Consider the following 122,240-nt stretch of genomic DNA (forward strand, 5'->3'; position numbering starts at 1 on the left):
AGAAAAGGCTCAAAAACCTTAAACTCATCAGAGTTGGCTCAAGGAGGTACTAACACACACACACACTCACACACACACACACACAACTAGGTGGAGTAATCTATTTAATCTGGGCAGTAAATGAGCCTAACACTCATCAGAATTGGCTCAAAGACCTCAATCTCATTAGAATTGGCTCAAGGAAGGAATAATGTACACACTCAATTGGGTGGAGTAATCTCTCTAACCCTGCAGGAAAATAGGAGGGGAAGGGGATAAAGAGAGAGGGGCAGAAGAAGGAAGGACAGAGTGGGGGAGGGGACAGACAGAAGCAAATCCCTTTTGAAGAGAGATAGGATGAAAGAAGATGGCTAATAGAATAAATATCATGGGGAAGGGAATAGGATGGAAGGGAAATAGTTAACAATAGTAATCATGAAAAAGAGAAAATTGGGGGAATTGTACAAAAAATATTTATAGCAACTCTTTGTGAAGGCTAAGAATTGAGAATCAAGGGAATGTCCATCAATTGAGGAATGATGGAAAAAGCTGTGCTATATGATTGTGGTGGAATGGTCATGTGCTATAGGAAATGACAAATAGGATGATCCCAGAAAAACCTTGAAAAACTAATGAACATTGATGTATAGTGAAGTAAGCAGAGTTGGGAGGACATTGTGCTTAGTGACAGCAGTATTGTTCAATGAGCAAATGTGAATGACTTAACTACTCTCAGCAATGCAATGATCCAAGACAATCCCAAGGAACTAATGAGGAAGCTTACTATTTACCCCCATAGAAAGAACTGATAAAAAGAACACTTGTGGATTGTACATATATAACCTGGTTGCAATCTTGTGGAGGGGGGAGGAAAGGGAGGGAGGGAGGGAGAAAAATTTGGAACTCTAAATCTTATGAAAATGAATGTTGAAAACTACCCTTACATATAACTGGAAAAAATAAAAAATAAATGTTTGTTGACTGCTGGAAAGAATGGGGAAGTCAACATGGAAACAATTATGTAGAAACAAGTTATGTACAGGGTGGCACAGGGTCCTCTGTCAGGTGGCACAACACAAGAAACATGGGGCAAGGGGGCAGAGTCTGAGGACCATGAAGATGTCATGTCCAAGTGACAAGTGGAGGAATAAATCATCTTTAATTGAGATAACAGGGGATCAAAACTGCCACCCTGGGAGATGTTCCACCTGCACACTCATAGAAAAAGGTTCTTATACTTAAGAAAAGGCAGAGGGAATCACATTAAGTAATGCATACTGGTCATTTGATCTTAGTTGCCCTCCACAAACCTGGACAAGGAAAACCACTTCATTCTGGCTGTTTTGCCCTTCACAACATGAATCCCAACAGGAGGAGGCAGGGACATTAGGAGCTACCTTGGAAACTGGTCTACCTCAATCTGGCTTTGTTGACAGGATAAGATCCCCCGGGGTGGGACTTTGAGTGTGGTTCATCTCAACCTAATCAAGAGTAACTATTTTAAGAGCAGGAATGCAAGGACATTACTGAAATCCAGACATTACTAGGATCATTCCCTTTTGTCAAAGGGAAAGGAGTGAACCCCAAATGTTGCCATCCTGGGGTAGAGGCCCACTTTACCTGGCTTTAAAATTAGGGTTCTCCCATTTTCTCCAAATACGTCACTTTTTTTCACCCATCTCCTTTTGCTGAATCCTAGAACTTTGAAGTTGGAAGCAATAGCCTCATTCTTAGTATCTTTGATTGTAGCCTGAAGGAACCTCAAAGGCTAAATAAATAGTCCAGTGATGCCAAACTCAGATAGAAAGGGGGGAACTTAAACTATACATAAGGATCCCTGTGGGCATCATATTGACTTAATTTTAAATTATATTACCTATGTTTTAGTGTATTAAAAAAAATCTTCTTAAAGATTTCCCAATTACATTTTTTTATTTATAGTGTATTTTTTCCCCTCCAATTACATTTTGGTTTTTTTTTTTTGCTTTTTTTTTTTTTGCAGGGCAATGAGGGTTAAGTGACTTGCCCAGGGTCACACAGCTAGTGTCAAGTGTCTGAGGCTGGATTTGAACTCAGGTCCTCTTGAATCCAAGGCCAGTGAGTTATCCACTGTGCTATCTAGCTGCCCCCCTCCAATTACATTTTAACCTGGCTCCTACCAGTGTTGTGTGCCACTTGTGGTCCTCCAGCTGCGCCTTAGACAGTTCTGCCCGGTCCAATGCCCTCCTTTCACATACGAGGAAACTCAAGTCCAGGGAAAGTATACAGTAATATGGCAGAATCAAGTCTGGAACTCAGTCTCTTGGGTCCAAGACTAGTGGTCCTAGATACTCAGTGACTTCTTTCTCTCCATCTTCCATTCCTGATCTATCCGACTTGGGTTTTTCCTTGCTTTCTCTCAACTCCTCTACCCAGAAAATCAATAAAGAACTAAAGGATAGTAAGTTAAAAAAAGGTTAAAATAAAAATAGAGTAAGAAATCTACATCTGCCTTAGAGTAGAAATTCACAAAGACTTTGTCTCTTTAATTCTGCCTGGTTTGACTGATCATTCAATAAACATTTATTAAGCACCTACTATGTGCCAAGTAGTGTGTTAAGCACAGGGGATACAAAAAAGAGGCAAAAGGTAGTTCCCGGGGCAGCTAGATGGCGCAGTGGATAGAGCACCAGCCCTGGAGTCAGGAGTACCTGAGTTCAAATCCGGCCTCAGACACTTAACACTTACTAGCTGTGTGACCCTAGGCAAGTCACTTAACCCCAATTGCCTCACTAAAAAAAAAAAAAACAAAACAAAAGGTAGTTCCCACTCTCAGGGAGTTTACAATCTAATGGATTAGTAATATAAATGATAAAAAAAGCATCAAAGTTTAAACAAGGTTGAGGCAAAAGAGGGATTAGCTTCAGGCATATTAAGCTAAAGGTACAGAAAATAAATGAAACATGTAGCTACTCTCCCTATAAGCATATTATCTCATTAGGATGGGGGGAGGCCACAATTTTATATTCTTGACTTGGTGGCAAAATTAGCTATATACCGTGTTGTTTTCTATTTATTAGTTATGTATTAACTAGGTGGTAGAGTGAATAGAGTGCTGGGCCTGCAAACAGGAAGAGCTGGATTCAGAGTTCAAATTCATCCTCAGCCACTGAACCTGGGCAAATCACTTAACTGTTTCCCTCAGTTTCCTCATCTGTAAAATGAATTGGAAAAGGAAATGACAAACCACTCCAGTATCTTTGTCAAAGATAACCCCAGGGCAGCTAGGTGGCACAGTGGATAAAGCACCGGCCCGGGATTCAGAAGGACCTGAGTTCAAATATCGGCCTCAGACACCTGACACTAGCTGTGTGACTATGGGCAAGTTACTTAACCCTCATTGCCCCGCAAAAAAAAAAGAAAAAAAAAAGATAACCCCAAATGTGGTCATAAAGAATCTGACACAAGTGAATTATTAACATGCTATAAAGATGTACAGGATTAATTTGAGCAGTGTGGAGGTATAGGGGCTAGCCAGCCTGCCCTGAAGTTAGGAAGACCGGATTTTAAGCCCAACCCTGATAAATCCTAACTGGGCTCAGTGCCCCCAGAAAGCTAACAGAAATGCCGGGTTTTATGGAAGGCGGGTACTTCCATACTGTGAATTCCCTACACCTATGAAATCACTCTTCCAAGGTTTTTTTTTTTTAATTAACAAGTTGATATGCATTTAATAGGAGTATTAATAAAAACGTCCCATCAGTCCTTGGTTACCAGCCCCTTTTGCAACCCCTAAATCGCTTTTTGGGTGCCTGAGGAGATTTTATCTTCTGTCCACTCCGGCTCTAATTCCATTTAAGGCTTAGGGTCAGTTTCGCAATCGATTCCTCGGGACTATTACAATCTACCAGATGTAGCCCCATGAAAGAAGGCTGTCTAGAAATCAAACGAATTTGACGCTCCGAGTGACTGAAACACTAGCCGGGGCAGGTGGCTACCATTTTCTACGCTTTCTTTTTTTTTGCAGACCCGTCCTAGGTGGTGGTGCATGGTCAGGTGCTGGGAGAGGCCCGGAGGTTTTTCTCTCCGGAGGAGGTTGGACAATGTCGTCCGCGGCCGGAGGACGGTCCCCTCCCCCAGGGCGCCTGAGTCTGCGGCAGCATTAGTTGGGTGCAGAGGGCCGGGGGTCGCTCGGAGCTCCTCACCGGTCGGAGGGTGACCTCTGCACCCCCGGCTTGCGATGCCTGCAGGGCGGGCCGGTCAAGGTCGGCGCTGCCAGTTTTCTAGGTCAAAGTCATTCCCCCGGGCTGCGGGCTACGGGCGGGGCCACGGGCGGGGCAGCTCAGCGTAGCCCGCGGGCGCTCAAAGCCTGCGGGGCGCACCTAGGCGCGCCCTCGCAAACACACCCTCCGGCGCAGTGCAGCACCACCCCCGCGCACCCCAACTCCTAGCCCCAGGAACGGAGCGAGAGGGGAGGGTGGGGGAAGGGTGGAGGTGAAAACGACCGCTCCGCACCGCGGCGCATGCGTAGAGCGCGGGAAGCCCTCCGCGCCGGGCGAGGCTAGGGGGCACGTCACGCAGGGGGGCGGGGGGGGGAGGACGGGGGAAGGGGAAGGGAGCGAAGGGGGCGCGAGGCAGGCGCGCGGCGTCCTCGGAGGCTCGCGCCCGCCCTCCCCCCCGACCCGGCGCGCCCCGCGAGGGTGAAACGCTTTCTCCCGGCATGCAGCGGGGGGAGGGATTTAACACCAAGATGGCGGACAGCCCGGATGAGTACGAGAAAGAAGCGGGTTGTGTCCCCATTCTCCATCCCGAGGTGAGGAGCCGTGCCGAAGCAGGGGGGGGGGGGGTGGGTGGTTGAGGGGGAGAGGCCCGGACCGTCTCCCCCGTAGCCTCCCCCTCCCCCGGGCCTCTCTCTTCCCGGGCACTGTATGAGCGGATGTGTGCGGCGGGGCGCTGGTCCTGGAGGAGGAGGAGGAGGCGGAGGAAGGAGGGGGAGGCCCGGGCGGGGGGGGGGGAGGAGGGGAAAGAGGCGGGAGGGGGCGGCTCGGGCTGACGGGGTGGGGGAGCTGGGGAGGGGAGCCCCGGAGGGAGGCGGCGGCGGGGAGGGGGAGGGGGGTGGGCCTGCTGTTGACAGCGGCGGCGGCTGAAGCCCCTTTGAAGAGGGAGGGGGAGGAGGAAGAGGAGGAAGAGGAAGAAGCAGCTGCGCCTCTGGCTCCGGCTTGTTCTCTCTAGGCAGAATGACAGCCAGACTCGAGGGGGGCGGGGTGGGGGCGGTGAGGAGGGAGCATCACCCGCCTCGCAGGTTCCCCCCTCCTCCCTTTGGACCCGTTATTCTCCATCCATTGGGGGGGGGCTGTGTGTAAATGAGTCAAGTCAACAAGCATTTATTAAGTGCCTACTGTGTGCCAGGCGCCGGAGGTACCAAGAACGGCAGAAACACCTTCCCTGCCCTCAGAGGCAACAAGCATTTATTAGGCATCTGCTCTGTGCCAGATGTTGGGGGTACAAAGACAGAGAGAAATAGCTTCCTTGCCCTCAAGGTCAACATGCATGTATTAGGAGCCTGGGCACTGTGTGTCGGTGGTCAGTCACTGCTGTATGCTAAGGGCTAAGTGTACAAAGAAAGGCCTAGCAAGCAAGGGGCTACTGTGTGTTTGGGGTCCTAAGGAGGAGGAAAACGACTACAGTTCTTGCCTTGGAGGAGTTCTTGGAAACTCGGGGCTTGAGAAAGCTCTGTGTTTAGGAGACCTGCCACTTGTTTCTCCTATCTTCCCCCTGTGAATGAGCTGGTCTCCCACCCTCCCCTTAAGCCGGCACTCTCTACTTGTTTACTTCTGAGTTTTGTTGCTGAAGCTGATCTTGAGTTGTCAGTCACAAGAATGACTGTAAAAGCTGACATTCATATTGCCTTGAAGGTTTACAAAACTTTGGTCCCTGATTATCTCATTTTTGATTCTTACAGCAAACCAGTGAGGTGTAACAATGGCAACAATAACAATTACGGGTTTCATTTGCATAGAACTTTAGGGCAGCTGATAGAGTGCCTGTCCTGAAGTCTGGAAGACTCATCTTCCTGAGCTCAAATCTGGCTTCAGACACTTACTAGCTGTGTGACCCTGGGCAAGTCACTTCACTCTCTTTGCCCCAGTTTTCTCATCTGTATAAGGAAATGGCAAACCACTCCAGCATCTCTGCCAAGAAATCCCCAAATGGGGTCACACAACTGAACACAACTGAAAAATTACTCCAAATCTTATGAAAAACTTTAAGGTTTGCAAAGCACTTTGCAAATTTATTTCTTTTGATCCTCACAGCAACCCTGGGAGGTAACAGTAATAATAGTTGGCATTTATATGGGGCTTTTAGGTTTGTAAAGCTTTCAACATATCTTGGCAGAGATTTAGTAAGCTGAACTGTTTTGGGAGGAAGGGAGCATATATAGGCAAAGTGTTTTGTTTTCCGAAAAAACTGAAAAATCTGGGGACTTTTACATTAGAATAATTTCATTCACCTCTTGATTTTTGTCTATGAAATCTTCCATTTCAGTCCAATTCTGCAATTAAATGCCTTCTGTGTGCAGAATGCCTGTGCTAGGTATCAAGTTTGCCACTCTTATGCCCAAGGAGGTTATGTTCTAGTCAATTAAACAAGCATTTATATGCTGAGCACTGGGAAAGTAGGCTAAAAAGCTTAAGTTGGGTTTAATGTTTTGGAGTTCTTCCTCCCATGCCAATGGACAATTCATCTGCAATTTTATAGTCTTTAAGACATGCCTAGAGCTCTGAGCAGTTTTGTGACTTGCCCTGTTTCATTAGGAAGAGTATGTATGCCTCAGTGGTGGGACTTGTATTCAGGCCTCCCTGACTCTGAAGCAGCCATATTGTATCCTAGTAGAATGCAAACTCCTGGGCTAGGACTGTTTCTTTTTTTTTTTCTTTTTTGTTTTGTTTTGTTTTGGTTTGGTTTGGTTTTTTTTGCAGGGCAGTGAGGGTTAAGTGACTTGCCCAGGGTCACACAGCTGGAACGTGTAAAGTGTCTGAGGCTGGATTTGAACTTAGGTCCTCCTGAATCCAGGGCCAATGCCTTATCTGTAAGGGCTAAAATTCTAGCTAGTCTGTCTAAAATATCTAATGAGTGGTCGCTAATAAATTGTAAGCTTTAGCAAGAGTATTTAAGTGTTTAAGTATTTATTAAAGAGCATTAGGATAAGAGAGAAAGGTAAAAATCTAACTATTTCTAAGAGACCCCATCATCCGACCTGCCACGGTGAGGTCAGGAATCCATGACCAGTGCTTTATCCACTGGGCCACCTAGCTGTTCCCTGTTTCATTTTTTTCCCCCTCATATCACTGGAGATTAGTATTGTGCTTTGCACACAGTAGGTGCTTAACAAGTGTTTGATCTCAAACAGGGGTGGCTTGGTCTTTGTGAACAAATGAAAATAAAAGTAGAAACTTAAATCTTGCTTTAAGCTATGCAAAATACTTTAAATATTCTTGCTTGATCCTGGCCACAGTCTGGTGAGATAGGTTCTACAAATAGTATTCTCATTGTACAGATAAGGAAACTTAGTCTTAGAGAGGTTAAATAATTTGCATCATAAATGAGATTAAACTTTTCAAATAGTATAGTTCTTTATTAAAAGATGGTCTTTTAACATTTCCTTGTGGTTTTTTGGTTTGGTTTGGTTTTGTGGGGCAATGAGGGTTAAGTGATTTGCCCAGGGTACACAGCTAGTAAATGTCAAGTGTTTTGAGGCCAGAATTGAACTCAGGTCCTCCTGAATCCAGGGCCAGTGCTTTATCTTGTGTTCTTTAAAAAAAAAAAAAAGGATTGGTAATAAATTACGGAACTGCCAATAGATTCTGTGTATCTGACAGCCTTTTGTAATGTTATTGTGGACAAGAATAAAAGATGGACCCTGGATGATAGTATTGTTAGGTGGATTCTTAGCTGGTAAAATAGCCTTCATCAAAATATTGATCAGTAGATGTCAAGGCAGAGGGAAAACTCTCGTTGTATATAGGGTCTTTTCTTGGGCCTTGCCCTGGTAAGCATTTTGTCAGTGACTTGGATGAAGACAAAGGAGACATGCTTATCAAATTTTCAGTTCCCATAGCTGGTAGGGATAGCTAATATATCGAATGACAGAATCAGGATTCAAAAAACTCTCAGGAAGCTGAAACAAGGCCATACTGAACCAGACTGATCCATGCAGCAAGCATTTATTGCCTACCAGGGGCCAGGCCATACAAAGACAAAAACAGTCCCTGCCTTCAAGGAGCTTCCATTATATGGAAAGGAAACATTCGTAAGAAATCAAATTCAAAATAAATACAAAGTAATGTCTGGTGAGAAGACATTGGCAACTGTGGGAATCAGGACTGACTTGTAGCATTTAGGTGACATTTGATCTGAGCTTTGAAGGAAGCCAGGACATCTGAGATGGAAGTGGAGATCGGGTTTGCCATCCTTATCATGGGTCCTTCGTTTTCTTAGAAGACCAGAGACATGGCTGCAGATGCCTTCACTTGCACAGAATTGGGTTTAAGAGTCTGACATGACTGAACAACAGCAAAAGGCAGTGAGCCAGCCTCTGAAAAGTGGAGGGTCCTCATGGAGGAGGAATATCAGAAAGGTCAGTTTGACAGGAATGTAGAGTGCATGAAAAAGAGTAAAGGGAATTAAATGGAAAGGAAGCTGGAGGCAAATTATGAGGGAGACCTGAATTCAGTTCCCATCAAAGACACGTGTGACCCTGGGCAAGTCATTGAACTTCTCTATGCTTCAGGCTTTTTCCTCTGTAAAATGAGGTGATTGCACTTGGTTGTCTTTTTATTTTTTTTATTTTTTAAAATCTTTTTATTTTAGTGAGGCAATTGGGGTTAAGTGACTTGCCCACGGTCACACAGCTAGTAATAAAAAATTTCACAGCTAGTTAAGTGTCTGAGGCCGGATTTGAACTCAGGTCCTCCTGACTCCAGGGCCGGTGCTCTATCCACTGCACTACCTAGCTGCCCCTTGGTTGTCTCTTAAGTTCCTCCCAGCCTGAAAATTCATATTCTTATCCTATGTAAGTTTATATTTGATCTTGAAAGCAAGAGAGATTCTTTAAGAGGGCAGACTTGTGTTATAGGAATATCAGTGTGACATATGTGGGGAATGAATTGAAGAGAGGTGCAGTGTGGAAGCAGGCAGCCTAATGAGGAGCATTTTGCAATAAATAGTTCAGACCAGAGGTTATTGGGACCCAAATCAGGCTGTATGAGCAGAGAGAAGGAGATGGATATGAGATACATTGTGGAATTAGAATCGATAAGACTTGTCAACTATTTGGCTATGATTGGTGAGAGAGAAGGAAAGGTTAAAGATGATATTGGCATCTTCCATAGAGAAGAGGACATGAGGATGAGGGGGACGATTTAGGGCATGTAACATGTTCTGTTTTTGGACATGTTTATTTTGAGATCCAGTTGGAGATGTCCAAATGGTAGCTGGTTATATAAGACTGAAATTCAGGAGAGCTATGGTTTGGATATATAGATATGGGAGTGTTTTGCATAGAGATGATAGTTGAACCCGCTAGATCTGATAAGATCACCAGTAGAGAATGTAGAGAAAGTATAGAAATAGATGTGTAAGGGATTGCATTTAGGTTCCCCAAATTTATAGTGCAAGTACAAGATGGGGGAGTCCTGGTTAGACAATAACAGTTTGTGTGGGGGGAAAAAACCTTAAACATTGTAGTTGATGGCAGGATGAAGCTAAATCAGTATGAGTCAGGTTGGATTAGAAGAACTATGGTGTTCAGAGCAAGGGAGATAACAATTGACTTCAGAACTGATCACACTATACCAGAAAACATACAGCATTTAACCTCAAAGTGTCTCACTGGCAAACTGGACTATGTCCACAGATATTCAGCCATGATATTGAAGGGTTCCAATACTTTGTTCAGTTGGAATCATTAAAACAAACAAACCAACCAACCTCTGGATATTTAGCCTGGATAATTATCATTTGTGCTGAGGGTCAGTCTCTAGTGGACTTGATAGAGAGCTTCCTTCAGGTAAAGACTAGCCAGGTTCAAGTCTTACCTCTGATATGTACTGGTTGTGTGACCTTAGGGAGACCCCTTAACCTTTCTGGTGCCACCAGGTTGATCTTTGTTAGAGGGATCTTTCTCACTTGGAAGTTGTGTATGACAATGAAATCATAATTTTGGCCCCCTAATATATGGATATGGCTAGAGATCTGGATGGGTCCTTAGAGGCCAAATAGTTCAGCCCCTCATTTTACAGAGGAGGGAACAGAGGCCCAGAAAGATCAAGGCACTTGGGCAAGATTACACTGCTAGTGACGGGTAAGATTTGAACCCTCATCCTATGACTTCAGTGCTATGATAATTAAATCATTTTAATTGCTCCTCTAATTTCAGGTAGTATTGTTCTCTCCACTTTACAAGTCAGGAAACTGAGGCTCAGAGAAGTTGTCACTTGCCCACACAAGAAATAAGCAAGTGTCAAAGTTGTGACAAGGAACTAGACTCTGCCTAGAGTCATCACAGCTGTCTTACTAAAGCACAGAGGCCCAAAGGAGAGGCTTAATAGGATAGAGCTGTCTTAAAGTATTTGAAGCCAGCCATGTGAGAGAGGAATGAGACTTCTTCTGCACTATGGGCTCGCAGAGTGTCAGGACTGCATTTTAGCTAAACTTTTTAGCTCTTCCTAGCACACAATTCTCAGCTTACATTAAAGACTTGGTTGAATTCTCTGTGCTTCAGTAGAACAGCTTGGCATATTCAGTGGGGAGAACACTTAGATTTGAGTCACTGTCTTGTCATTTACTAGCTATGTGATCCCAATAGACCTTGTCTAATTCCACAGTGATAATGACTTCTCTGGGTCTCAGTTTCTTCATCTATAAAAATGGATTTGGAGCTAGGAACTGGGTTCAGATCCTAGCTGCCCACTTACTACCTCAGTGGTGACCTTGATCAAGTAACTTCCCCTTTCTGAGCCTCAATTCTTATCTGTAAAATGAGGGAAGTAAACTAGATGGCCTCTAAGGATCCATCCAGCGCTAAATCAATAACTACTGTACAAAGAGATGATATTTGAACCCTTCCAGTCTGATAAAACCACCAGTAGAAAATAGAGAGAGAGAATAGGGATAAATTAAAAATGGAACATTAGCTAAAGCTTGATATGTATCTTGCATTCCTCTTTGACTTACAGAAGTTTCTTTAAGAGTAAAAAAGATCAAGGACAGCTAACTATAAAGTACTTCATAAAGTCCAGTCACTGTATTGTAGAGATGACATTTCCTCTTTGCCCTTCTTCTTTTTTTCCCCCCAGGGCAATGAGGGTTAAGTGACTTGCTCAGGGTCACACAGCTAGTAAGTGTCAAGTAGTGTCTCAGGACAGATTTGAACTCAGGTTCTCCTGAATCCCGGGCCGGTGCTTTATCCACTTCGCCACCTAGCTGTCCTGCTCATTGCCCTTCTAACATAATTGGGCCAGGAGGAGGCACGGGTGGCTCCTTTCTCCTTGTTGCCAGTCAGTAATCTCTCTTCCTTCAAGGTTTATTTCATTAGTTTTAAGCCAACCTGTCCAGATCCTTGTTGCACTTATCCTCTGATCCTCAGATCATTTTCCTTTTTTTCTGAAGTTTAGTAACAAACAGTCTCTTTCGACCCTATCTCTTTCCCTTATATTTAAGAACCACAATATACACATTTTTAAGGTACTCAGTATCTTAGGAGTTGTCTCAATTTTCAGGGAGGAAAAACACCATAATATACTTGCTTCTTTGAGGAAAAATTTAATAATTTTCATGATACTGTGAAAAAGTAACCTTAAATATTTGTCTTAAAATAAGAGAATAATAATAATATAATAATATCTGACATTTATGTAGTGCTTACTATATAATTGGATAAATATATAGACCAGCTAGACCGGTGTTTTTTAAACTACCAGCCCAGTACACAAAACTTTTACCATCAAAAGTTGTTCTTAAAACCTATGCATCTTAAGAAATAGTTTTTCTCCTTCCTACAGCTCCATGCTAACTAGCTGAGAGTTGCGGAGTTGAGGTTGCTAGTGTGTACAAGATAGTCTGAAACAAATAATTTAGTCTCTAATATTTTGAGAAATCTAGGTGGCCTGGGGAAATGTTTTATCTTTTTATGAACATTTGCTTTTCTTTGAATCGACATAGATTTACTCATTTTTTTCCTTTGTATTCACTTACTACTACTACTAGAATATAAGTTTCTTGAGGTTAGGAACTATGGCACTTTTATAACTGTATCCTTATTGCCTAGAATGGTATATGTAGCAGACACTTAAATTGTAGTAGACTTGTTGATTGATTGATTGAGTTCTTAGAGGCTGTGCCAATGAAGTTAGAATCTCTGGCAGCTCCTACTAAGCTGGAACAGTTTCAGTTACAAATCCAGTGATAAACTGTGTCTGTTGTCCAAGTGACAGCTTACCTACCTCTAGAGAGGCTTCTTACCAGCTTAAACATGGGTGACATGGGGAAAATCCTATGATTTTGGGGAAAAAATAAGGGGAAAAAAGCTTCTATGAAGGAAGAAGCTGTTTGAATACAGAAAAAGGAACACACACGGACACATGTATACTATGTGTGTATGTATACACGCACATATATACACACACACACACAGATTTATGTCTGATGGTAGCCATCTCAAAATTGCATGACAATTTGCTGGTATATTTGAAAGGAATAGCAAGTTGTACATAATGGACTTGCAAGCTCAGGGCAATCCTCTGGTGTTTTTTTTAATCCTGCTTTGTTATTTTATTTCTTCAGTTCATAATAAAATAATTTTTTTTAAAAAGAGAGAATGTATAGGGAAATATTATGGACCCTTGAAATATTAAAATACAGGTTCAGTTATCATCTCTACACAGATGGATCCTGTGTTTGTATATCCAATTCTGTTATCTCTCCTGAGCTCCAGTCTCACATCCCTACTTATTGGACATTTGAATCTGATATCCCACTCAACCAGGTTAAAACAGAACTCAGTTTCTTTTCCCTAAACCCTCTCTTCTTCCAAACTTCCTGCCCAGGTTTGTAGTCTTGGAATCTCTTCCTTAATGTAAGTTCTCTATACTAGTGAAATGCCAGATCCTTTTCTACACACATATTCACATATAGTCTACTGTGGTGGAAAAGAAGTTCCTTGAAGGCAAAGACTTTTGTTTTTGTTGGTCAACAAATATTTATTAAGCATTTATTATGGGACAGCTAGATGGCTCAATGGATAGAGCACTGGCCCTGGAGTCAGGAGGACCTGAGTTCAAATCCGGCCTCAGACACTTAACACTTACTAGCTGTGTGACCCTGGGCAAGTCAACCCCAATTGCCTCACCAAAAAAAGAAAAAGCATTTATTATGTGCCAGGCCTAGTGCTGAATGCTGGGGATGCAAAGATGGGTAAACATAGTCTCTATCTTTATGGAGCTTACATTCTAATGAGAGAGACAATATACAAATAATTATGTACATATAAGATATACAAAGTGGATGGATAGTAATCTCTGTAGGAAGGCTTTAGTCTTGGAGGAAGCTAGATAAGGTCTGGCAGAAGGTAGAATTTGAGCTAAATTTGAAGGAAGATTTGAGGTCTGGAGGGTGGGATCAACAATGCAAAGGCATGGAGTCAGGAAATGAAGTGTGCAAGGAATAGCAAGTAGGCCTGTTTAGCTTGATGGTACAGTTCTTCATGGAGGAGAGTAAAATTTAAGAACACTGGAAAGGTAGGAAGGCACTGTGTTGTGGAGAACTTTAAAGGGCCAGTCAGAGAAATTCATATTTGGTTCTGGAAGTAGTTGAGAGCTTCTGGAATTTATTGGGTAGAGGAGGTTGCATGATCATATCTGCACTTTAGGAAGAATCACTTTGGCAGCTAAATGGAATATGGCTTGAAGTGAGGAACTGAGACTAACCAGAAGACTTGCAGCAGTCCAGGAAAGATGTGATAAGAGCCTACTCCTCAAATGCGGCCTCAGACACTTGACACTTACTAGCTGTGTGACTGTTAAGGGTTAAAATTCTAGCTAAACTGTCTAAAATATCTAATGAGTGGTCGCCAATAAATTATAAGCTTTAGCAAGAGTTAGACTTTTAAGCATTTATTAAGGAGAATAAGAATTTGGTAAAGAGAGAGAAAAAGGCCTAGATTCCTATCTATTAAAGGGAGAGCACATTTCTAGCTCCCTTCTCCGCCAGAGTCCAGAGGAAAGAGAGCGAGACTGAGCGCCAGTCTCTTCCTTCCTCCTCCCACTAGTCCGCGTCACTTCCTGACTCCTGGTCTAACCCCTCAAAGACCTTCCCTTCATGGGCAGAACTCTTCTACAGTAAGTATCCAGCAGGTGGCGTTATTCCAATCGTTACAGTCCCCCCTGTTGTTCCTCAAGAAACAAAATGTTTCCTTGACGGAACAGTAAAAAGAATATAATAACTATTGCTAACTAATAATATGTGAACAACAATATAGAAAAGGAAGAGAGGAAAGTTTTGTCCAGAGGGGCGATTTTTTTTTTTGTCCTCATGAACCAACGCTTTGACATTAGTCTTGCAAAGGGAGGGCCTCTGCAGAGAATACATGTTACAGATGGTGTATATTATAACAGAAAGAGAAAAAAAACAACAAAAACAACAAATCAAAACTGTTCATTTAAAGTCTCTGAAAGTCTTTTCTCAGATGTCCTCTAGGTGTAGTCGTGGAATGGAAGTCTTTTCAGGGGTTGATGTGTGGATGCTGGTAATCAGCCAGGAAAATTTCCTACAAAATTGAGCTTAACACAACTTTAAATAGCTTTGTCAATAATCAAATCAAACAATGAAAGTTCTCAAAAACATGTCTAAGGGAATTCAGAATCTTAGTTGTTACACATGAAACATATAATAAAACAAAAATTGAAACATTCTTTAAAATTATAATATTACTATAGTCCCCCCTTATGGAGGGTAATTGAGAAGATAATTGCTGCAATATTAATTATTAAAAATAATTTTATCTGTTTCATCACTTTTTGCATCATCTGCCTATTATCCTCATGCCATTATGAGAAATTTTAAAATCTAATATAATTAGTAACAGATGTCAAGGCCAAATTCAACACTGTTATTTATCATGACACCTGAGATAATTATGGGGTTACCATAAAAGAACAGAGAAAATGATGGGATATGAGCATTCCCACACTTGAGCAATATGTACTGCCATACAGTATGCCAGGCTTAAAATAGGTGGATGGAATATATGTCCATGCCACCGAACATATTGGAGGAAACTGAGTCAGACTTAATCAGATACATGGGATTGAGATGTTCCATGGCATCAGGCAATAGGAGGGAGCATAGAAGCCAGGTGTAGAAATGAGATGGGTGGGATGAATACTTCCAGCCATCTGTACAATATTGTGGGGAAAAAGAGAATAAAATATTAAACCAAGAGAATCCAACCTCAACTTTGTCAAAAGCCGTTCCCTCGGCCATACCTTGACTTCATGCATGTCTCCCCTCATGTGGACAGTTCAGTGTCTGCTCTTGCATGTATTCCTCTTGTGATTGGATGGCATCTTGGCCACTGGCATCTGATAACTCAGAATAAAGGCAATTAATGTCTTAAATGATAAGTTCCCATAATCCAAGTCTCATATGGATTTAAAAATTGAGGATAATAAATGATTACAAAAAATGTGAATACATCTTGACTCAGAACACAATATATAATTATGCAACAATTTCAAATAATACCTCTTTTTACTTAGTATACAATTACTTTTGTGAAAAATCTGAACATACTTAAATACAAGTTAAAGCACAACAGAATCTCAAAGAACTTTTTTTTTTGAAAATAGAAAACTTTTAACAAATGTTCCCCTCTTTTTTTTTTTTTTGGAATATGCTTATCAAAAATATACTTCTAGAATCAATTTATACTTGCCATGGCACCAATTTGCCAGGGAAATGCTTTAAAGAGTTGATCAAATAATCAGTTGAGAAAAAATAACAAAAACAAACAACTCAGAATATGGGAGCACAATACTCCTAGAATTAACACTGTATTATGAATCCAAACCATCTTGCAATTTTTTCAAAATTAGATAAATTGAATAGAAGAAAATACACATGGAACAATAAAAGACAGTGAAATTCAAACTAAGGAAATCTAATGAACATGAACTTAAAGAGTATTATAAAATATAAACTTGATCACCATGACTAAAAGCTTTTACAAATATTCTCCTTGTTTTAAAAACTAAGTATAAAACACAATCTCAAAAGCAGGAAAATCTCTATGAAAATAAACCATACCATTAATTTCAAAATGTATATGTAATAGCATAGAAATCCTATGTAACCTCTGAACTGACATTAATACTCTGAATGAATTCAGAACACTTTTGATTCCGGTATCTAAAATCCCCCAATACTCATATCAATACCTTGCTGCTTACTTCTACATTTCTGTAAAATATGTACCCTTCCATGGCAAAAGAAGCAGAGTCTTGAACTATGGTGATGATTGTCATTCTTATTCAGCTTAAGTTTTTCTTCTTTAACCCCTCTATATTGTCTGTCAGTCTTTTCACCATACAAATGCTTTATAGGATTACTAATTAAAGACAAAAGCAGGTTAGCAAAATTATGAACAAAACAAGCATATCTGGAATTTAAAGGGCTTTCTAAGGTTGTCTCAGAAGCACAGCCAGGCTGGGAAAGGGCTGAGCCTGAAGCTGCAAATGTAGTTAGAGAAAGTTGAGCATGGGCATCAGTTCTCTGGACTTCCCAGGCAGGGGAAGCAATGGGCTTGGCCATGGGAGGAGTAGAGGGTGGGGTTTGGAGAGGAGGGGAGGGACCAGCGCAATTTGAATCAGACTTGATTTTGAACTCAGGCCTGGATTCCTCTTCCCCCACTTTGCCTCCAGGCGCTAGGGGATTAAAAGCTACTAGAGGGTGGGTCATTGCCTCCAGGCATGCAAAATTAGAGCAACAATTACTGTTAGAACTGGGAAAAGCTGCGGGAATCTCTTCAGGTTTCTCTGAAAAAGCATGGTTGGGAGAGGAGAGATATTTCCTTGTGTGAGTAAGTTGCTGGCTCTTTTAACAAAAATAAAAAGAAAAATAGAAAATCCACAAAAACAAAGCATTAACTATGATCTTATCTCCCATTTGTCTGGGTTAAACAGACTAAAATCAAAAATAGGGTAATTAGGGAGTTTAAAAGGTCATTCGAAAAAATTTAAAGGAAAACACCAGTGCGCCAGTACTTAGCAGTTTAAAGGGTAGGGGAAATTTCTACCCAACCAGAAGATCAGAAGACAGGTTTAGCTTTCCTCTTCGTGGTCAGCCATCTGTTAAGGGTTAAAATTCTAGCTAAACTGTCTAAAATATCTAATGAGTGGTCGCCAATAAATTATAAGCTTTAGCAAGAGTTAGACTTTTAAGCATTTATTAAGGAGAATAAGAATTTGGTAAAGAGAGAGAAAAAGGCCTAGATTCCTATCTATTAAAGGGAGAGCACATTTCTAGCTCCCTTCTCCGCCAGAGTCCAGAGGAAAGAGAGCGAGACTGAGCGCCAGTCTCTTCCTTCCTCCTCCCACTAGTCCGCGTCACTTCCTGACTCCTGGTCTTGCCCTCAAAGACCTTCCCTTCATGGGCAGAACTCTTCTACAGTAAGTATCCAGCAGGTGGCGTTATTCCAATCGTTACAGTGACCCTGGGCAAGTCACTTAACCCCAATTGCCTCAAAAAAAAGAAAAAAAAGAGAGCCTACCCCATGGCTGTGTGAATGGAGAGAAAGGGGTGAATAGGAGAGCAGTTGTGAGAATAGAAATGTTAAGACTTAAACAACAAATTGGTTATGTGGGGTGACAGAATCAGGGGTGACATTGAGGCTGTTAACTTGGGTGACTTCCAGGAAGAGGATGGTGCCCTAAACACCAGTAGGAAATTTGGGAAAGGGGGAGAATTTGAGGGGAAAGATATTGTGCTCTGTTTAGGACTTTGGGGGTTTGAGATGCCAATGGGACATCCTCTTTGAGATGTCCAAAAGGTATTTGATGTATAAATGTAGCTCAGGAGACAGACTGTGGCTGACTATCTTATCATCCTCAAAGCTCACCCTCAAAGAGAAGGTTGCTGATGATATCACCCAATCTACAGAGTATAGAGCAGACGTTCTTAGGCTTTTTTGCATCATGGATTCCTTTGGCAGTCGTGGTATAATGGATAGAGTGGTGGGTATGGGGGCAGGAAGATTCATCTCCCAGGGTTCAAATAGCTGTGTGACCCTGGGCAAGTCACTCAAGCCTGTTTGCCTCAGTTTCCTCATCTATAAAATAAGTTGGAGAAGGAAATGGAAAGCGACTCTAGTATCTTTGCCAAGAAAACCCCAAATAGGGTCATAAAGAATCAGACATAAGTGAAAAGACAGCTAAATAACAAAAACAACAATTTATCCCCTACTGACAAGATGTACTAAGGAAGATGCAGAAAGAGCAGAGAAGAACAGGTTTCTTTGTTTTTTATTTGCAATCCCCAGTACATTTAGCTCTGGAGCTTTAGGAAATAAGTCTTAGTGTTCATAATTATCTCAGTAAATAATTTCCTTTGAAGTCAGAGTACATGCCTTATAGCACTATTGTGATGAAATTATAGAAAACCAAGGATTGTGATTATTGGGGACTTTAAAGGTATGAGCATGGTAAAATGATAAATATCTTGTATTATTATTTAATTGTTTTATTTCTGTAAATCTTACTTCCCCCAAAGATAATAAGATTCTTGGAGTTCCCCTCTATTTATAAGCCATCACCTTATTTGTGGCCCAGATCACTTCTTGCCTGGACTGTTGCAATAGCCTTCTGGTTGGGCTCTCTGCCTCAAGTCTTGCTATTCCAGTTCATCTTTCTGTGGGATCCAGGTGTGGGAGTGATTTTCCTAAAGGGCAACTCCCGACCGCTCTTCGATAATAGAATAGCCAGCAGATGTCCATGGTTGCTGCTTTGATGGAGGGAGTTCTCTTGCTGATCTGTTATCATTTAATTGCAAAGAGGATGTTGGAGAAGGAGACCTGGATTCTAGTCCCAGTAAATTTGGTTCATCTTAGGTTTGTGACCTTGGCTGCACTGTTTGGTTTTGACTCTGCCACCATCATTTCCACCGTACCCCTATCCTCCCCAGGATTAGCTCCTTACTGGGAAACTCGTCATCACAGATCGCTTCAACTTTGGTACTCATACTTCATCTGTACTCCATTGGAGGGCAGAACAGAAAAGTCTAATGAAAGCCTCCCTTTAAGGAGAGCCCAGAACTTCAGCCAACTTTTCATTTCCCACCAGTCTCATTGCTTGGTTTTGACTCCACTATCGTCATAGCCTCTTGCTGGGTCCCCTCAGTGTCTGCCCCTCCTCACCCTTTCTAGCTTCCTTTCTTGACTAGATGCAGCACTCTCCTGTGGGCCACCAAGCTGTTTATAGTAAATTCTAGTGGCTCCCAGTTACCTCCAGGATCAAATACAAGTTAGATGACATTAAAGCTCTTAACAATCTGACTGATCCCTTTCTACTTTTTCAGTTTTCTTACGTTTTGATCCCCTCTCCCAACTCTAAAATCTAGCCACATTATCCTCAATCTTTAATGTATCCGAAATCATTTATGTGTCAAAGAAAACATTAATGCTGTGTCAATAATTTGCCACAATGCTAAATCCAAGCCATTTCTAAGAGAGAAATGTAAGAATAGCATAGTCTCTCCTCCTCTTCTCCCATGGCCTTGACATATCCCTGTATCCCAAGACCAATTTGAAGTAACATTTTTAGGAATCTTGAGCTAGGAAAATGTCATAATCAGTTAAAATATAGTTTGAGTCCAATATTCCCTTTTTGAACCACTCCCCTCAAGGACCTGTGAGACCTTCTCGCTGATCAATAAGAAAGTACTTTCTTTATATAAGAAGAGGTCACTTTCCTTTGCTGAGTCACTGTTAATAGTTTCAATTGGTGAGGAAGCCAGGGTAGACTAAACTAGACTGCAGTGTTTGTCATTTCCTTTAATCCATTTGAGAAGCAGGCCTTAGCTTTTGTTCTACCCACTTTCCTCCTAAAGGGTGAAGAAGAGTCAGAGAATTTTAGGCTGGAGTAAATATTCTTAATATTTCATTTTGAACTAAATAAGAGATATATGCTTCCACACTGGGTTTTTGGTTTTTTTCATGTTTGTTTCCTTCAATTTAGAGTATGAGCTTCTTGAGGATAGGCACTGTTTTGTCTCTCTTCATATACTTAGTTCTTAGCATATTGCCACACATAGTAGGTGGGCTTGTTGCCTGTGTGATTTGAAGGTAATACCTTGGCATAAAGTAGTACTAGGTAACTAGGAATGCATAGGGTGGTCAGGGCATACTTGATGAAACGATGATGTCATGAAGGCGCAGGCCAGCTGATTTTGACTAAATCACCATCAGAGAGAAGTGTTTTCTTCTTATTTCAGACCTGGTAGTAACTATTACTTTCTTTTAATAGCTACTACTATGTTGTGTATCACAAACACTCTTCTGTTAATACAGGTTAAATTTAACTACCACAGACATGATGAGAGTGAAAGATCTTATTAAAGATATTTCATCCTGTGGATGCATAGACTGACTGCCTTAGACACAATGCTCAAAGTTATAAATTCTACTTTTAGACTTTAAAATTTGGAACCATTGGTTCTTTTCATCACAGTATTATTCTACATTGGGGAAAAAAAGAAACTGAGAATGAGTTGTTTGCATTACACAACAAGGCAAGCAGGGCTGAGCTGATCTTGACTAATCTACTCTTCTTTTGGCCTGCTGTCCTTTAGCCCCTAACTTCTTAAACCATGGGTGGAGACCCCATATAGGGTCCCATAACCGAATGTGGGGGTTTTGAAAAATTCGGCAACAGTGACTGGTTATGTATGCCTACTTTATACGTCTATATACCCAGAGTCCTGTAAAAATTTCTCAGGCAAAAAGGGGTCAAGAGTGGAAAAAGTTTAAAGTCCGGCTTTAACTAATGCCCCTAATTAATCTAACCCCCTTCTCCCTACAAGAGTCTAACAGTCAAAATCAAACTCAAACTTCGAAAGCATTCACCAAGAGAAAACAATTCAGTTGTGAGAAAAGTGTATGCAGAGTAATATTCCCTTCTGTCCAAGGGCTCAAAGTATTTTTCATTTGCTGATTAATTAGAGAATCTGAGAATACATTTCTGGCAGATACAGACATTTCTAGTGATATACTCCTTTGAACAAAGTCCCATTATTAAAAGCAAGGGCAGTTTCTATGTAAATTTACTGTGAAGACATTTGACCTGTGTACCAAATGTGAATATGACATTAAGATGAAGAGAAAAAGTGTGAAGTAGATAAGAATGCTGAAAACCAAAGTGGGTGTCTCCACTGTTACTTAACCTCATGGAGTTTCAGTTTCCTCATTTTAAAATAAAGCTAATTTTTTTTGTTATGAGGATCAAATAAGAGAATTATATGAAATGATATGCAAATCCAACTCACTTAAACTTCTACCACCCTTCAAAAAATGTTAAGAGTACTCTAAATACTAATTTTAATTCAACACCATGCAAATTCTTTTTCTTATGGGATTTGTTAAATTGAATATAGTAGATATACATGTGAGTTATTAATATTACCACCCATCTGGCCCCTAATAAGATTCCCCAAAATGTGTCTTCTCCTATTCCCCTCCCCATGAGAATGTTCGTTCCCTGGCTATGTCACTTTTTGTATCCCTGTGCTTAGCTTGGTGCCTGCTGCTTTGTAAGCATTAAATGCTTATTGTTTGATTAATTTTAGAGCCAGAAGAGACTTTAGAAAGCATCTTATGAGAGCCCCTGATTAATCTTTCACACAGGACTACTGAAAATGACTTTGAAACAAACCTAGAAAATGTATTTGAAGCCCAAGACAGTAAGCAATCTGATAAAGGTTATATATGTACAATCACATTAAACATATTTCTGCATTAGTCATGCTGTGAAAGAAGAGTCAGAGCAAAAAGGAAAAACCTCAAAAAAGAAAAACAACAACAAAAATAGGAATAGTATGGTTCAATCTGCATCTAGATTCCATAGTTTCTATGATTTTTAATTCATTCTCTTGGGTCTGTCTTCTCTGTTTAAAAAAGTTGCTTAGGCCTTCTTTATCCTGACCCCCTTCCCTCATTCTTTTTATGTTTTCCACAGTGGTCATCTAGACTGCTAGAACATTGCCAGTAATAGGGAGCTCATTACCTCATGAGGCAGTCCATTTCATTTGAGGATAGTTCTAATTATTAGAAATTCTTTTTGTTTTACCAAAATCTCTTTTGTTGTACTTTCCCCTCAGTGTTCCTTAATGTTGTCTTCTGGGCTAGATACAACCCAGAATTCCAGCCTTTTGATTGAGGGGAATGGTACTTCTTTTATCTGATATGTATGTTTCACCTAGCCTTTTCTCTTCTGCATGTTTGATAATTGTGTATCCTGTGTCTTTGAATTATTGATAACAAATTTGGAGCCATTGTAGCATGCACAGCAGCCACACCTTGGTAAACCATTTTGGCAGAAGGACTAGACCATGTTGAGGGTAACTGATGGGCCACAGACCCATTGTGGAGTTAGGGAGTTGTCTACCTCAAGCATGTGAAGATTTCCTGTGGCAGAATGGGTGGATGACAACAGTTTGTTCCAATGGCCATGAAGGAGACTGAAGCAGGTGCTTAGAGTTTGGTCAGATATCTAAATGCCGGGGTCATCCACTGCATCCTGGGCCATTGACAGTTGTCCTGAGGCTGAGGACTGTGGGACCCTGCCTCACAGTCCAATGCATGCACAAGTCCAAAGTCACCCCGTGATATCATCGGTCCTCTTTGAAACTGAAGGACAAAGAACAACACATTTGGAAAAAGGCTTGCTTTAATTTGAAAAGCATATGTCAGCCTCTTGGGTGGAAGATCCATTTGGGATTCCCGTGAGTTATCCAACTTATTTCTCCATCTTATTTCTAAGGTGAGGAAAGACTTCATAAAATGCTTTGCTGAAGTGTAGGTATATGATGTCTCCAGCATTCCCCTGGTTTTACCAGTCCCTTTCAATTTGCATATTCTCTAAGGTTCATGCCTTAGCAAGAGTCTTAGTTTTTTCCTCTGAGCTTTTTCTTTTGTCAATTTCATCCACTCCCATAGCACCTTTATGGATGAGTCCCAAATTGATATCCATCTCATCCTTTCCTTTGCGCTGTGGATCATTTTACTGGATAGCTCCACCTGGAGAACCACAGGTGCCTCAAAGTCAAACATTGAAGTTATCAACTTCCCTGCTAAACCAACTCCTCTTCCTGTATGCCCACCCTGGGCATCTCACTATATTCCCTCCTGCTGTACCATCCAGTCCACCAGACTGCCAGAGATCATACCCTGGAGACTTAACCCTACCCTGGGCACAACTGTATTCTGATTGGTGAGTGCGTGGGTGACCTTATATATTTATATTTGTCACATCCCAGCCATGGTTTACATTCCACCATGGCCAGCTTCTTGCCACCTAGCCTACTATTTTTCTTGCTTTCTCTGTATTTTCAGCAGCAAATCTATACTGCCATTGCTACTAGAGAGGATGGATTGGTTTATTGCCATTTCTTTACTATTCATCCCAGTGACTCCCCTTCCTCTGATGTGTTATCTCCAGCATTAGAATATATAGGCTTTATGAAGACTGGTTTACTTCCTTCTTACCTCTGGCCTAGGCTATTATACTGGCATCCTACCATTGCCTGCTGATCAAAGTTTCTTCCTTAGCCTGGTATTCAAAGCCATCCTCATTGTGTCCCCAGACCTCCTTTTCTGCCTTATTCCACACTGTTTCCTTTCATATACCTTGCTTTTAGCCAGACACTGCCATTTTCTTCTCCTAGAACGGTAGGAACAACATTTGATGTTAGCCCTTTTGGCAAATTCATCCTAGCCTACGTTCTTATATTAGAATCATAGATTTAGAAATAAATAAGGGCCATCCAATATGACCCCCTCATTTTGTTGGAAAGGAAACAGCCCCAGAGAGGGTAAGCAATTTGTTCATGTTCACATAGTAGTGACTTTTTGTGGCAGAAGTTGAGCCCACAATTTCCTGTCAATTCGGTGCCATGCCTACTATACCACAGTGGCTATCCCTGTCTAATAATGGTAACTTAGATTTATCTAATGCTTTTTTTTTTTTGGTCTAATGCTTTTTATAAAAGTTTGCAAAGTGCTTCCTCACAATCCTGTTAGAGCTAGCCTGGGATTTCCTTTGCATAGAATTTACCCAGAGTGCAAGAGTTCTTCCTTTAGGGCTTCTAACAAAGTGTTATGGGGGAAATAAGTAGGGGGTTTAAGATAGGGGTTCTTAGGAATTCCTCTTTAAAGAATTACACCCTCTTGCACACAAATCCAATTAGAATAAAATAATATTTAGGCGCTAGGGAAAGGAAACCAAGAGAGAAGTCCTTGGACTTCTCATGGGGAGAAGGCACGGCTCTTTGAGATATCTTTCTCCTCAAGACAGGCAGATACTTTTATAGAGGACTAATGGTGGTCCCATGAAGTGATCATCTGACTGTGGAAAGTTTCCTTAGTGAGGGAGGACCCTCCCCCCTGGTGGTGGCTGGGGGAGTTCGGTGACGGGTAACTCTGGATTTCTCAAGCCACCTCCCGGTCTCATGCCACAAAGGCAGCAGCCACACCTAATCTTATTTCCCCAGGGGTGGGGGAGACTGGAATGAAGGGTGGTGGACCTGGAGTTAACTCAGTCCTGATCTTGTGCTACTTATCTCTTTAGGTGTGTCTGTCCTTTGGTTTAGTTTCTCAAGGAGAAGGTTCTTTCTATTTACCCCAGAAAATTTCTGGGGTATGGTAGGCCCATAACAAAATCAAAACTCCGACCATGCGTCCATTCTTGCTGTGTGGCTAACCCAACTACTCCTTTATTTGTCATACATTTCCAGGATCTCATATGTACAGGTAGTAACATTGATATTATTTTGTTTACTTAAGCCTATCATATGGCTCCCTTTTGGATTGTGCACAATTACAATATTCCATGTTTTGTAGTCTTATAGATAAAATCACAAGGAGAATATTTGTGTTTTTTTGTATGTGAAAAGGAATAGTTTGAGATTATTGAAAAGCCCATTACAATATCCCAAATGTAGTCCAACTCTATTATTTTCAGGTTTTGATGTGAGCTGGAATTAGGGTCAAATTGATGGTGAGTCGTCCCAAAAGAATTACAAGACTCAGTGACTCAGTTTCTCAAGTTTTATTGTAATACTATGGGTGACTGCAGGGAGAGAACCAGAATAGTGGAAAGGTATCTCTTGAATAAGGAAAGACAGTTATATTTATTGTATGGATAAATTCATTATCAGTATCATTATAATAATCTACACCTTAGGGAGGTACCGGGGAGGGCTTATCCTAATTTGCAGTTCCTGGGATCCTAAGCCAACCCCAAGGTGGGTACCTTTTTCTGTGGAGGTGTGTTTTTGGGGTTTACACATCATAAAGTGAATCTGGGGACAAATTTGGCCTTTCCTGCGCATGTCTCTTTCTGGTTCCCATGCTTAGTTTCAAAACATCTTCATTTATCCTTTATTTCTAGTCTAAACTTCTATAGCCTGTCATTTTATTTAAGGAATATTAAACACATCCTTTGCTGACCATAATGTAATAAAAACTGTGACCAATGAAGGGCAAAAAAGTAAGAACCTATTAGCCTTTTTGTAAATTAACTAACAAAACTGAACAAGAAATAAGAAAAATTCCATTTAAAATAACTATTGAATGTTATTCCAAGATACATAGGAATTATGTGACTATAACTAAAATAAACTTTACAGAAGTAAAGACAAATGATTGAAGAGAAATTAATTGTTCCTGGTTTAACCATTGTAATGTAAAAATAACTATACTTAAATTAATGTAGGGATTTAATGTCATACCAATCAGCTTACTAAAGGATTACTTTCTAGGACTACAAAACAATAAAATTCATCAGGAGGAATAAAAGGCCAAGATTCTCAAGGGTAAAAATGGGGGGGGAAAGTGGGAAGAATGGGACCTACCAGTACCACACTTCAACTGTACTCCAAAACAATAACCATCAAAGCTGTTTGTTTGGTACTGGTTAAAAAATAAGAAAAGATTGATCATTAAAACAGATTACATAGGGGGCGGCTAGGTGGCGCAGTGGATAAAGCACTGGCCCTAGATTCAGGAGTACCTGAGTTCAAATCTGGCCTCAGACACTTGACGCTTACTAGCTGTGTGACCCTGGGCAAGTCACTTAACCCCCGTTGCCCCGCAAACAAAACAAAACAAAAACAAAAACAAAAACAAAAACAAACAAACAAAAAAAAACAGATTACATATAAAAGATCCAAGAGAAATTGAATGTGCCTGATCAATCCAAGGATTCTATCCACGGGGGTAAGGATTCTTTAAAAAACTTTTTTTTGGACTCTTTATTTGATGAAAAATTGCAGGGAAAGTTATGTGGAAAAAATTCCCTACTCTTCATTGTAAATTGATATAAACTAGAGACCATGCCTGGAATGTTGTACCTCCTTAACTCTTAGGCCCTATTAATTTTAGTGCCTTCCCTCTGTTCACTGTCTCCCATTGATCCTGTATATAGCTTGTTTTCATATATTTGTTTGCATGTTGTTCCTCTCTTCCCTTAGATTGTAATCTCCTAGAGGACTGGACTGTCTTTTCCCTTTTTTTTGTATCCTTGGTGCTTATCACTGTGCCTTGCACATAATGGATGCTTAATAAATGTTGATTGATTGATAGATTTGACTTTGTCAGTCTCCTACTCAACAAACCCCAATGGTTCTCAGTTACCTTTAGGAGTAAATATAAAGTTCTTGGATTGGCCATTTAAATCTCTCCCCGTGGTCCTTTCCAGTGTCTCTCACTAAGAACAGTAGAATCCAGCTACACAGGCTTGCTTGTTGAACCTTTTCACACAACACTTCATCTCCTGACTCTGTCCTAGCTTTACCTATGCCTGACATGCTTTTCCTCTTCACCTATACCTATTGTTGCCTCCCTGGCTTCCTTCAAGACTCAGCTCAATTCTAACTTCTGCAGAAGGCCTTCCCCATCCCCTCTGCTTCTAGCTCCTTCCCTCTGAGATTATCTTCCATTTACACTGTATACATCTTGTACATACCTAGTTCTTTGCATAAAGTCTCCTCCATCAGAATGTGAACTTTGTTTTTTCCTTTCTTTGTATCCCCAGCACAGCATATAGTGATCACTAACTAAATGCTTGTTGACTCTCTTGACTAACTGGAACTTCACTGGCAAACTGGCAAAGACGGAAATAACCAGTGTTGTAGGGATATTTTTTAAAATTCTTTTTTAATTAATAAAGTATTTTATTTTTGTTCCCATTACATATAAAGATAGTTCTCAACTTTTGTTTATACGAGCTTTCCAATTTCAGATTTTTCTCCCTCCCTCCCCTAGACAGCAGGTAATCTGATATAGGTTATATATATTATGTGTGTGTGTGTATATATATATATTTCTGCATTAGTCCTGTTATAAGAGCAAAAATCAGAGCAATGATGAAAAACCTCAAAATAGAAAAAAACAACAGCACCAAAAACCAAAAGAAATAGGATGGTTCATTCAGCATCTATATTCCACAGTTCTTTTTTTTTTTTCCTTGAATTTGGAGATCCTCTTCTATCATGAGTTCTCTGGAATTCTTCTGTACCATTGCATTGGTGAGAAGAATATAGTGTAGGGATATTGTTATGGGGGAAATTGATGGGGGTTTGGGGTAGGGGTCCTTAGGAATTCTTCCCCCCACCCCATGAGGGTTAAGTGACTTGCCCAGGGTCACACAGCTAGTAAGTATCATGTGTCTGAGGCTAAATTTGAACTCAGGTCTTCCTGAATCCAGGGCCAGTGCTTTATCCACTGTGCCACCTAGCTGGCCCCAGGAATTCCTCTTTGAAGAATTACACCCTCTTGAACACACAAATCCAATTAGAATAAAATAATATTTAGGCGCTAGGGAAAGGAAGCCAAGAGAAGTCCTTGGACTTCTTCTCATGGGGAGAAGGCATGGCTCTTTGAGATACCTTTCTCCTCGAGTAGGAGACAGTTAGATACTTTTATAGAGGACTGATGAGGTGATCATCTGACTGTGGAAAGTTCCCTTATTGGGGGAGGGCCATCCCCCACTGGTAGTTGCTGGGGAAGTTGGGTGAGGGGTGGCTGCAGATCTCTCAAGCCATGTCTCTCCTCCTCAGTCACAAAGGCAGCAGCCACACCTAATCTTATCTCCCCAGGGGTGGGGGAGACTGGAATGAAGGGTTGGTGGTCCTGGAGTTAACTCAGTCCCTATCCTGTGCCAATTATCTCTTTAGGTGTGTCTGTCCTTTGGTTTAGTTTCTTTTTTTTTCTTTTTTTTTTTTTTTGGTGAGGCAATTGGGGTTAAGTGACTTGCCCAGGGTCACACAGCTAGTAAGTGTTATGTGTCTGAGGTAGGATTTGAACTCTGGTCCTCCTGAATCCACTGTGCCACCTACCTGCCCCGGTTTAGTTTCTTAAGGAGAAAGAAGGTTCTTTGATTTACCCCAGAAAACTTCTGAGGTACCCCAGGCCCATAACAGATAATATTGTGTTAGAAGATAATCACACTAATACACTGTTGGAGTTGTGAATTGGCCCAGTCATTCTGGAAAAGCAATTTGTGATTATGCTTTTAAAAAAAGTGACTGAAATACCCATATGCTTAGACCTAGAGATTCTGTTTTGGGGGTATATACTCCAAAGAGGTCCAACACAGAAGGAAAGGTCTCTTACACTCCAAAATATGCATAGTAGTATATTTTTTGTAATAGCAAAGAATTATAAAGAAAGTTAGTGACAAAATAAACTAATGCACGAGTGTAAAGGAACATGTTCTTTTTATTCTTAGACCTTTTTAAAAATTAATTTTTAATTTTATTCTGAACACCAAATATCAAATGAGATTTTAAAAGCACTTAGCATAGTTCCTGGCACAATTTAGGTGCTACAGAAATGCTTATTCCCTTCCTTTACCCTTATAATGGCATATTTCTATGCCATAAAAAAGAACAGTATGAAGAATTCAGAGAAGCATGGGAAAATTCATGAACTGATACAGAGTGAAGTAAGAAGGAACAGTAATGCAATATGTACAATGACTAAACAGTATTAATGGAAAGAACAAAAAAACCCACCCATGCTGTGTAATTACCATGAGTAAGCTTGGCCCTGAAAAACGAGTTAAAATTGATGTACCTCCCTATTTTTTTGCAGAAGTGAGAGACTGTTGGTATAGAATATTGTTGCATTTACATAAGACATAACTGATGTGTTGGTTTTGCTGAATTAACTTTTTCTCTTTGTTATATTACTGGGTAATAGAGGGAAAACTCAGAGATGAACATTCTACAAAAACAAAAAGTATCAAAAATAAGTAAAAGGATGAGTTCAGACTGGCTGGTGAGATTCTTTTAGGAGTTACCTGAGAGAACTGAGAAATTGAGAGATTTGTAGCCCTAGTCTTTGTCCACAATTTGGGAGCCAGTTGATTATTGAAGCATTTTTTATGGAGTTGTGGTATAGGAGTAGGGCAGTTTATCAGATTGAATGAGGAGTGTCGGGGTGCTTTCATTTTACATCATCAGTACAAGGAAGTTCTCTTAGGGCTCTAGTCACCTCTGTTCCCTTTATCTGGGATCTTCTGGTGGAATTGGCTTTAGGAGAGAGTTAGTGAAACAGGCACCTTTCTCCAGGGGAGAAGCCCAAACAGCAACTGAATGAGTTTTTGTAACTACTCAGGACTTTTCTTGCATCTGTTTGTGATGACATAGGAAAGCAATTTTAGGTTTCTGCTTTGTAGTTTGGCAGACACAGGGATGGATGGACTATCAGAAGAAGCCTGTAAAAAGCTTCAACTATAAATTGAGGTAATAGGGAACAATAGGAGAAAATAACTGCTTTCTTCATTTTTCCTGGAGAAGTTGGCCAAGGCTAGGGGAAATGAAAAGAGGAGTTAACCAAGCTGGCTTGTCCATTTTCCCTGGTGACCATGTGATAGTGGTAGTCTGAAGTTGGCTGCTTTGGGAGGTAGTGCGTACCCCTTCACCAAAGGTCCTTAAGCTGAGCCTGGATAACAGCTTGGTAGTATGGGTTGGAGTAGATGGCCAACAAAATCTCTTCCAATTCTTAAATTCTGTGTTTAACCCGATATTTATTAGTGATAACTATGTTCTTTTCAATGTGACATAGAGTAGCTTGAATGCCTTATGACGTATGCATTTGGTGCAATTTTTATTCTCTGAGTAGCCTCACTAAAGGAGCAATTCCTTATACTCCCACCAAATCTCAGGCCTACTATTCCTTACAGGCTGAATGTTACATAAACACCATGCAGAGGCACAAGCTGCTTCATCTTGATGTAATCAGTGAATTGTCATTGGAAAAAGGAAGCATCTGGAGTCCCTCACCAGGAATCCCTCTTCATTTGTACTTTGCCCTGGGTTTCCCCCATGACAGTGGCAAACACCTTTTGCAAACAGATGTCTCCCTGTTTTATGGTTTGTTTGATATTAATAATCAGAGGGTCAGTGAATGAAGCTGTCTTGGTTGATGGTTCTTTCGAGGAATCTTTAACATTGGAAGCACCTTGATGGAGAATTTTTAAGGCTGTATTTATTCTGTCAAATCAAAAATTTTTTAGTAGCCAGTAAACAAAATGAGATCTTGTATTCACTACACCTTCCAGTCAATTATTTGGGGGGAAAAAAAAGCCTCAAGTAATTTTTTTTAGAAATGGAACTTGTGAATTTTAAGGAACTTCCAGTGACGAAAATCCCTTTACCAGTGCATATTGACTGCTGTTTTGTGACTTACCTGCCACACAGGCCAGATAACTTGCCACGGTCTTAAATCCAATATGTGTGAGAGGCTGGACTTGAACCAACCAGGTCTTGCCCTTACTAAGTTGGTCTTTGTAACCATTATACGACTTGAGCTCTGAGGTTTTGCCTCACACTTGCAAACTGGCAAAAATTAAAGCACCCAATGAGCAATGTTATTTAGAAAAAAACTTTTGTTGTAACTTTTTGGGGGGGGGACGGGGCAGTGGGGGTTAAGTGACTTGCCCAGGGTCACACAGCTAGTAAGTGTCAAGTGTCTGAGGCCGGATTTGAACTCAGGTCCTCCTGAATCCAGGGCTGGTGCTTTATCCACTGCGCTACCTAGCTGCTCCATCTTGTTCCTTTTTAATATTTTCAAGGATGCCCTGTTGTATAAATTCTCATAAAGGTTTTAAAAATATCAAAAATATCACTGACATTCCCAGATATAACCTCCTATGTAACAAAAGGCAGTTTAGCAAAAAGTGTGCCCCATTTTTTGCCAAGAAGAGGGAGATATTTTTTATTATCTCTTTTCCGGGTCTAAGGCTGGTCATTGCAGTTATTCAGTTAGGCTTCCTTTTATTGTTATTGTCAATTATATTGTAATCAGTGTATATATTGTTTAGTTCATCTTGCTTCATTGAGCATTAGTCACATTCCCATTAATCTGAATTCCTCACATTTGTCCTTCCTTTCTTTCTTTCTTTCTTTCTTTCTTTCTTTCTTTCTTTCTTTCTTTCTTTCTTTCTTTCTTTCTTTCTTTCTTTCTTTCTTTCTTTCTTTCTTTCCTTCTTTCCTTCTTTCCTTCTTTCCTTCTTTCCTTCTTTCCTTCTTTCTTTCTTTCTTTCTTTCTTTCTTTCTTTCTTTCTTTCTTTCTTTCTTTCTTTCTTTCTTTCTTTCTTTCTTTCTTTCTTTCTTTCTTTCTTTCTGTGAGGCAATTGGGGTTAAGTGACTTGCCACAGTTAGTAAGTGTCAAGTATCTGAGGCTGGATTTGAACTCAGGTCCTCCTGACTCCAGGGCCTGTGCTCTATCCACTGAGCCACCTAGCTGCCCCCTAATAACATTTGTAGTTTCTTAGGACATAATAATACTCCATTGCTTTCATATGCCACAGTTTAGCCATTTCCTAGTTGATGGGGGCACTTTTCCAGGTCTTTTGGTACCATGCAAAGTGCTGCTATCAACATTTTGGTGCAGACCCTCACTGCCGGACCATTTGCCTGCTGGTTGGTCTGTGACACAATTCTTTTCCCATTCTAGTCTATCCTTCACACTTCTGTCAAAGTGATTGCCTTTAGTTCAGTTGAACTCAATACACATTTTATTAAGAAACCACTATGTTCCAGGCACTGTGATAGGTGCTGGGGATACAGTTAAGAAAAAGAAAGACTCTTCCTGCCCTCAAGGAGCTTAACATCTGCTGGGAAGTGAACAATACAAAAAAGGAAGCTGGAAAGGGGACAGGGAAGATGGGACTCCAGCGGCTGCTTGGCTCTTATTCTGTGTAGTTGAAGCCAAGCAGAGCTTTAGGTGGAAAGTAGAATGAGCAGGGAAAGTCCAAATCTTGCTCTCCATAAAGACAAGCTTTGGGGGAGGAGTTTAGTGCTCCACCCTCCATGTCTGACACTGTCATTTCACCTACTCAGTAAACTCTGGAGGCTCCTTGTTATCTCCAGGATCAAATATACAACACTTATTTTGGTGTCCACTCCCCCACTTCAGTCTTCTTATGCATTACCTGTGCTCCACCCCACATACACCAACTGTGATTTAGTGACAGTGGCTTCCTTTCTGTTTTTTGAGCCAGCCGCTCTATCTCCCAACTCTGGAGACTCAGTGTTCAATTTTCACTTAGCTGTCCTCTATTCCTGAAATGCTCTCTCTCTTTCTCCACCTCTCCTGGCTTCCTTTCAAGTCCACCATCTACATAAAGCCTTTCTTAATCGCCTATAATTCTAATGCCTTCCCTTTGTTTATTATTTACAATTTATTGCGTATATATCTTGTTTGTACTTAGTTGTTTGCATATTGCCTCACATTAGACTGTCAGCTCCTTGAGAGCAGGGACTGTCTTTTGCCTTTTTTGTATCCCTGGTGCTTATCACAATGCCTGGCACATAGTAGGCACTTAATAAGTCTTTTTTGACTGACATATTGACTGATATATGGGGCCTTTCTGTCTTTCATCTCTTTGGGGTAAAGTGTGCAGTGATATACTGGTAAATGTTTAACAGTGGGGAAAATATATACTCTCTGGAAAAATATATGCAGAGCAAACTTTCAAGTTTAATTTGCATTATTGATATTTTCTATTTCACTTTATTAAAATAGACAATCAACAAGCAATAAATCAAGTACTGATTTGTAGTTTGCTGATTTCTGATGTGTAAATGCTCATACTGAAAATTTAACAAGGCAGCATGTACTCCAGCACACCCCTAGGCATATGTGCAGTGAGTTTGCTGGTTCAAAGTGGGAACAGTTCAGTCACTTATCTTGTTTGGGGTTTTAAAAATTTTTTTGTGAGGCAATTGGGGTTAAGTGACTTGCCCAGGGTCATACAGCCAGTAAGTGTTGTGTCTGAGGCCGGATTTTAACTCAGGTCCTCCTGAATTCAGGGCTGGTGCTTTATTCACTGAGCCAACTAGCTGCCCCCGTTAGTCACTTATCTTGAAATACATTTCTTTTCCCCAAGAATTGTTGGGCCAGTTTACAAGCCCTCCAGTATTGTATCATTGTTGTCTGTAATGGCCTTTGCGACATTGCCCATATCTTTGCTAAAAGGTCACTCTTCCTTTATTTTTAGTGATAATGGAGCATTTTCATAAAGATTTTATACGCATGAGTAGGCATACATATGAATTGGTAGTTATTGTTATCCTCTTGATCTTTTTCAGTAGTTAAAATATATGAGCTCTTCATCTTGAGAACTGATCCCTCAACTTTCTCCTGGTTTTCACCTGCGGTATAAACTTCCACTGTGGAGTTTTGTGCCATTCTTGGCATGGTCTAACTACCCTTTCCATCTTTCTTTTCTTGGGTGCCCTTTCTACTTTTTCATGCTTCATATCCGTAATTATAATGTTGGCAGACTAAATATAGTAGATTTACTCTTAATTGTTGGAGGAAATTGTTGTAGAGATATATCTTATTGATATATTTTTTCCTATTTGGGACTTTTTTGTTATCCCTTCATTTTTGTTTTTCTTTTAATGTTTTAGGGGTGATTTGTTTTAATTGTGTTGCATATCAAGGTTTCTATAATTCCTTTCCCATCATCCTTTCACAATAGGATTTTGGACATGAGTTTATATTCTAAACCAGTATTGCCATTTGGCCTTGATTTTGATTTTTATTGTCACAAGTCAGTTGATTCAAGAATAATTCTATATCAGTGACCAATTAACTCCTGTCAGTTAAGATATAGTCAATTTAATTTTTTTACAATATTACTCAGTGTTCACCTCTAGTGCCTTCTGGGGTTTTGCTTAAAAAAAAGCATTATATATAAGTGCATGGTCTTTTATCTTCTTTCAGTTCTTGATTCTGAGCCATATATTTTAATGTTTTATTAATGATTTTTAATCACTCACTTCTACAAAGAAGTACGGTCAAGCACAGTGACTACCTTCTTTTTGAGAATATGTGTCTCATTTTGTACCTGTAGTCTGCTACCTCTCTGTTTAGTGAAAAAAATATATATTTCATTATTGGTCTTTCTGGAGTTAAGATTTGATTCTGTAAATTCCTCTTATCTGTGGTTTCCCACTATATAATATTATATTCATTTAACATAATTTGTTCTGTCATTTCCCCAGTCAGTGGGCAGGCCACTGTATATAGTTTTTCCCCACAACAAAAAGTGCAGCCTGAATATTTTGGTACATATGGGAGCTTTCCTTTGTGATCTCCTGGTAACATATGTCCTTGGTGGGATTCCGTAAGCTTTTGTTATATAAAGACAAAACAGAAAAGAGTCCCTTACAGTCTAAGGGGAAACAACATCTCCAGGTAAGTAAATCAAACTGATTTTTGACAGGGATCGGGTTGGCTGGGGAAGTGAGAGGGAGCTACCAACTTGGGGATGGGATCAAGAAAAACCTCTTGAAAGAAGTGGCTTTAGAACTGAAGCTTCAAGGGAGTTAGGAAGCCCAAGGGATGAAAGGGAGGAGGGAGAGTCTTCTGGGCAACTTGTGCAAAGGCCTAAAGGTGGGAGATGAAATGTTAAGGACAAGAAATGACTATTGGACCACCTTGGCTGGATCATAGAATGAATGGGGGAGAGTAACATGAAGTCCAAATAGAGAGACCAGAACCTGATTCTGAAGTGCTTGGAATGCCACAGTGATTTCTGCCTTATCTTAAAGCAGTGGTTCTTCACTTTTTTGTCATGGATCCCTTTGGAAGTTTAGTAAAACTTAGAATAGTATTTTTTTAAAGTAACAAACATTTTTATTTATAGTTTTGAGTACCAATTTGATCCCTGCTTCCCTCCTCCCCTTCCCCCTTCCTGAGGCAGCAAGTAACCAGATATGGGTTATACATGTACGATTATGTAAAACATGGACCATATTAGTCATTTTTTACAAGAAAACTTGAATAAAAGAAAGTGAAAGTAGCATGCTTCAGTCTGTGTTCCATCAATATCAGTTTTTTCTTTGGAGGTGGATAGTATGTTTCATCAATAGTCCTTTGGATTGTCTTGTGTCATTATATTGCTGAGAATAGTTGTCATTCACACTTATTCATCAAACAATATTGCTGTCTCTGTGCACAATGTTCTCTTGGTTCTGCCCACTTCACTATACATCAGTTCATACAAATCTTTGCAGGCCTTTCTGAAATCCTCCTGCTTGTTATTTCTTATAGCACAATAATTTTCCATCACTATCATATACCACAGCTTGTTTAGCCATTCCACAATTGATGGACATTCCTTTGATTTCCATTAAAATAATGTTTTAAATGCATAAAATGAAATTAATAGGATTATAAAACAAACTGATTATATTGAAATGCAGTTATCAAAATACTAAACAAATGCATGAATCCCAGGTTAAGAATCAGTCTTTTCTGTTTTTTTTTTCTTTTTTTCTTTTTTTTATTGCCATTGCCTAAGCTCTGTTTCATAGTACTTTCTAAGAAAATAATGGTCTTTGCCAACTCCCAAAGGCCCCAGCTGGGATTGATTTGGACTGATTGGATTGACTGAGAATTGACTGACTTGCTGATTAACTTACTTGAAGTTGACTTGATTGAAACCACACCTGCCTGACTCTGAAGAGGGTGTGTTCTCAGAGACTGGACTTTGACCTCAACAGGAGACCACCCTCAAGTCCAGTGAATCAATGAACTTGAATGCTACCAGCCAGTTAGGTTGGAGCAGTGTGGAGGCAGGTAGCTTTTGCTCTGACAGACACAGGGACTTCCTCTTTTTGGCCTGAGATTCATGGGTGAAGACATCTTGTTTTCTCTTCTTCCTCCTGTAGATCCTAGCTAGGCTTTCCTATCTTTCTGACCCAGGTGTTCTCTTTTTACTAATACCTGGTATGCTTTAATAAATGCTTAATGCCCAAAACTGGTGCTAAAGCTTCTAATTTATAAGTAAACTCTAGCTAATTTTCCCTACACTTGGGGACAGAAATAAGGTGACCATGTCACAACTTACTGCTTCTTGTTAAATGATTGATTGGCCATATGACATGAATACATCCATAGAGATGGATGCAGTAGCCTCTAGACAGGAGAGTCAAGAGTGAACAATTTCAGAAAAAGAAAAAACAGAGAGAAGAGAGTGTTTAGGAAGAGGGCACGGTCAGCAGTGTCATGCTGTGAAAAGGATGTCACTTTGGCAATTAAGAGATCATTGGTGGGAAGCTAGGTGGTTCAGTGGATAGAACACCAGCCCTGGACTCAGGAGGACCTAAGTTCAAATCCGGTCTCAGACACTTGACACTCACTATCTGTGTGACCCTGGGTAAATCACTTAACCCTCATTGCCCAGCACTCCCCCCTCGCCCCCCCCCCCCAATAGAGATCATTGGTAGCTTTAGTGTCTAGGAGAGGTCACAGGCAAGAAAATCTGTTAGGAAGCTGTTGTTTCCAGATTAGCTTGTCCTGTAGACATTTTAAACCCAGCACATCCATTACTGGACTTATATTTCCCCCCCCCCCCAAACCCTTTCCTTTTCTTAATATCCTTATTATTGTTGAGGGTACCACTATTTTTCTAGTCATTCACACTCAAAACCTAGGGGTCATTCTCGACTTGTCACTCACACCCCACCCTCCCCCCATAATCCAGTCCAGTCAGTTGTCTGGACTATTGCCATAGCCTCCTGTTTGATTTCCCTGCCCCAAGTCTCTTCCCCACTCCAGTCTGTCTTCCACTTAGCTATTAAATTGGTATTCCTTAAGCCCAGGTCTGACCCTGCCACTTCTCCTTCACATTCATTAAACTTCAGTGACTCCCTGTTACTTCCAGGATGAAATAGAAAATCTTCTCTTTAGCGTTCAAAGTCTTTTGTAACTTGGCCCCTTCTTCCCTTCAGTAGTCCCCCTCAGCCCTCAGTCCAGTGACTGGCCTTCTTGCTGTTTCTGGCACAAGATGCCCCATTGCCTGGTTTGCAAGCATTTTTCTCCAGCTGTCCTCCATCCCTGAACTCTGTTCCTCCTTACCTCTGCCTCCTCGTTTCCTTCAGGTGTCAAATAAAGACTCACCTCCTATTAGCCTTTTCCAGTCCCTGTTAATCCTAGTGCCTACCCTCTGAGATTATCTCAAATTTATGCCATTATAGCTCCTGTTTGTACATAGTTATTTGATTATTGTCTTTCTGGATAGTGAGCTCCTTGAGGGTAGGGACCTTCTGTTTTTGTTTTGGGGTAAGAGGTACCTAGTAAGTTTCTGAGGTGAGATTTGAACTCAGGTCCTCCTGACTTCAGGGCCAGTGCTTTATATTCTGCTCCACCTAGCTGCCCCCTTAGAATCATCAATCTAGAATGCAGGGGGATTGTAGAAGCCATCTAGTCTAGTCATCCTCGTTTTTCTTTTGTAAAATAAACATTTTTATTTATAATTTTTGCGTTCCAAAATCTATCTCTCCTTCCCTTCCTCCTTTCTCTCCTCCCTGAGAGAATACAGATACAAGTTATACATGTGCACTTATGTAAAACATTACTATATTAGTCATTTTGTATAAGAATATTTGAACAAAGAAAAAATGAAAGAACATGAAAAATGGTGTGCTTCAGTTTGTTCAATCAGTATCAGTTATTTTTTTTTTTGGAGGTGGATAGTATACTTCATCATTAGTCCTTTGGGATTGTCTTGGATCATTGTATTGCTGAGAATAGTTAAGTCATTCACAGTTCTTCATCAGACAATATTGCTGTCTCTGCACAACATTCTCCTGGTTCTGCTCACTTCACTACACATCAGTTCATACGAGTCTTTCCAGGCCTTTCTGAAATCATCCTGCTTGTCATTTCTTATAGCACAGTAATATTCTGTCACCGTCATATATACCACAGCTTGTTTGACCATTGCCCAATTGATAGGCATCCTTTGATTTCTAATTCTTAGCCACCACAAAAAGAGCTGCTAGAAATATTTTTTGTACAAATAGGCCTTTTTCTCTTTTTTTGCGATGTCTTTGGGATATAAATCTAGCAGTGATATTGCTGAATCAAAGGGTATGCACAGTTTTGTAGCCCTTTGGGCATAATTCCAAGTTGCTCTTTAGAATGATTGCATCCATTCACAGCTCCACCAACACTCTGTTAGCTTCCCAGTTTTCCCACATCCCCTCCAACCCCCAATATTCCTTTTTTGTTATATTTGCCATTGTGATAGGTGTGCATCCTCATTTTTCAAATGAGGAAACAAGCCCAACTCAACAAAGTGACTTGCCCAAGGTTACATAGATAGCCAGTAAATGGCAGTCAGGACTTTTTGCACCAAACACACACACACACACACACACACGCACACGCACACGCACACGCACACGCACATGCACACACACACACAGACATGTATACACACCCTATCTGCACCCCAGGATGGCTACCATGACACAGATGTGTAGATGTGTGTGTGTATATATGCTATCTGTATGCAGAGAAAAAAACTGATAAATAGAAATACGTATAGAATTATTTTATATATGCATATGTAAAACCATTCTGAGATATATATGTAAATCCATTCTATACATACTTCTGTTTATCAGTTCTTTCTCTGGATATAGATAGCACCTTCATATGTTCTTTGTAGTTAATTTGGGTATTTATAGGAGTCAAAATTACTTGGTCACTCAAAGTTGTTCTTAAAACAATATTGTTACTTTATACAATGTTTTCTCGGTTCTGCTCATTTTGCTCTTCATGATTTCATGCATGGTGCTATCCATGTTTTTCTAAGATCATTGAGCTCATAATTTCTTTCTTTCTTTCTTTCTTTTTTATTGTGGGGCAATTAGGGTTAAATGCCTTGCCCCCAGTGTCACACAGCTAGTGTCAAGTGTCTGAGGCTGGATTTGAACTCAGGTCCTCCTGAATCCAGGGCTGGTGCTCTATCCACTGCACCCCCCAGCTGCACCATCCTCATCATTTCTTACAGTACTGTTGTATTCCATCATAGTCATATATCACATATTTGTCCAGCCATTCTCCAGTTGAAGGATATCCCCACCATTTTGCCACCACAGAGAGAGCTGCTATAAAAATTTAGAACATATAGGTTCTTCTCCTTTTCCTGTAATCATCTTGGGAAGCAGACCTAGTGGTAGTATTCCTGGGACAAAGGAAGTTTAATAACTCCTTGGGCATAATTCCAGATTGCTCTCCAAAATGGTTGGATCAGTTCACAGTTCCACCAACAGTAAATTAGTGTCCCAAATTTTCCACGTCCTCTCCAACATGTTGCTTTCCCCTTCATTCGTTTTAGCCGATCTTATAGGTGTAAAACGGTATCTCAAGGTTGTTTTAATTTGCATTTTTCTAATCATTAATAATTGATAGTATTTCTTCATGTTATACATTTTAAAAATTCAATTGAATAATCAGTCCATCAACAAAGAAATTATTATGTGCCAGTCTATGCCAAGTACTAGGGCTATTTATGTCCTTTGGAAATGTGAATATAAGAAACTGCTTGTGCTGTGGGCATAAATGGGAAATGTACTTGGGTGAGATGCATTTCTTAGAACAAAGAGTCCAACAGCTTTATCTTAGGCCAGGCATAAAAACAGGACTGTGGCAAAAATAAATGATAATTTAAGGCCATGGTTATCCATAAGGTTTATTTATTGGAAGCTTTCCATGACAGGGCCTTGACTTATTGCATACTTCCTTTGTCTAGGTTATTTATGATTTTTTTAAAAATCAAAGACTTGCATTGTAGAATAATAATTGACATAAAGCCTTTAAAGTTTGCAAAGGTATTACATGAATTATTGTCTGTGAGGTGCTATAACTTGTGGAAACTCAAGTATGGATAGTTAAAATCAAAATTTCTTAAACTGTGGGTCAGTGTGCCAGTAACTGAATGTGGGGGGGGGGGGTCGTGAAAAATTTGGCAACAGTAAAAGGTTATGTATACCTATTTTATATGTCTATATACCTAGGGTCACGTAAAAATTTCTCCGATGAAAAGGGGTCACAAGTAGAAAAAGTTTAAGAAGCCCATGTTTAAATGGCTTCTCAGTGACACAGCTAGAGGTAGAATATGAGCCTAAATCTTCCAAATTCAGAAACTCTGCCACATCATTTTTGTGATTATAGACAATTCCTTACAATTCTCTTGGAGTCCTGTGTAAGAGGAAGGGGCTGGAATTGTTGACACTTCTCCCTCTAAAATCCTGTGATTTTATTTGAAGTAGATTTAATTGGATATCTGTTTGTGTGTGATGCCATCTGCTGGCAAAATGAGTTAATTATCTTTGGAAAAGAGTAAATATGATAGCTAATGATTTTCCTTTTTATGGATTATTTTCAAAGGCATATGCTTATCTTCCCAGGTCTTGTTTGTGTGTCTAGTATTTCTCTCTCTCCTATAATCTTTTCTTTAGTTCCACTTTTTCCTTATTAGTGTCATTTCCTTTTCTGAAAAATCCAAATCTATCAAATCTATTCAGAATCCTTATTTTGAGAAATATTCTTGTCTAACATATGACTTGTTTCTTTTCAAATTATAGAGATTGTCTTTAAATATGGACTGTTTGCTTGATTGATTTAATAATGATTCTAAGAAGAAGATTTGGAATTACTATGTATATGAAACAAGTCAACTTTGTATATAGGGTGGTCTAAATTTGTCGGACTTCCCTCGAATGTTTTGACTTATTCATGTGATATAGATTAATCCCATCCTATTTCTTTTGTTATACTCCATGCTTCTTACCCTCATATTCTCTCATAGTCTCTCTACCTACCTTAGCCATTTTAAGTTGCATCTCAGAGGTAGTCAGGTTTACTCACCTATTAACCCGTTAAGTTGTGTAGCTGGGAATAATAACTCTGCCTGTCAACTTGAGGAAAATCATTTCACATTAGTTTCAGTTTACATGCCACTGTACAGGAAATCTTAGATTATGGGCTTGGCAGGATTCTTAGACATTTTCTAATCTGGGCTTAAAGTTACAGAACCTGTGGCCTAAACAGTTGGTTAAGTGACTTCTCCAGGGCACACAAGTTTTCAGCATATGTAGATCTAGGACCCAAGTAGGGGGTGGTATTACCAGTTTGGGCTTAATAGGGAGTTTTGTTTCTAGTAATTCAATTTACATGTATCATTTGTATGTGTATTCCATATTGCAGAATTTCAGGAATGTGATTTCTTTGATATTCTCCCTTGTACAACTGTAGGAAACCAAGGTACAGATAGTTTAAGTGACTGCTTCATAGTGCCACAGGTAGAAGTAAATATGTACCTAACTAAGTCTTCCGGATTCAGAAGTTCTGAAAATCCTTTCCAACTTTAGAAACTACAATTCTCTCTAGTTGAAAAGATTTCATTTTAAATCCAAGCTTTGCCACTTAACCTTTTTCATCACAGACTACAACCCTCTTATATGGAATAGATTGGCTTCCTGAGTTGCTGTGCTTAAAAGAAAATGTACTTGTTGCTATTCAGCATTGTAGTGAAGAGCCTATCCCTATTTAACTAGGTTTGTCCTTAGATGACAGACCTCAGCAGTATTGACCCTACTCCTATTTTAGTTTGCAGGAGGTAGGTCTGTTGCTAAATGCCTTTCTTCCAAAGAACTCCAAATGTAGGTAGGACAAATAGCAACTATGCCACAGGTATTTTTCAGGTATTTAGAAAGCATCCTTAGTAATTAATTAATTCTATAAGTTATACTTTTCCATTTTAAACTTTTGATTCTATATGATTCTCTTTCATAGGAAATCAAGCCTCAAAGCCATTATAACCATGGATATGGTGAACCTCTTGGACGTAAAAGCCACATTGATGATTATAGCACATGGGACATAGTCAAAGCTACACAGTGAGTGTTTATTTACTATATTGATTTATAGGATTATAAATCCTTCTTGAAGATAGCTTAAAATTCTTATCATTTGGCAAATTAATGAATACTTAGTCCCTTTTGTATGAATAAAAAAATTTCAATTTCTTCTTAAATTCTAATCATTGTGCTTTAAAAAAACCAAAGAAGCAATAAAACTTAGTTGAATAAATTATTTGGCATTTCAAAGGAAGAGTTTGGTATTTCTCTTTTGTTTCCCTCTTTATCATTTAGTAATATTCAGAAAAGCCTTTGTATGATGTGTTGAGTATTGTGACTTTCCAATATGTGAAATTTTAGGTAAAGTACTATGTCATAATCTCATTAAGTATTTTTAAGTACAAGAAAAACTTATGATAAGACAGAAGGCATCCAGAGGAGAGTAGCCATAATGCTAAAGGCCTTGAGGCCTTGTCATATGAGGGATGATGATGGCTATCTTAGAGAGAAACTTAGGGGCACATGATAGTTGTCTTCACGAAAAAGCTCACACCCCATATTCGTTGACCCGGGGAATGCTGTAAACATAATATACTTCTAGCAAAGCTTTTGACAAAGTCTCTTAATGATATGCTTGTGAATAAGATGGAGCAATGTTGGCTGGATGACATTACAGTTAGGTAGACTGCTGTAATGGCATCCTTATCTTGGAGGAGGGTGTCTAGGGGAATAACCTTTGCCCTTGTTCTGTTTAACATCATTATTAATGAAGGCATAGGTGTCATGCCTGCCAAATTTACAAATGACAGCAGGCTTGGAAGGCATAGGGAACATGGATGATAGTCTTGATCTAATTAGATTTCGTATGAGTCTAATTAATAATATGACATGGAAGCCAAAGAAGCCAGTGCTGCCCTAGGCTGCATTCAGAGGCACGGTATCTGAATATGAGAGAGAAGGATTTTGCGATATTCTGCCCTGGGCAGATCTCTTCTAGAATACCATGTTCAGTTCTAGGTACTGTCTTTTAGGAAAACATAGACAAACTGGAGCATTTCCAGAAGGAGGTAGCCAGGATGGTGAGAAGACTGGAGAACTTGCCATATAAGGAAAGATGTGTTTTATATTGTAAGTAATAAAGAGCCATTGGTTTTTTGACCAGGGGACAACAGTCAGAATTCTGCATCAGGGAGCTTGTTTTGGTAGCTATGTGAAGGATAAATTAGAGAGATAACAAAAAAGCCTGAAGACAAAGAGATGGATTAGGAGCATATTAAAATATATTCTTACAGGCCTGAACAAGATTTATGGCAGAATGCATAAAGATGTAGGTACGAGATAGAAGAAAGATGGTAGAGATAGAATTGAGAGGACCTGGCAATTGACTGGTTGTGGGGAGGCAGGGTGAGGGTTAAAGATTTAAAAAATGATAGCAGTATTGAGTTTGGGCGACTGGATGTCATCAGCTATAGAAATAGGGAAGTTGACAAGAGAAACAACTTGAAGGAGGAGGGAAATGATGAGCTCAGTTTTGGACATATTGAGTTTGAAATGCCAGCAGGACATCCACAGCCTGTGTCTGTCGGGCAATTGTAAATGTGAAACTGGATGTCAGGAGAGAAATTAAGACTGGAGTTACAAATTTGAAAGCCATCTGTATAGGCTTGGTAATTGAAGTCACCTCATAAAGGATGACTTATAGAGAGGAGAAAAGAGGGTCTTAGAGTCTTAGTAAACACTCTTTTTTTTTTTTTTTTTTTGGTGAGGCAATTGGGGTTAAGTGACTTGCCTAGGGTCACACAGCTAGTAAGTGTTAAGTGTCTGAGGTCAGATTTGAACTCAGGTCCTCCTGAGTCCAGGGCCAGTGCTCTATCCACTGCGCCACCTAGCTGCCCAGTGAACACTCTTAAGAAGCCAGTAGAGAAACTAGAAAAGAAGCCTAGAGAGGCTACCACAATCAGATGGTAGGAGAAGCCTAGGGAGGAGAAAATATCAAGAGAAAAGAATAGTCAACAGTGTCATGCACTACAGAAAAATAAGAGATTAAATGGGGACTGAGAAAAAGAGTCCTTGTCTATTGTCATCCCCACCAATCTTAAATGGTGGTGAGGAGTGAGGAGGTGATAGTTAGCCAGAAAGTAGGAGAGACTGATAAAGTAGGAAGGAGTGAATAGTGTGAGAGTTAATTCCTTTTAATGCATTTTGTATTTGATTATATTCTAGAAGTGATTTTATTTTGTAACCATATTCTGTATACATATGCTATGTAACAAGCTCCAACCTCTTCTCTGTCTCTGAGTGGAGAAGGTCATTTGTCCAGAGGTTCAATCTCTTTCCCACAGTCATTGTTATTGTTAGTTAAAGAAAAACTCTGTTCTCATTATTCCTATAGAAGATTATCAGCATTTCCTGAAAGGTTTGTGTGTTATCCTTGAGAAGCTGAACTAATTGACCTTGTCCCATCTTTCAGAAAGGTGGTTTTATGTAATCCCCCAGTTGCCAGTAAGTCCACATACCTGGGTCCCTATTGGTAACCCATAAAATTCACAAAAAGTATTTCTTAGAGACAGAGGTCGTTTTCATTGCTTTCTTTGATGTAATCAATTATGATTCCCCAACCCTATGATGTTACTAATCTTGTAACCAATGATATAATTTTTATTTTGTTCTTTGTTCTTTGCTTACAAAAATAAGTTGCATCACGACAGTTCTGGGTCTTTGGCCTAAATGAAGGCAAGCCATTGACAATTTATTATCAGGTTGCAATCCCATGATAATAAATGATATCTTGCTCGGAGAAACTTGCCTCAGTTTTTTAAAAATTAAATTTCACATGCTATAAAAGGCTTTTCCTTAAGGAAATAAGCCTAATTTTTGACTCTAAAACAGCATAAGGTTGTTTGAGTGTTGTTGAATGTTGTGAGGGTTTTGATTTATCTTTGTCTGAGAAAACATCCTATTACTACTACTACGTGCAGATTTCACTTGAATGTGGTTTTGTCTACTTTCCCTTAAAATACAATACTTATTTTTCATATAGAATAACATCAATGTTTCCTACTACTCTTAAACTTTAGAATATGATTTTTGATAGAATAACAGACTATGTGTTTTTTAAAAATTGATTGCTCTTGCTATGTACACAAATTTGGGTCAGCTTATATTCATTTATTAATACTATACCAGTAAAGGATTGACCACTTGTCTCCCTAATTTCTCATGGTCTCAGGCCGAGTGGTAGAGAAAGCATGCCATTTAGCTTGAGCAGGAAAAAAAGCTCCAAAAGACTCATATTGTCTCCCAGAGAGACAGCGTGTGGTCTCAAGGAGACACAAGAGAACTCAGACCTGGAAGACATAGGAGCCCTACAAGGCCCCTCAGGATTTTTTTCCTCTTCTGATAGAAGCAGGTTGTTATACATTGATCAAAGCTAATTGCCTAGCATCATTCAATTCCATTGGTTGACGTGATTTGAAGGTGGTCTACATTAAAATGAACTCTAGCAATGACATCAGGGAAAAGAATGCCAAAGACCCTAGCTGAAGTTGCCAAAGTCCATAATCCAATTGGGGTTTAATCAGTCCTTCACCCATCTAGACAAAAGAATCTATCTCCATTCCTTTTGTTCCCTTGGGTTTGTCCCAGATGAGATCCAGTTCTCCAGGAGAACTGGACTTTCTGGAGAAAGGACTGATCTCTGGGTCCCCCCAAGAAATCCATTTTCCCACAACTAATAACTTTTTAGCTGACTCATTGATATTTTTATATATCATCACTGTAAATTTGCCTACTTTTTATGGTGATAGTAAATCTTAATATATATGCAGAGCTGTTGGTTAGTAAAACAGGAAAGTTTTACTGTGCCAACCTTTTCTTTATGACTTTATGATTAGTAATGCTAAATGAGCCACTAGGAGACTATGAATTTTGTTGTATCCTAATTATTTTTACCATAGAAAATGAATTATTACATAGGAAACATTTCAGGCTGTATTATGCATGTGAATTTCTAAAAGTAAAAAATGTTTATAACAGGTTCAATATAATGACTAGTAGCAATTTCTTTATCTTTTAAAATGCCTGCATTATTTTCTTCTTAGATATAATAACATTGTCACCAGAATTTTCTTTTTCTTTAAGATACGGAATATATGAACGCTGCAGAGAGTTGGTGGAAGCAGGTTATGATGTGAGGCAACCAGACAAAGAAAATGTCACACTCCTCCATTGGGCTGCCATAAATAACAGGATAGACCTAGTAAAGTATGTGTTTTTGATATTAATGAATATTGGTTGGTTTTATTTTATCTGTGACATTCTTTATAAAGGTTTTGTTGCTTTTGTTATTTTTCATTTTCATCTGGCCTCATCTTTGTTCCTTTTTTCTTTTGTGAAGAGTTCAAATAAAATATCTTAAGGGATTATTTTAAAATTCTTATTTACAATTTTCTTTTTCATGAACTTATTGATCGACAAACACAAACGTTTAAATATACAAATAAAATATAATGACAATTTTAATTTTACCTCAGGTTTTTTTCTGATTGTTTTTATATAAAATGCATTTTGCTATTAAAACATTTATATAATCATTTTATAGACATTGTAAGTACATTGTATAAATATATTAAAATAGTCCTATTCTTTCATTGGATTGCTTACAAAACTATTTAATCATTACTATCGTTAACTTTAATGCTCTTTGATTATATGGCCGTTTAATTGGTTTAATCTACTTTATGCTCATAGCTCATGAAAATATTGATTACATCACTTTCTGATAAAAATAATAATAATTTGGCAGCCTAAATCCTGCTGGACCTAGATGTTAAACCTAAAAGTTCAGCTGCAGGGCAGATGAAAAGGCCAGGAAGACCTTAGGGTATATCAGCAGGCCTGATAATATTTTTCTGGGGACTAGAGGACACAAAGGTAGATAGAGTACGTGGTCAAACTGAGGGGATTATAGAACACATTGATAGTCATCTGTCTAAGGAGAAGCCTTAGAGACTCCCGGCTTATTGAAGTGCTCTGAGCAGCTGTGGTATTCTTACTGCCTAGCTGCCCTCTGGGGTCTTGGTGGGTTAAGGGAGGGGAAGAGTACACTACCCCCATTCCCCAAAGCTCTTCCCTCTATCCTAGATGGGAACAAAAAGCTAATGGCCATAGATGGGTGATCTGATATGTACTATTATATGAATTACTCATAGAGATGAAACCATTGAAGTATATACATAGAGACTAGCTACACGTTCCATTCCCTTTTTTCAGTTGCTTTATGTTTAATTAGATCAAAGTTGGACTAGATAACTTGAAGTTTGGGGTTCAGAAATCAAAATCATGAGTATATGATGAGGAATGTCAGGCTAGATAGAAGCTGATGTGACAGATACATAGGAATTTTAGTTGAACTTGACTTTCAAAATGACTCTAATGTAAGATGATAGTAAAAAAAGTAATATTGATCTACTGTGGTGGACTATATTCTTCTCACCAATGCAATGGTACAGAAGAGTTCCAGGGAACTCATGGTAGAAGAGGATCTCCAAATCCAGGAGAAAAAAAAAAGAACTGTGGAGTATAGATGCTGAATGAACCATACTATTTCTTTTGTTTTTGGTGCTGTTGTTTTTCTATTTTGAGATTTTTCGTCATTGCTCTGATTTTTCTCTCATAACATGACTAATGCAGAAATAGGTTTAATGTTATTATGTGTGTGTGTGTGTATATATATATAAATTGGAAAGCTTGTATAAACAAAAGTTGAGAAATATCTTTACATGTAATGGGAACAAAAATAAAATACTTTATTTAAAAAAAGTAATATAAATAAAAGCATATTATCTGGAGTGAGAGAAATAACAGCCCTAACTTCTGGTCGAACCATTTTTAGAATATGAGGTTGGAAGGGTTTTGATGAGCTGGAACCTGATCATAGAATGGCAGCCAGGCTGGGGATTGTATTCGGGTCAGGTCGTGGAGATCTCTGAGCAATTGGGAATGACTAGCCTGGGGAAGAAGAGATTCAGGAGCAAAGGACAACTTTATTCCGGTGTTTGAGGAGATGTTATTATACAGATACTAGACGTTTTTCTGCTTGGCCCCAGGGAGCACAGTTAGGAGCAATAGGTAGGAAGCACCCAGAAGCAAGTTCAGGCTCCATGTAAGGGAAACGCCAAAGCCTTAGGTTCCCCGTGTTGCGTCACATCTAGAATGGACGACCCCCTCGGGGTCATCCTGCTTTCAACTCCAAGATTGATTAATTCTGGTCAGTGAAAATTGTCTTCCATGAGGAACATTTCTAACAGAATAAATATTCTTCCATAAAGATCCACCAAAGCTTCAGTTATTAAAATAATGTTAGGAGATAGCCGGTGATGCAGTACACGGAATGCTGGACCTGGTGTCAGGAAGACCTGAGTTCAGCCTCTGATCTCAGATACATAGTGGCTGAATGACCCTGGGGAAATAACTTAATTTCTTTCTACCTCAGTTTCCTCCTCTGTAAAAGGAACATCTGCTTCCCAGATTTGTTGTGAGAAGAAAAAGAGATAATATTTGTGACCTGCTTAGCAAATCTTAAAGTTCTATATAAATGCCAGCTTGTTAGTAGTAGTGGCCACAGCAGCAATAATAAAACCATTCTATATTTTATGTAAGAATTGAAAATGCTTACTTATTGGCTATGCCCAGGCCTATTGCATGAATCAATGTCATTTACTATTTGGGATCATAAGTGAGATTTGTTTGTGGATCCTTTTTTATTTTGTTTGAAATATTCCTCTCTCCTAATCCTCCCCATTGTAAGACTGAAAACATTCTGAGTCCCTTGAATCTACAGATGCCCATAGCTACCTAACATGTTGTATCTGGTGCGTGATTGGTGACATAGATTTTGTCTTTTGAGTGACAGAAACTATCAAGTTTTAATAGAGATGAAAAGGAAATTCTTTGGGGCATAGTCTCATGTGTCACAGCACTTAAAATTCTCCCAGGGTTTGCTTGCTACTGTCACCTAAATAGTGTTCAGCAAGCATTTATTAGGCACCTAATATATTCAGGCACTGAACTAAGCAACTAGGAATACAAAGAGCAGGCAGAACAGTCTGTTAAGGGTTAAAAATTTCTAGCTAAACTGTCTAGAATATCTAATGAGTGGTCCGCCAATAATTATAAGCTTCAGCAAGAATTAGACTTTTAAGCATTTTTTTTTTTTGTGAGGCAATTGGGGTCAAGTGACTTGCCAGGGTCACACAGCCAGCAAGTGTCAAGTGTCGAGGCCGGACCGAACTCAGGTACTCCCTGACTCCAGGGCCGGTGCTCTATTCCACTGCGCCACCTAGTCTGCCCCCTTTTAAGCATTTATTAAGGAGAATAAGAATTTGGTAAAGAGAAAGCCTAGATTCCTATCAATTAAAGGGAGAGACATTTCTAGCTCCGCTCTTCACCAGAGTCCAAAGGAAAGAGCCTCAGAGCGAGCACCAGTCCTCTTCCTTCCTCCTACCACTAGCCCGCATCACTTCCTGACGCCAAAGAAAAGACTCCTGTCTTGCCCTCAAAGACCTTCGCTTCATGGGCGGAACTCTTCTACAGTAAGTCTCCAGCAGGTGGCGTCATTCCAATCGTTACAAGTCCCTGACCGCAAGGAGCTCACAATCTAATAGGGGTGGTCAAAATGAAAACAACTACATACAAATAAGATGTAGATAGAATAAATTCAGTCAATTATTCAATAAATATTTATTGTGTCTGGTCTGTGCCAGGCATTGTACTAAGTGCTGGAGATGCAAGCAAAATAGATAATCCCTGCCTACGAAGTTGCTTATAATGTAATAGGGGAAGACAGGATGCAAAAGGTAGCTGAAGATAGCAGTTGGTGGTGGGGAAGGTAGACAATTTAGGGAGTGGAGAAGTCTGAGAGGTTCCAAAGTAATGTAGCCAGCTGAGAAATGAGAAGATTGAAAAGAGTCATTGGAAATAGGGGAGGTATTAACATTAAGGAGGATGAGGAAAGATTGCTTACAGAAGGTGGGATTTTAGCTGAAGCTTGAAGGAAATCAGAGAATTCAGGAGTCAGAGGAGAGAAGGAAAAGAATTTCAGGCATGGAAGACAGTCTATGAAAATGAGCAGTCAGGAGATGGTGTCCTTGTATGAGGAACAATTAGGAGACCAGAGTTGCTAGATCATAGTAGGAAGGAGTAAAGTGCAAGAAGACTACAAAAGTAGGAAGGAGCCAGTTTATGAAGGCCTTTAAATCCCGAACAGAGGACCTTATATTTGATCCAGGAGACATTAGGGAGCTCCTGGAGTTTATTTGTTTCATTTGTTTGTTTTTGTGGGGCAATGAGGGTTAAGTGACTTGCCCAGGGTCACACAGCTAGTAAGTGTCAAGTGTCTGAGGCCGGATTTGAACTCAGGTCCTCCTGACCCCAGGGCCGGTGCTCTATGTACTGTGCCACCTAGCTGCCCCCACCCCTGGAGTTTATTGAATATAAGGGAGAGACGTGGTCAGCCTTGCACTTTTGAGATCACTTTGATAGCTAAGGTGAGGATATCCTGGAGTGGGGAGAGATTTGAGGCAGGCAGAACAACTGGAAGGCTATTGCCATAGACCAGGCATAAAGTGATGAGGGCCTGCATGGCAGTGTCAGAGGAGAGAATGGAGTATTTACAAAAGATTTTTGAAATGGGGGAGTCAGAGAGTGAGGAGTCAAGGTTGCAAGCATGGGTGACTGGGAGAATTGAGGGCTTGACAGTAATAGAGAAGTTAAGGAGAGGGGTGGGTTTTGGGGAAAAAGGTAAGTTGGTTTGGGACATCTTGAATTCAGGATGTCTATGGGACAGCCATTTTGAGATTTTGTTTAGACAGTTTGAGATATGAGACTGGAGGTCAAGATGTTAAGGTCTATAAATAGACCTGATAATCATTTGCATAGAGGAATAATTAAATCCGTAGATACTGATGAGATCACCAAGTAAAGAAATACAGAAGGAGAAGAGAAGGCTGCCCAGGACCAAGCCTTGAGGGACACCATTGGTTCATAAGCATGTTGTGGATGAAGTGAGACAGGTGGTCAGATAGGCTGGAGGAAAATCAGGAAAGAGTAGTGTCACAAAAACTTACGTAGCAGACTACCAAGAAGAGAGTAGACCATATCACTGATTACAGAGAGGTCCAGTAAGATGAACACTGAGAAAAGATGAGGTCTGAAGCCAGACTGCAAAGGATTTTAGAAGAGTGGGAGAAGCACTAATAGCAGAGAGCTGTCTCCAGTTGTCTAGCTCTGAACAAGAGACTAGAAGCAGGATGATGCTAGCAGGGATAGTTGGCTCAACTGAAGATTGTTAAGGATGGAGGAGGCATGGACATGCTGTAGGTACCAAAGAAGCAGCCAGTAGACTGAAGGGAAGTGATAGAAGGAACAATCTGCTTGAGAAGATGAGATGGAACAGTGTTAAGGGTGTGTGTCAGGAGTTTGCCTTGGCAAGAAGAATTTCATATGAAACAGGTCAAGGAGATATTGGGGAAGGCATCTGAGCAACATGAGATGAGGCGGAGGGTGGATGAAGAAGCTCTTGGTGAATGGTCTTCATTTTTTCAGTAGAGTAGGCTCCAGGTTCTCATTTGAGAGGCTCATGGGAGGGAGAGCGGATAGACTTTTGAAGAGGGAAGAAAAAGCCTGGAAAAATCACTGTGGTGAGTGGGATAGAAAGTAGATTAGGGAGGTGTGAAAGGATTGCTTTGCTGTAGAGAGAACCCAGTTGAGGTTGAAGTAACAAATCTGTGGCAGACCCAATCATCATGGTTTTGTTATTTTCTCCAGCTTTATGAATAAATAACACACGAATAAGAGAAAAGGCTGTGTATGGTGGGAGTAATATAAGTCTTGACAGGAAAAGAATATCAATAGAGTAAGGGGGGCAAGGGACTCAAGAAATGACTAGTGTAGAGTTGAACATCAAGGGTCAAGATGGAAAAGGGAGGAGAGATAGCCAGTGTCCTGGGAACTAGCTGAGGGGGAGAAGGGACAAGGATTGGAGGTCACCAGGAGAATGAAGAACAGGCTTAGGCATCTGTAAAGCAGAGGGAAAGGTGGAATGACAAAAAGTTGTAATCAGATAAAGGAATCTCAGAGTTCATGAATTGGAAGTAGAAAACATGGGTGATGGCAAGAACAAGTGTATGGTCATCTCTGTGCAGGCCATGGTAGGTCATGGAAAACTCGTACATTAAGGCAGTGGGAAGTTAGGGTGCTTGAGGTTATCAGATTTCTACACTGAAGTCCCCTTGCATGAAGGCCAGAGTTGGAAGGAAAGACTGTGAAACAGTCTCTGAACTTGTTGAGGAAGGGAGAGTATCCTGGAGATAGAAATCAATTGAATGAGAGAGGTTACTGAGTGATGATGGTAGAGGGCAGAGAGAGTCAGGAAGTGTCAGGAGGGAGTAGTCGGCATCCGCTGCTGTCACCAGTGAGTCGGGGGGGATGGTTATGAGGGAAAGTAAGACCAGTGCTGATAACGATGGTCAGGGAGGCTTTTGTCATCAGTCACACTGAATGCAAGAAGGTCGAGGGAATGAGAAAGAAAAAGATTTAAGGTGGAAAGCAAGTTTTGAGGCATTTTGAGGGCATGGTGGAAAGGTGGTAGGTCTTGAATAGGAAGTTGTGCGGGTCAGGTTGAAAGGACTGGAAGTGAGAGGGCAGGCAGTGGGGGATGGGACATGAGGTTTGTACAGTAATGACTGGGTGGGGGGTGAGGATCACTGGTGTGGGGAAGTTAGGACAGGTTGTTTGCTAATCATTGAAGAACAAGTTCAGGCAGGTTTTCATTATCCCCAGGGGGTCTAGAGGCCTGGTGTGGAGGTGAGCTAGGTTGGAGGGTAAAGCCTTGAGTTGAGGAAGCCGACCTTCCCACCAAATAGAGATTCCTGACAGACTCGGGAGTTGTTGGCTCAGGATGGAGTCATCCTCGGCCCCAGGAAGCCATGTGTAGGTGGAAAGCTGGAGAAGGGCTGGTTTGACCATATCCAAGGGTAGAAGGGGGGGGGGGAAGCAGTGCTGTGGGAGGGCCCATGATTCATGGCTGATCCAAGCAAGGATCTTTAGGAATACTTTGTTGCTCTTCTCTTCCTACTTTCGGACTTACTGGTAATACTGAGTTCTTTCATGAAACTTCTTCCAATGATCAAAATTACCTTCATGTGTTTCTAGTACAGATTATGGTGATAAATTGTTGCTTTAAATTTGTTAGGTAGCTGTCCAAAAACTCCCTTATATATCCCAAAAACTTCAAGGATAGGAAGAAACGTAGTGTCTGGAATAAAACTTTATCTTCTGTATAATTTCACAATTTAAATGTGGTTATAATAGTAATAAATTTGCTAAATTCTTTTTTTCCCCATAGATATTATATATCGAAAGGTGCTATTGTGGATCAACTAGGAGGAGACCTAAATTCAACACCACTACACTGGGCCACAAGGTTTAAAATTAATTTCTGTCTCATATTGTCTGTTTTGAACCCATCTCTTTTTTCTTAAATGCCATATGGGAAATTTGCAGTCATTCTACTTATACAGCTTTTTTTTTTTTGGAAAAAATGGGAAATCTACTGTTTAATTAATTTTCCATTCTTATATGCGAGGTGAGCATTTAATAATTAGTCCAGCTTAACTGTCAACTGTTGATCTTGATTAAGAAATACTTTATATTACTTCACTTAAGAAAATTACCACTATCGTGAATGAAATATTTAGTAGTTTTACAAATTTAAAAGTTCACAATTGTGGGCAGATAAATATATAAATAAAAATAAAATCCAATTTTGTATTCATTATTTTCAGTGATTGTCATGGAAAATGCTACTTTCCTAGTTCAGAAAGAGCTTCGATATTCCTCAGTGTTCATTCTTTTTTGTTTTAGACAGGGCCATTTATCAATGGTTGTACAACTTATGAAATATGGTGCAGATCCTTCACTAATTGATGGAGAAGGATGCAGCTGTATTCACCTGGCTGCCCAGTTTGGACACACTTCTATTGTTGCTTATCTGATAGCAAAAGGACAGGTAAAAACACTGTTGTTTTTCAGTCATTTCAGATGGGTCTGACTCTTCATCACTCCATTTGGGGTTTTTGTGGCAAAGATATTGGAGTGCCATTTCCTTCCCCAGCTCATTTTATAGATAGAGATGGATATGGATAAAGCACTGGTCCTGGATTCAGGAGGACCTGAGTTCAAATCTGGGCTCAGAAACTTGACACTTATTAGCTGTGTGACCCTGGGCAAATCACTTAATCCTCATTTCCCTACAAAAAAGAAAAAGAAAAAAAATAGAGATGGATAGGAACTGAGGTAAACAGGGTTGTTATTTGCCCAGGGTCACACAGCTAGTGTTGGCGCTGGATTTGAACTCAGGTATTCCTGATTCCAGGCCTGGTATTCTATCCATTGTACCACCTAGCTGCTTACTTACATTATATTATTATTAAATATTTTTAATTAATTCAGTTTTATATGCCTAACATCATTATGGAGATTTGTGGTGAGTACCAATTGTGCCAGTAATTTAAGTTTACACGAAAATGTAAAAAACAAACATACAAAAATCCTTTATTGGATCAAAGATTCAGGCTTTGAAAAAGAATACCAAATATATGTGTATTTGTATGTAGATATACATGCATATATCTGTAAAGTATTCTTTTCTCTTATCTTATAAGTCCTTTCTAATGCCATATTGTGGAGGTGACACTGTTCTCAAAGTCTCTGCCCACACAAGACGTCCTAGTTGTCAATGGTCTCTCCTCCCTAAATAATCTTGTATTTACTTACATGCATATGTCTTTTATTCTTCGAGTTGGATGGAACCTCCTTTCGGGCAGAGATGATACCATTTTTTCCTTTTTGCCCCCTAAGTCATAATTGTCCCTTGTAAATGCTTGGTAATTGTTTAATTGAATTAGATCAAGTCATTGGTTTCATTATTTTATTACCAAAAGAAGTAATTTAATTAATGGTACGATTAATTGGTAAACATTATTGCTTTAGCTTCAAAATTTAATTGTTTTGGAACATAATACTATAGTGCTATATTTTTCAAAATCTTAAAAGACACTATTGACAGTATCAAGTAAAGAAAGTTGAATATTATATATGAAAAGATTACAAATTAAACAGATTGCTCAAAAAAGTAATGATTTAGCTATTCTGACTCTACCTTTGACTGCCAGGCTGTAATTTTAGTAAACATTAATTTTGTTTGCAAATAATTTTTAACACTAGGTTCTAGTGTTATAGGTCAGGATATTCCTTTAACTAGGAGTGATAATGCTATCAAATATAATCCTTTAAGTACTAAAGAATAATGACTGACTTTTGGGGCAGGGCTTTTCTTATGTAAAAGAGACAAATTGATAACACCTATATTGTTGAATTAATTTCAATAAACATTAAATACCTATCAAGTTCTGAGTGAGTACTAGATGTTGGGGCAAAGCATTCTCAGTTATTTCCCCAGATTTCTTAAAAGCAGGTCATCCCTTTATGCACATTCAAACTCTTAATGATTTCATGGGAAAACAAACCATTATTTAAAAAACAAAATTTGAATTGTGAAAAGAAAAGCCAATAAACTTGCTAATACCAAGAGAACTGTTAAAGGAGCCTTCACATTCAGAGGGTAGTGATTGGCAATAACTTTTTGTGATGTCTACAGTGTTGGGAAAATGATGGGGATTGGGGATTATAGGAGCAACAACAGCTGTGATTAAACCTCTTGTAGGAACCCTTGTTTTCTTCATCTCTCTTACTTAACCTAAGTCTTCCACACCACACCCCCCCCCCCTTCTTCTATCTCATTCTTCTCTTCCTCTCCCTTTGTCTTTAAAACGAATACCTAGGGGCAGCTAGGTGGCGCAGTGGATAGAGCACCGACCCTGGAGTCAGGGGTACCCGAGTTCAAATCCGGCCTCAGACACTTAACACTTACTAGCTGTGTGACCCTGGGCAAGTCACTTAACCCCAATTGCCTCACTAAAAAAACCAAAAAACGAATACCTAGCAAATGAATTGTCTTGAGGCAGTACACACCCTGAAAGTTAACTAGTAAAAGGGCTTGTCTGCTGAGGTTGCTGCAATCTGATGGAAAGGAGAAGGGATTAGATTTGTAGGTTTTGCTGCTGGTTCTGCCAGTTAATGGTTATATGATGTGAGCCAGTCTTTTAATTTGTCTTAGTCTCATTTTTCATATTTGTACAGTGAAGATTGTAATCCCTGACCTTCCTACTATATGAGGTTGTTGTGAGGAGCCTCTGAGGTAATAGTTCTGAAAGTGCTTTGGACACTTGTAAAGTGCTTCACAATAATCTCTTAATTATTGGATTGCAAAGGTTAACAAGAAGCTGATCTGAGTAGAGAGAAAGTAAGGGAATATATGCTGTTTTGCTGGGTTCACAAGAATTAAATTCTTTGCAATTGAAACAACTGGCCCAGTGACTGCTGAGCTGCTGCTAGTGATTTTTGAAAGACTCTGGAGAACTGGGGTGGTAGCACAGAAGTGGAGAAGGGCAGATGTCTTGATTTTCAAAATGACGAGAACAGTCTAAACTAGCAGGCAGTGAGTTTGACTTAAGTTGCTGGAAAAATTCTAGTATGTATTAAAAAGGTCTCTAGAAATAAGTGAACTTTTTTTTTTTTTTTTTTTAGTGAAGCGGTTGGGGTTAAGTGACTTGCCCAGGGTCACACAGCTAGTAAGTGTTAAGCGTCTGAGGCCGGATTTGAACTCGGGTACTCCTGACTCCAGGGTCAGTGCTCTATCCACTGCGCCACCTAGCTGCCCCAATAAGTGAACTTCTAATGAAGAAACTGATGATTGGGGCAGCTAGGTGGGTCAGTGGATAAAGCACCGGCCCTGGATTTAGGAGGACCTGAGTTCAAAGCCGGCCTCAGACACTTAACACTTACTGGCTGTGTGACCCTGGGCAAGTCACTTAACCCCTATTTGCCTCTCAAAAAAACAAAAAAAACAAAAAAAAAAAAGAAAGAAACTTATGATTACAAAGAGCCAGCTTGATTTCATTAGAGACAGGTTATGCCAGACTAACTTTCTATCCTTTTTGACAGGATAAGTCAGTTGGTAAACTGAGAAGTACTGTACTGTATAGTTTATCTAGGTTTTAGCAAATGATCTGAAAAAGTCTTTCATGCAAAGTAGTCTTTCATGACAGAGGAATCAGAACTGGCTGGATGGCATGACTCAAAAGTAGACATCAATAGTCCATGTCAGCTTGGAGGGAGGTCTCCAGTGGAGTGGCCCAGGGATCTGTGCTTGGCTCTGTACTATTTAACATATTATAAATGACTTTCATAAAGTCATAGGTGACATGTTTGTCAAATTTGTAGATGACATAAAGCTAGAAGAGCTAGCTAGTATGTTGGATGACTGAGTCAGGATCCAAAAAGGTTTTGATGTATTATATATTTGTTTCTTGTCTTTCCCCATTAGTTCATAGTCTCTTTGAGGGCAGGCACTATCTTTTGCCCATTTTTGTATCCCTGACATTTGTTTAGCACAGTGCTTGGGATCTAGTAGATGCTTAATAAACATTTCTTGATTAAGTGATGGATAGATGTAAACACTGGGTTGTATCTGGTAATATTAAATTTAATAGGGGGGCAGCTAGGTGGCGCAGTGGATAGAGTACCAGCCCTGGGGTCAGAAAGACCTGAGTTCAAATGCGGCCTCAGACACTTGACACATACTAGCTGTGTGACCCTGGGCAAGTCACTTAACCCTCATTGCCCTGCCCCCCCCCCCAATTTTAAAAAAAAATTTAATAGAGATAAATAAATTGGAGGTCTTACACTTAGTTTCAAAAAGTCAGTCTTGTAGTTATATGGGAAGCATAGCTAGTTAAATATCTGAAAAAGAACTGAAGATTTTATTGGTTTGCTCTCCAATGTACTCTACTATGGTGAAACCATACCTAACCATTGTGTTCTAAATTTTAAGAAAGAAGTAGATAAGCTGGAGAGCTTCCAGGATGATAAATTAGGACCTTGAGGTGATGTTAGATGAGGATTGGTTGAAGGAAGTGGAATTGTTTAGCCTGGAGAAGATTGACAGAGGATGCCGTCTCTAAGTATACGGAAAGCTGTCACACAGAAGGGGACAGGGGTAAGATAGGATTGTTTAATCCCCAAAATTTAGGTTTCGTGTAAGGAAAAAAAAATTTTTTTTTTTTTGAAAAAACTTCAAACATTTATAGCCATCCAAAAGTACATCAGTGTAGCAAAAACAAAGAAGTGAGGAAATGGGGAAAAATATTTATAGCAAGGTACTCTGATAAAAGTATTTCTCATATAGTAATTTCTAATATATATATAGATAATTTATACAGCAAGAGAGCCATATTTCCCAATTGATAAATGGTCAAAGGATGCGAATAGGCAATTCTCAGAAGAAATATGAACTATTAGTAGTCATGTGAACATGACTGAAAAAGTAAAATGTTAATGCTGCAAGGGCTGTAGACCAGGTACATGAATGATCTGTTGGTGGGTCTGCGGGCTGATCCAGGCATTCTGGGATGCAGTTTAGAAACCATTCTGTAAAAGCTATCAAATTGTTCATACTCTGTGATCTAGTAATGCTGTTACCAGATTTGCATCCCAAAGAAATCAAAGAGAGAGGAGAAGAACCTATGTGAACGAAAGTATTTATGGTAGTTCTTTTTTTGGTGGCAAAGAATTGGAAACTGAGGAGGGAGGTGCCATCAACTGGGGAATGAATGGCTGGACAAGTTATAATATATGAATGTTATGCTAAACTATTGTGCTATAAGAAATAACAAAGGTCGTGGTTTCAGAGAAACCTGTGACGTGTATGAACTTAAAACAGAGTGAAGTGAGCAGAACCAGAACAGTTTTTACAAAATAAAAACAGTATTACAGAAGCAAATAACTTTGAAAGACTTAGGGACTCTGATCACAGAGGACTTAGAAAAATGCATTCTACTTACCTGCTGATGAGAGGGGATCCCTCAGTGCAGATGGAGACTTCAGCGTGGTGGGGTGGGGATGTCCAGTGTGGGAATTTGATTTTCTTGAATATACATGTTTGTAATAGGAGTTTTGTTTTTCTTCCTTTCTCCTAGTGTGGGGATGGGGAAGGGAGAAAGAGAATGCAGATCTTTGTTAAAATTGCTGGGTGTGGGTATGGGTGCTGCATGCTTGTTCTCTTTTGTTAGAATTGGGCAATCAGTCTTATGATAATATGAGTGTATTGGTTTGTGTGTTTGGTAGCAACTTTTTAAAACCCAAGGTAGAGAAAGAGAAATTTCACTTATGTTTTTCACTTCTCTATAATTGACATAATTTCAAGTTCTATATTTTCTTTTTTGACAGTAACCTTCTTAAATTTGAAAACTAATTGGTTTCCTTCTCCCAGCTGCCCAAAAGATATTTTTGACATCTCATTTGTTTCTAATTCAAGCTTTTAGGCTTTGTGTTGAAAGGAGAGTTCATATCTTCTTTATGAAATTAACTCTCAGGTATATTTGGTCATTTGTAGTTTTGTAGGATGAAAGTACTTTTTTATACATTAAACTTACACATAAGTAAATGAATCTTATTACTGTTATTAGAGTAGCCTTTTCTAATCATTCTTACTACAGCTGATTTAAAAGAGAAAATGCATTGTGCTCTTATTGTATTGAAAGAGTAAGCCTCTTTCTACTCAGCTTTTTTCAATACCTGAGGAAAAGAATCATGAAGCAACAGTTGTAATAAATAAGCTTCAGACTTACCTGAAAATAATCCTGGGTCTTAAATAGGTTACATCATTAATAAAGTTAAAAACTTTAAAAAGTTTAAAAAATCAATTAATATCTCAAAAGGGAGAACTGAAAAAGCATATGTTGATAAAATAAGAAATTTAGTGAGGCAAAGTAGTTAATTAAGCTGTTTAAGAAACAGCAATAGAACAACTTATTAGTTACCTGAACTAAATTGCCTTCTGTTATGTAGGTTTGAACACTGATATAATTTCCCAAGTAAATTTAGCATATTTTTAGTACCTGACTTCTTTTTCTCTTTATTAGGATGTAGATATGATGGATCAGAATGGAATGACCCCTTTAATGTGGGCAGCTTACAGGACACATAGGTATGTGCTCCTTGTAAAATACTTGTTCAAACCGCTGTCAGGAATTTTGTATAATGGATAATACTTGTAAAATTTAGTGAAGGGAAAGTAGACTCCAAGGACCTTGGAGGCAGGGATTGTCTTCCTCATCTTTTATGCTCTTAGAGCATCTAACAGTGCTTTGTAGTTGCTCAGTTTAAAAGCCTATGAAATTTTTGGTTATTAAAAAAAATTAATTACTTTCCCTCACTAAATTGTATATGTACCATATATGTGCATGTAATATGTTAAGATGCTTTAATATTTTAAAAATAAATAATTTTCATGTTGTCCCATGCATTGCTAATTATGGTACCTTTCAACCCTTTTCCTGGTTTTCAGAAAAAAGAAATAATAAATTATCTTTTTAAAAAATTGATTTGTCTTTGCATGTCATTTAGGGATCTAATGTTTTACCATTATTTATTGTTTTAATTGTTAAAAATACTAGCTTTTAAATAAGAAGTGGAAAGTTTTCACGAAATCACAATCTTTTCTGTCTTAAAGAATTATTGATTCAGTTGATGTTGCTCATCCTTAGTATTTAAAGATAGCACAGTGTTCAGAGTAAGGTGGAATTGTGTCACAATAGAATGTGTGGCCAAAAGCAATTTACCTAACATTTATATTTTAATGTCTATATTTCAATTACATTTTTGTTTTTTTTTCCCCCAGTGTGGATCCAACTCGATTGCTTTTAACATTTAATGTTTCAGTTAATCTTGGTGACAAATATCATAAAAACACTGCATTACATTGGGCAGTACTAGCAGGAAATACTACAGTCATTAGTCTTCTTCTGGATGCTGGAGCTAATGTTGACGCCCAGAATATCAAGGTAAAAATACTTTAAAAATATTTGAAAACATGGAAAATGCACTGTTAAGTGTTCAAAGAAAAGTAGGATTTGACATTTTAATGAGCTTGGTGTATTATCAATAACCCTGTAGTTTGAAGTATTCGAAGTATTGAAATCATTTTCATACTTTGGTTATGTTTATTAATATAGTACACTCAACTCTCATTAAGAACATGAAATCATTTTTATCGTTGATTGATTAAATAAAAGGTTTTTTGAGTATTCTGATTTCTCTTTGTGGGTCAGATCTAAGAAAGATAAGGAATAAGAATTTAGAAGAGTTCATTTTGTATGAAAATGAGAAAAAGTTGTGTGGCTATTCTTATATTTGAATTAACCATAGCTCATCTTTACAGCTGCTAATAGTTGTTCCTGAATACTCTAAACTTCTCCAGTTACATTTGTGAGTCATCTGCCTGAAGTTCCTTCAGACTCTTAAACCATAATGTCATCTATTAATAATATATATTCGTAAATAACTGGTCGTACAATGAAAAATGTTTCCTGCTTTGCTCTTCTTCCTAGGTTATTTTCTGAATCATGGCTTAAATTTTGAAGTGATTTGTTAGAAAACAAATATTATCTAGTTTGAGTTATTGAAAGAAAACTCTATTAACCTAAATAGCCAATCAGAAAGTAGGTCATCATCTGCTGGATCGGGGTATCTTTAATGTTCCCATGCATTGTGCTTTCCTGCTGTTCATTTAGTTTAAGAAAAGGATGACAAAATTTGTGAATGATAATTAATATATAGAAATATTTAAATATAAAGTAATTTGTCATTATAAATGTACCAACTTTGGGGCAACTGGGTGGCGCAGTGGATAAGGCTTCAGACCTGGATTCAGGAGGACCTGAGTTCAAATCTGGCCTTAGACATTTGATACTAGCTGTATGACCCTGGGCAAATCACTTAACCCTCATTGCTCTGAAAAAAAAAATGCACCAACTTTAATTCAATTAAGTGGCTGATATTTATTTAATTATAATATAAGAAATGAATACATTAAAATAATTTTGTATATTTAGTTTTATGATTTACTCCTCAGTGAATATATTAAAATAGAGAAACAGATGAGTAAAATAGCTTCATTCTTTTTTTATATACATTTTTATTTAAAGTTTTGAACTTCAAATTCTATCTCTTATTCCTTCCCCTCCCCCCTTTTTTGAGGCAATTAGCAATCACATATAGGTTATACATGTGCAATTATGTAAAACATTACCATATTAGTCATTTTGTATAAGAAGACTCATATAAAAGGGAAAAAAATGAAAGAAAGTGAAAAATAGCGTGCCTCAGTCTCAGTCAAGATGGATAATACGCTTCATCGTTTGTCTTGGATATTTGTATTGCTAAGAATAGTTAAGTCATTCACAGTTCTTCATCAAATAATATTGTTGTCACTGTGCACAAGGTTCTGGTTCTGCTTACTTCACTGTACATTAGTTCATGTAAGTCTTTCGAGGCCTTTCTGACATCATCCTCCTTGTTATTTCTTATAGCACAATAATATTCCATCACCATCACACACCACAGCTTGTTTAGCCATTCCCCACTTGATGGGCATGTTAGATTTCCAGTTCTTAGGTACTATAAAAAGAGCTGCTAGAAATATTTTTGTACAAATAGGCCTTTTTCTCTTTTTTGGGGATGTTTTGGGGATATAAACCTAACAGTGATATTGCTGAATCAAAGGGTATGCACAGTTTTATAGCACTTTGGGCATAATTCCAATTGCTCTTTAGAATAGTTGTATCCATTCACAACTCCACCAACAGTGGTTAGTGCCCCAGTTTTCCCACATCCCCATCAAAATCCAACATTTTCTTTTTTTGTCATGTTAGTCACTCTGATACGTCCGAGGTAGTACCTCAGAGTTGTTTAAATTTGCATTTCTCTGCTCAATAGTGGTTTAGGGTATTTTTTCATATGACTGTAGATAGCTTTGGTTTCTTGTCTGAAAACTGCCTGTACATATCCTTTGAACATTTATCAATTGGGGAATGGCTTGTATTTTTATAAATTTGACTCAGTTCCCTATATATTTGAGAAATGAGGCCTTTATCAAAGATACTTTTTGCAAAAATTCTTTCCCAGTTTTCTGCTTTCCTTATAATTTTGTTTGCATTGGTTTTGTTTGTGTAAAAGCCTTTTAATTTTATATAATCAAAATTATTTATTTCTTCTGTGGTCCTAAATTCTTCCCTTGTCCATAAATCTGACATATAAACTATTCCATGCTCTCTTAATTTGCTTATGGCATCACCCTTTATGTGTAAATCATGTACCCATTTTGACCTTATTTTAGTATATGGTGGGAGATGTTGGCCTATACCTAGTTTCTGCCATACAGTTTTCCCAGCAGTTTTTGTCAGATGATGAGTTTTTGTTCCAAAAACTTGGATCTTTGGGTTTATCATATACTAGGTTACTGTAGTCATTTACTGTACTGTAATTTGTGCTTATTCTATTCCACTGATCCATCATTCTATTTCTTAGCCAGTACCAGATTGTTTTGATAAGTACCACTTTATACAGTTTGAGATCTGGTATGGCTAAATCACCTTCTTTCATATTTTTTTCATTGATTCCCTTGATGTCCTTGAGCTTTTGTTCTTCCAGATGAATTTTGGTTTTTTTTTATTGATCTTTAAAATAATTTTTTGATAGTTTGATTGCTCTGGCACTAAAAAAATAGATTAATTTAGATAGGATTGTCATTTTTATTATATTGGCTTTGCCTACCCATGAGGAATTTATATTTTTCCAGTTGTTTGCATCTGACTTTATTTAGATCTGTTTTATTGTTGTGTTCATATAGATCCTGTGTTTGTCCTGGCAGATAGACTCCCAAGTAACATAGCCTCATTCTTTTTTTTTTTTTTGTGGGGCAGTTGGGGTTAAATGACTTGCCCAGGGTCACACAGTTAGTAAGTGTTAAGTGTCTGAGGCCAGATTTGAACTCAGGTACTCCTGAATCCAGGGCCAGTGCTCTATCCACTGTGCCATCTAGCTGCCCCATAGCCTCATTTTTAAGAAAAGAAGAAAGAACAGTCATATTTTGACCTTATAAAAATTTTCTTCCTTCACATTCCTTTGGAAGAAACTCAGAAGGGTTTGGGTAGAAATTGATCTAGGAGCTAGTAACTTTCATTTTTTATTTATGTATGCCTGTCTGGGTTTACAGTCTATTTGATAGAAAATCTAAAATGAAGGTTTTGGTATTAAGTATTGTGATAATTCGGAATTTTTATGGGTTTTAGATATATGGATCATAGATTCCAGTTGAAGTATGCTCTAATAGTGCTTTTCTCTAAGTGTTATAGTTTTGCCATATAGCATATTTAAATTTAAATATAAAATATTTAATGAACATTTACTGTGATTATCATATAGTGCTCATTCCAAATCCATCCTTCCTTATATTCCCCCAGGCATTATGCAAAATGGAGTAAAAGTAGATTTTTTGTTTTGTTTTGTTTTGTTTTGGGTTTTTTGGTTGTTTTGGTGAGGCAATTGGGGTTAAGTGACTTGCCCAGGGTCACACAGCTAGTAAGTGTTAAGTGTCTGAAGCCGGATTTGAACTCAGGTCCTCCTGAATCCAAGGCCGGTGCTCTACCCACGATACCACCTAGCTGCCCCGTAAAAGTAGATTTTTAATATTTTTAGGTTTTAGATCATCTCTTTGATCATCTCATTGGAATTTGATTGTTTTTAAGTCCTCATTGAAAAATCTTGCTGAATGAATAATCTGACAATAACTTCTTAATTAGCCTCTTTTAATTCCTATATGTTGAAAACCAATACAATTTTGAGATGATAGCCATACCCTGAAGAAAATTGCCATGTGGAAGTTTCTCAGTAAACTCTTTAAAATGTTATAACCAACCCCCTTATTTGAATGTTGCTAAACACCCTTGTAATATTCAGTATATGATCATTTGATGAAAAACAGACTAGGAATACTTGCCTCTTCCATTTAGCTCAGGTCTGTGTTCTCCTCTTGAGTTCTGACCCTCCCTTCAGTCCCTCTAGCTTGTCTATCCTACGTCTTCATTTCTTTGTGCCTTGGTTCATACGGCATCTAACAGTCTAAAGGCCAGGCCAGCTCCAGGACTTGTTACTCTGATGTGACTCAGCATAGCCTTCAGTGGGTAGTTCCTAGGGCCATTCCACCTGCTGTGCTTAACCTATTCCTGCCCCAGGGTCGTGGTATCTTAAGCTTCCTGTGTGTTCAGTTGCTTTTCAGGTCTGTCTGACTCTTCATGACTCCATTTGGGTTTTTCTTGGCAGAGATACTGGAATGGTTTGACATTTCCTTCTCCAGCTCATTTAACAGATGAGGAAACTGAGGCAAACAGGGTTACGTGACTTGCCCAGGATCACACAGCTAGTAAATGTCTGAGGCCAGATTTGAACTCAGGAAAACAAGTCTTCCTGACTTCAGGCCCAGCACTCTATTATGCCACCTAGCTGCCCCCTTAAGCTCCCTACCTCTGAGTTGCTGAATGCATTGCCTCCCCAGAGTTATCTCAGTGTTCCCACTCCCTTTCCCCTGAAACCTTGTTTTTACCTACATTAAAATCTTGGTAGAACTAGTTGTTGTTAAGCTGACTAAAATTGTAAATTCTGGAGACCTTGGAAAATTTTGCCTCAATGATAGAATTAATCACTTAGTCCCTCATTTGTCTTTTCTTTTTTCTTTGCTTGGGGCAATGAGGATTAAGTGACTTGCCTAGGGTCACACAGCTATTAAGTGTCAAGTGTCTGAGGCCAGATTTGAACTCAAGTCGTCTTGAATCCAGGGCCAGTGCTTTATCCACTGTGCCACCTAGCTGCCCCGCCCCTGCATTCGTATTTCTAACTTAAATACTGTAAGAACATTGATCAAGTCATTAAAATTAAATTTAAAAATATTACCCAATCTTCTTTACAAAAAGACTTTTCTTGGTGACAAAAAGATTTGCATTTTGTTTATTTAAAGAGTAGCTACACATGAAACTTCCAAGATAAATATTCTTGTAGTTTTATAAGAACAGATTATGCGTCATCTCATAAATATAGGCTTCCTAGAGGTGTCCTTGTTCTCTCTCTCTCACCTGTACTTACAACTGGCAAAAACCTTGTACATTTTAGGAAAAGAAGTAAAATATAGTAATATAAGGTACATAGTTGTCCCTTGTTATATCTCAACTGGACCAGTTCATAATAGTTCAGATCAGTAAGCACAGTATTATCTTGTACATAGTACATAGTACCTGGTATGTTGAGAGTATACACAAGACACTGACAGAAATTCAAGATTTAGATAAAACACTGTCCCTGATTTCATGCTATAAAGCATCATAAGTCAGTCAGCAATTTTACTTAAAGATTCAATCTTAGAATTTTGAGACCCTGCCCACAGATGTTTCCCATAGTTCAGAAATCTTTTATAGTTCATATTAATTATTTGCCATTCAAATTTTAGTACTTGAGTTTGGGGAATAGGTATGGTGATATTTTAATTAGATATTTTTATTTGGGGAAGAGAAAACAATTCTATGCCTTCTTGGTTAAACAGATTTCTTCTTGTCAAAGTGATATGATAAAAGGAAGGAATTAGCTTTCAGCGGCTCATGCTGTTGACTTAAAAGTGAGTAAAGTTAAACTCTAGGGGCTAGAGTTAAGATGAGGAAGATAGAATTTTATCTTAAGTTTTGTAAAGTGTCTAAGAAATAAAATGAGACATCCTTTCCAACTATTCCTTGCGGCACCAGAAATCCACTTCTAAAGATACTCTGACCCACGAATTCATTAAAAAATTTATGTAAATAAGTGGAAAATAGGGTTGGACACTTGTCAAATCCCAATACAACACAAAATGAAAGCATGTAGATTTGCACACAAAAGGCATATTGAATCTAATACAATTTTAATAAAGCAAAATAATTATTATTCAGTCTTGAAATTCAAACTTCCAATCATTTTCTAGGCAATTTTCAGAAACATATCAGTTTTTGGATGTACATAAACATCTATAAAACTGTAGAACTTTTCTTTAGACGTGAGAGAACCAGAATGTTAAGTGGTGGATATTTGATCAATTTCTTCATTTTGTCAGCCACTATTTATGTTTTCAAAGATCTAACAGGGGACTTTGGGGATATGTTTTAGTAGATGAGAGAAGCAAGAATGGAGAAAAGATAGTGGTGCGAAATAGGATAAAACATCACTTGTATATTCTTGAATGTACTCTTTTTTGAAAGGCCTATAAATTCAAGTATCAAGTTGTATTTAAAATAGAGATGTAATAAACTGGGGTAACATGCTTCCCAACACTTCAGGTTCCTGCCATTCATGTTCTACACACCTTTCAAAAGTAGTGTTTTTGTATTCCATTTAACACTACAATTAAGAGTTTACTTTTGCTTGGCAGGACCCTGGGGATTAAAAAAAAAATTAAAATTAAATCATCCCTACCCTTAAGGTTATTCTGATTATCCTACACCAGGGAAAGGACTGGAACCTAAAAAGTTACACACTTCTAATCTCCCTCCTTTTTGTTCAGTTATGCCAATTTCCCTTTCACTCTGATTAGGTTCTATAATGAATGAAAACTAAATTTTATACCATTATTTAGCTGAATGACTTATAGTGCCATTAAGTAGGCATGCCTCAGTATTGCTTTATTTTCTAAAAGCTTGAAATATTCAAGCAGCTACCAGATCTTTGATTTAGATTTTTCTGCCCTGTCCTTTATATTGGAGAGAAAATTTTGTGTTTTTTTTATTGTTAGAATTTCTACTCCTTTCTGCATATAACCAATATAAGATCTTTATGCTTCTACCAGAAACCTGCCATTTCTGACATGACTCAATGTAAATCACCAGTCAATTTCAATTAGCTGGAAATATCTATTAATCAAAGGAATCCTGCTGACTTTTTTGGGGGTGGGGGGTATCTGTCTCCCAAGAATTTAGAATTATACATCTTTTTTTTTTTTTTAAATAAAGGTCTTAGAAGAGTTAGGATAGCAAGACAGGAAAATCATTTGGGCCTGTCTTAGTTGAGGGATACTAACCACCTGTGTTTTTAAGTTATAAAAATTATGGTTGATAACCTTGAATTATTGTAAGATGTATTTTAAGACTAGTTTACTTATAAGAGATGGCATCAATGAATTGTAAACTATTAAAGTTGGGAGGAATTTTTAAGATCATCTAGTTCAACTCCCTTGTCAATAGGGATAAAACTGAGACCCTGAGAAGGGAAGTAGCTTGTCCATAGAGCCAGGATTTGAACCTAGTCTCTTTCTCTTCCCTTCTTTCTGCTGCTCTTTCTACCTTCCTCAGAATTACCAAGATTTTACAAAATCTCTTAGAATCATTTTGTTGTTTGTTGTTGTTTTTGGCTTCTATCAGGCTAGAAATGTCAGTGTTCTTTTTATGGTATTTCCAAGTAAAATAGAGCTTCAGTCTTATGAACATTTCTGTCTTTCTTCCAGTTACATAAAGAGATTTTCCTATAAATAATCAGTAACATAAGTAAAGAATTAATAGAGTTTTTCATTCTTTGTGTGTAGAAAAAATATGGTAGAAAGTGCATCTAGCAGATCCCTATACCAAAATAAAGAGTGAGGGAGGAAACAAGCATGTATTATGTGCTAGGCGCTATGCTAAGCATTTTACACATATTATCTCATTGGAAATAATATTGTGAAAGTTGTTGTCTTTGAGTAGATAGCTTGTTTGTAGTACTGGTTTAAGGTAGTTGTTTTAAAATTGTAGTGTTAAGTTTGAATATTTCAAATTAGAACACTTCTCATATAATTCTCAAGTAATTATTTAGCATAGGTTAAACACTTAGCTTTACTGAGATGCAAGTTGTAAGACCTATACAGTAATCTCAGTATATGGGATCCCAGTATATGGCTTGGTCTCATTTATGATTTTTTTTTTGGTGAGGCAATTGGGGTTAAGTGACTTGCCCAGGGTCACACAGCTAGTAAGTGTCAAATGTCTGAGGCCAGATTTGAACTCAGGTACTCCTGACTCCAGGGCGGGTGCTCTATCCACTGCGCCACCTAGCTTCCCCTTCATTTATGAATTTTTGAAGAAAATATTGTCCCCTAAATAACTCAACCCTTTGAATTAATTTAAAGGATTTTTGCTTTTCTTTTTCTTTTATACATTTTCATTTAGGAGCACTTCATATATATATATATATATATATATATATATATATATATATATATACTGCCTTTTTAAGGAATAAAGATAAATTTTTTTTAGATTATAAAAATCAATTACTGATCAAGTTCTTTTAATAGTATGAGCAAATCTTGATGTGGTTTCTTAGAAATAAATAAGAAGCCATTTTCAGAAAATAGTTTTCATTACATCCTAAATTCCTGACCTAGAAGGTCACCAAAGGAGAATTTTCCCTTGGTTTGAGAATGAAATTCAACCTTAAGCTGAAGTTCAATTGATCCACTAGCCTGGCTACAATGTTTGTCAAGTGAAAACTATCAAAAGGATATTTTCTACTACTAGTTGTGTAGTATTATATAGCCTCCATGTTAATTATTTTTTTCCTGTTCATACATGGAGTGATTAACTATACACATGAATTCAGATTCCCGGTTTCAATATAACTATCAAAATTATTCAATTGTTTATTCATACCTCCAGCTGAATATAAAGAATACACTAAAATAGTCAGATAATTAGAAGATTAGTTGAAAGATTTCTTAAAGCTCCCTCAATTTTTTTATCTAGGCAATCCTTAGGTGTCACATGGCCCTCTAGTGGAAGGGATGCTCAGCTGGACCCCGAGGCAACTGCAGGATATTCTCTGGGAGTTGTTCCCCCAAAGGGATTGCTTTTACACAGGTAATCTTTATAGTTTGGATTAATTAGCTGGTGTTAAATTTAGTATTTGGATTTTTTTGAATAGGTAAGGTGGTATTTCAGATAAAGGACCTGTATTTGTAGAAGATTGAACTAGATTAGTCTATACCCTGTTGTGTTGTGGCACCTTCCCCCCTCAATTAAAAGGTTTTTTTCTTTGTATTTTGGGGAGCCTTTTAAAAAATTAGGTTCCATCCCTCACAGAGATAAAATGGTACATAAAAATTAGTAAAATGCCCTTTGAGTAGCATATAATTTAAAAATTTTTCCCTTTGATTTTTTGAAAGACAATCTCAGTAGTTTTCTGACCTTTTTTTAAAAAGGAAATATGAATATGAGAAAGGACTTTAAAATTTTTTCTTTTTGTATTTGAAGAAGTTTAAGTGGAAAATTTTAACTCATTCAAGCCTCTAGGTATTTTATAAAAAAATATTTTGATAGAAAAGGTTAAATGAGATACAATTAAAACTGGAATGATGACTTTTTCTCATCTCCTTTGCACTTTATTATTAGAGGTCTTCATGTGTCAGGGCCAAATCAGAATTATGGACCTTTTTAGAGGGACAAAAGGATTTGTTGTAGGTCAAGAATGCCAATTCAACTATGGTAGGATGAGTTAGGGACTGACTAATAGTATTATTTCTCTATTCTTTTTCTTCAGTTTCTTCTTAGAGCTCTTGGTATCACTGTGATTAAATAGAGAGAGGTTTAGTATGACAACACTGTTTTGTAGTAATTGTTTCTTCTCATCACCTCCTCCAAAGAATGTGACATAAATGGGGAATAAACATAAATTAAAATACCTATGATCCAGCAAATATTAATATACCTACTTTTTGATTTGCATACTAATTCAGAATGTGATCAAGGATGGAATTTTGTAGATCATTTATTGAGTTTTGAATATATTTTTCTCATTCTTAGGAAAGAATAAATAATAAATATCTTACATTAATGATATAATTTTAAATCTGACCAAAATGGCTATTGTATCTGATATCAAAGTAAGAATTAAAGTGATACTGGAACATATAACTTTGTTTTCTCTATGGATAGGATAGAAAGTAATAAACTACTTTTTATTTTTAATGTGAAGTTCTATTGTCATTCATCAGGGAGAATCACCACTTGATTTGGCAAAACAAAGAAAAAATGTTTGGATGATTAATCATTTACAAGAAGCAAGACAGGCAAAAGGGTATGACAATCCATCTTTCCTCAAGAAGCTAAAGGCTGATAAGGTAAAACTCATTACTGCATGTTTGTTAGCCTTTCCTTTTTTAAGATTCATTATCCTGCGTTTCTAATACAAGCACTCTCCATTTTAAAATCTTAGCATTATAGTAAAATTAGGGTGCTTCAGACCATCGCTTCTTAGGACAGTTTTTTGTTGACTGAATTGTATAATGATCAAGAGGTTCATCAGTTTTGTTTTGCGTTCTTAAATTCACTAAGGTATTAATAAAAGTTGATTAATTGATTCATTTGATCCTGGGAATGTAGAGATATGAAAATCTTTCCTGACTACCTATAGGTGTTGCTTCTGTGGTAAACTACAAAAAACTGTAATTCTCTTTAGTCCATTACCTTTGTTGTCTTCTACTAGCTCCCTTCTCTTTAGCCCTATTAACAGGATTTTGCAATGTAAAAAGCCACATCTCCAGAGATCTTAATAGTGCCTTCTGTGTACCAGGCACTTTGCTAAATGTGTTACAATTATTCTCTGGTTTAATCCTCACAGCCACCCTGCCAGGCAGGTGCTAGTATTAACCCCATTTTATAGATGGAAAAACTGAGGTAAACAGAGGTTAAGTGACTTGCCCAGGGTCACACAGCTAGTGTCTGAGACAGGATTTGAACTCAGGTCTTCCTAACTCCAGGTTCTTCCTGACTATCCTGACCTAGCTGCCCCTTCACAAGAGATTGCTACGTCTTGTACAGATGGTTGGATTATACTAAGTGTAAGGAAGGACATTTAAAATTCTAAACATAAAAACTCATTTACATAGAGATATAATGCTTGTAAACAACTTTACTCATAAAATCCCTCTTAACTGAGTAAAACAGTTACTCTTAATCTCTTTTGCAAAAAACGAAAGAGATGTTCAGAAGTTAATTAACTTTTCTATCCTCAGCCACGTATTGAATGTCTCAGTGGAATTCAGATTCAGGTCTTCTGCCTCCAAAGTCCAGTGTACTGACTACTGGGCCACCCTGCCTCTCTGATTCTGGAGAAATCAAAATTAAATCAATAAGTATTTACTATGTACAAAGCACTATTTTAGGTGTACAAGAAGATACAAAGAAGCATCATTCATGCTTCTTGCCCTCAAGTATTTGTGGGGACCAATTTTTAATTGGGGAGTGTTAGCTAAGCAACTTGCCGCAATATTGGGGCAAGGAAGGAGACAGCCTCCCTCAAAACAGAGCAGGATTTATTTAACAAGAATGTACTTAAAAAACACAAACAGGATCAGTAGGATCAAGGGAAAGGAAATAAAATGGGGAAAGGGAAATTATACAACCTGAACACCACCGCCCAGGAATCAGCTGAGAACACACAGCAGTGTCCTGTAGCCTTCCAGCTTCAAGCTAGAATGGCCAAAAAACCCTCCTCCTTCCCAGCAGACCCCAGGCTGACCACACACAGCCCCCAGCCAATTGGCTGGCTGCTCTGACAGTCACATGACTGCCTTCACTGGGCTTCCAATCATTATAATTTTGCCAGGCCCATGTAGGTGTCGGCGAGTGGTGATGATGTGAGGTGCCAGCGCCATGGCGATGGCTACAACCAGTGGGTGGAACACCATGCTATCAAGCCCCAGAGGCCAATGTGCGTGCCAAGGTTTTTTTTAAAAAATTCTAGCCAAAAGACGGGGTCATAAAAACCTCAAATAACAATTAATTCTTTACAGTGCTCAGATTGGAGAGAAAACAAAGTATAAACACATGAAAAATACTCTCATATTTTCAAGGGGTCTGTGAGATTGTCAGTGTGAGCATTCTCCTCTCTCAGAGTCCCTATTTAGTAGATGATTTCTGAGAAGTTCAGTGGCTGAAATATCATGAGTTTGTCACTAGGCCTGTACTCTAAGCCTTTGCAGGTCGGCAGGATCTGTCAGTGCTTGCACTCAGCCAGCAGAGCCTTTAAAAATCCAGGATCACTGCTGTATATATTGAAGTCACAGGGAAAAATTAATTAATGATAAATTAATCATATAGTTCAAAATAATAACAAAAGAGATATTACAAGGCACGGAATTCATGATAAATTTCCAAATGAATTTTTTAGATAATGATTGACTGAGAAGAATCATGGAATCTTAGAATTGGAAAGAATCATTGCAGCAGTCCTCTCATGTTTAGCTCTTAAAACCCAAAGGAGGAAGATACCACTTTAATGTGGAGGTCAACAGGGAAGGTGTTATAGAGGAGGTCCAGTTTCATCTGGTTTATGAAGGATGGGTCACATTTGAATATGTGTGAGAGGAAGTTGGAGGGCATTTCATGAGTGTTATGGAAGGAGTAGCTCAAAGGTACAAGGCTACAAAGTATATTCCTCAGCAGTGTTTTACATTTCTAGAATTTCAAAACTTCCTGACCAGAAACTAGCTTTTTAAGTGAATCCTTGAATAATATCAGTTTGGAAGGAATAATATCCAGTTTAATTGGAAAATCTTTGGATTTTTTTCTATGTGGCACATATTTTATATAACTTAAATAATGAATCAGTTTATTCCAAAATAAAGGCAGCTTAAAATTGACAGATCTTTATTTTTTTTTTCTGGAACAAATTTAAAAGGGTTAGGGTTAGGGTTAGGGTTAGGGATGGCAGTTCCTGAATGGCTGTTTGAAAACCCTAAAATACAACAAACTATAATTATCATTTAGATTTGATTTGGAATCACCTGATTTCTTTTCCTGTTCCCTTTTTCTAATCAGTTGCTAATACTATTAGTTATTTAAAAAGCCTCTGTCTTGTCACCCTTTCTCTGTAAAGTGGAGATTTCCTCCTGCTACCACAGTAGTTCAGGCCCTTGTACCTCTGATCTGTGCTATAGCAGTTGCGCTCTCACAGCTACTTCTTCGTCCATTGCATCCAACTTTCTGTTGCTAAATGAACTATGTATTTCTAATGATGTGACTCCTTTAGACATATTTTAATTAGTCAATGGTTTCCTTAAAATGTGATGTCCTGAATTGAACATTATAATTATAGACATGACCTGAGTAGCCCAGAGCAAGAAAAAAGCCAACCTTTGAGCTAGGTGCTGTGGATACAAAAACAAAGTAGTCTGCCCTCAAATAGGATTTCACTCTTTTCCCCCAACATATCTTTATACAGGGAGATATTTTTCTGGAGTCACATAATTGTTGACAGTTATTAAGCAAGCTGTAGACTAAAATTTGCCCTCATTTTTTTTTTAATACATGAACTGATGCCAAGTTGGGACTCTCACATTGTGATTTTTATTAACCTAACTAGTTTACCTTTTTTTTTTCTTGACAAATTTAATTTGCACACTTTAGTGTCCTTTATTCCTCCATTAAGATAAATTTGGATTTTGATTTCTCACTTATGTCACATTAGCTGTCCCTCCTGATTTTATGCCCTCTACAAGTCTTATAAGCATGCCTTTTTTATTCTTTCAATTTGTCAATACAAATATTAAACAGCACAGAGTCCTGTATCATTCCATTTAGAGACATGCTTTTTGGTTGTCACCCATCTTTTTACCAACATTCTTTTGATAAAGTTGTTCTAGACTGTATGAACATCCAGCCTGTGTTTTCTTCATCTTGTCCACAAAGTTATCCTGATAGAGTTCATCAGATTTCTTACTGAAATGTACTTGTGCTACATCTATTGCATTCTTCATTTATGTTAATCAAACAGCACAATAAAGAAAATGAAGTTAGTTTGGAATGATTTTTCCTTAATGAACTCCTGTTGCCTCCTACTGATAACTGCATTCTCACAGTCCATTTAAATATTCTGTACCAAGATTTTCTTAAGGATCCACCCCATATCTGCTTATCTATAGTTTCTGGAATCTACCCTTTGCCCCTTTAGAAAACTAAGAAAACATTTGCTTAGCTCCAGTTTCTTGGGGCTTTTGTTCTCTGATTTCTATTACTGACTGCTTCTGTGGATCACATTTGTCATTTCTTTTGACACCAAAATTTGTGTTTGGAGATGTTAAGTAAATTGAAGTGGCTAGATGTTATCTAACTAGCTTTTTACTTTACTTATCTTAGTCTTCAGTGCTTTCCACATGCTGTTTGGACTACCCTTTTTATTTACAAAGGACATTACTCTTGCTCTAGAAGACAGAAGCAAAGTTGAATATGAGCAACTGACTTGTCTCTATGTTCTATTACCATTACATTACTTCCCCTGGGCCTTTTGTATTCTTCTTAGTCTAAGAATAGTTTTCTTTTCTTTTTTTTTTCAGGGCAATGAGGGTTAAGTGACTTACTTAGGGTCACACAGCTAGTGTCAAGTGTCTGAGGCTGGATTTGAGCTCAGGGCCCATGCTTTATCTACTGCACCAACTAGCTGCCCCAGTCTAAGAATAGTTTTAAAGAATTTTGGGGTAATCATTAGCATTTTTCTCTGTTGATTTATTCTGTACTTTAGCCCAGATACTGTTCTTACTGAGGCCATGACACCCTGTTTTTATTTTTAAGTTAAATCATAAAATACCATATAGTGATGTTATGTTTATAACTCCTCTTATACCACCCCTCCCCTTAAATAAGGGAATATTTTCACCTTATTTTTTCATCATGTCTTTCTCCCCCTAAGCTGTGCATTGAGTAGATTAGACAGTTTTCTTTGTTATCAGGGTGGTTTTCTTTGGGGTGGGGGAGATCAAGAAATGATGAGAGACATCAAGTAAACTTTTAAATAGGGAATTTTAGCTGCCACTCTAGGGTAACATTTAGTGAATGGCTGTTTTTTTAATAATAATACTGCTTTCAGGAAGCCCCTTAATCTTTGTGTTTTTATTCCTTAAAGTATATACTTTTTTTTTGCATTGTCATTTTAAATTGAAAATCATATTGTATGATAAAATTTAAAACTACATTATAAATTCAGAATGTTTCATTAGGTCATAAATTTATCATAGAATCAATTGAAGCTAAATTTGTGGTTATGTGATGAAAGAAAGCCATTCTGAACTAATGAAATGGCATGATCAAAGACATGTATGTAGAAAAATACAATGCAGTTGAAATTCTTTTAAGTTTGGATGGAATATAGTGCAGATGTGAGATAAAATGAGAGTTGAGACCAGTTTGTTCAGTGCTTTGAATGCCTCTTCAGCGCTTCTTATAATCTTCCCCATCTTTGTATGGAAGAAGTTTCCCTAAATTCACTCCTGAGACTTCCTTCTCTTAACCTTAATCTTTCTCAGCAACCTCTTTGTTGCCCACAGCTTCAACTAATACCTCTATACATATAACTCCCAGATCTATATTTCTAGCTCTGACCTCTCTTCTTGGTTCCAGACTTACATCTCTAACATTGGATATTTCCACCTGGATGGCCTATTTTTTACCTCACACTCAGCATGTCCAAAATCAAGCTTAGAATCTTTCCCTAAATCAGATCCTCTTTCTGGCCCTACTATTTCTATTACTTGTATCTCCCAGACTTCTATATTAGAAAACCTTAATTTTGATAGGCCCCTTTGCTTTGCTATTTGCATCCAGTCTGTTACCAAGTCCTTTTGATCCTACCTGTGCAACATCTCTCACATGTGTCCACTACTTTCTGTTGTATTGCTATTATGCTAGCTTGGGGCTTACTTACCACCTGCTTAGAAACTTAAGCTAACTTTACAGTTTCCTCTGTTTCTTGGTCTATTTTGGATGGCAGAAGTCCTGCCTTTTCCAATCTGAGTTTTATACCACTGCCAAACTATCTTGTGCCTAAGTTTGGTCATGCCGTTCTTCTACTCAGAAGTACACAAGTGGCTCCCTCTGATCGAATAAGTAAATATGTTCAGACTCTTCAGGCATTCAGAGCCCTTCAAAATTAGGTGCCGCCCTGTCTTTCTACTTTTATCTACTACTCCCCTCTAGCCAAATTGAATTACTGTCTATGCTCTGAATAAATTCTGTGCCTTTCCACTGCCATGCATTTGTTCATGTGGTTTTCTGTCTTTTCTCCTTCTACCTCTTAAATTCCTAGCCAACCTCGAATGCTGAATTCTCCATTGAACTCTTTGTGGTTTCTTCTTTTCCATTTTTGTCAGTAGTGGCCTTCCCTCAAGACCTCAAATAGAACTTTTATTTTGTACCCATTAAAACACTTGCATAATATATTTATCTGTAGATATGATTCCCCCAAAGAGACTGAGCTCCATGGGAGAGGTTTTATCTTTATTTAAACTCTTATTTCTACCAATGACTAGGACACTGCTATACACACACTAGTTGCCTTGACATATGATCATTGAATTTTGGAGTTACTAGGTAGACTGGGAGGTGTCAGAGACACAACACACTTCGATTTTTAGCAAGACTTGACTGTCATAATATCCTTATGAATAAGACGGTAAAATGTGACTCATATGATCATTAGGTGACTTTCTAGGTCATTGAATAAGAATGTTGAGCTAATAATTGTTAGCATGCAAGTCTTCTTACTGTTTTCTATAGTAGTCCATCAGGAAATAGAGGTATAAGTATAATCATAAACAAAATGTAAATTTAGGAACTCTTAAAAAAAAAAAAAGAAATAAAAGCTTACAGGAGAAACTTGACTTAATAAGATATACGGAAAAGACCTTGGTGTTTTAGGTGACTACAAACTCTGCATGGGCCAGTAGTGTGATACAGCTGTTAAGAAAGTTAAAGATAGTTCTTTAAACCTAGAAGAAAGGAAAGGGAGAGGTGACTGCAGTCTTCAAATATTTCAAGTATTGTTTCCTATATGAAAGAGAGGTTAGACTTCCTTTGTGTTTCTCCAGAAGGCAGCAGGATCAGCAGGGATGCCCAGTAGGTGAAAGTGATAGGGAAACACTTTCTGCCTAGAGTCATCAAGAGCAGAAGAGGCCACTTCATGGAGTAATTAGTTCCTTATCACTGGGAGTTTTCCAGCAGAAACTGGAAAACAAAAGCTAAAAGACAGCAACAGAAGGTGGAACTAGATTTCTTCAGATTTGACTCTGCTTTAAAATTCTGTTCAGCATCCAGATGTGTTATTTAAAAATAAAAGCAGAGCTTATGTTGCTACATTTTTAAGTTTTGTAGTTCATCTGTATCTTTCAAGTTCTCTCCATTACCAGAAAGGAATTGAAACAATTCTTGTGCCAGCTCTGAAACCCCCTGGCTCTTCTGAGAGGCTGTATTGGTTAATGGGTAGGAGGGTTAGAGATAGAGTCAGGAAGACTGCCTCAGACACTAGGTATGTGACCCTTAATAAATTATTTAACCTCTCTGTGCCTCACTTTCCTCATGGGTAAAATGAGAGGGTAAGACTTGACAGCTTCTAAGGGTCCCTTCAGGTTACCAATTTATGATCCTTAATTTTTATTTTGTTAGAAACAGAAATGAACAATTTGGCACAATGTTGGTATCTTAGAGTATGCTTTAGGAGACAAAAAAAAGCACCTTTCTTTCCTGCTCACCACCTCTTTGATACATAAGTTTTGCCTTTCTTTTTGTGAGGTATTCATGTTCCAGAGTAAATGTACATAAAAATGCAAAAATTGATAACACATATTTGTTTCTGTGCAGGAATTTCGGCAGAAGGTAATGCTAGGAACTCCTTTCCTAGTTATATGGCTGGTTGGGTTTATAGCAGACCTAGATATTGATTCTTGGCTCATTAAAGGGCTAATGTATGGTGGTGTTTGGGCTATGGTCCAGTTTCTTTCAAAGTAAGTGTTGTTTTAAAATATGTAATATAGCTATAAATGAAGGGATATGATTTTTCTCTCAGGAAACATTTTTTAAAGCATCATTCCATTATTTAGAAAAAAACATCATTTAAAAAACTTTGATAAAGCAAAGATAGTCTATTTTAATACTATAAAACTATATTCTGTAGTATTTAAGCAGTATTTTATCTTTGATAGTTTAATGCTTCTGTGATCTGTGGTCTCATCAGTGCGAATACTTTCTCTAGCCTAACCTGGATTAACAAGGAAGTTGTTGTCTATGAGTGAGAAGACCACCCTTCATATTTCATTCCAAATGTGTGCATGTGTATGTATGTGTGTATGTATATATGTATGTACTCACACATACAAAACGTACGTGCTTTTACATACCCACCACATACAGAGACACATATACATGCACACACTTTGGCATTAAATATATATACACACATATCTATATATGAATATATATATACACACATATACATCTGGAGGCACACATATACATATAAGATTTGGAACATTTAAGTTGAAAAGGGTTTGACCTGTTTTAACTGGCTAGTTATAGTATGAAATAATTTGTTATCCATTTGTATGGTACAAATAAATATTTTATTCTTCATAAATAAACGATATGTTTTGCCTGGTTAGTACCAGGTTTTCCAGTTAGAATTTGGGAGAGAAAACAAAATTGGTGAAAACACTGGCCCTAGGCAAAATCGTGAAGGCAATCAAGTCTTTCTTATCTATTGTCCTTCTCCCCTGTCTGCTTTCCTTATTCTTCTGCCCTCTTTAACCAAGGGGGACTCAAATGTTGCCCATTAATTAGCCTTTCACTTCTATATCCCATTGAAGTCTCTGCTTCATTGGCTCTGCCTTGTGGTTTTCCTTCCTTCTCCTTCAGTTCTCTGCTAGAATTTAAGGAGGAAGATAATCTAGTAAAGCAATTCAAATGGTTTGTTAACCCTCAAAGATATTTGGGGTTTAGGAACCAGCTTGGATAATTTGAATTTTAATAAAAGAAACAACTCAAAATTTACTGTAATGGTAACATTTATAGTGATTGAGAGAAAGATATTGTGACAGGGGTCCTCACTCCCTGCTTAGCCCATGCAAAAGGGTGAGGATGATGAGATGACTTGCCCCTAAGGTTAACAATAACCACAACTAAGTCATACAGTGCTTTAAGGTTTGCAAAGCCCTTTATAGATATTACCTCATATATTCTTTACAATGGTCCCAAGAATTTGAGGAATAAGGAAACTGAGGCAAATGGATATTAAGTGGTTTTCCTGGGGTCATACAGTTAGCAGGGGTTTGATCAAACTTCATGCTGGTTGTATTGTGTCACCTAGTTTGTTGACCTTAACTTGATTTTTTTTTTAAATCATTTAATAAGATCTTTTATTTGGGACTACAGCACTAACATTTTATAAGTCAAGCAGCTATTATTAAGCACCTATTAGGAATTAATTTTAAATTGAAAGCTCACCTTTTAAAATACCTTTGAATATACCTAAAGTCTTTGAGATATTTTGTACAAATTAGTCTTTACCTCCTTCATACGAGGCCATCCATGTTATTTCATTAAAGAACAATGGGGGGGGCAGCTAGGTGGCGAAGTGGATAAAGCAGTGGTCCTGGATTCAGGAGGACCCAAGTTCAAATCCGGCCTCAGACACTTGACACTTACTAGCAGTGTGAGCCTGGGCAAGTCACTTAACCCTCATTGCCCTGGCCGCCCACCCCCCAAATCAAGAATCATGTGTATATTTGAGATGGAAAAAAAGTTGAATACTGATGTGAAAAATTAATGTTTGTAAGTTTTTTAAAGTCTTTAAAACATAGTTTTTGGATTGCATTAGGACAGTGGAAAGAGTACTAAATTTGGAGTCAGAGAACTGGGATTCCTATCCTGGCTCTGCCACTCAGTACTATCTGACTGGGCAAATCACTTAACCTGCCTGGGCCTCAGTTTCCAAAGCAGTAAAAGTGCATTGGACTTTGGTGACTCTTAGGCTCTCCCTTCTAGCTTTAAATCTGTGAGCCTGTGAGTCTAATTTGATAAGTGTGTACAAACGTGGTGTATGTTTACTGAAATATTGCATTAATTTGACTGTTTTAGATGTATTTAGTAAATACTCATACAAGTGATGTACCTAAATCATAACATTCTACAGAGAAACAAACCTTTCACCGAGTAAAAACTGAAAGTTGCTTTTGGATCTGTAGCAGAAAATTGTGTGTGTGTGTGTGTGTGTGTGTGTGTGTGTGTGTGTGTGTGTGTGTGTGTATGTATGTGTGTGTGGGGGGAGGGAGTTTGAGTGCATGCGTGCATATACAGGTGTTCCATGAATAGTCAATGATACATTAATTTGCACACAAAAGTGAACTGTTTATCCAGATTAATTGTGGAATTTAATGTTTTGGTGTGACTATTGTAGTTGAAGGAATATGATTTTTTTTTATGTACAGCATCAGTTTTTTTACAATTAAAAAAATATTAAACATGTTTGGAACAGATGGTTCCAAAGGCACTATAGGATTTTGCAGTAAAATGGAGTTGTCATTTTGATTATCATTTATCATTGTGTGTTATACTTCAGTGATTTATGCTCTTGTTGCTATTGGTTTTCTCTCTATTATGAGTACTTTATAACTTGATAAATGGTCTTTCCAAGTTATATTGGCTGAAAAAAATTAGTCATTATATGACCACCCTGGTGATGAGTCTCTCTCTCTCTCTCTTTTTTTTTTTGATGAGTCTCTTTAAATTCAGCAAGGCTGGTCCTGGGCTTACACTTAAAGAGTGTCCATAATCAGGAACCCAGGGTCACTTGCATGCCACAGTTGAGGCACCAGTAACAGGCTTTAGAGAAAGAATCATTGTATATTACCATTTTTAAAAATCATTGTTATTTAGATTCTGGTTAAATTGTTTACTTTATGTCAAGTATGTATCTTTTATTCAAAGATAAGTAAATTCTCATAATGGATATTAAATTCAAACTAAATAAAATTTGTGTCTTCCAGATCATTTTTTGACCACTCAATGCACAGTGCATTGCCACTTGGAATATATTTGGCAACCAAATTCTGGATGTATGTGACGTGGTTCTTCTGGTTTTGGAATGATATCCTTTCTGTCAAAAAGTTCATAGCTTCAGTACTTTTCATTAGTTTTTTAACGATATAATTAAAATATAATTAATGGAATTCCACAACCAAAAAATACTTAGGTAAGATATATAATATATAAACAGTTGTTTTTCATTTTTAAATTCTTAATTTTATTTCTTTTAAAGGTATTTTAAAAGGACAATTTTATTATTTTAATATGAGAACTTTTATTACATTTCTCTTCTAGGAAAAGGAAACAATGATCTTCATGTTATACCTTTTTTGGTTCAAACTTGCATAAAAAACTGTTGTGTGCAGATTCTCTGTACAAATTTCATAACTTTCTACTAAAACTTTTCAAGGGGCAGCTAGGTGGCACAGTGGATAGAGCACCAGCCCTGGAGTCAGGAGTACCTGAGTTCAAATCCGGCCTCAGACACTTGACACTTACTACCTGTGTGACTCTGGGCAAGTCACTTAACCCCAATTGCCTCACTAAAACAAAACAAAACAAAACAAAAACAAAAAACTTTTCAAAAACTTCACTGTAGAAAAGTAGGCAAAATAGATTTTATTTATCTTTTCATTTAATTTAGATAGTGGGCCTCTCTTTCTGACGTGGGCTGGAAGCGCAGCAAGCCACTTTGGGGCTCAATCTCACTGAACAGCTGATCAGCACTAAACCTTTGGTGTGTTGTGTTTCTGACCTGCAGTGGTTTGCCCCCTTCTCAGGCAACCAGGTAGCCTTCTGCTCCCTGGGGGAGGAGGCGGTTATCACCATGTTGGAGCTAGAATTAGTTCAGCTCAGAATTCCTTAGTTCTAGAAATCTGCTGGGCTTTGCCTGTCCAAGGATCAGGGATTATAGGCATTTAACTAACTGTCCAACTATAAAATGTGTTCTTAATGGTCTAGAATTGTAGTGGCATTGATCATTATTAAAAACATTATTTAATTGTTATCAAGTACTCTGTGTGTAAAATAATAAATTTGATATGATCTTTTGGCAGATTGCCCAGTCATTTTATTTGGGCTTGGGGAACTGTACTTATTTTGGTTTTGAGGCATAAAGCAAAGAATTGGAACAAGAGCTTAAAATTCTTGTATTTAGACAGCTTTATATGCTTACGTTCAGTAAAACCCAGTTCCTTTTTGCTTTTGTAGTCTAAGTAAGGTGATACCTGGTAAAATTCCTTCATGTGGCAGTTTTCACTACCTCATTCCTGTATTATACTTGGATATAAAAGCTGCCCCTCAAGGATTCATTAGGCATTAGAATTGTCATGCTGGAACATTTGGTATGACTAAAACAGATATGCTTATTTTCATTACCTCATCTACTTAAAATTTGCTTTTTTTAGTAGTGACCTGACCTCTGAAGTGACTTCAGTTGACTAGAGTAGAGGTAATTCATAGCAGCATAACATTCTGTTGCCTAAATTGGACATTGAATTTTATACTGAAACGGGGAAAGTTCATATCTTCCTGAAATAATTCTTTGTTGCCCAGTACATGAATTACTTTTCAGACCTAATTGGGAAAGAGGAAAAATACTGTTAAATCAGCAAATAATGAAAATCTCCCTCTAAGCAAAAGTTTAACTTTTCTCTATTATGAAATCTTTTACTAGACTTTGGCACCTAGGTGGTGTCACAGTTGCATACAGTTCTGGACCTGGAGTCAGAAAGACCTGAATTAAAATCTGCCTTCAGATATTTACCAGCTGCATATCTTGCTAAGTTAGTATTTTATTTATGTGATTGTTCATTTATATTTTTGCTTTATATTTAACACAATGGGGTATGCTTTAAAATTTATACTAAAGTTGATTCTAATGTTTCTGTATTCAATTTGAATGGAAAGGATTTTGCACCAGTTAGCTAAATAGTTAAGAAACATCAGTATTTCAATTTTAGATAAAAAGTACAAGATGTGAACTTTGAAGGACTTGATATTCTTGCTCAAAAATTTTTCCCCTCAAAATTAAATGATGTTGGGGCAGCTAGGTGGTGCAGTGGATAGAGCAACGGCCCTGGAGTCAGGAGTACCTGAGTTCAAATCCGGCCTCAGACACTTAACACTTACTAGCTGTGTGACCCTGGGCAAGTCACTTAACCCCAATTGCCTCACTAAAAAAAAAAAAAAAAAAAATTAAATGATGTTGTAGACCAGCCTTAGCTTATTGTTCCCAGACTCATATAAGTTTTGCATGTTTTGCAGTGTTCTAAAGAGTGTATACTTGTCATTTTATTGTTGTGTCACAAACTTGTTATTTTTGAATTTATTAACTTAGAGCATCAGATTGGGGAATTAGATACATTGCTAATTTATGTTTACTAAGTTTTTTAATCATCTCTATAGATATAGCTAACTCTGAACAACTAGTTTTAGAATCTCTGTAGTTTTTACATATTTGAATATATGTTCAATGATATTCTTGGAGGGGAATCCTAGCAGTTTTGCACCATTAACAGAACTTGAAATTCTAGATCCCTAAGTAAAAATGGAAGAGTTACGTTGAACTTCTTTACTGTAGCATAGGCAAGTCTCCAGGCTTCATGTCATTTATTGGCCATGATGATGTCTTTACTATGATAGCCTGTATTTTAATGAGAAGTGCTTGCATTTTTCGAATCCACACTGACTACTTCCATTGAGTTAGAATCAGTTACCATTTTTTATACAGCTATAACTTCAAATAGTATGAATCAGCATACGTGTGACTTCTTCATGGTATTGATTTCTTTCCTTTCCTTTTCTTTTCTTTTCTTTTCTTTTCTTTTCCTTTCTTTTCTTTTCTTTTCTTTTCTTTTCTTTTCTTTTCTTTTCTTTTCTTTTCTTTTCTTTTCTTTTCTTTTCTTTTCTTTTCTTTTCTTTTCTTTTCTTTTCTTTTTCTTTTTCTTTTCTTTCTTTTCTTTTCTTTTCTTTTCTTTTCTTTTCTTTTCTTTTCTTTTCTTTTCTTTTCTTTTCTTTTCTTTTCTTTTCTTTTCTCTTCTCTTCTTTTTTCTTTTCTTTTCTTTTCTTTTTTTTTTTGGTGAGGCAATTGGGGTTAAGTGACTTGCTCAGGGTCATACAGCTAGTAAGTGTTAAGTGTCTGAGGCCAGATTTGAACTCAGGTCCTCCTGAATCCAGGGCTGGTGCTCTATCCACTGTACCACCTAGCTGCCCCTCATGGTATTGATTATTCACACCACTTGTGACCTAGCATTAAAGTAATCTGAGGAAATAAGAGGAGATACACTTTAGAAATCAAGACCATCCCTTCTTATAGAGAAACAGTTTAAACATAACATCTCTTGTTCTGTACTACAAATGACTACTGCTGCCACCATCATGTGTATCAGTTTACCGAACATTCTCGCGTTATCCCATGGTGACAATACAGTTTTTTATGGTGCATTTATCCTTCCATCTTGTCAACCATGCCTTTACAAAAAGCACTGCTGTTTTAAAGGAATAAACCAGAATCTATATGATGTATATTCAAAGGTGAGGTTCAGTATACTCGCCTATTCATTTTCATAAATATATAAACATAAATCCATTTGTGTTCATTATCAGTGGCAGTTATTCCATAATAGATAAGACATTGGATTTGGAATCACAGAGTCTAGGTTAGGTCCTCTACTTAATATTAAATACTTCAGTGGCTTTTTACAAATGACTTACTCTCTATTTGCCCCTGTTTTCCCATCAGCAGGGTAAGATTAATTATGATTGCAGCATATATTTCATTGGCTGGTATTGATAAAAGTATTTTGTAAACCATAAAGCTTTATGTGAATGCCAGTTAGTATAGTTATTTAATATTTGAATAAGAGAGGAGGCATGGCATTGTGGATAGACAGCTTGCCTTGTCCTATCTCTTGACTTAATAGTAGTTATGTGATTCTGGGTACTCTCAATGCCCCAGGCAACTTTAAGACTATAAAATGTAGAGCAGTTGCTAGTCTGAATTGATTGAGGGAGGACCCACACTTTTAAGTTCCCCATCACTAATGAAATCATAAGTCTAGACCCCTCTTCTCCCAGTTTTTAATGCATTTTCTTCCCACATTTTTTGGGAAACCACATATGGCAGTTGATATAAATAACTTAAGACTTTTTGTTTGTTTAGAATTTTATTTTCCAAATTACATGTAAAAGCAAATTTTGACATCAATTTTTTAAAACTTTGTGTTCCAACTTCTCTTCCTTCCTCCCCAAACCCCACCCCCAAGAACTTATCTTAAGACTTTTACTAGTTTTTAAATACTTTTCCTTTTGAGTTACTGATTTCCATCCAGAAACAATATTTAATTTGTACCAACTGAATGCCATAAGTTTCTTAAGACTTTTATTTTTAAAACAGCTCTATTTCCTGTTTAATGTCATTAGAAATAAAGAAGACAGTCTATACATAAAAATACCTAACTACAAAATTGAGAGCAGAAATCTTTTTTACTTCTTTTTACTTCTGCCCGTGTAAAAAGCTTAGAAATGGTTTTTATGAGTATTCCAGATGTTTTGGGCTTCAATACCTTGTTAATGCTCTCACAGTATGATTTTGCTTCCATCTGAATATGTTCAGCCAATTAAGCTGTAAAGCCCAACATCCATACTTAAATTCTTAAAATTTTTTAAATAAATAGTTTTTTTTTTTAATTTCTGCTTTTATGACATCCCTATCCAGAAAAAGGACCGTGGAATCTGAATACAGATTGAAGCATGCTATTTTGCCTTTTTTTTCTTTCTCATGTTTTTTCCCTTTTGTTCTGATTCTTCTTTCACAACATGACCAATATGGAAATATGTTTAACATATAAGCTGTATCAGATTGGTTGCTGTCTTGGAGAGGGGGGAGGGAGGGAGGGAAAAAAATTGGAACTCAAAATCTTATAAAAATGAATGTTGAGAGGGCAGCTAGGTGGCACAGTGGATAGACCACCGGCCCTGGATTCAGGAGGACCTGAGTTCAAATGCGGCCTCAGACACTTAACACTTAATAGCTGTGTGACCCTGGGCAAGTCACTTAACCCCAATTGCCTCACCAAAAAAAAAAAAAAAAAAGAATGTTGAAAACTATCTTTACATGTAACTGGAAAAAAGATATTATTTACATTGAAAATAATTTTATTAAAATGTAAAATGATGCATAAATATTCCATATACATTTTGTAAGTATTAGTGAACATGAAAATATTATCTTTTCAGCTGCTGAATATTTCTAGTTAAAAATAAAAGCCAAATGTGCACCTTAGACATGAGCATCTAGGAATAGGGGCTGTTGTACAGTAAGATATCAGAGAGCTGCCAGCAGATTTCTTCTGGGCCTCCTCTTGAACTTTAGACCATTTCATTTAGGCAGTGCTTCAAGACTGTCGTGTAACATTTTGGTTATTTTGCAATAGTTATACTGTGGATGCTTTTCTTATTGTTAGAACATAACAGTAATAGTAATAAATGACATTTATAAGGTTCTTTGAGGTTTGTAAAGCACTTGACATCTTATCTTTCCAGCATCCTCAGAGGATTAAGCCTGTTTGACAGATGAGAGAACTGAAGCAGATAGTTTATGTCTCACAAGCATGTAAGGGTCTGAGGCAGAATTTGAATTTAGATCTTCCTGACCCCTAGGTCCAGTCCTGTATCTACTCACTGTGCTGCCTCACTGCTTCAGGGCAAAATACAGTCTTTGGAAGTTAAGAAGGCAGGTGGTTGACTTTGACACCTTTTATGGGACTTGCATCTTTGAATTGATGTAAACAATCAACCTACTTGTTATAACTTAATTGAGAATTTGCAAAATATTTGAGATAAAGATTTAGCATATTCTTTGTAATAATATGTTGTGATTTTCAAGTTGCAAGGTTACAGTGATTGTCATTCAACTAATCTTTCTCTAACTTTGTAGATTTTTGAAATCTTAGAAATTTTTGAAATTTTAGAAAATCCTTTGAGGAGAAAAAAAGGAACTCTCAGTTATTGTTATCTATTTCTTTAGATTCCTTAACTTTAAGCACATCTCAACTTTTTATTCATTCACCTTCCATTCCTTGCCAATAGTGTTGCACTTTTCTACAATTTTGGAAAGTCTTGGAAATCAGACCCAGGAATTATTAAAGCTACAGAAGAGCAGAAGAAAAAGGTAACAGGAGATGAACCAATTTACTTTTTAAAAATTATGTAGTTTAACCACCAAATTTCCATTGATATTTGTAGCCAGCATGAAAATATGATGAAAAACACTTAGATCATGAAATACTGCAAATTAAACTCAGATAATCCATGCTTTTTTCTGGTCTTAAAAAATATTGATATCTTTTGTTCATCAGCTCCTAAATATATTCCTCTACTTTCACCTCCTCAGAAAGCTCTCCTCTATAACAAAGAATTAGAAAGAAAGAGTAAAGGGGGGGGGGGATTAAATAAAAATAACCACCACATCAACTGTAATATACTATATGCAGTGTTCTACACCCATAATCCCCTACCCCTGCAAAGAAGGGAGGGAGGCACATTTTCTCCTTTGTTTGGGACTATTAAAATTACATAGTATTCTGTCTTGTATTGCTTTTGGTTTTTTTTTATTTATTTACATTGTTAAGTTGTCTATTGTTTCTCTGGTTCTGCTTCATTTTGTATCAGCTCATGTAAGCCTTCTCATTAATCTTGATTTTCTTCATATCTATCATTTGTTAAAGGACAGTATTATTTTTATAGTCATACCACAATTTGTTTAGCCATTCTTCATAGATCAACATCAGCTTGTTCTGTATGCTTATTATAATGATAATTTAAACAGCAATGAATCTGAGGGTTTATGTGCTTTGGGTAAGTCATAAATGGTAATATATAATCGTTCCTTTTAATGAGACCAGAATTAAAGTAACTTATTAATGGCTCAAAGTTAAGGGCATGACATTTTATTGTCATGTATAAAATTGTTATATATACACATACTTTAATATTAAGAAAAAAAGATTTTTGAAAAGCTTTTTTCTCACTACTGTTTTCGTAGACTTTTGCCCCATCAGTTAATTACATTTTCATCAAAATTTTTGTCAAAAAAGGGTCTAACTCTTTTAAAAAATAATAGAAGTGATGTATTAGAAATAAAGTTCACTATTAGTAAAATGGTTACTCATTAAAATTGAACGTGTGATTAGTCAAACATTTTTTGAAGTGCCTACTTTGTGCCTTGGCACAGGATAAAACAGAAAAATAGTCCTTGCCATTAAGCTGCTTATATAACTCTAGTTTGGGGAGGCAACCTGGACAAAAGGAGGCATACACCAAAATAAACACATGGTGACTTTGAACAGAAGGCAGCTGGAAGAGTGAGGAAAAGTTTCATGTAGAAGGTGGCCCCCAGGGTGAGCCTTGCAAGGAGTTTGGGATCCTAAAGGTCAAGGAAGGAGGGAATTCCAAGCATTGGAGATAGCCATGCATGAAATAGAAGTAATTACACACCTATAATGTATAAGTAGCATGGAAAGATAGATTGGAGCTAGATTATAAAGCATTTTAAGTTCATAACAGAAGGGGTTATGTTTGGCCCTAGAGGTAATAGAGAGCCACTAAAGTTAATTGTGTAGAGAAGTGACATGGTCAGACTTGTGGTAAGACCATGGTCAGACAGAGGTTACTGAGATGTGTAAAGGATGGAGGAGAGAATCCCAGTGAGGAGGCCATTAGAATAATTTGGGAGAGAATTGATGTCTGTGTGAGTGAAGATGAGAGGAATGAATGAATGCACGAATGAATACATGAACCAATGAATAAAAGCATTTATTAAATGTTTGCAATGTGTAAAATATTGTGCTAAGTGCTAGGGATACAAATAAAAACGTTAAACATTTCCTGTTCCCGAGGACCACACATTCCAGTGGGGGAAACAATACAGATGGAAGCTTTCAGTGGCAAGTTAGATGGAAAGGTCACAGAGTCCTTAGACTGCAGTGGCAAAGCTGATGGTAATGCCTCTTCTTTAATATAATTTTCACTGATAAAATGGTATCAGCTTCTGGTGTTGAATCATTTCATAGGGAAAGGACAGTTTGAAGAAGAGATGTGGTAGAAATGACAAGGTCTGGGAACTCACTGGAGACATAGGGTGAAAAAGAATGAAAAGTTGAGAATGACACTGAGGTGGTAAATCTGGGTGGCTGGAAAAAATGGCGGTGTCCTCAACAGAAATAGGGAAGATTTTTTGTTTGTTTATTTTTAAGTGGAGAGCAGTGGATTTGGGGCAAACGATAATAAATTTCATTTTGGATATGTTCAGTTTCAGAGATCAATGGGACATCTAGTTCAAATGTCCAGTAGGTGATTGGTGGTGCAGGGGCTGAGGCTGAGGTATCTCAGATAGGCCAGGGCTGGATGTGTGATTCTTATAGCCATAAGCATAAAAATGGTAATTAACCCCTGTGGTCTGATGAGGTCACCAATTACAGAATGTGGAGAAAGAAAAGGGTTCATGAGAGAGCCTTAGGTGTGCCCGCATTTAGGGGTCATTATGTGAATAATGATGATTCAGTAAAGGAAAGGAGTTATTGGACAGCTAAAAAGGAGATCCCAGAGAAAGTACAGTACAACCAACATATGCAAAAAGTATTTAGAATACTTAATTTTTTAAAAAAATTTTTTCTTGTGCAGAAAGAAGTTAACCGAAGAAAAGGGGTAGGGTTTGGATAAAAAAAATTGTCATTCCACACTACCAGCTTTTTACTTACATCCATTGCTCCAGAATACCACCAAATACAGTATTTATTAAGTGCTTGCTAGGTCAGAGATCTCTAAATAAATATGAACGTGGGAAAAGAGTGATGGGGGTGATGGATTGGAACTGATTGAATGAGCATTCATTTAATGCATAGTATATTTATGCTAGCCACTGGCAATTAAGGATTAAGGTAGAACTTCCAACTTTTTATTGAGCTGTTTATCCATCCCTAACAGATTGCACTTGGTTTTCAGTAAGTTCAAAACTGGAAGTTAAAGGAAAGAGCCTGAGGCAAGACACAGCCTCTTTGGAAAGTGATTGGCGAATAGGCAAGATAGCTCACCAGACTATAAATTCAGAATTATCAAAGGATTATTTCAAATCCTTGGTATTCTGGTTTACTCTGCCTTGTATTCTTACTGTATTTGGGAGTGGTTTGTAGATTGCCTAAGCCAATTGGGTGAGATTGCCTGTTCTTTTTTCTCCTTTAAAAAAAAATTGCAAACATTTATTTTCTTTCCCTTCTCTTCTTTTTTTTGGGGGGGGGCAGGGTACTGAGGGTTAAGTGACTTGCCCAGGGTCACACAGCTAGTTAAGTGTCAAGTGTCTGAGGCTGGATTTGAACTCAGGTCCTCCTGAATCCAAGGCCAGTGCTTTATCCACTGCGCCACCTAGCTGCCCCCTTTCCCTTCTCTTCTATTGAATAGTAAAAAAAAAGAAAGAAAAATAAAATCTTCATTAAAAATCTATTGTTGGGGCAGCTAGGTGGCGCAGTGGATAGAGCACTGGCCCTGGATTCAGGAGTACCTGAGTTCAAATCCGGCCTCAGACACTTAACACTTACTAGCTGTGTGACCCTGGGCAAGTCACTTAACCCCAATTGCCTCACTAAAAAAAAAAAAAATAATAATCTATTGTCGGGCAGCTAGGTGGCGCAGTGGATAAAGCACCGTCCCTGGATTCAGGAGGACCTGAGTTCAAATGTGGCCTCAGACACTTGACACTTACTAGCTGTGTGACCCTGGGCAAGTCACTTAACCCCCATTGCACCCCCCCTCAATCTGTTGTCAAGCAAATATTTCCATAGCAGTCATATCCAAAACTGCATAGGTTATCTTTTATAACAAGTCTACTTTTGGTATAAGAGGGGTAACAGTCTTCTGGAATCATGGTTTGTCATTGAATCAATCAGTTTTCAAGTCTTTCAGAGTTCTTTTTGTTCATAGTGTCATTATGTAAATCGTTTTCCTGATTCTACTCGCTTTATTCTGTATCATTTCATAGTGTTCTTCCCAATTTTTCCTCTGACACTGTCCATTTTGTCATTGCTTATTGTACAGTAATAGTCCATTACATTCATATACCATAATTTGTGTAGCCATTCCCCAACAGCTAGGTACCCCCTTTATCTTTGCTACTATGAAAAGAAATGCTATAAGTAGTGTACATATGAATCCTTTCCCTTTACCTGATATCTTTGTGGTGCAGACCTAATAGTGGTACCAGTGAGTCAAAAGGTATTCACAGTCTGGTGACTTGTGGGACATAGTCTTAGATTGCTGTGTTCCTATCACAGTTCTACCAATAGTGCATTAATGTGCTTGTTTTCCCACAGCCTTTGCTTTTTGGTCATCTTTGCCATGACAGGTATGAGGTGGAGCCCTAGTTGCTTTCATTTCATATTGTTGTTGATAGCTAGCATTTCTTTCTTTGAAAACTTCTTGTTCATATCTTTTGACTTTTTATCGATTGGGGAATTGTTATCAGAGAAACTTGCTGCAAAAAATTTTTCCTTAGTTACCTACTTCTTTTCTAATTGTAACTGCTTTATATTGTTTGTGCAGAAACTTATAAATTTTATGTAATCATAACTATCCATTTTATTTTCATGTCATTCTTGCTATCCTGTTTGGTCAGTTAACTTTTCCTGTAGCTATAGATCAGAAAGATAATTGTATATTTGGTCCTTTAATTTGCTCATGATGTCACTTTTTACATTTACTTGATGTATCCATTTGGAGTCTCCTTCCATCTCTTCCCCTCTCACACCCTATTCTTCTTCCTTCCTTCCTCTCCCTTAACTCTGTATCTCCTTTCTTCTCCCTCTTCCTCCTCCTTTTTTCCCCCCCTCCATCCCTTCCCCTTCTCCTTCTCTCCTTTCTCCCTTTTCTCCCCCTCTCCCCTTTTCTGAGTCTTAAATAGATATGGCTGTAGCATCCACAGCAGTAATTGACAGGCTTCATTTCCGTAGGGTTCGTTTCTCAGAATGATAGTTGTGCTTATTTTTTTTAATAAAATATTGCTTTTGCAGAAATTAATTTTAAAGAAAATGGATAGGGTTCTGACATTAAAATGCTCTGCATACTCTGCCAGCTTTTTACCTACACCCATTGCCAGAATACCAGCAAATAAGTGCTTGTTGGGTCAGAGATCTCTGAATGAATATGACTGTGGAAAAGAGGCAATGTTTTGTTTGTTTTTTTCCCCAAGACTTCTGGGCTATCTGCATCAAGTTGTGAGGTAGTCAGGGTAATAGAGGAAGTTCAACTTGCCTGACACATCAATTTCAGAAAAGTCATATCCTGGTGTACCCCATGTATATTGGGGGGATATTTTGTTGCTACCATTTGTTACTACACTTATCTTTTAGTAAATTCCTTAGCCAAAAGCTACTTAATATCTATTCTCTGATTAACTAAGAGTATATAAACTATAGTCATATACTACTACTATTACCACCACTACCACCACCAACAACTATATACTATACTGTTGGGGGCGGGGGGAAGAGGATGTGTGCGCTCATATGTGCGTACTAGTATATACTCTGTACTTGTCTAAGATCAAGTACATCTCCAAGGTAACAGACATCATCTGGGAATGTTGTATAAAATTTATGTAAGTACAAGTGATGGAGTAGTTCAAAGGAGGTTCAGTATTTTTTTTTTTTTAATTATAAAAAGTTTAATTCCTGGGGCAGCTAGGTGGCGCAATGGATAGAGCACTGGCCCTGGATTTGGGAGGCCCTGAGTTCAAATGCGGCCTCAGATACTTGACACTTACTAGCTGTATGACCCCGGGCAAGTCACTTAACCCTCATTGGCCTGCAAAAAAGGAAGGAAGGAAGGAAGGAAGGAAGGAAGGAAGGAAGGAAGGAAGGAAGGAAGGAAGGAAGGAAGGAAGGAAGGAAGGAAGGAAGGAAGGAAGGAAGGAAGGAAGGAAGGAAGGAAGGAAGGAAGGAAGGAAGGAAGGAAGGAAGGAAGGAAGGAAGGAAGGAAGGAAGGAAGGAAGGAAGGAAGGAAGGAAGGAAGGAAGGAAGGAAGGAAGGAAGGAAGGAAGTTGACTTTCTCTTCTTATTTATTTAAGTATCATCCTGATCAGTTTTGCATTTTGCTGTAATACAGTAATACCCTTCCTTAGTGGCTACTGAACCACGTGGGGCTATTTGGCCTAACAGTCAGTGGCCCATGTCTATTATATACTTTGTATGGATTTTCTGCCTTTTCCCTCACAGTCAGCTTTCACTTTTTACTGCTTTCCAGCTTTCTGCTTCTCATGTGGACTGGGAAACCAGATAAACCAAGCTTACCACAGTTTGTCTAAAATGGATGCTGAATAAGGAGCTTAATAGCTGTCTTTTGAATGAAAATTATGAGCTCTACAGCACTGATTTACATTTGAGTAGTCCAGACCATTGATTCTTGGTTCTTAACAGTGTTTTTGGAAGTTAAAACTTTCAGAGAAGAAACTTTAAGATAAAGCAAGATATTTTGAAAACCAGTTCAGAGCATAGGATGGGTCAGTAGCATATAATCATTACCTATAAGAAGCACCTCAATGCTTTAACGTTTGCAACATGCTTCATGCATATGATCTCATTTGAGCCATACCATAGCCCCGATAGTACCTGGTAGGTACTACAGGTATTTTTATTCCCATTCTCTAGATGAGGAAAATTAGTTTTGGAGGGGTTGTAACTTATTCATGGTCATACCACTCATAAATATTAGAAGATAGGATCTGAACCAAGGCCTAGCTGACTCCAAGCTTATCGTTGTACATTGTCTCCTAACATACCTCCCATGCATCAAGCCCTTCCTTGTCACACCAGAACTGCAACTAATAGCATATACAGCCTTCTTGTCTCCTCCCTGTTTGCTGAAGGGGGTGTATCATCATTTGCTCTACAGAGCCAAGATTAGTCATTACAATCAATCCTAGTATATTGTGTAGACTGATCTCCTGATTCTGCTGACTTCTTCCTATATCAATTCATATAAGTCTTCCCATTTTTGTCCAAATTCCTCAGGGCACAAATCTGTTAATTACACTCATATACTACTGTTTGTTCAGCTATTCCCCAATTGATAGTGCCCTCTTTGTTTCCACTTTTTTTTGCTACCACAAAAAAATTGCAATCATAGATATTTTGGTAAACATGCAGCTTTTCTTATTCTCTTTGACCTTAGGATATATACATGGAGGTGGGATCATTGGAGCAAAGAGTATGAACAATTTAGTCCCTTTTGCTGCCATGATTCCAAATTGTTTTCCAGAATGGTTAGATAAACACACATCTTCACCAGTAGTGTATCGATGTGCCTGTCTTCCTGCTACTTCTCTAACATTGACTCTCTTTTATCATCTTTGCCGTTTTGTTGGGTATAAAGTCAAGCCTCAAGAGTTGTTTGAATTTGCTTTTCTGTACTTTTCAGTGATTTGGAGCATTATTTCATACGGTCATTTGATAGTTTACAATTCTTCTTTTGAAAATTGTTCATATTCTTTTACCACTGATCTATTGAGGAATGGTTCTTGGCCTTATCAGAGGTAGTAGGAGAATAGATTTTTATCCCACTTGACAACTTCTCTTATGTTAGGTGCTTTGATTTGTTCATGCACAAGCTTTCCCTCTGTCCCTGACTTGATTAAGAATCTTCCTGCTAGTCATAATTTTGAAAACTACTTCCTTTCATTTTCATCTGAATATTTTTATGTCCTTTTATATTTATATCCATTTGGAGGTTGTTGTGGAAGTTGATTTAAGGTACTGAGCTAAAATTTAGTTTCCGCCAAATGGGTCTCCAGTTTTCCCAGCAATCTTGTCCAATAGCAAGTCTTTTGTCTAATAATTTGTGTTCTTCATTTTATCATTGGACTGATGTTTTTAGTTATTTCTGAATCTTAAATAGTCTGTCCCAGTGATCTGTTTTGATATTTTCAACCAATAGCATAGTTTTGATAATTACTGTTTTATAGTTTTGAGAGACAAGGTTGTATGGTTTATAGAGGATTAGCCTAGGAATCAGAAAGACCTGGACTCAGGTTCTGCTTCTGACCGATATAATATGTGACCCTGTGAGTCCCTTGGTGTCTCAGTGCCTTATGTGTCTCTCTAAGACTAAACACTGGTAATGAGCTCTGGTCTGTTTTGGTGGAGGAAATGTACACATACAGATTCTTTTCTTTGGTGTACACATGTCATTTCATTGGCGTAGGGAACTCTGGATGTATAAATTTCCTCTAGCAAAGCAGACATTAATACGCTGAAACACTAAGGTGGTCACATAACTGTATTGTTCAGAAGCAGAACCCGAGTCCAGGCCTACCTGACTCCAAGGCTAGACCTCTACAAATCATACAACTTTGCCTCTCAAAACTATAAAACAGCAATTATCAAAAGTATGTTATTGGTTGAAAATATCATTGGGACAGACTATTCAAGACTCAGAAATAACTAAAAATTTCAGTCCAATGTTTGATGAAATGAAGAGCACAAATTACCAGGGGAGAGAGCTCTCTATTGGACAAGACTGCTAGGAAAACTGGAAACCAGTTTGGCAGAAATTAAGTTTAGATAATTTTTAAAGACTTCTGGTGCTGAGTTGTGTCTTCTTTGTAAAAACACTGAATTATAATTTGACTTTGCAAGATGCAAGCATTTCTGTACTTCTGGGCAATGGATTTCCAATAAATTCCACTGATTCTAATCATTTTGTCAACTCACTGCATTTAATAAGTTTTGCAACATGCTGAAGAATATTACACAAATTAACTTCAATCAGTTCACTTCTTATTGTACCCTCCTATTTCCTAGCTAGCCTTAGCCTGGCCCCATAGTTTATCTCCCCCCCCCCCCAATCTTGCATAGTTCCTTTCTTTGAAGACTCTTGATTCATGGTGTTGCCTCAGTGCCTGTGGAGTACATGTGGTGGAGTGAGGAGGGAGAAAAGTCCTTACTTTGTTGTTCAAGAAGCAGATGAAGGGAAAGAGCAGTGCTCATGTGAACAAAACCTCAGTAGGGAAGGATGCAGAGAAATACAGGGAAAATGGTACGAGATTTTCAGAGGAGCTCAGGTATTTCCAAAGCAAGTATTTCAAATGCTTTGAAAACTAATGTTATCTTTTGATTCATAGTATAGGAAAAAGGTTGCAGATCTGAGAGATGGATGATCTTGATTTTCGTGTACATTTTGACACAAATCATTGGTGACCTTAGGCAATTTATTTTGCCCCTCTAAGCCTCAGTTTCCTCATATGAGGAATAAGGGAATTGGATTTAGGTAATCTGTAATATCCCAGTAAGCTCTCAGCCATGTGACTTACTCTGCACATGTGTATAGCCTTCTCAGGGAGATTACTTTTGAGATGGTATTCATTTGGATATATAAATTCTTAAGCAGTGTTAAAAAGATGGTTATAATCCACTATTCTAAGGTAAAGTTTAAGACTTGTGTTAAAAATGGACAGACTTGGGGCAGCACCAGCCCTGGAGTCAGGAGTACCTGAGTTCAAATCCGGCCGCAGACACTTAACACTTACTAGCTGTGTGACCCTGGGCAAGTCACTTAACCCCAATTGCCTCACTAAAAAGAAAAAAAAAAAGGACAGACTTGTGTTAGATTTATGGTGGAATTTAGCATTAAGAGATTTAGAATTCAATTCAGCCCTTATACATGTACTTCTGTGCAAGTCATTGACCTAGCCACTGAGATAACTAAGAGTAAAAAAAAATGAGTCTCTTCTTTCAAGTAGCTCATGTCCTGGAGAAAAATATAGAATATGTACACAAAGTAATTTTTAGAAGGAGAAAACTTTGAGACTTTCACACTGGGAAGCAACAGTATGGCAAGTAATCAAAGGAAGAAAAATCAGTACAAATAAAATTTGGGTTGTCTGTTTTTATAAAGGTAAGATAGAGTTATATGAGGTTGAAAGGCAAAGATGTCTTCTCAGGAAAGAAAAAACATGAGTGACTAACAATTTAACCTCTAAATCCACATGCTGTTGTCTAGTTGTTCAATCCTGTCCAACTATTCATGACCCCATGCACCCTAGCCTGCCAATTACTGTCCATGGAGTTTTCTTGGCAAAGGTATTGGAGTGTTTTGCCATTTCCTTCACTGGTGAATTGAGGCAAAGAAGTTAAGTGACTTGTCAAGGGTCACACAGCTACTAGGTGCCTCAGGCCAGATTTGAACTCAGGTCTTCCTAACTCCTGGCCCAGTTATTGAGCTACCTAGTTGCCTCCATCCCCAAGCTATCACAGGGTTATTTATAATAAGGAAAAAGAAGGTGGTGAAACATTCCTCAAAATATTTCTTTAAAAGCCATCATTTGGGGGTCAGCTAGGTGGCACAGTGGATAAAGCACCAGCCCTGGATTCAGAAGGACCTAAGTTCAAATCCAGCCTCAGACACTTGACACTAGCTGTGTGACACTGGGCAAGTCATTTAACCCTTATTGCCCTGACCAAAAAAAAAAAAGAAAAGAAAAAAGCCATCATTTGTTCCTCTATTGAAAGACACCTAAGAAAACTTACCCAAATAAGCCCTGAATTCTATGACTCTGGTGAATTGGTTCCTTTACCTGCTGACTGATAAAGTAAAAATAAGTAAAAAATCATGAAATAAGAGGTTCACTTTGTACTATCTTATATTAAGTCCAGATTTATTCATTTGGTTACTATATTAACCCATTTTTTAAAAATCCAGTTTGCTTTATTTATAAGGCTTTTTCTTTGACAGTCAGAATCCAGAAAGCCAACAGGTTAGAAGAATGAGCCAAATCTAATAAGATAGAATGTAGTAGGAATACACATAAAATCTCATATTTAAGTTTAAAAAATTGCATAAACACAGAATGGGGAGATGTAGTTAGAGAATTCATTGTCACAATGAAGAAGATTGAGGGCCTTTACACTTCACCCTCAAAAAGAATCCACAGTGGGGCAGCTAGGTGGCGCAGTGGATAGAGCACCGGCCCTGGATTCAGGAGTGCCTGAGTTCAAATCCGACCTCTGACACTTAACACTTACTAGCCGTGTGACCCTGGGCAAGTCACTTAACCCCAATTGCCTCACTAAAAAAAAAAAAAGAATCCACAGTGTCATGTGGCAGGTAAAGAAGCTGGACTAATAGAGGTGTGGGGGTTAGGACAAAGGGTCTTGCCTATTCTACTCTGGTCAACCCACATCTGGGCTATTGGCTTTGGTGCAAAGGGCCATATTTGAGGAAGGACATTGACAAATTGCAGTGCATCTTGAAAACTGAGAGGACTGAAAACCAGTCCATGAGAGCACTGGATAAGAGAATGGAGACAAGCCTTTAAAGAGGATGTCACAGCATCATGAATTATTTGAAGAGCTGTCATACAACAATGCAATGAGACTGAGACTTTATCTTTTGGGTCCAGAGGGTAGAATGGGGAACAGTGGTTGTGAACTGCAGCAGTAACAGATTCTGGTTCATTATAAGGAAAACTTCACTAACATTATTACCAAGGGCACAAACATTCTGAAAGGAGTGTTGGCTGCCTAAGGAAGTGGTGGGCTCCCCTTACTGAGAGTCACCTGCAAGTTGAGAAAGAATAGAGGACCACAGTCTGCATAATGATAAATCCCCTTCACTCTTTGATAATGTGACCTCAAAATATGTAGAAAAACCTATTTTCTTAAACTATTTTCCCTTTATCTTATTTATTGCTTATTAGTTTCCTATTTTCTAAACTTCAGAGCTTTAATATACATGCATATAGGCATACACATATATGCATAAATGTTCTCATATATAGTATGTCTATGTGTGTATATGCACATATACATATACACATTCACACTATATATGTGTATATACCCATGTAATTTATTAAAGCTGGTGTTTGCTGTTATTACTTCAGTGGAACTTGATGTTATTGACATAGGTACTCCCTGTAGTGATAGAGATTAGAAGCCATCTGTACGTTTTTAATCCATCTCTGAAGTGGTCACATATTCAAATGTTGGGGGTTTCCTCCAAGACTCTTAAAATTATGAGGGTACCAGTTAAGCTCTATTAATTTATCCCTCATTCTCAAAACATGTCAGCCTACCTCCTTTTATGGTTACACATATCTTTTAGTGTACAACTCTGGCTTGGTCATATACTTTAGGCTACTTATATCCATCATGAGTCTTTTCTTAAGTCTTGGGGTGGCTTGCAATTTTGATTCTTTGTGGATTGTGATATTCCATGATCTGCAGGCATATAGTAGCACTTTAGAAATACTTTTGGTAATAAGGTAAACACCTTATTTTTTCCTTCCAGAAAAAAGCTTAGGGTCATTATAAACATATGGTTTTATAGTGTTTTTTTTTAAATGTATCAGACCCTTGCTCAGGAATATTAGTAGGCCACTATTATATCATTGTTTCAGCTGCAGCATTAGACTCAACAGATCACTTTCAGTTATCTTGCTAGAACCCTAACATTTCAATGCCTTTTTAAGGACCTACTCAAGGACTGCCTTTATCAAACATAAATGCTCCATCTCATTCAAGTACCTAAAGTTATTATCAGAGTTTTTAATCTCCAAAATAATTCTTATACATACATCATGCATGCATGCATGTATACATACACATATCACTAGATCTTTTGCTTTTAAGTTATAACTGAGATAGTATATGTGAAAGCACTTTGAAAGCTGTAAATTACTAGATAAATGGCATTATTAGTGGATAGACTGAATGTCATTGGTATAAGGACCTCCCAGATAAGTATATACTTCCTCTGTTAATGCAGGTTGGCACCTACTCCACAACGTAGGATCTGAAAAAGTTGCCTGGAGCACTGAAAAGTTAAATGGCCTCCCCAGAGGGTCAGAAGTAGAACTTGAACCAGTTCTTCCTGACTCTGAGGGCAGGTGTTCAGCCCTACCGAGCTGCCTTTCATTTATTACTGTTGATCCATCATTCAGCTAGCATATATTAAGCACCCACTTTGTGCCAGACACCTTGCTGGGGATACAAAGAAGTTCAAAAAATAGTTCCTAGATCTTACAGAGATCATGGTCTAACAGGACACAGTGTGCAGACTGAGTACATACATGGGAGCAGTCTCAGAGAGAATGCACTCGGGTTAAGGAGGACCGTGAGCAGTTTGTATTGATCTGTTTCCACACATTTGTGAACTGGTCACACATAGAACCAAAGTCTGGCAAGAAAAATGGTAAACTGACTGATCTCTATGGCAGTAGAACCCACAACCTTGGTCTCCCTTAAATCATCTGAGTTTCATTGAAACTCTTTAGCAGCATTGAGCGCTTCACAGAGCAGATGAGCTTGGGTGCACATTTTGCAAGTTTGTTGTGCATGTTATCTTTTAATGTTCTTTAAATGTTGATTGGGTTCAAGTAGCCAAGAAATCAACTTGGAGGATTTTAATAAAGTAAATAGAAAAGAAAATATTTGTTTTATATAAAAAGTGCATAAATACAAAAGTATTCTTTGTTACTGTATCCTGTTTACATAAAATACTAATCTTTTCCCTTTTTTCCCTTTTCTCCATCCAAAGACAATAGTTGAACTTGCAGAAACAGGAAGTCTGGACCTCAGTATATTCTGCAGTACCTGTTTGGTAGTATTCTCTCTCTCTTTTTAATCTAAAATGTAAAATAATATGATGAATATGGAAGCATGTTAAGTTAGAGTAAGAAAACACACCATTATGTTGTATTTTTTTAAATATACAATTTTTTTTTCAAGCCCAGTAGTAAATCAACCACGGATTCAATACAATAACATTTTCCCAGAATGGGTTAGATTTGGATGGCATTGGCTTCAACTGCTCTATGCAGTTTCCATCATTATTGTACCATTAATGTCCTAAGTTACCATCCAAAGCCATGTATGGTTAAGCTGTTCAGTTCATCCAAATCTGTGCCTTAATATAAATGAGAAAATATATTGCTGCTGTTTATCTGTATTAATTTGACTAAGCTATATAATAGCTTTTTAAATAGTAGTACTATTTTTTTCATGTTTTAACTATTTGATTCCTATCCCATCCTATTTGTGTATAAAGTCCCATATTATGCACAACTCAACTAGTCCATTTGGTTCTTTGCATTAATCTGAAAATATCTCCAATTTTTATGTTAAATTTATGGTGTTGACAACATTCTTTTGTATTTCCAGACATGCTTACAAAAGGTTTTTGCAGACATGCTCATTTCCTCTCTGACTGTACATTTAACAAAGACTGCAATTTAAAAGATTATCCTTTTTTCCTCAACATTTACAACCAGCCTTTCATGCGCTGCTTTTCAGGAGAAATAGTGTTCTGTCCACAAAACCAAGAACATGTTGCCAACACAGTTCCCATATGGTGAACAAATTATTTATACAGTATTTCAGCATGAATGACATAAAAAAATACATCCATATTTAGTGGCAAGAATGAGCCTTGTTGTTGGTCATTAAAAAGTATGAACCCATTATCTTTAATAAGTTATATACTGATTACTGAATTCAATGATAGCAAAATTAAGTTCTTACAATAATAATAACAGAAATGTTCATTTATTACCTGCTGAAAGTCTTCCTCTCCTTCAAATCTCACATCTCTGCTGAGAACTCTCTCCGTCCAGATCATTCCCTTTTTTGGATGCCCATTTCTTAGTCTCACTGGTGTTATGATTATTTGCACATAGGTCTTATCCTTTCAGTTTATTAATCTTTTTAGCTTTTTAATTTGGTTCTTTGTTTGGTTTGGGGAAATTAGAATTTTGTGATACAGATTTACAATGATTTTGTTTTTGGCATCAGAGACATAGTCAGAAAAGTGATTTTTAAAAATATATGTATTAAGGAGCAGCTGGGTGGCACAGTGGATAGAACACTGGTCCTGGATTCAGGAGGACCTGAGTTCAAATCCAGCCTTAGACACTTGACACTTACTATGTATGTATGTATGTATTTTGGGGGCAGCTAGGTGGTGCAGTGAATAAAAGCACAGTCCTGAATTCAGGAGGACCTGAGTTCAAATTCAACCTCAGACAGTTGACACCAGCTGTGTGACCCTGGGCAAGTCACTTAACCCTCATTGCCCTGCAAAAAACAATCAAAAAAACACCCAAAAACATATTTTTCCAGAGTAGAGAAATAAATAAGGACAGAGAACTTGTTTTGCCCATCATCTCCCCCACAGTACTGAGTACATTTTCTTCTGTGCGTCCCCCAAAATGTCTACAGGCTTTAAAAGATGAAAAGTTTTCTTGAAAAGTATTTAGATCAAGGTTTTATTTTTTTAAAATGATGGTTTAGACACCCAAAAATCCTGTATCAGTTTTTTAAAGCAAATTTTAATTTATCTATTTTATAAACTTATATTTTTATTTCCAGATTTTGTCTTAGCTTGCTTGTTTCTTGTTTTTTATTTTATTCCTTACTCTCAGTACGTAGCAGTCTTCTATGGCTGGTTAAAATTAGGTTTCGCTACTACTTGAAACTTTATAACTCAATGCAATGGACCTCAAACTTACTTAGGTCACTGATTGATTTGGCAGTGCTACTCTATAGACTGCCTGCCTCACCCATTCTTAACACAGTAAAATAATTTTAAAACCACATCCAAATTAATGGTACCTTATCGGTACTTTCCAAACACTAGTAAGAAGCATCATAAGTAAAATTTGTTTCTGCATACATTAGTAGTAAGCATTGTCATATTATAAGTATTGACACTACCAGAGACCAGCCCTTTCAGAACATGAGTGACTTGGGTATATTCTTTACATTGTTATTTGTGATGGCTTCATATTGCCAGTGTTCATAAGCATACTCTCAGTTTCATATAGTTTCAAATATTAAAAATAGCTTACTATTGGGACAGCTAGGTGGCACAGTGGATAGAGCACCGGCCCTGGATTCAGGAGGACCTGAGTTCAAATCCGGCCTCAGATACTTGACACTTACTAGCTGTGTGACCCTGGGCAAGTCACTTAACCCCAATTGCCTCACCAAAAAAAAAAAAATAGCTTGCTATTATAATAGAGAACATTTTCTTTCCTTGCCTTTTGAGGTCTGAGGTTTTTAATCGTTTCCTATAAGTCAGTAATGTCCAAAGCTTCTCTAAAACCTAAGCACTTCCCCCATACTTCCTTAGGTACTTAGGAGCTTCAGCAGGAGAAATGCTGCTTCTTAGGCACAGGTCTTGAGAGGGAAAGTTAACAAGAAACAGATATAAAAACCATTTTCATTGTAAAATTTGTTACTTTAGAGAAAATGTTTACATTTTTAGTGACTCGGACTCAAATTCTTTTACATATCCTCATGGTGGTTTTTTTGTTTGTTTCTTCATTCTTTACTTTTTATTAAAGCATAAACTAATGTCCCCACTAAAAAAAAAAAGACCAAACAAATTTCACTGCTAGTTTTCATTGAGAAACAGTTCACAAATTTGGTGTGTTTTTATCCATCAGAAGCTGAGAGATGTGGATAAATTGTAGTAAATCAGTTACAATGGCAGTTCAACAGCTGTGTTCAGAGCACTATGCCAGGGTCTAAGGGAGATAAAAAATTTAGATGAGTTGGGACCTGATGTCATTAGCCAACATCATCTTTTTAATCTTTTGGTTTGGGAAATTAGAATATTGTGATGCCAATTTAAAGTGATTTTCTTTTGTTTTTATCAGCTAAAAATCTTGGCTTCAGAGATAGTCATAAAATTAATTTTTTTATATTTGTATTTTTCCAGAGTAAATAGAATAAGTTGTTTAGCTTTTCCTTTTTCTTAGCTACAGGGCTTATAATTCTACTTTAAAATATACCTTTTAACAGATACGGAAGCCAGTGAGGTCCAAACATTGTGGTGTATGCAATCGATGTATAGCAAAATTTGATCATCATTGCCCATGGGTGGGTAATTGTGTAGGTAAGCATGTTGGTAATTGTTTAAATATGGTGCCCATTTCAATTCAATGAGCCTTTGAAAAGAAATATTAGAATAGATATTAGAATAGAAATATTAGAATACTCCAGTCCACTCTTTGGTTAACCGATAAACTGAGTTGCTGGGTCCTGCCCTTATCTGCTGTCCCCTCCCTTCCCCCAGCCATGCACAAACCCTTTTCCCGATTGTCCTACCTAAGGTAGCTTAGTTGAGAGAGAATTCCTGAGGTTGAGGGAGTGTCAGTGTTAAAGAAGAGTCTTGATTTGGAGGAGAATTCAGACATTGCTATACCCCCCCCATATGATGTCCAGATTCTCATTATTTTATACTATTATCCAATAACTAGATTGCAGAGAATGAAAATACAGTGTTTATTGAAAACAAATAAGAAGCAAAGAGTCAAAGAAGGAAATTTCTTACACCTCCAGTATGTCAGACAGCCAGAGCGGAAGAAGATTGGTCAAGTATTGTCAGGTCACATGGCCACCAGATGAATATGACATAGCAGAGTAATAGCAAATGAAAAAAAAATTGATGGGAATATAGGGGACATGGTATCCAAGAAAGGTACAGAAATGGAAAGAAAAACTTTGAAAAATTGACTAAAGAATTTGTTTAAATAGTTTAATTAGCTAATCCCTCCCCCCTCTCCTCAAGAGTAATGAGAGAATCTTAAGTGTTTTTTCTTTGCTTCATTAGGAATATTTTTCCAGTATGAATGTGATAGCTATATTTTCATATGTGATAATGAAGATTTCTTATTGCTTTGAGAGCCTTTATTTAAAGATCATTGTTTTCAAAAATAGTTATATGGTAGCATAATTGTTGGAGTGATTGCTCTGAACCATCTCCATTTTGTATTATATGCCAAGAAGATTTGTCTATCTCTTGGTTGAAATTTGATTTTTTTTCTTAGGGGTGGAAATTGATTGCTTCTCTGTTACTCCCTAGGAGCAGGCAACCATCGCTACTTCATGGGCTATTTGTTCTTCTTGCTCTTTATGATCTGCTGGATGATTTATGGTTGTATTTCTTGTGAGTATAAATATTGGCTTACATTCTTAAAAGTTAAACTTCTAAGTGCTTGCTTAGGTACTGTTACTTTGTATTTGTCCATGTTATTAAACTATGTTTGGTGCTAATGTTCATGCACTATATCTTTTTGAAAGTTTCAGCATGATGACATAAAACAGTTTATAGTTTGTTTTTAAAGCCTCAAGAATCATGAAATGAATGATGTTGTTTATGTTGCCTGGTAGTTGCTAAAGCAACAAAAAAGTGACCAGTTACCTTTATTAGAACTACCTTTTGAATGTAGTTATGACTAAGCTTGGTCACAGAGAAGATTTGAGAAAATGGACCTTCCTCCATGGGCATGAACTATCATAAATGTTATTAGATAACAGCTGATGTTCTGGTTGATTTTTGCTGGACTTTCCCTACCTTTATTTTATGAGTAAAGACTGATTGGATGGGGACAGAATATATTTGGAAATAACAAGCAAAGGTAACAATAGAAGAAAATTTTTAAAAGAAGTTCTCTTTGATATGACAATTCAGAAAAACTTCCAGGTAGATTTTTTTTTTTTTTGGCGGGGCAATGAGGGTTAAGTGATTTGCCCAGGGTCACACAGCTAGTAAGTGTCAAGTGTTTGAGGCTGGATTTGAACTCAGGTCCTCCTGGATCCAAGGCTTTATCCACTGAGCCACCTAGTTGTACCTCCAGGTAGAATTCTGACATTTTTCATTATCTGTATTGAAAAAAATACTTTGCTGAGGTAGGGGGTAAGCAGGATATTTCAAAATCCTGAAATGTTTTTGAAAATGCATGGGTTTTAGGGGCAGCTAGGTGGCGCAGTGGATAGAGCACTCGCCCTGGATTCAGGAGGACCTGAGTTCAAATCCGGCCTCAGACACTTAACACTTACTAGCTGTGTGGCCCTGGGCAAGTCACTTAACCCCAGTTGCCTCTCAAAAAAAAGGAAAAAAAAAGAAAGAAAATGCGTGGGTTTTGGACTTACATGAATTGATGCTGAGTGAATTGAACAGAACCAGTTGAACATTGTACACAGTATCAGCAGTATTATGGGATGATCAACTATGATAGACTTAACTCTTCTCAGCAACACAAGACAATGCCAAAGGACTTATGGTGGAAAATGCTCTCCACATCCAGAAAAAGAACTGTGGAATCTGAATGCAGATTGAAGTATACTGTTTACACTTTTGTTGTTGCTTTTTTGTTCTTGTTCTTGTTTATTCTTTCTTGCATTTTTTTTTCTCTTTTTATTCTGATCCTTCTCTTACAACATGACTAATGTAGAAATGTTTGACATGATTGTAATGTATTACCTATATCAGATTGCTTGATGGCCTTGGGAGCGGGGAGGGAAGGGAGAGGGGGAGAAAAATTCAGAACTCAAAAAAATATCTTTACATGTAATTGGGGGGAAAAAAATCAAAATAAAAAATTTTTAAATGCATGGGTTTTTTAAAGGTAAGAAAAGTACTCTGTTTTTTTGCATCAATTTGAATTCACCTGATAATATAGCTGTGATAACATAAAGGAAATGTCAGGAGGGTGGGTCATTGCCTTCAGAAAGTAATTTGAAAGAACCTTAAATGAAGAAGCCGGTTATGATATTTCAGAGTGGTAGATACCAAAGTTTGACAGCAACTGGCATAGCAAGATATGTTTCTGCAAGGTTTGAAAAAACTTTGCAAGACAATTTCCTAATTCTTTTCTCCCTGCCCCCACCCCTTACCCCCTAAATAAGTAATAGCATCTCATAGATAAGCTAGAGATACAATCCCAATATATAGTCTACGAAGTTGTCAAAGCTTTACTTAGAAGTGGCTGCCACAATGAGCAAGGAAATCTCTTTATAATGAGCTAACAGGCACCCAGGCAAGCCAGAAGCATCTTTTGGAAACTTTCCTATAGCATTGCATGTGTGCAGCTCAGATCAGAAGTACCACTGCATGACGAAGACGAATAACCTACCAATTTTAAATGGTTTCTAGTCTCTAGTTATAATTTGGGGGGGGGGGCAATTGGGTTAAGTGACTTGCCCAGGGTCACACAGCTAGTAAGTGTTGTGTCTGAGGCCGGATTTGAACTCAGGTCCTCCTGACTCCAGGGCCGGTGCTCTATCCACTGCACCATCTAGCTGCCCCTCTAGTTATAATTTTAATGCTTTTTTCATGAATATATCAAACTGGTTTTTTATTAGTAATAGCCACGCACATTGTTTATGAAAAATCTCAGTAAAAAAATGTAATAGCGTCTTCAGAGCAGTGCCTAACAACTTATGCTTCTGCTTTGGTTACAGATTGGGGCATCCACTGTGAGACTACTTACACAAAGGATGGATTTTGGACATATATTACTCAGATTGCCACTTGTTCACCTTGGATGTTTTGGATGTTCCTGAACAGTATTTTTCACTTCATGTGGGTAGCTGTGTTACTCATGTGTCAGATGTATCAGGTATGAGAAAGCCATTCTCTGTGATTCAATTCTTTGCTGCTTGGAAGTCCTTTAGGACTGATGTAGTCATCTAATAATTCATCTTTACATACTTCTGGTTTACAAAGCCTTTTTCTTAAAACAGTCTTGTGAGTGAGGAATGAATGAATGCATGCACATTTATTAAGTGCTTACCATTTGCAAGGCATTTCATTAGGGCTAGGGATACAAATAGAAAAGTAGCCCTGGTCCTCTTCTCAGGAATTCATATTCTGATAGAACAGGAGGTCCATCTTTTGCTACTTCACTTGTTACAGAACAGGAAACTGAACCTTAAAGAGATTAAATGACTGGCCAAAACAGTGAAACCACTAAGTGTCTGAGCTAGGATTCAAACCCAGGTCTGACATCATCATTCATCTCCCATTCAATATCATGCTTGCTTCTCTGCCATGTTTCTTTCTTTTTTTTTTTTTTGCCATGTTTCTCATGGATCAGCCTCATAGTTACATTGTCTTCTTTTTTTATTTTAATACTGCCCCAGGTTATTAATTGTTTTAAAATTTTATTGAGAGCTGTCTTATTCTTTTGAAACTTTGAAACTGGATTGTTTGTATCTTTAATATTAATTTATGTTGCATTTATTTAGTCACTAGTATTTAAGAATTATCTCAATTTGATTTGGTAGTGAAATCTGCATTACCTAAATGTAGGTTAGCATCATATTCGGTGAAATGGGAAGTTTCATCATTAAAAATGACTAGATAAACTTCTGTGAATAATTTTAATTTGAAAAGTTTATGTACAGGTATACTTTCTTCTTGCCTCTTTGACTCAAGGAGGTACCTATACCTTGATGATACATTTTTCGAAATGATTAACCTCTCTTCCACAATCTCTCATCTTTTAAGTCGCTTTTTATCTCTTAAGAATTTGTTTTCCTACTAAACTTTAAAGGCAAGAAATATATTTATGTATTTTCTTCCTCCTATGTTGTATAGTGCTTACATAATAGGTACTTAATAAATGTTTGAATCAGTTAATGAACAAAACAGACTTTAACATTATCCTGGGTAGTAATTACATGGATTCATGTATGAATTGCCAGAGTTAATATGCCTGTTGTTTGACTAACCAGATTGTTTTCTTTAAGTAGGATTCAATTTGAGTGAGAAACCCCACAGTTTGACAACTGTAGGTTGTGTCTACATGGCATCAACACAGTCCATGGAGATGTAAAAAGCTGAGTGAAGGAATTTAGTGGGAATACAGAATTCTAGATTAAGAATTTGAGGGACTGCTGGGGTCATGTGGTCTGGTCCCCAGTAAAATAACATGCCCAAGATCACTTAGGTAAGAAGTAGGAGAGTAAAGATTTGAATCCAGGTCCTCTGACTCCAAAGCCAGGCCTCTGGTCCACTAAATCATTTTCCTCCTATCTAAATGGACTATTTTAATCCAAATCAACCATTTTTATCACGATTTTGTCATGATTTGTAGGAACATACATTTAGAGCTAGAAAAGTCCATATAGGACAACCAAAAGCAAAATTTAAAGATTAATAAGTAATGCATTTAAATAGATCTTTTTTCCTCTAGTCTTTATCATCTTGGATATTAATCTATTAAAGTACTTTCCTAATCATTATCCTCGTCTTACTCAAGTATTTCCCCTCTCTATCTTTCCTTTACTTAGTTGCGGAAATGACATTCTTGTTTTGTTTTTTGTTTTTTAATTTTTTCAGGGCAATGAGGGTTAAGTGACTTGCCCAGGGTCACACAGCTAGTTAAGTGTCAAGTGTCTGAGGCTGGATTTGAACTCAGGTCCTCCTGAATCCAAGGCCAGTGCTTTATCCACTGTGCTATGTAGCTGCCCCAGAAATGACATTCTTAAAGCACAGATTTGACCACATCACTTCCATACTTCCATTTGACATGAGTTCTCTCTTTTCCCTTACTCTCCATCTTAAAATCCCATGTCATGTCCTCAGCTCTTTCCCTCTTTATCCTCAGTGTCTAATAAAGAGGGTGCCCTTTCTCCTTGCAAAGGCCAGCCCCTCTACATGTTCACTTGTTCCTCTCCTCTCCCAACTTTTCCAATAGATTACAACCTAAATAATCTCCCCAGGTCTCCAAATCTTCAGCCTGCCTTAGGATTATTTCCTTCAGACATGTCAAGTCTCCTCTTATCTTTCAAAAAGCAAAACAAAAAAATCCTTCACTAGACTCTTGATCTCTTCAGGCTATCACCCTAAATCTGTTCCTTTTTTCAGCCAAGTTCCTTCAGAGAGCTGCCTCCATTATCACTCTTTTCAGCCCTTTGGAGTCTGACTTCTAAACTTATCACTCAACTAAAACTTCTCTCTAATTAACAATAATAAAATAATTGCTGGATCTGATAGTATTTTTTTCAGTCCTCATCCCTTTCAGTCTATGTAGCACATTTACTTTTTACCTCTCTCTTCTTTTAGATATGTTCTTCTTCCTGTGTTTTTGTAGTAATACTCTCTCTCAGGTCTCTTCCCACCTATCTGATTACTCCTTCTCAGTCTCAGTTGCTGGCTTATCATCTATAATATTCTTCCTAACAGTGGATATAGCCCAAGGTTATGTCCTAGGCTCTCTTCTCTTCTCCCTTTCCTTTCTAGGTAACCTCAATGTCATCTCTATGTATATGACTTACAGATTTCCATATCCATCCCTAGTTTGCCTCCTGATTTCAGCTGCACAACACCAGATGTTCTGGAGACATCTCAAACTCACATTGTCCCAAACTGAAAGGCATCCTCACCTTTCTTACAGTCTTTGAGTCTTGTAACCTTGGTGTTATTCTGCACATGTCATTTTCTCTTGCCCCACAGAACCAATCAGTTGCTAAATCTTGGTATTTATACCTCCACAAGATCTCTCACATCTGACCCCCTTTCTCTGCTTACATTTCCCTCCTCACCTCATATGTAAATTACTGCACCAGCTTCTAGGTTGCATTCATTGCTTCAAAACTCTCCTCTCGGGCAGCTAGATGGCTTAGTGGATAAAACACCGGCCCTGGATTCAGGAGGACCTGAGTTCAGATCCAGGCTCAGACACAATACTTACTAGCTGTGTGACCCTGGGAAAGTCACTTAACCCTCATTGCCCCGCAAAAAACAAACAAACAAAGAAACAAAAAACCCTCTCCTCTCTACTTTATCCTACACACTCATCTGACCATGCCACTTCTAGTGGCTTCCTGCTACCTCTAGGATCAAATGGAAACTCCTCTGTTTGGCTTTTAAAGCCCATCACAACCAGGCTCTGACCTGTCTTGTTGATTGACTAATTGCAAGCTCTACTTAAGTTTTACCTCTAACAAGAAACCTATTGTGAAAACCAGGGCTATTCTAATCCCCCCTAGTTGCTTCCTACCCATTCCCCCCAAATTACTCATTATCTGTTCTTGTCTATATTTTTGTGTATTTGGTCTTCAGCGTACATAGAGTGTAGGCTCTTTGAGGTCAGATGTTTAGCTTTCATATCTCCTGCATCTAATCCAGTGCCTCCCCCAGAGTAATTAAACACCTAAGAAATGCTTGTTCATTGATCAAAAATTTATTTAAATGTTCAGATGAATTAATAGTTAACTTTTTTCTTTCTCGTAGATATCATGTTTAGGTATTACTACAAATGAAAGGATGAATGCCAGAAGATATAAGCACTTTAAAGTTACAACAACATCTATTGAAAGCCCTTTCAAGTAAGCAAGAATTAATGTATTTTGTATGTTTTCCTTTATTTTGCTAGATTGGGGGGGGGGGGCGGTGAGGCAATTGGGGTTAAGTGACTTGCCCAGGGTCACACAGCTAGTAAGTGTTAAGTGTCTGAGGCCGGATTTGAACTCAGGTCCTCCTGAATCCAGGGCCAGTGCTCTATCCACTGCTCCACCTAGCTGCCCCTTTGCTAGATATTTATAAGATTTTTTTTTACTGTTTAGCAAATTTCCTATAGCTTCTAGGAATTTATGTTTGAAGCTAAGTTATAAATTGCAACACTGGAAATTTGCCTTTCCATGGGAACACTTTTTTTTTTTTTTTGTGGGGCAATGAGGGTTAAGCGATTTGCCCAGGGACACACAGCTAGTAAGTGTCAAGTGTCAGAGGTCGAATTTGAATTCAGGTCTTCCTGGGGCAGATAGGTGGTGCAGGTAGATAAAATTTTAGCCCTGGATTCAGGAGGACCTGAGTTCAAATCCGGCCTCAGACACTTGACACTTACTAGCTGTGTGACCCTGGGTAAGTCACTTAATCCTCACTGCCCCCCACACAAAAAGAGAATGTTTGAATTCCGGTCTGCCTGAATCCAGGGGGCCGGTGCTTTATCCACTGCACCACCTAGCCACCCCTGGGAACACTTCTTTTTGGCCATGTTATTTTAGTCTAAAATTTCTTTTAGAAATATTGCTAGCATTCTGGGTAAATTTTCCCTCACAATTAAATTAAGTTAATTTAATAGTGCCTGATCACAGAAGTAAATTCAAATTTCATGGTCTTGTCAGTGACATTTTGGTGTCTAAATAAAAGTGAATTACTTCCATTATGTTCCTGAGTGTTAGCTTGGGCTGTGCATTCAGGTATACTTTGTTACAGTCCTATCTGCATCTTCCTTTAAACAAAAACTAAAAGCTTGCAGACTTAAGAAAGGAAAACTGAGAAAGGATAAGACTTCTCTCCTGGGGGAAATTGATTTGTGGAAGTAAACCTACCTCTTTTGCAGAGTTGTAATTGAAAGCTTGCACTTGCATGTTCTTGTACCCTTTACTGTTTGGGTTTTTTTTTTCCTTTTCGTTGTTATTCTTTTAACTATCTGTCAGGTACTTGCTTCTGCATATTTTGTCTTATACATTTTCTCTTAAGTTTTGAAGAAATTTATTTCCTTCAGTTGCTAAAATCACTAGGGTTTTTTTTTCCATTTATTTATCGGGATTTCTCCCCCCCCCCCCCAAACCAATCATACAATAACCTGGGAAAGCTGTTATGCAACTGTTTTTGAAATAGCAATTTGACACGACCTGTTAAAGAAATGTATATTAAAACCCTTTATAGCATTGTTATATAACTATTAAACTAGTAAAACTAAGAAAACTGATAAAATTGAATTTTGTGACTATATAGACACACAGACTTACTCATTGTAAATTGGTTTTGACTTTGTGAATGGCAGTCATTTAACATTTAATGTTTAACAGATAGATGGCATAGTGGATAGAGTGCTGGGCCTGGAGTCAGGAAGACCTGAGTTCAAATCTGGCCTCAGACATTTACTAGCTGTGTGATCCTGGACCAGTCACTTAACCCTGTTTGCTTCAATTTTCTCATCTTTAAAATGAACTGGAGGAGGAAATGGCAAACCACTCCAGTATCTTTGCCAAGAAAACCCCAGGGTGATGAAGAGTCAAATACAACTGAAATAACTGAAGAACAAAAAAACATTTAACAGTATAACAACAGATTGTCCATTTTGGTTGACCCAGTTTAGCAGTTGCTTTTTGATAGGCTAGATCCCCAAAGAAAGAAGGAAACGGGGAAAAATACAATTATATAACAGTTGGTGGTTATAAAGCCCTTTATATGTTGTACATTATCTCACTTGATTTTTACCAATCTTGTGGGATAGACGGTAAAAATAAAATTCTTTTACAGTTAAGGAAATTGGGGCAGCTAGGTGGTGCAGTGAATATAGTGAAGGAAATTGAGACTTCATTTAAATGACTTGTTCAGTGTCACACGTATAGAAAAGGGCTCCAACCTAGGAATTTTGATAGTTAATCCAAGTGCCCCCTTGTACCTCATTGCCTCCAGAATAGTATGTTCTACATGGCTTAAGGGTGGTGACCTCATGGGGAAGAGACTACTCTTTCCCTGAAGACAAAGGCAAGTCTGGGTACCTAGGTGTGGTTTAATCCCATGAGTTCCCTTAGCTAAAGTAAAAAATCAATCTCCATTCCTTTTGTTCCCTTGGACTTGTCCCAGACAAGATTAGAATTTCCTCAAGAATTGGACTTTCTGGAGTGGGGAGTGGGCAGGTAGGGAGGGGCTGAAACTGATCTCTGGATTCCCCCCATACCCGCCCCCAAATTCATTATTAATAATTATTTTCTCATAATGGTCTCCATTTTGAGAGTAACTAAAAGGCCTTCCTGAAAATCTTTTACTTACCTAAAAGAATTAAAGAATTGTACCAATATATCTATCTTTGAGTAGTTCCCATCACTAGCATTGAGAGTAAGGAAATTGGTTTCAACAGCTGTTAATACAATACACATTTTTTTTTTTTTGGGTGAGGCAATTGGGGTTAAGTGACTTGCCCAGGGTCACACAGTTAGTAAGTATCAAATGCCTGAAACTGGATTTGAACTCAGGTCCTCCTGAATCCAGGGCCAGTGCTCCTCCCCAGAGAACCATCCGTTGTAACGATTTTTTTAAAGAGAAAGTTGTTCAGCAAAACTAACCATCACATCACCCAAATCTGGTAGTTTACGCCATGTTACACACCCCTAGTATACCTCCCTCTCTTTCCCCAATTTCTCTTTTTTGGGCCCGTGCTTGGTCATTGTAATTTTCCAGTGTTCCATTTCAAAATATGACAATAGGCATCTCAAGTATACCCAGAGTGGTACTTTGGGCTCCTGCAGTGAAGTGTTACACTAATGGACATTTTATGCTTTTGTTTCCTAGCCATGGATGTCTAAGAAACATTATAGACTTCTTTGAATTCCGATGCTGTGGCCTCTTTCGTCCTGTCATTGTGGACTGGACTAGACAGTATACGATAGAGTACGACCAAATTTCAGGATCTGGCTACCAGCTTGTGTAGCACCCCCGTTATCCTGTGAGCGAGTCTTCTCTGAGTGACGCCTGGAAATTGTGTCTGGCTGTTTCTCTCTCACTCGAATCCACACCCTTTGAACAACAGCATGCTCTGTGTAGGGCTAACCCTGAATCTTACAGCACCTTCTCTTCATCAGTCAGCTTTCTTAATAAAAGCAAGTGTGGACAGAACACACTGCCACTGCGGAAAAAGGAGAAAGACCATCACCGGGCCAGGACTTATTTTAATGTGGGATTTCACCGCATCCTCACCTTTTTGGTTTCATTCTCATAATACTCTACACAAGAAGCACCGCTTAAGTAAAAAGTTGGTGGAGGCTACACAGGTCAGAAATAATTTGATTCAAGTGAAGTTAAGATTTATAGTAAAATACTAGATTTGATGATGCAGGTTGATGTTGATAACATTACATTTAGTTCTAGTGCTGGGGTCTTCATTCACTTGAGTATTATGTACATTGAAAAATGTACATTTTAAGACTATGACGAAAATCATGTCATTTTATTTGGGATCCACTGTTCAGACTGCTGTTGGAGGATGAATGGCACAACAAAATAATGTTCACGAGGAATGTGCTGCATATGGTTTATTCCTATCAGCTGCTATAAGGCTGATCTAGTTATAGTACAGTGAAATAATTGGAAACACTTTTTTCTGAGGTTGTGTGGTCTGATAATACCTTGCATGAGTACAGTTACGTCAGTTTCCTTTGTTTACACTTAAAAGCCCTTACACGGTGCATGATACGCCTCTGAATGTGTATGTTAGAAGATACAGTCCAGTGAACAATAAATTGGAATTTAATTTGATATGTTGAATATCATAGCAAGAGTTTTTCAAAATTATGTTACCTGAACACTGGAAGTAGTCCAGATACAAAAACAAAAAAACAAAGGAAAGGTGACATTTTCAAGGAAAACCATATAAGTAGAATCAAAGAAGTGAGTGAAAAAGTTCAGTGACCTGAAGAAATGGCTTTCTTTCCTGTTAGTTCCATGTTGCAATATAAATTGTAGGCAAAATAATGAAATTCAGCAAAAAAAGGAGATGATCCCTGCAGATAGCATATGTGAATAACAGAAAACCTAGTGGTTCCTTCTGATGACTTGTCAGCAAGTGGAATTTAGCCCCTAAATGTAGCTAAATGTTCACAAATTGAATGTTTTTAGAAAATTTTTAAGCTATCTGAAAGAATTTCAGAAAGGCTTTTTACTGTTTGATGTGATGCACTGATCATTTTTGGTTACAGCATTTCATTATACTCATGGTGAACTTTAATTCACTGCTTTCTTAACTATTGTTTACAGAGTGAGACTTGGTTTGAGTCCTCTTTAAGTGCTGTAGCAAACTAGTGGTTCGAGAACCTGTGAGAAGAAATGAGGGAGGGGTGGGAGGGAGGGGAGACTGATAACAGATCCTAGACCAGTGTAAAGAATGTGTATCTGTATATAAATAATTTATCAAATAGTTTTCTCTTTGTGAGTGCGTGTGGTAGTATATTTAAAATTGCTCATTTCATTTTATCCAACCAAAAAGAATAGGAAAATATCTAATGAGCTTCTAGTGATGTTCAGTATTGCTGTGAATAGGCATTATACCCCGCAAGTTCACTGCATGTCTTATGCTTGGTAAAATTAGCATTTCCTGTAATATGGAAATTACAGGTATTAAAGCAATCTAGTGGTATTCCCGCCCCTTGCCTTAGTAAGAGGAGCAGTGAAATTGTAAATAGTTAATGTTCAGTATTTGCAAGTACCATTTTTTTTTCTCTAGCTGTTTCTTTTATCACAAGACACACAGCAAAAATTCAACCTTGAAACCTGAAAGTTTTAATATTGGAAAATTGACATCTATATTTTAGTTTTAGAAAGGGAAGAAATGCGTAGAGGGGTGGCAACAGAGCCGTACGATTTTCTCATAGAAGGTCAAACAACTGGTGAATTTTTAAAATGTCTCTGCTATTTTTAATTATTCATTGGGGAAAAACCTCAGATAATTTTTTTAATTCAAAAGTTATTTATAAAATGCTAGAATTTATTATTTTAACTTTTTATATTTTGAGTCAATTCACATAAAGACTCAGTTGCAATTTTTACATTTTTATCAATGGTTGAGAAACAATGTATAAATGTAAGTGGTTTGACCAAATTTGGATGAGTATTGTTACCATGGTCTTTCTCTGTGGTACAATATTCTTTCTATATGTTTAAAAAAAAAAGACTAGACGAGCTTGTCTTTCAGAATAACAGAAATGTCCATTGAATTCACAAGTACCTAGAAAAATATTCTGGATTTAGAGCAAATGCTGATATTTATCTTCCATCACAGAGTATGGTGAGATCTCTAATCCTGAAATGGTCAGAAGGCCAAGAGCCAACTATGCAGCAGTGTACCGTCCATAAAATTATTTTAGGGGCCTTATTTGTAGGGAACCCGCTTACCCACTTCAGAATTTTGTGGGAAGTTGATCCAGACCAAGAATAGTTCAGATCAGCTGCATTGGACATATTTTAAGTAAGTAGGAATTTAGTCAGTCTCAGCCCTGAATGTGTATCATTTCTTTGAAGGTTTTTATGTTCTTGTGTCCACCGAAGTTAATTTCAGATACTAATGTGCACAATACTGCATCACTACATCTTAGCTATGGATATTTTGGTTTTATATTTTGTTTATTTATAACTGTGCCAAGTATTATTTTACTACTGTCAGGATCTTGTTGTGTTACATTGTGGAACAAAAACCCTGTAAAATGTTTAATAAATTAGCTCTCCTTACATAAATTAAATCTGTCAGATTTTTGTAAATTATTAATCAAAATAAATATTGACTATTAAATATATGCCTGCTTTGTGATTTCATTATGTTTCTCTCTCCCCCCTTCAGCCCCAATTCAGTATGATCTTCTTGGCCAAACAAAGTGAAGGATGCATCTAAAAAGACCAATATATGATGAAATTCTTATGTTCGTGTATTTATGAAACTGAGAATAAATTTGTATGTGAGGAATTTGGAATTGCTGTTGCCATCCATGTGGCCATGGGGTTCTATAGAACTATGGCCCATTCAGGGCCCCTGACTTTTTAATCTGTTTGGTTCAATGCATAGTTTTCCCCAGATGTGATAGAGGCTTATCCTTTGTTTCTTGGAAAAGTATACGCTCCTCTACTACCCCCCACCCAAAAAAAAAAAAGCATCTTGAATCAATAGAAATCTGGAAGAAACAGTGAAAGTACTATCAAGGCTCATTAATGAAGGCAGAACCAGGCTTGTTTTTTAGTTTGAATAAAATCCCAGCAAGTGTTGAGCACCTCCTAAAAGGTTCAAAAAAGGAGACAAAAAGACAGTCCCACCCCCCAAGGAACTTTGTTCATGAAATGAACATGTCGTGAAAGCATGTATATAAACAAGTTATATACAAGGTAAATAGGAAATAGCAGGGAAGGCACTAGACTTAAGAGGGGTTGGAGGATTCCTGTAAAAGGTAGGATTTTAGTTGGGACCTAAAGGAAACTAGTATTTGGAGTGGAAAAAAAGCATTCTATGTACAAGGGAGAGCCAGAGAGAATCCCCAGAGCAAAGAAATGGGAGTATCTTGTTTATGGACCAGTCAGGAGGCCTGTGTCACTAGATCAAAGAGTATGCATTGAGGATGCAAAGTTTAAGAAGTGTAAGAATACTGGAAAGGTAGAAGACATGGTTATGAAGGGCTTTGAATGCCAAACAAAGCATTTTGTATTTGCTCCTATAGGCAATAGGAAGCTACCAGAATTGCAAGTGACAAGATCAGACCTATATTTGAGGAAAATCACTTTGGTGATTGAATGGAGAATGTATTGGAGTAGGGAGAAATGAGACAGGTAAATCCCCCAGCAGGCTGTTGCAGGGGTCTCTAAGCAGGAGGTAGAGGAGGTCCAGCTTCCCAGCCATGCAGGTCTAGGTTCAAACAATGCAATATGGTTTTCTCCCATTTCCCACAACTGAAGTTTCTTCACAATGTAGAAATTGAACTAGACCCCATAATTGAATAGAAAGGGAACTGAGCAAGCTCCAAAATTGAGTCACCAGATGGAGTCAATGTGATTCACTCACTTCGCTCTAACACTGTTTTAATCCCCTCAGTTCCCTCACCAGGTAAGTTTTAAACTTTAGCTAGGCAGATTCAACTCTAAGAAACCTACATGTGTTTTAAATGTGATAGTGAAAAAAATAGGCTAAAGGGGATAAAATGAATGATTTTGTATGTAAGGTGATTTAGAAATGCATTTGGGGGGAGGCCAGGTGGCGCAGTGGATAAAGCCACTCAGGAGGACCTGAGTTCAAATCCGGCCTCAGACACTTGACACTTACTAGCTGTGTGACCCTGGGCAAGTCACTTAACCCCCATTGTCCTGCAAAAATAAAAAGAAATGCATTTGGCTGATTTGATGTCATCAACCTAGCAATGCATTTTGTTTCATGTTTTCAATTCATGATATAGATGCTTTCAGTGTGTTTCTACATTTTCTCATTGTCAATTCTGGGGATTGATTTGGATTGTGTGAAATCATTATTAGAGGCTAAAAAAAAACCTCCATGAAACATATGCCATCCCCCAGAAATATTCTATTTCTATGTTCAACAACTCTCAGATTCCTTTTATCTGATCATATTTTTTCATTATGCCTCACCACCATACTATTCTTTGTCACTATGACTTCCAATCTCTCTACCCCTCAGGACTTTAATAGGCCATCAACCCCTGCTCTGGCCACACTCTTCCCAGTCTCAAGCTGTTGGTGAACCAGGTCAATTCCATGATCTACTCTTGATTCCCTTGCTCCTGAATTGTCTTAAGAGGGTCACCAACCCCAATCCTGGATGACACCATTAACTGCATCTTTCACAACTAATACTGCTGCTGGAAGAAACAAGGAAGTGGCTGGGTTCACTACAAATTTCTATCTGAACTCTTGCTATAGCAAGACAGTCCTAGCCACTCCCTAGATTCTCTATTCCACTCACCACAGAGGTTATCCAAACCTCTCCTTTAGCCTCCAGTGCAACCTTCTCCTATCAGCTACTTTGCCTCTTCTTAAAATTAAAAAAAAAAATTAAAAGCCATTTACTGTGGGCGCCTTCTCATCATCTCACATCCCTCTGACATATCTCCCACTATCTGCTCCTCTCTAATCAATATGAGGAGGTGGTCTTCAATAAGACCAAGCCCTTACATATACCCTTAATCTTGTTCCCTTGTCTTCTCTAGTAGATTGCCCCCAATACTCAGTCTCACCTTACCTACATTGCCTTAAAAATGCCCATCTCCGGGGCAGCTAGGAGGTGCAGTGGATAGAGCACCAGTCCTGGATTCAGGAGGACCTGAGTTCAAATCTGGCCTCAGACACTTAACAGTTACTAGCTGTGTGACCCTAGGCAAGTCACTTAACCCCAATTGCCTCAAAAAAAAAAAGCCCATCTCCTTATCCTTAACCATCATAAAATCCTACCAACTCCACTAGCTGTCACCTTTCCTCCCTTTCTCAGCCAAACTCCTAAGAGGAAAAAAAAATCCAGTCAGTGCCTATATTCTCTCTTCTCTCTCTTTAAATTCTCTGAAATCTGTCTTCTGTCCTCAAAATCAAGATAAATCCACAACTGAAATTGAACTTTCCAGATTTATCAATGGTGTCTCAACTGCCAAATTTAATGACCATAGTCTTTTACCTTCTCATCTTCCTTGCAACATTTCACACTCTTAATCTTTTCAACCTTGATACACTCAGGGTTTTCATTGACACTGTTCTCTCTAGTTTCTCCTACAACTTGCTTAACTTTTCAGTCTTTTTGCTGCATTTTCATCCATGCATAACTAGTAAATATGGGTATAGTCCAAGACTCAGCCTTGTTCCTCTTCTCTCCTTATTCTTTACTGTGTTGTTTAAAATAAAAATTGTGGATTCTAATCTGCCCTCCCAGTCTTGGGGGGAAGCTGGCTAAAATCACTGATAAATTCAGCAAGAGTTTAGGCAGTGGACAGAGCACCAGCCCTAGATTCAGGAGGACCTGAGTTCAAATCCAGTCTCAGACACTTGACACTTACTAGCTGTGTGACCCTGGGCAAGTCATTTAACCCCAATTGCCTCACCAAAAAAAAAAAAGTTTAGGCTTTTAAAGATTTGTTAAAATATATAAGTTAGTGAAGAGAGAGAGATTAAGGACAGATTCCTTATAGCCTGGAAATCCTAGCTCAGATCTAATTCAGTATAACCAGAGAGAAAGAAAGCAATTTCCTTTCCTAGCAGCCTACGTGAAATCTCTCAAATTCCATTATTTTATCACATTACCTTGGTGATCTCATCAGCTACCAAGAATTCAGTGTTCTTTGTGGTTGACTCCCAGATCTACAAACCCAGGCCTTCTCTGTCTCTGAATGCCGGTCTCACATTACCAACAAACTACTGGACACATTGAACTGGTTATATCAAGACCTCAAACTCAACCTGCCTAAAACAATTATCTTTTCCCCAAATCCCATGCCTCTTCCAGACTTCCCAATTACTGTGTTGGATATTACTATCCTTCTTACCCCTTCCTTTCTTTTTACA

At 37.9% G+C, this 122,240-nt stretch overlaps 1 protein-coding gene across 1 annotated transcript; it reads left to right on the top strand.

The window, feature by feature from the left end:
• The first annotated feature begins 4,611 nt into the window (after positions 1 to 4,611).
• On the top strand, positions 4,612 to 118,495 carry ZDHHC17 (zinc finger DHHC-type palmitoyltransferase 17). Its single transcript, XM_043966463.1, has 17 exons — positions 4,612 to 4,771; positions 42,389 to 42,492; positions 46,594 to 46,716; positions 53,858 to 53,935; positions 54,376 to 54,520; positions 60,555 to 60,619; positions 61,313 to 61,475; positions 71,507 to 71,632; positions 79,143 to 79,285; positions 82,322 to 82,422; positions 88,409 to 88,533; positions 101,943 to 102,005; positions 105,209 to 105,302; positions 106,272 to 106,355; positions 108,653 to 108,810; positions 112,431 to 112,525; positions 115,503 to 118,495. Exons 1-17 carry the CDS (start codon positions 4,679 to 4,681, stop codon positions 115,639 to 115,641), a joined length of 1,899 nt encoding a protein of 632 aa, XP_043822398.1. The 5' UTR covers positions 4,612 to 4,678; the 3' UTR covers positions 115,642 to 118,495.
• The last annotated feature ends 3,745 nt before the right edge of the window (positions 118,496 to 122,240 follow it).

This window comes from Dromiciops gliroides, chromosome 5 (assembly GCF_019393635.1).
Source record: "Dromiciops gliroides isolate mDroGli1 chromosome 5, mDroGli1.pri, whole genome shotgun sequence".
In the NCBI taxonomy this organism is placed as follows: Eukaryota; Metazoa; Chordata; class Mammalia; order Microbiotheria; family Microbiotheriidae; genus Dromiciops; species Dromiciops gliroides.

Bases quoted from the DNA above. Each gene is read 5' to 3' on its own strand.
- ZDHHC17 (XM_043966463.1), top strand. From the start codon at position 4,679: ATGCAGCGGGGGGAGGGATTTAACACCAAGATGGCGGACAGCCCGGAT. The intron at 4,772-42,388 runs GTGAGGAGCCGT...TCTCTTTCATAG, and splicing joins TCCCCATTCTCCATCCCGAG to GAAATCAAGCCTCAAAGCCA. The intron at 42,493-46,593 runs GTGAGTGTTTAT...TTTTTCTTTAAG, and splicing joins GACATAGTCAAAGCTACACA to ATACGGAATATATGAACGCT.